This window comes from Mesoplodon densirostris, chromosome 3 (genome assembly GCF_025265405.1).
Source record: "Mesoplodon densirostris isolate mMesDen1 chromosome 3, mMesDen1 primary haplotype, whole genome shotgun sequence".
NCBI classification, from domain to species: domain Eukaryota; kingdom Metazoa; phylum Chordata; class Mammalia; order Artiodactyla; family Ziphiidae; genus Mesoplodon; species Mesoplodon densirostris.
This window is the reverse complement of record NC_082663.1, coordinates 97,441,478-97,585,656: the sequence shown is the minus strand read 5'-3', so window position 1 is coordinate 97,585,656 and position 144,179 is coordinate 97,441,478. Positions and strand designations below refer to the sequence as shown.

Below are 144,179 nucleotides of genomic sequence, written 5' to 3'. Positions count from 1 at the left end.
TGGCGCAGTGGTTGAGAGTCCGCCTGCCGATGCAGCGTTCATGCCCCGGTCCGGGAAGATCCCACATGCCACGGAGCGGCTGGGCCCGTGAGCCGTGGCCGCTGAGCCTGCACGTCCGGAGCCTGTGCTCCGCAGCGGGAGGGGCCCCAGCAGTGAGAGGGGCCCCAGCAGTGAGAGACCCGCGTACCGCAAAAAAAAAAAAAAGGCTCCTGGGTGAGTTTACCTTTCCAGTACCTCTTCCTTCATCACACTTTTTCCAGGTGCTGTGGGGGACAGCAGTGTGGGCTTCTAAGCACTGAAGAGGAGTTGTTACGGGCTAGCTCCCAGCACTGACACAAAGCAAGCCACCTTTTTCCTCTGCCTCTGTCTGACCCCTGTAAACGGTGGGAGGATCGACACGGGGGATGACAGGGATGACAATGATGCTAGTTAACCTTTACAGATGCTAGTTAACCTTTATCCCTAGACCCATGGTTTACACTCACCATCTCATTTAACCCACACCATCCCTGGGAAGACAGTAGTAGCTGAATCCCCATTTACAAGTGAGTCCACTGCTCCAGAGAGATAAGGGACTGCCCCAAGGTCACCAGCTAGTAAGTTACCCTAACAACAGCTGGCCTCCAGAGACTAGGGCGTTGGTCACTCCACTTCATGCCACTTAACTACGAAACAGTCCAAGTTTCCTTCTAGTTCTAACACTTGGTGATTCTTTAACTCCCACTGGCTTTCTTCCCTGAAGAGACAGGGAGGATTGCAGACTTCAAAGGCTTTGAAAGGGCAGAGGTTTTACTGAAAACTTAAGGCAGGCTTCTGGGAGTGAGTCTGCAGCAGCGCACACAAGGGGAAATGACATCATGAGGTTTCACAGGGCAGCCTTCCCACAGGTGCTCCCCCGAGGGCTTGGGAGCGACGCAACAGTTGGCTTTTCTGCCAGCTTCAGAAGCATCTCTCCCCCGGCAGGTGGAAATGTAATCTCACCTGGTCAGGATGACGGGTGCCTAATTGGATGGTGAGACTTCAGGATTTAGTCATTGCCAGGAAGATTCTGGGTGGTATTTCTCAGCCGTGCGAAAATTAACTCAAAGTCTTTTCTTCTTGTATTCTCTAATTTTAAACTAGGTAAATTTAATCTCCTGCTTCTTGGCTCAGCGTTACTGCAAATTAAACATGCAAGTATTAATAATGAAAATAATTTCCCTTTAAAAACATATCCTGAAACTCTATGTGGGGCATTTCCAATACATCCATGAAACAAACAATACAGTTTGTCTGTTTCTCCAAGGGAAGACGCTAAACCCGGAATTTAGTTCAGCCTGTGAAACAATTCGTTTGCTCTGACTAATTCTGCCAGTTAAAGAACTTTTCCCAGACACAATTAGCATGTAAATCAGCGGCAGAGAAGGAAGAAGGGGCCTCGGCGACCCGGCCGGGATGGAGACACCGGGCGGAGAACCCCAGGGACATCTTGGGCCCGACGTGCGGGCCGCGGGACCGCGCCGGGGACGCACGGACATGCTCAGGACTTAACGCCGAAATTTGGGCGTTAAATAGCGCAGCCGAGGATTGACCGGTGGCGGCCCGCCAAGGCCCCTCCCCGGGTCCCGACCGGATTCGAAAGGGACGTCCGCGAGCCAGTCCCCACCCGGGCCGCGGGAGCGCGCAGCCAAGAGCGCCGCCCCCACGTCCCAGGCCCCTCTTGGAGCTGGCTCCGCGTGCCGCGGTGGCTGCGCGCGCACCTACGGCCGCAGCCCCCCAACCCCCCGCCGCCGCGGATCTGTAGCTGCTTTTGCCTGCGAAAGGTGGGGATAGCGGCCCCTGCTGGCACCTTTGGCAGACAGCAGGGAGTCCGACTTTTTCTCGCTTACCCTTCTCCTCACCTTTTCTAAACGGTTTGTGGAAAATGTATCTTATATATACATACACTCTTGTCGCGTGTGCACTTATTTTATTCTTCGTGAGCCCTCATTAGCAGATGTCTGTATGTAGTTTAGTTCCATGTAGGAACGGTAATAAAAAAAAGGGGTGGGGTAGACTTATTAGTGGCCCTAGCCCCAGTTAGGGAACAGGTACAGTTTCTACTGCATTTATATTAAGGCATTCGCCCTAAGGGCGACTGAGACCCTGATCTCCTTCCCAATGCTTTTCTCGGCCGACCCCATGACTAGTAAATAATGATCAGAGAGCTGCTTGGCCGCCCCGTGTTACTTTCTTTAAAGGCTGTGGCTACGCAAACCAAGTGAGAAGCCCACTCGGGGAGCAACGTGCTACCGTGCGCAGTCTGCGGGGCAAGCAGGTGGGGAGCGCGCAGCGGCCGGGGGAGGGGGGACATCGTGTGGCCTGCCCAGTGGGCCCAAGCCTGTAACAGCAAGGCTTTTTTGGCGACTGAACTTTCAAGCGGAGGAGGAAGGCTGTGCCTGCCATTCTTCTTCTAATGGTAACAAAAGCGCCTTGGAAGAAGTTGCGATTTACTTATTCCATGAAGCTGCTGGACTCTCATTGGAACTGTGTCTTATTTCTGAAGTTTACATAGTTATTTCTAAGAACAGTCTACACACTTTCTAACTTTAAAAGCAGATCTTCGTTGTTAACACCATCCTTTCCACTATAGTTTATTTGCTTACTTAACATGCTTTATTAACGTGTTGTGTTGTACGTACGTTAACTAATAGCTGTGTTCGTATCTTCGAAGTGTATTTTTAAGCGCACCGGGTTCTATCCAATTCATCTGGGTGCGCAGAGCGTCCATCACTTCTGGAATCTACCTCTTGATACAGTAATCAGAATTAGAAAGGTTCGCCGTTCACTTACCCTCATCCTTTAAAACTTTTCCATTTAAGAAAATCGATGAAATCCTTTCTTGTAACTCGCTCCTGCACTACGTCTATTTTTATTAATTTTTCTGATTTGTCAGAGCTCAGCAATGCTGTCCGGGATTCTTTTTTTTTTTTTTCCCTTGCTAGAGCAAATGCGGGGCTGGGGGAGGCAAGGGCTGGCCTCCTGCCGGCGTCGCCCCCGCGGGGACCTCGGCCGAGCGCGCGGCGGGGCCGGGAATAGTGGTGGAAGGCAGCTGCGCTGGCCAGTCGGTCCAAGGCTCCACCTGCGGCCAAACCGCGTAGGTTCTCCGTCTCTCGGCCTCGCTCGCTAGCGTTCGCACACATAGACCGCAGCTCTCCTTTGGGTCGGAGAAGACGCCAGCCAAAGGAGGCGGGGTTGCAGGAGGAGAGTCCGCTCTGCGCAATCCAGTCCGGGACTTGGCTCCGCCCCGGAGCGGCGGCCTCTCCGGTGACAGAGGAGTAGTGAGCCGCACGGGGTGAGGCTGCAGCCAACTCCGCTCCCCACGCACTCGGCTGTCCAGGCGCTCCGGACGCAGCAGCGGCGCTTCTCCGCGGGGCCGACCGCCCGCGATGTCCGCTTAGGAGCGGCGGCAGCGGCCAGCATTGCCACACCCGCGGCGTAGCGCTCCCAGCCTTGGAGCGGGGCTAGAGGGCGAACCCCTGCACCAGCCCCCACCCCGCCCCCCCACCCTGAAATGACTTGTTAATCGGCGCAGACACCACCGAAGGGATTGCCGGAGTGGAATCCAAGTGGAATTTGGATTTGGAGAAGAGTTTCTTGAACATTTACTCCTTTCTTGTTGGTTTCTTTCTTTCTTTCTTCCTCTCCCCTTCTCCGCCTATCATTGGAGATGAATACAGCGCGTTTGCATCCCAGAAAGTAGTCGCCGCGACTGTTACCCCAAAGAGACAAGCACACATGTAGGAATGACAAAGGCTTGCGAAGGAGAGAGCGCAGCTCGCGGCCCGGAGAGATCCCCTCGATAATGGATTACTAAATGGGATACACGCTGTACCAGCCCGCTCCGAGCCCCGGCCGCCTGCCCGTCGATGCACCGAAAAGGTACGGCTGGGGCGCCCCGGCGCGCCCCACCTCCCGGGCGGCTCGGCTCCCTCCTGCGGGTCCCGGGGCCGCGGTCCGCACGCCCTGTCTCGGCTTTGTGGTGCTTGCGTTTTATTTTGTCTTGTCTCCGTCTCCCGAGCGTTGCCCGGCCCTGGGGGAGCAGTCGCGAGCCCTGCCCGCTGCTCCTCTGCACCCTGCGCCCCAGAGACCGCCGGGCTCCGTGCTGCGAGCCTCCCCACCCGCGCTGCGCACACGCCAGGCGCCGCCCGGGACACCAACCGCGCGGATAGCTCCCTGGCCCTGGGATGTGTATGCAGTACCCGGGTGCTCGTCCTCACTTTCGGGCCAGCAGGCAGCAGAGAAGCCCGGAAAGGGTGAGATTCTCGGAAGTGCCCGGTCCTGGTGCGAAGGCAGGGGAAGGGGTTCTGCCCTCCAGGGCTGGAGGAGATTGGGTAGAAGAGCACTGTTTTCGCTCGGCACGAGGTTTGGGTTCAGGGGTTCCGCAGATACGGTGGGGAAGCAAAGAGAATCTTTTGTTGTCGGTGCGGGGTCTGGGCTGGGCTCAGTGGAGTGCGGGAAACTTGTAATGGCCCTGGCACTCGCGCACCCTACCACTTGGTGACATCCCGGCTCCCTCGGACGCTGGCACCAGAGGTTCCGGGCTTTGTTTGCTCGAACGAGTGGCCTCCTCCCAGTGTGGCGCGGCGCCCCCGCCCTGGGTCCTATTCCCCGCCGCAGCTCCCTCCAGGGCGGCGAAGACAGCATCCGTCGCGTCTGTGTCCCCCTCAAGCACAGAACCCACCACGCCGGGACTGGCGCCCACTGTGCCGTCTTCCAGAATCTACGAGGTCCCTCTCTGGAAAGAAGGTGTCCCGGGAGGGGGAAGGGTGAGAAGACCAAGCAAGAGATGATGGCTCAGTGCTTGCTAACAAGACGAGAGCTCTGCCCGGGCCCCAGGTTCTGGATTGTCCGGACTACTTGCTGCGTCTAGAGCGCTGCTTCGCTGGCAGTGGGGCGCTCGGGAGCAAGCCCGACAGTGCCCACCCACTCTGCACGACCCTGCTGGGATGGCAAGTGTCTCTTCCCCCAGATGCTCCTCTTTTTTCTCAGCTCCCCACTGTGTTACACGGTGCGAAGCAGGATCCTGAGATCGTTCCCTCCTCCCACGACCGTAACGGTACAGGGGGAGCCAGGGAACAGTCTGGATTTGTGGGGATGGGGGAAGGAAACAGGACTCCACTTTCCCGCTCCCTCGCCGCCCCTCCGCCCAGCGCCTCCTCCTTTTTTTCCAGCGCGGGGTCACTCGACCAGGCGCTTCTGGAAAGTTTCTCTTAAGGCCAGGGGTGGGGGGCACTACAGAATTGGGGCGCAGCATGTGCAGCCCGCGGGAAACGGAACCCCCAGGGAGGCGAGCGAAACGCCCAGGATACGGCTAGGAGGTAGGAGCCGGCCCTTCGGAGAGTGGCACCCCGGCCGGTGGTCAGCTTGGTTGGGGTCGTGGCGCTGCACTTGCTGGCCCAGTCTCTCAAGCAATTGAGCAAGGGGTGGGCGTGGGGAGGGGCGAGAAGGGGAAGTTCAGCGCAGCACTCAGGAAGCTGGCGCGGCCACTGTGGACAGCGGCTGGCGCGCGGGTGCGTGTGGACACGGGCCCGGGCTTGCTGGCTCCAAGCTCAGCATCCCAGCCTCCTGCACCCCTCGCGCTGTTTTCCAGCCGGCGGGTGTTCAAGGAGGGGCAGAGCAGGGAATCAGGTGTGCGTGGAGCAGGGGAGGAACCGCTGTTTTCACGGCCAAAGCGAGCATTTCCAGGGGCCGCCTCCTGCCTGTACTGCAGGGGGCAGCCCCGCTACCAAACCGCATCGGTCCTTGGGAGAAAGGCGTCTGCTTTGGGAATGTGGTGGCCAGGGACGGCCACAGTGGGATCACTCTCTGCCTAGGCTGGATGAAAATCAAGTTGCAATTGAATGTGATCCATGAAAGGTTTAAAACACAGGCGCGCGAAGACACTTACACAGACACACTCTCTCACATGTACGCCCAACTTTCTTTGCTTGGAATCTGAAAAGATGTTTAACCCTGTTACAGTGTTCTGCCAGCAGGTCTCAGGAAAGCTATTTAATGCCCCCCAGCGCTGGTTCTGAAGTCTTTCCGGGTACGAAGGTCGAGTGCCTTTGCCTTGCCTTTCTCTTATCCTGATAATTGTCTGGTCTTCCTTTCAACATACATCTTGGGCATTTGAAGTCCACAGTCTGCCACTCTCATGGCAGGGAGAAGATTGTTGGTTCCAGATAATATGAACCCTTTATTAAGGTTTTTTCCCCAAAGTAAAGATACTAGTGCACATTTCTGAATGAAAACATCTTATTTTTCACACCTTTTCCAAATGACTACCAGAGGTCAAGATTGCAAGTATTTTGCATGGTTTTTTTAATACCCTGTTTAGTCTGCATGGAGCAGTTTTTACAGTAAGCTTTGATTAAACTACTCCAGGCACGAAAGTTAATTATTAACCTAACCTTAAATACTACAGTGGCAACACTGTGTCTCCACCTATTAACCTAAGCCATCTGTTAAAAAATAATTGCACTAATTATTTGAATTTGGTTTACCCATGCTTGTTTATATGGTGACTTTTATTCGACTCTTGAGTAACCCCCCACTCTCTGTTGTTATTTTGGGTTTTAGTACATTCTTAGATGAGGCACTTTGCAAACCAATCTGAAAGCAGAAATGAATGACCAAGAGATTTAAACCTCTTTTTTGTGTTATGTATTTTTTCATCTTGATATAAAGAGGCATTCTAGTTCATGTTTCTTATTTACAGTTTGATGACAATCTTCCCAAAGTGTTCTGTTTTGCAGTTATCACAGGTGTAGAGATGGGCCACACTCATAATGCATATAATCCACATATGTAAATGTTCAACAACACCCAAAATCATGATCTCAGTAGCTACCTGCAGAATATACTTATTGGATAAAACATCTAAGTTTAAATAGGTTAAAAATTCATAAGAACCACTGCAGAAACTCAAGTAAATGTTGAATGAATAAATGAAAGAAATAGTCCCAAACGGTTCACATTTCTCCACTTAGAGTAGACCTAGGCTTTTTTTCCCCTACAGTGAAAAAGAAAATCTATGCCTTCAAGTAAGTGGTTATTATAAAGTGGCAATAAGTGCAACTCTTTATTTACACACACAGAGACACACACACAAACACTCACCCCTAGAGTTCTTCTGAAGTCTAGTGAATGCTTTTCCCATCATTAAAAAAATATAGCATTTGCATTTTGAGGAGGTGGATAACATTGCCAAGTGTGTTGAATCAGAAGGATGGCAAGAATTAGGAAGACTGTTACATTCATTGAATAAAAATAAGAAACCCAAATTAAGAACTTGTATTAAATTCAAACTAAATCCTCATGCTTTAAAGGCAAATGGGTAGTTGCACTCCTTTATGAAATGGAAGGAAAAATACTGTTTTGGACAAGGAGGTAAGTCACATACTTCAGGGTGTGTACATAGTGCTTCAGCTCTTTTCTGAGCAGGACAAAAGAGTAATCACGGGAGAAAAAGTTTTTTTAGAACTAGATTTGCCAAGAGCTAATGTATTCTCCCATCATATTTGTTTGCAGAAAGGAATCACAGAACAAGCCAAACTAATTGCAAATGCTTTAATTAGGCATCTGCCGTTTTCGACAGTGGAAAAGCCTGCACGTATCTCAGCACTGCCGCCCGCCCCGCACACACACTTTTAAGTTTCGACAGTTCACTGCCCTTGTCCCACAGTGAGTGTTCCCTGGGTGTTCACATCACCAGGGGAAGGGGAAACCCGGAAGCATCCTGCTGGGCCCTCCCGTAACAGTGCCCCCCACTCTCTTGGGGTGCCCTGGAGCCAAGTTGTCTCTGAGAGATTTCTATTCCAGAGTGAAGGCTTTTCTCCTCTGCCTTAAAATATGCTGTAAGAGCAACTGAGCTATTCTCTGCTGGCAACCACACAGTTGCCTCTTGGGGATATGGTAAGGTAGGGAAGGGAGGGAGGCATTTAATCCCTTTGAAATGGACAAGTAAGATGTCATACCACAGAAACCTCAAGGGGAGAAGGGAGTTCGGGATACTTCTCAGCATGGGACTATTACAATGTAGTTTATACACAAGGGTATCTTGCAGAAGAGTTCTTGCAAACCTTTTGATTAGAATAATTCTAATTACACTAATGGAGAACGTCACATACAAGTGTCAATACTTTGATGTTTCCCAAATAACCCCCTCAGCCCAGACCTCTCTCCTGCATCTGTGATATACACAATGCCTACAGGGGGTAGAATCTAATAGACACCTCAAACCCTAATGCTCCAAACGCCTAGTTCTCCATCTTTCTCCTCCACACATGCTTTTCTTATCATCTTCTCCATCTTGGTAAATGGCAATTCCATCCTGTGAGTTTGCTCACGCCAAAAAACTCAGGAGTCATCCTTGACTCTTCTCTTTCTGGTATCTGCATCCATCCTATCTGCCTATCTGTTGTCAGCCCCACCTTCAGAAAGCATGCAGACTCCCTCCAGGTCTTCCACCTCAGTGGCCCTCACGTAAGCCAAGCCACTGTCGCCTCCTGCTGGGGAACCTACTGTGTAGGCTCCCAGCTAGTCTCCCAGCTTTGCTCTTGGCCCCCTACAGTCTTTTCTCAACACAGCAGCTGAAGTGATATATATATTTTTTTACAGATCAGGTTACATGTGCTCAAATGCTTTCCCATCTTATTCCAGTCAAAGCCAGAGTTCTTTCTATGGCCTTTGTGGTTCCACTTGATCTGCACTCGGGTCCCCACCTCTCTGACCTCCACTCCTCCTTGGGGTCACTTGACTGTGCTGGGCATGCTCCCCCCGGGCCCCTTTGCAGGGTCTCTCTGCACTTACCCTTTCAAGGCTTGGGGCGGTCCTCTGCCCAGAGAGCTGCAGGATTTGCTCCTCTGTGCCTACAGGTTCTCTGCTCACATGGTCACTTCCTCAGTGAAGCCTTTCCTGATCATATTTACTTCACTTTTGTCGCAACACTCCTTACCCCAGTGGACAGCCTCAGGTTTGGTTTTTTTTTTTTCCTCTTAGCACTTCTCACATCCTGACAAACTGTCTGTTGTCCTCATTTATTTTCAGTCTTCTGCTAGACATAATGCCATTATGTTTTTCTTTCACTGCTGTATCGCCAGCACCTAAACCTGTGCCTGGCACATCACAGCGCTTTCATAACAAGTATTTGTTGAATGAATGAAGAGTGACTCTTTTTGCAAACAACCCGTCTTTATCTCTTTTGCCTGCTCTTGTTTTTCTATGATATGTGTCCATTAAATGAGACACCTCTCTGCCTGCATGAGTGTGTATGTGTAACACTGTCTTCCATGTACATAGGTGATGTGTCTCATGCACCATCAGTGGAGCATTCACTCTGGGGTGTTTTTCCAGTCTTCGTGATGGATTGAAGCCTGCTCATTACCACACTCACATCCAGTCAGTCCCCTTCTATAGCCAAGAGCACACATCTGTGGGACACCTGGTTGAAGCTAGAGGGAATGTGAGTTAGGTAGAATCACCCTTCTAAGAAACAGAGCTAAGAAGACAGCCAGCACTTATTGGAGACTGAGCTTTTGGACTTGGACTCATTTGTTCTGCATTTTAACCACTGGCCACAGAACCTTCTTGCCTTTTTGGAGTTTGCTAATAGTAGTTTTTAAAATTCAACTTTCTGGGGCTTCCCTGCCAATGCAGGGGACATGGGTTTGAGCCCTGGGCTGGGAAGATCCCACATGCTGCAGAGCAACTAAGCCCATGTGCCACAACTACTGAGCCTGCGCTCTAGAACACGCAAGCCACAACTACTGAGCCTACACACCACAACTCTGAAGCCCACGCACCTAGAGCCCGTGCTCCACAACAAGAGAAGCCACTGCAATGAGAAGCCCACGCACCGCAACGAAGAGTAGCCCCCGCTCACCGCAACTAGAGAAAGCCCGTGTGCAGCAATGAAGACCCAACACAGCCATAAATAAATAAATAAATAAATAAATTCATTAAATAAAATAAAATAAAATTCAACTTCCTACCAGGAGGAAATAGTATGCCCATTAACCCACATTTCTATCCTGTCCCAGTGGGGTGATAACTGTTGTTGAAGACCCTGTTCTTGGAGTTGGACGACCTGGGTTCCAGACTCACTACAATGGACAAGCTACTTTTCTCAAGCTGCGTTATTTTAAATAAAAATTGTGAACAGTAAACCTATGCTTTATATCTAGTAGGACTGCTGGGAGAATAATATGAAATCATGAATGTAACTGTATTTGGTAAAATACAAAATGCACTCTGGAACTTCCCTGGTGGCGCAGTGGCTAAGAATCCGCCTGCCAATGCAGGGGACACGTGTTCGAGCCCTGGTCCGGGAAGATCCCACATGCCGTGGAGCAACTAAGCCCGTGAACCACAACTACTGAGCCTGCGCTCTAGAGCCCGCAAGCCACAGCTACTGAGCCCACGTGCCACAACTACTGAAGTCCACACACCTAGAGCCCATGCTCCGCAACGAAGACAAGCCACCGCAATGAGAAGCCTGCGCACCTCAACGAAGAGTAGCCCCACTCGCCACAACTAGAGGAAGCCCTGGCGCAGCAATGAAGACCCCACACAGCCAAACATTAATTAATTAATTAATTTTTAAAAAATGCACTCTGGAAATCTGAAAAGTTTGATGCTAACTCCTTCCTCCGTTCCCGAGACCCCAGGCCTAGCAGAGACCCTGCTTCATTGTCTTCTAAATCATAAAAGAAAGATTATACTGTGTTGATGTCATTTTAATGTAAACCACGTTATGAAATTAAATAAGATCCTCAAATTCACTGAAAATGCCCAATCTACGTAGTGTACAGATGCCAACCGTGTCAACTAGTGATTGTTTCCAGTGTGACCAATGAATCGGGCAAGGTCACAGGAGTGGCACTCTGCCAGGCATTATAAAAAAAAAAAAGTAAGGGCTTGTTTTTGCTCAGGTAAGTTCTAACACAGTTCATGTCAGTGAAAGCATTAACGTAGAACAGACATATCAGGGCGAACTATGAGTCAGGGGAAAGAAGGTTTGATCTTTACTATTTGCTACTATCTTCTCCACCAAATACAGGCAAATTCATTAGATTTTGTGGCATAAGTTTATAAAAAATGTGGAAGGACTGTTGGAGGGAGGGCTGTAGACAGCTCTGGAGGTGATGCAGAGGCCACACATCTTAGGCAGACACAACACAGATTGCATCCCATTTTTTGCCATTTACAAATAGTGTGACTTTGAGCCAGTTACTTATCTGCCTCAGTTTCCATTTGTAAAATGCTACCGTTTACATTTGTATTACAGTTGTCGAGGAGAGTAAATATGACATCTGTAAGTTTCATGGCCCAATGCCTGATACACTACACACACTCATTAAATATAAAGTGTTATTTTTATTTGGGTGACAGTTGTCATGGAGAGTGCCCTGGTGGGGAGAGTACAAAAGGAAATGGCCATACAAATCTGTGACATAAAGAGATGATGTAAAGGAAACACCTTTGGACTGGAAAGGAACATTCACACCGTAAGTAAAATACACACTCTGCACCCACTAAAGAATCTGAGAGTACCCACATTTGGAATCTGAGAGCTGCCCATAATGACTGTTCAGGGATGAGTTGAACTGACCCCAAGGACCACACACCTGTATAGGGGAGAAGCATGGCTGTCAATCAACTCCTCCAAGAGGCTATGGCTGGGACTACTGCATGAGGGTCTTTATGGTGGCCATATTTGCCAGGTCAATCTTCCCTGGCCAAGCCTGAAACAGTGACAGTTTGGGAGCACCTGAATCTCCACGCAGAAGCAAACCACTACCTTCCCCACCAAATGTAGGAAATAGTCACCTGACCCCAGTGGAGACAGTGATTACTGCTGATATATTGCTATATAACCTGAAATTTGATTCAAATGATAATCATACAGTTTCTTATCTGACTCCTCAAAAGCACAGCAAAAGGGGCAATATTATCACTGCCATTCCCTGAAGGACCAGGAATCCCTCCATGGCTTAGAATTACAGTTATTTTCATCTAGGAAAATGTTTTTCTCTTCAATTTTGTAAGTGGAAAGAGGACATACAGAGGGGGGAATAAATCAGCAATTCACATGCCCCAAAGACTGAAGGATCAGGTCCTGCGGAGCAGCCAGTGTGCGCCTGTTGCTTTGAAAGTACTGTTAGTAATAGATATTTCCACATACAGCCTTGAGACCTGAGGCTTTCATTTAATGTGACTCAGCGCTTGCTAGTGGTTTCCAACTAACCTATAATTGCCATCTGCAGAAACTTTAATTCAAAGAATCCAAGCCAATTCAAAAACCTTAGCAGAAGAATCTCTAAAATTGATGCCATTTACCCCCTCTCTTATCCCTTCTGCCCTCCCACGTGTTTAAGACCAAGCCTTTGGCCGTGATTTGATTTGAAGCATTTATAGAACAGAACAGGATCTAGCATTGAACACAATGAAAACATGCCATTGGAAAATAAGCATTTGAGGGACTGGGAAATAAGGGATGTATTAATTGGGGTTTAATGTTATATGAGAGTTTTAAAGCCAGGCTTTCTGTGCATCTATTCTTCCTCCCTTTTTCCTATTCCTGAGTCCTTTTTTCAGGAGCGTATTCAATCTTTTCATTAATATTGCAGCGACTCTAGGGCTTGCCTCACCCCCAGACTCCTACCGTCCTTGAATGAGGAAAGTAAGAGAATACTGATGGAGCTGGTGAATGGAGACGTTCCTTTCCTGAAAATGGAATGCTTTATGAAAAACGGCACTCCACAAAAACCACTCAGAACAATCCAGCAACTGTCTCTCCTCCTTTTTACCCTGAGAGCCACTTGACTTCATTCACATATTTTGGTGTTTGAATGCCTTTGTTCTCAGGCCTCAGATACCCAGGTGGAACACCGGCCTATTAAGCCTTTCATTATTCTAAAAACGTGAGCATCTGAGTTACTAAAAACATTCTCATCTCTGCAGAGTGAGCGGTAACTAGAAACCGAACTGTTTACAGCATTCTAAACTGGGGTATAGGTAGCAGAATGGCAGTTGGGCGGATTTTTATAAGAAGAATACTTGTTAATGGTTTCTGAGATGGATTCTGTGCTAATTCTCCTCGCATCATGAATGATGGCCCTAGCTAGACACTGTCGCTGGGATCTTCATCTATTAATCATGGAGGCTACTTTCTTATTCGGTTGCCATAGTTTCAGGGCCTCGGATAGTGTTAGGATGTCTTGGGAAAGGTTTGAGATCTACTAGGCTTGCGAGGCTTGCAGTGATTTTGCCTGTTGTGGTCTTCTGAAAGCACTGAAAACTGCTTCTCATATAATTCAGCGTTGGATTAAAAGAGGCGACTTCTGAGAGGGTCTCCCTGGACCTTGTTACGTGCACATCCAGCTGATATTTACTCCAGGATTTGCCTCTTACTCAGTCTTGCTGGTAAAAAATTACAGTCCAGGGGCTGATGTCACTTTCATCTTTCGACAAGAAAGCCAAAGGGTACGAACTCTTCATTCAGGCTGTCTCTAAACGTGGAGGTAAATGAGGCCATTCCTGACTTCGCTCAAATCTCAGTTTCATAACTTGCTTTTGGCTCTGTGGATGGCTAAATAAATAAAATGACCTCACGAGTGTTGGATGTTGTGCTTTGGTACGGCCATGTAAACACTCGTGTTTTCGTTCAGGTTTCACCTTTATTTTCTTTGGTTCGACACACATTACTAAAGGGCTAGAGACCATGTGACTGCATTTTGCGACACTGGCCCAAAGGCCTACTGTTTTGCCAGCTCTTGAGGGTCGGAGCATTTGTTTCTTCCTGTGATTATAATATCTTGCTATTTCGGGTTGATGAGGAAAAAGCTCTCCAGTGGTGGACATCTCGTGTGACCTAGTCAAGAAAAGATCTGGAGGACTAAATTGCTACAAGAGGGAGATACACGCACCCCATGATTTATGTGCTTCGTGTGTGATGAAGAACACAGCTCTCCTTTGTTAGGTAGAGTTGGCCTTGTGTAACAGATACTGGTACACTTCTTAATGTTTTAGTTCCCATTTCTCAAGTGGACTTTCAAGGACTCCTATATCAGTCTAAGCCCAGCCGCTTAATTCCTTTGTAAATTAAAACATAAAATAAAACCATCTCACAGTTGAAGCAAACAGCACTGAATTCAGGACATGCAGTGCAGCAACTGAAAATCCAGGCGATTTCAGAAGACGAAAACCTTGAATTCATTACAAATGGGCCTAATCTAGAATATTAGTCATTTTTTTTTGAACTAGAAAATAACTAGTTTTTATTTCAGGGTGAGCTTCAAAGCAGCTGTTTTAAATTTCCCCAGATCCAGCCTGCCAAAATTTTTGTTTAAGATCAACAAGAATTTTTAATGCACGTGCCTATTATATTGACCCCTCCCTTACTCAACCACACTAAATGATTGATCTTAGAGGCCAATAATTTGAAGTAAATTAAAAGGATAACATGGCCTTAATTGCTACTGGCTTCACCAGGCTTCTGGGCACAGGAATTCCTTGTGGAGAAACACTTCTAAGTGTCACAGCCGTTTTTGATCATGTGGTCTGGCTTACCCATAGGCTGCAATTATCCCCCCAGCCCTCCCCCACCTCCCCCTCAAATATCTCTGTGAAGCAAAGAAAATATCCATTTGTAAATTATTAGGGACCCCTGATTATTCGGCAGGGTCAGAAAATAGGTCCTGCTTGTTTTAGAGTGTTCTTTTAAGATAGTTGTTTTTTTAAAAAAAAAAGAAAAGAAAAAAGCATGGAGTGGAGAGGACAATGGGATTAATATTTCAGATCAGAAGCTTTTTTTTTGTTCGAAGAAGAGTTTGTGGGAATTCAGTTTGCTGTCCTCTCGACAATGACAAGTTTGTGGTTACTCTTTGGTATCTGGTCAGAGACGACATTGCACACTGGAGCCTTAAGAAAAGTAAGCAGTGCTTTTGTGAGACTGTCAGTCAAATACAATGTAGACTTTAGGTAACCTTAATTAATGATTTCTGATTACAGATTTTTTGGTGTCTCCAAGGCATCAATGCCTCGGAGGCTGCATTTTGCTGGAACATTTTCAGACAGTGGTGACTTGAACATGCTTCCGTTATCTTGCCATGCAAACCATACTAGGTTCTTATTTTATGAGAAATGTGATTCTGTATCATTTGCAGAATGATCATATAAAGAATGAAATATCACTTGGGGAACAGCTGAAACTTATAAGTGGTGTGGAGTGTTTTGAATCTTTAGAGGAGTCATTTTTTTATTTTAAAGGAATTTACCTATCAAATTGTTGATATATACTGGCTCCTAGCTGGATTCGAGGCCATGCCTTCCAAAGATTGAATGGGGCTTTGAGCAGTGCCCCGATTCTTTCAAATGAAAGCCACTTATGCTGGGGATACTGGACCAAGTGGTATTTCCTTTGCCTAAAAGTACTCTTTTACCGAGTGCTAACCATAACGACCAGAACACTATAGGCACTGGAGAGAAACAGGCCTTACTTTTGATTTACAGTACTTTTCCCTTGTCATGAGTTTGAGAACAGATATCAAGAAGCTGAAATGTAATGTTAATGCGCTATTTACATTCAACTTTTAACTAGAGGGGCCTAATGAAAGTTCGGTATAGTATATTAATGCCAACTTATGGATTAAACTACTGAGTGAATAATCATTTTGCAGCTTATACGAAACTCTTAGTAGCATATAACCTGTCTAGTTTAGCATAATTTGTGCTTACGAATTATAAATGCTTAGCTTTTACAATTAGGCTTACTGATCTATAAGCGTCTTAATGAGAAATTACCTAAGTTGACTGGTATTATTTGCTGTACTGTGTTCTAGGGTAGTGATTATCTGAAATAATTGGCAGGATGGTTGTCCCACTGCATGCAATATGGTTTTACTTCTAATATAAATTAAGTCAACCCTGTGTTATGATCCTATGTTTGCCCAGACAAGAGGAAATGCTACTGGTGTCATCTAGAAGGAACAGAGTAGTTTCATATGTAGCCAAGAGGAAGGTAACAAACATCTTTTGGATACTTTTCTTTTTTAAAGTGATGTTCAGCGTACAGGGAAAAGTTTTCTATTAAAAAGTCAACTTTTATCTACATGGTGTTTCCGTTCCGTTCGTTTGTGATGAGGGGAAGTTCAACATGTTGAATATGCTGATTAATTAAATCTCCTGGGAGATCTTGGAGCGTGGAGCTTTCGTTTTCATATTTTGTCATGTCCAGAACACAAGACCTGTGAATACTGCCCAAACACATCCATTCCCAAGAATGAACAGGACAACATAATTGCCACTGCTGTTAGAAAACAGCCACTTCCAGTTCCCCAAGCCAGGTGTGCAAGAGAAGGCTTTGCAATGTTGTGAATAGCTTGACATTATCGCATTGTTATTGAAATGCAAATTCCTCTGAGCAGAGCTTGCAAAGGTTTCCAACATAGGACTGGGGCAATGTCTTTTCTTGCTTGTTGTCAACCATACCCAGTCTTCACTGGAGGGCTCATTCTATTTAAAGTAATCATAATGCATTTGCATATTTCATTGTTTCTTATTGCCTGTGTTTCAAGTGCCGGCCTTCCCAGGACGGCACCTTGTTGGGAGAAGACAGACTGGCTTACAGCCGTGACGTGCAAACCCAGGACTGCTCTGCCCAGGAGGGAGTCTTGCCAAGTCCCGTATCAGATTTAGAAATCAGGCTTAGTGGTGATGATCAACATCAACAGTATTTACCGGTGTTATTGCTACTAATAAAGACCTCACTATATAGTGCTTATATTTTTCAAAGTGTGTTTATAAACATCACCTCATTTAATATTATTACAACCTGGGTTAGGCAGGGCAGATATTATTATGCCCAATTTAAAGATGAGATAACCGAGGTTCAGAGAGTTCAAATGATTGGCCTAAGAGTATATACCTCTGGTAAGGGGCTTGAGACAAGGTCCCCAGTCTTCTGAATCTGAGTTTTTTATGCTCTGTGCCATTGTACGGTTTACTCAATACTTCAAAAATTTTTGAAAACAATTTACAGTCTTCCAACTGAAGATGTTTTTAGATTATGCCTACTATGCAGATTGACTACTGCCATGAAACAAGCTTAGAAGTAGCTTTCCGAGGACTTCACCTGAGGGTTCACTGCCATTGGGACCTAAACTCCTGGCTCTGGGTGGAATGCTACTGCAGGTCATTGTCTCCAGCAGCTCTTAGGGCCTTGAGTCTGTCATCCGAAAGGACGTCATTTGAAAAATGGAGAATGTTGTTATTTAGGATTCTAGTCCTGTTTTATAGTAGGGATAAAAATAAACAGTAACATAAAAGTGGAAACTTTGGCCCTGCTGCAGGGTACAACTGGAGGGACATTGGGGTGAACCAGATATTCAGCAGGAATACCCTCCTGGGGCTTGCAACTTGTACCTATGAAACAGAAGCACACTTTTAGCAAGGAATAAGGTAGACCAGATGGCTCAACATAAATGGCTCTTCCCTCTGACCAAGGTCATTTTACTCCTCCAGTCCACGCTGCTGGGTCTAGTGAAAGCAGCAGTTCCATTTAATTCAGCAGATAGATATTTAGCACATACGCTAGGCAAGTTCTAGATACTGCAGAGACACAATGATGACCTAGTTCAGAATTTACTGATTGACTGCACACCCATCCAAGGCCAGACATTGGGTCGACATTCTATCGAGGAAGTCAGATTTGCAAAAAATCACTATGGTGTCTGAGGTCTGACTATTCTCCATCCCCAAAGCAGAGTGGTGAGGATGCTAAGGGCAGGAAGGAGTGCTCTGTCCAGCTGGGGAGGAAGCATGTCAGCTGCATCTCAAGAATGAGTGAGATTTTGGTACACGGGAGGCAAGGGGCAGAAGAGCAGTGGGGCTAAGGGAGAGGCAGGAGCAAAGGCCAGAGGCAGAGCAAGGCAGGATGTGGCCCCAGAGCAGCACAGGGGCCTCCTGATGACTGGTGCTGTGGCCTGAAAGCCCAGCGGACAGGAAGAGGGATGGAGAGCAGCTTGTGGAGGGCTCTGCCCTGCTCAAGAGGTGGGACTTGGAGCTGCAGGCAGTTGAAGCTTTTCAGCAAGATGATGATGTCCTCAGATGTGTGTTTTAGAAATATAAATCTGCTAGCACTGTGAGTGGAAAAAAAAGGAAACAGATTCTGGGTGTGTTGACAAAGCACAGCCGTCAGGACTTAGGGACCAGTTGGACGTGTGGGGTAAGCGGGTAGAAGTAGTAAAAAATGGTGCCAAGATGTCACGTCTGGGGAGCTGAGTGGATCGTGGTGGCACTGGCCAAGACAGGAACCCAGGTTTACAGACAAAAGAGTTAATATTTAACAACTATCATAAACCATATGTAAATGACACATAAGAAGACAAACGCCCAAGCCTGGGATTAGTTCTATCGTGCTCACACCCAGCTCTGTAAAATGAGTGCTAAAGATTTTAAAATTAAGAGCATTTAAACTGTTGCATTTGGTCTGGCAGCTGGGACCACTTTCTCCAACATTAGGGAGGTTAATAGCATGATATGAGGTGGATAATAATGAGAAAGACTGAAGCACCGTCCAGTGCATCTATAAAAACTGGCTACACAGTACAGGAGGAACGAGAGCACGTGATTCACTCATGGAAGAATCAGGGCCTAGATTGAGCCACCTGTTTCCTATTTTTTTCATTCTGAATGGCTTTGCTTTATGCAAGTCTTTGAATTCTGAAACTAAATGTAGATGTGTTTGTCCCTTCCTCCCCTCTCTCCTCCTCACCCTGCCTTGGGCATATTTACCAGTGTTGATCTCTTAAGTTGCCTTGTGCAACTGAAATGTTACAGATGATGTAATTAACAAAACACAAACAACACCTAAATTGTGTTGTTTATTTAATAAGACAGTGTTAGCAGACAGCTAAGCCTAGTTTTGCTGCATTATGCTAAAACTGAACACTGCTTATTGTAGAAGAAAAAATGTGTTGAGTAATATTTTATTTAGGCAGAAATAAACCTTCAGTACATAGGTGAATGAAGTATTACAGATTTCGTTTTATGGTTTCAACCTTTAGATAAGTACTGATACAGTACAGTTGTCCACAAGAATCCTCCAAAGACCTTTAATAGTTGAAAATAACTAATATTTATGCTATAAAAAAGAACCCTAAAAAGATGGATATTCTGTCTTTACCCTTCACAGTGCATTTTTATTTCAGAGGCTTCTAAATGAAACTTCTAACAGGAAAGTTTTATTCCATAATAAAGTTTTGTTTTACATTTTAAAAAGAGGTTGAATAATGGAAGTGAAACAAAACAGGATTGGAAACACCAAGTATCTTCAGGGGGCTTTAACAAATAAGGGAGTTTCTAGAAGGGAGAAACGTTTATGAAATTGTTTGCTTTGAAGTCTTCTTCTAAAGGCACATTCAAATTAAACATTAAAGAATGATCTGATGATTTTTTTTTACACTGGGACACCATATTTGAGTTGCTGTTATCTACTGTACTATGCCAAAGTACTGCTTGGTGTAGGATTACTTAGTTTCTAACTTGCAGGCTGCCCTCTAGTGTTACTTGATATCAACACAACTACTTTTGTTTACATTCCAGGAAAGCTGAAAAAACATACAGAGACTCCTACCATCTACTGATAGTTAGCAGCTAACCTAGCCCAGCTAGTCACTGTCTCCAAATAGCGTTAAGAAGTTTGATACCTGCTTTGAAAGGGGATGAACAAATTTAAATGTGTCCATCACCAAAGCTCTTGATGGCAAAGAGGACAATATGGTGTGGAAAAACACACACACTCATGACCGGCAATTCCAACCCCATATAAGGAGTTAAACACCGAACAAGAAGTTTTAAGACTGTGTTATCCAATTAAGTTAACTTATATTTTCTTTTACGTCACACAAAAGAACAATATACGATGAAATAAGCTCTGTCAAATAAGTCTAAAAGACCTTCTTTAATAAGTTTAAATTAAAATGATAGATGTCAAGAAAGAATTTTCAACCACCATTGGGTGGGAGACGTTTGACCAGATAGCCTCACCTCCAAGTCCCTGGCGTAATTAGCCCTCAGGGAAGAGTTCTCTAACTTCAATACACTATCCTATTACAGACCTTCAGTGAGTACATTTCAGCACTTTATAGATGATCCTCTGAAGATACTGAGAAGCAGGCACTGCAGCCTACACTGTGGCATTAAGTACTTTCTGACAGTAGCGCCAGCTTGGCTTTTTCTCAGCTGAAGAGTAAGCGCACTCCAGAGTCTGCCATAAGTGGAGAGAGTAAATTTCAATCTCGGTAACTATCTTTTGCATGTGTCCTCTTGGCATCCTCAGTGGCTTACAGAGGTAACGTTACAACGTTCCAGGTACATCCAGCTCATAGCAGCAGAGTGACTGACATGAATTTGATAGAAATGTTGACTGTTGATGATTTCCCTAAAGTTTTGAGACTAAGATCAGGAAAAACGACTAAGATCTCATTACTGCTAGAGAGACACAGAATGAAGCTGAGGGTTCACATTACATTTGGGAGTCAACTTTTCTTCTAGAGGGGTGACATGATGCAGGAGTTAAAAGTATGAGCTCTGGAGTTTCCTGTTCTGTTGGCTGTGAGATCTTGGGAAAGTCACTTAACCTCTCTGGGCCTTGTTTTCCTCACCTGTGAAATGGAAATACTAATAGTGCCAACCTCACAAAGCAATTCTGATGGCTGAATGAGACCATATGTACCAGAATGATGTCTGGTACATGGTAAGCACACAATAAAAATTATCTATTATAATTTGACACCAAGTTCTCCTAATAGAATTGGCTAAATTCAGTGTTTCATGTCACCAGGAGGGCATGGTTGTTGGCATGTAAGTTAAAACTGAAATGACGATAGTGACCAGATGAGTCTTCCGGTCTGCCTGCTTCTGTCTCTTTCTCTAAGTACTTCTGTGTGTCAGAGCCTGATTTTAAATAGTTGATTGAATAACCATTCATTTCTTCATTTTATTTAGGAAATACTTAGCACACACCTACAATATGCATTGAGCTATATTATATATTAGATCCTACTGGATAATCCCAAAATATTAAGCAAGTGTTAGATGAATAGGTTTTGATTCCCATTTTAATTTGCCTTTGTTGGGTCTGGCATTCAGTGAGGAGCCTGTGTTTATCAGGCTTATGCCACAAGCCTTCTTGCACTCTGGGAATAGACCATGTAGGAACTCCAAAGGAATAATACTGAGGGAGTTTTCTGTGTTAGATTTTAGTTAATGTTATATTTGGAATCACGGTATTTCAAAGAGGGCCCAAAGGTCTCTGTTAATCTAATCTGACTCAAAATCAATGTGTAAATACAAAAAGTTTATACGACAAAACTTTAAGGTATATATGGCATTAACTACATACACCAATAAGCTAAAAGTGTCAAACTGATTCACTGGCTTTAAACACTTGTTTTTCACAAAACCCAAGAACTGAAGCACTGAACAGCAAAGTAATTGGCTTGGAAAGTGAATCCCTATTCCAACCCAGCCTTCACCCCTACTTCCCCGGGGTGCAATGAGAGGACAGAAAAGAGGTTCAGTGACTTAAGAAGAAACACAAGGGCCAAGCTGATCGTTAGCTCTCAAGCAAACACAAGTTAATTCTGGCTTTATCCATTCTAAGTACTTACTCCAGCGGGCAAAGCCTAATTCACAAAAATAAGGGAGCTGCCGGTCAGGAGTTAGGTAATGTGTTGGAGACTGCGTACTTCCTGAGATGATGGATGATGGGAACGCCGGCCCTCCTCCCCTGTGGCCGGGAGCATTGTGTTTGTTTGGTATTCACCCAAACTCAGGACCATCTGACAGTTGTTTGGTGTTTCCTGTGAAATAGACTTGGGCCCTAGCCAGATGCTAGTGGACAGATGTTCACAACACAAAACTGTCATCAAAATAGGCACTAATTGGCACCCTCCTAATGATCAGAACAAATAAGGCAGGAATGGGCTGGATCTGCCGTGACCATCCCAAGGTCCAAGCCTGCCTCTCCCGGCTTAGGGAGGAGGGCTTGCTGGGAAACCCAGCTCCGTACTCAGGGATTTTGGGTTCCTGGGCTCTGTGACATAAAACCTCCACAACGGATATTTAGCGTTTGCTTTGAGTGTATGGATGCTTGTACGTAGGTGTTTAGGAATTGAAACCTTTCAAGAAGGTGGGCAAATCAGGGTTGTTTGGACTTCACCGCCCACCTAGGCAGGTCTTAAGAGTGCGGAATTTTCTCCACAAATTTGGTTTCTATGCAGTGTTTTCTGAACACATACTTTATAAAAATTATCACCTATTACCTTCATGTGAACCCTCAAACAGAATGTGTGCACTTCATACCTCTGGTTGTACCTGGTTAGTAACAGCTGCAGCATAATTTTGTTCAAATATTTTGGATAAAATGGATTTTTTAAAACCTACGTTAAAGTGAGTATTTCAGGGGCAAACTGGTTTGACAATGCCCCATTCGTAATTAGGTAGAGTTGTTCCTACTTGTACAGGCTACAATCAACTGTCTTTGATTTCAACAGTCAAACTGTCTTTTGGTGCCTTGGGCACTTTTTGAGTAGGAATTCTCACCTCTCTTCTCTCCATTTTGCAAGTTGGGAACAAACTCTTATATCCTGGCTTATTACTACTAACAGAATATTACCTATCTGGAGAGTGACAAATAATTCTTTGTAAAGCAGGATGTAGTTGTTTTTTTTTGTTTTTGTTTTGTTTTGTTTTGTTTTTTCTTTTTGCGGTATGCGGGCCTCTCACTGTTGTGGCCTCTCCCGTTGCGGAGCACAGGCTCCGGATGCGCAGGCCCAGCGGCCATGGCTCACGGGCCCAGCCGCTCCGCGGCATATGGGATCCTCCCAGACCGGGGCACGAACCCGTATCCCCTGCATCGGCAGGCGGACTCTCAACCACTGCGCCACCAGGGAGGCCCCAGGATGTAGTTTTATAATAAGTGATTTGGAACATTTTTTTCCTGATATTACTGTTCATTGTTTTCCCTGGATTCAGCTCATATGCAGATGAGGACCCAGAATAGAGACCCTCCCTAACACTTCAGACTCTGCAGCCCCTATTCCCACCCCCATGCATTAAAGCCTCCTTTTCCCCACCCCTTTCCAGAGCTAAAGATCCAAGAAAGACTCATCCTCCACCCAGTTCTTTCTAAAACATGCTCTATACTAACCCAGCTAAAGAGGCTGGACACATTTTACTAGTCCTTTCTATAAGTTTATCCAAAAAAATTATAGACTTGGGTTGAGTGTGAGAAGATAACTTACCATTGTATTCATCCTGGTTGAAATTCTCTAGGGTTTTTTCCCTAACATCTTACTCTCCGGATTTCTCTGGCCCAAAAATACAGCCCCTCCTTTCTATTCTCTACTGCGGTTCCTGCTCCCCCAATGAAAGGCAGCTGCAACTAAAGGAGCTAGAATATGCGCAGCAACCAATGCTGGGTCCTACTGAGCCCATTGTTTGCTCCCAGCACTGTGGAGCCAAATCTCATTTGATAGCACAGTGTGTTCTAGGAATTCTACTTCATCAGTACAACAGACCTTCTCTAATGCTTTCCTCTTTTCCCCACTTGCCGCTGTCACAGCGCCGCACAGCCCCGCGGCCAGCAATTATGATTCACTTCTCGCCAAGGCTCTGCTCACCCCCATTTGCAGGGGGCCGTAAGGCATCAGCTGCCATATTAAATAGGTGCTAATGACACCGAGCGTGATCAGCCAAAGCAGTCGACGTGATGGTGTGGTTAAGATTTAATCCCTTTGAGGGACTGAACTTGGGAGTTCAGAGGTGGTCTCCCTACAGTGGTTACATGAAGGTTTGTAAGAAATCTGGCTAGGGGGCTTCCCTGGTGGCGCAGTGGTCGAGATCCACCTGCCGAGGCAGGGGACACGGGTTCGTGGCCCGGTCCGGGAAGATCCCACATGCCACGGAGCGGCTGGGCCCGTGAGCCATGGCCGCTGGGCCTGCGCGTCCGGAGCCTGTGCTCCGCAGCGGGAGAGGCCACAACAGTGAGAGGCCCGTGTACCGCAAAAAAAAAAAAAAGAAAAGAAAAGAAATCTGGCTAAAATTATACTTGGTGGATTTTCAAGTGCTTAACGATCAATGAGGTGGCTATTTGTGTCTAAATTGAACACATTAATAAAAGTTTCCCAATACAGTCACGAAAAATAGGCCTGATACAATGTGTTATTTGAATGTCCTATATGCATTTCTATTTTTAATCTACAGTTTTCAAAGCACTTTGCAAACTCGTAATGTTGTCCTCATTTTCCCAATGGAGAAGTGTCCCTTGGTGCCTCACAAGGATTCTTGGGAAGAAGAAATGCTCTCCAGAGTACAGTCAACTCCCCCTGGATCCTCATCTGTCAGGGAGATGCTCTTCTCCTGGAGACAGGATCGCCATCATTTCTTATGTATCCCTATATCCAATCCACGTAAAATTTCACTTTCTTAACTTTTGAGTATATTTTGACAATGCCTGAATGAAAATGTTTTCATTTTTGTCACCTCTGGCAGCATGTGGCGCCACTTATGAAATAATTTTCTATTGGATGTGTAAAACTGCCCCATTAGTAACACTTCCTGTAAGTAAGTGGGAGTATAAGCAATCATCCACCACGGATGTAAAAGAAAAGGCTTTAAGAGAGGATCTGATCTGCAGATCTGCACCTGAATGACAGGTGCAAATGCTCCTCCCGGTAGAGAGGATGCAACCTAATGCCCCACCTAAATGCCCTCACCTTCTCACCTTCCAACTCCCCAGGTGCTTACCTGGCTTGCTCTATGGGCTCAAGCAACGGTGCCGAAGAGCATCATCCTAACGGGCCCCACCTTGGAGGATTTCATTTAGTACCAAAATCAGTAATTGACCTGGAGGGTGACCAAGTAATTAGTGCAAGGCTTTCAATGCTCTTTTATATGCAGCATCTCATTTGAGTCTCACAATACACTGTGGCACCTGTCTTTGCCCTAGTTTGGAAAAAAGAGAAGAAACATTCTCCTCTTGAATAAAAAGACAGTCAGTGTAAAGTTATGTGTGCTTATTATTTTGCCCAACTTTTGTGCTTTGTAATTTTCAGCTTGGCAAACTAAAACATGTTGAAAAGGATGGTTGGCTACAAAATCCTTTTTTAAACAGAAATGTGAACATCAGAGAAAGCCTGAGGCCATGACTACAGCTATTTTACACATTCTGGGAAATTTTCAAGAGTAAGAACAAAGACCATGGCTCACCTCGCAGTGCTCTCCAGTTTAATCAGTAATTCTCTGACTGCTGTCAGTGGCATGTGGTGGTGGCCTGCCTACATTTTTTATTGTCACCGTGTCTTTAGGTTAATGTAGATCGCTGAGTCAGGATCTACAGACAGGATCCTGTGACACACTCTCAGGAGAGGCCTTGTGACAAACATCAGGCAGGTATTTTTTAAAGCCCTATCCTAGCTGTCAGAAAGCTGATGGCTCCTGATACTTTAAGTGTCAGTTCAGACATTCTAATTCCTTAGTGGGATTATTGATGATGTTGTTGTAGCGTGTCTGCATTTAATTGCAAACAGGAAGCTGACAGAGCAAGCTTGTTGTGATTACATCCTCTAAAATACCTATTCTATCTGAATCCAATAATCAGGTCAAAACTTAGGGGTGGGTGGGAGGGAAATGACTTCAGCAAATGAAACCGTGTGTGTGAGAGAAGAAAGGGAGCATGGCAGTGGTCACCAGCAGAGAGGCTGGAGCTTGGGTACAGATTCAAAGTTCATCACTCACTGGGCTGTGTGACCTCAGGCAAACTTCTTAACCTCCCTGTTCCTCAGTTCACTCTTCTGTATAATGGAATATGAATGGTGTCTGCCTCAGAGAGTTGCTGTGAGGATTAAATGAGCCAATATATGTAAATTGCCTTAAGGGTCTATTACATACTAAGCAGTAGGTAAGTGTTTGGTATTTTTACTTTTTGCCCCCAAATCTTCTGTTTATGCAAGCATGCTGATGAGGCATAAGCTACGAAGAGTGAGTGTGTGTGTGTGTGTGTGTGTGTGTGCGCACACGCTAGAGAATGTGATATAGAATTGATTCGACACGAATTATGACATGGGCAAGTTTGCCCTTTTTGGCCCACCTTATCTGCTTTGACACCTTCCCTACACCCAAAGCCCCTGCTCTGTCAATCCCATCCTCCACCTTCCCGCTTCAGATTCTTCTACCCATGTTCTCTGCGGTCATGGCCTGTATCCCACCTAAGTGACGTTTTACGAATTCCATAAAGCTACTCAACTTTGAGGTCCCCAAGAACAGAGACTATACCCTTATCATCTTTGCATTCAGTGTTACTTTTTGAATGAGCTAATGGATGCTAGTATTTAAAAATGGAGCTAACCCGAGACCTCTTTTGATAATGTTGGATTTCTATCCTTAAAGATGAGAATTTTAGGCATGAGGCTATTTGGGGAACTGAGTCACCAAAGACCTACCTAACCAGAATCTCCAGGATTGAGGCCTGGGAACCAACAGGAGTCAAATGTTGCTCAGATGATTGTGAAAATCAGTCAATTTGGGGAGCCTCTGATTTAGTAAACTGTTGTGAGAATAATGTTCCTCACGGTGTAAGATGATTAGAGAGTCAGACTTTTCTCCCAAGGTTCTGCTGCAGATGTCATATCTGTTGTTACCCAGGGTGAAGCACCAGGCAAACCTAAGGTACTATTCTTACTGTTAGATACAGAGCCCCTGGGTGCTGTGGACGGTCCTCAGACCACAGGGCACAGAGATGTCTGCTGAGCACACTGACAGGGCCTTCGGCGGCTGGTCATTGGCAAGAATCTCTCCTTTGGCATCTCCTTTGCTTTTGCTATGATTCAGAAAAGTCAGTTAAAAGCAAGGTTTCAAGCCCACAGAACCGGACATGGGGTTCTCTGGATCATTAGATATTGTTAACATCGGCACTTACACAGTATTATTTCACAGAGCTGGTGTCAAGTTCAAGAACTAAAAGGTAGAGTAATGGTGTCAGATAACTTTGGAGGGGATCATTCTCCTGGTAATCTCTCCTTTCTTAAAATAATCCAGACATTGCTGACAGCACGAAATTTGTGACTAACCTTCAGCAGATATGTTTATTTTGCTTTTAAAATAAAATTAAGGAGGCTTAGAAGTGGGCAAGGAAGGAACTATGAGGAAACTAATGACCTGACATAATTGAGGGATATTTATTAGAACATCTCTGTTTAAAATGCCTTCTAAAAAAAATAAACTCTTTAACCATGAACCCCTTTCTCTTCAAACCCTAAAGAGATACAGTTCCTTATTTTCTATTTGTACAAAGTTAGGATCCATCACCGACTTAAACACGAACATCAGATGCCCATTTAGAAGGCCCATGAACGTGGAACCAGTCACAGCCAAGTGAGGTGAATGTGTGCTGTCACCAGTCCAAAAGGCAGCAGTGGCCTTCGGCAGTGAGGTATTTGTGACAGTGTCTGAATATTGGTTAAGTGTTTTGGTTGTTGCTTGTATACTTTTAAATGCTCTGAAAATTGATAATTTATTCACGGTATGAATGATACAGGGGAAAACTCTCTTGTGCATTTTGCATAGATGGTACATGCATCCCTGTTGTCAGCAGAAGAGTACGCACACGGCACATTCTGCTAACCAGAATTGGATATTTATGCCTCATTAGAAGAGGAAAGCGTAATTCCTCACTTATTATAAATAAAATTATTTTTATGTCATGCCTCCAAGTTTCCATCTCTGTTTACATTTTATTTCTCTGGTCAGTGTTGGCAGAAGCGAAAAGGAAATTAACCTCTCTCAGCCAGAGCGGGGGCGAAATGGCTCACTAGGGGTTCCAGCTGAAGCTCCCCCCGTGTCGGCTCCCCATCCTTTTCCTCCCCTTCTAAGTGTCGCAAGGGTTTCACGGTAGTCTAGTCTTCTCCAGGAGATAAACATAATCATCAAGATCCTTCTGCTTCTTATCTCTCTTCGGGCTCTAGCCTGAATTGTGTTCTAGTATCTGAGATCACCATATGCTGTGGGATGGTACAAAACAGAATGTATCGCATTGTTATGGCTAACAGACTCCAAAAGAAATTCTTATTTCTTGATTCAGTCCTCAAATGGTAGAGGCTTATAAAGTAACCTCTTAGAGGTCCTTGGCTATATGGAGGGGATGTAGCCTGTAATTTTTTTTCCCCTAATTTTCACAGACATTTAAGAGATGATTTATCAGGTCCATTTCCTGTTTGCTTATAATGATTTTTAACTGTATTTTTAGTTGATCCATCAAGAGCCTGAAAAGTGCTTATCTGATCTTCCCATCAGCCAGTTCTGAGAAGCTTTAAATTAGTGGTTTACAATACTGTATCTACGCGATAATGCCTTAGTTATTGTACACTTCTTTCTAGAAGTAAAAATTGCCGACAGAGAATGCTAGGCCTGTCCCATTATTCCTTTAGTTTTCAAGACAGCATTCACTTAAGAACAGAGTTTTAAATGTTTTTGGATAGTAACAAAACCCTTTTGGTTATCCATCATGGTTTACAGAACGGAATTGTATAGAGCAGTACTGTCTTAAGGTGAACTGAAGCTGTACAGACAAAGAGAATAAAGTTGCCTTTGTATATCTTCTTTTGACTTGGTATAATCTGTTAGAAAGCCTGTTTGTTCCCTGGCCTCAGTTTTCTCATGGAAAAGGGGATTTGGGGAAACATCTTAAAACGCTTTGTTTAGCTGAAGAAGCTATATTAATGAAAAATGCATTATTTAAGCACAACAACAGCTTCTGCATGGTATATACCGTTATATTTCTAGATTAAATTGAAAAAACGTAGCACAAATACTGGGAGGCCTGTTTTATGGTTCTTGACCAACAAAAACCCAGAGATGTATTAACAGCCCAGAACAACTCTCCAGAACCCATTCTCAAAGTAGTCTGTGTTAGAATGACACACACAATTTCTGCCCTGCACGGCAGGAGCTTGAAACTTTTCTCCATACACCATCCTAAAGCGAGTTTTCTGCTCCAGTGTGAAACATGTGAATATTTACTGAGACACATCATGAGCCTTGAGAACCACTGTTGAGCCGACTAGGAGATGGCAGCTAAGTGGGCAGTATCAGGAGTGTGCCAGTCGTCCCTGGGAGCAAGAACTAAGGTCCATAAAGCAAATCTCAAGTATGGAAAAGAAAGAAAGAAAAGAAAGTTGTCAAGGAGGGTGAAGGCATTATAACTGGCTCTTGCTGTCCTGTAGTGCCCAGGTGTGTTGACACCCACGGAGCTTTGGAACCAATTCAAGACTGATCAACCACAAACTAAACAATGAAGTTCCAGGGCTGCCAGACATTCCTGTCTGCAGCTGTGAATGTAAGTGATAGGGTAGATGGTCTTACACAATGACCACGATAGCCATGGGGCCAGAGTCTTTCAGCACAAAAGGTATGTCCAGGAATAAGGTTCAGCACTTTTGGAGATGGCATTAATTTGCAGCCCCTAAAAGTGCTTTCCGCTCCTCCCAGGGAGAAGGTTACATACTGCAAAGCTCTGGGTATAATACACCTTAATTAATAGCATTGATCATGTTCCCTCCTTACTTGCAGAATGCTTTACATTCAAGGTGTTGACTCAAGGGATCATGTGGCTTCTTTTACTAAATATCAAATGTATAGGAGTTTACATTATTGGAGTTCCTCCTCTGGTTTAGATCCAAAGACATTATTAGCCAGTCTGAATGCTGGCTTCTTAGTAATACTGTTATGAAATAAAAGCTTCTGTTATAGAGGCTTCCTTAAGAGATGAAATAAAGGCCTTTTCTTAATCAGTACATTACTTAAGAGAATAATCAAGGACTTCCCTGGAGGGGCAGTAGTTAAGAATCCGCCTGCCAATGCAGGGGACACTGGTTCGAGCCCTGGTCCAGGAAGATCCCACATGCTGTGAAGCAACTAAGCCCGTGTGCCGCAACTACTGAACCTGCGCTCTAGAGCCCGTGCGCCACAACTACTGAAGCCCGCGCGCCTAGAGCCTGTGCTCCACAACGAGAGAAGCCACAGCAATGAGAAGCCCGCGCACCACAACGAAGAGTAGCCCCTGCTCGCCGCAACTACAGAAAGCCCGCACGCAGCAATGAAGACCCAACACAGCCAAAAATAAATAAATAAATAAATATTTTTTTAAAAGAGAGAATACTAATCAAATAGGTAACTAACGAGAAAAAATGGTAAATGCTTTTAAAACGTCCCTTTTCACCTTAAGAATATATAAAAACCACTCATTTCTGATAACATACACCCCAGACTGGCTGGCATTTTAGGAGTTAATTTCATGTTTGAATACTGAAAAATAAACAAATACAAATATAGTGTGAATATATTTCGAGGGTTTAGCACATTGGATTCCTTGGCTGGGAACCCAATTGGGATGACCTGGAAGAAAAGGATCAAAGCAAATATCCATAAAATAGAATATGAGGTTTTTCAGCCACATCAGGGCTATACCTCTTCAGGACACTTGGTAGACATGTCCATTTCTTCAATGCCACTAAAATAAAAGGATAGATTTTTTTTTAAGGCTAATAGACTTTTTTCAAAATCCTTTTAATGTCTTTATAGAGCTGGAAAAACTGATGCAAAGGCAGAGAGCAAACAGGATGACTTAATGGAAATCAGGTAACAAACCTAAGGAAAGAAAGAGGTTTGGAACCAAAAATAAATTGAACATGTAACACCTCTCCATTCTGTTCCCTTTTCTGTTTTTCATGAGAATCTATATTTATGGAAAAGTCAGTTGATAGCTTATCAGCAGGCCAAAGCTTGTGTTTGCTCAGACTAGCTATAATGAGCAGTAAAAAGATGTGGGAGTGGCTAACATGCGGGGAGATGGAATCGGGGAAAATGGGTGGACTCAGGGTCGTTTTCGAGATCCGAGTTTTGAAAGCTCTTTAATCCCCCCTTGTGGTGTTATGTTCACTGGAAGGGGTTAGGATAAGGATCTGTATAATGGTATGGGGGCTTTCCAGGCAATCTGGACAGTCTTCTGGCTGCAGGAAAGAGCTCCCAGACATCACCTACTTCCAACCCTATGATCCAGTTGACAGGTGATCTATAGCCTTGCTCCTGAAAGTGTGGCCCACCAACCAGCAGCATTAGCATTAGCATCACCTGCGAGCTTATTAGAAATGCAGGGCTTTCCTGGTGGCGCAGTGGTTGGGAGTCCGCCTGCCGATGCAGGGGACACGGGTTCGTGCCCCGGTCCGGGAAGATCCCACATGCCGCGGAGCGGCTGGGCCCGTGAGCCTGCACGTCCGGAGCCTGTGCTCCGCAACGGGAGAGGCCACAGCAGTGAGAGGCCCGCGTACCGCAAAAAAAAAAAAAAAAAAAAAAAAAAGAAATGCAAACGCTCAGGCCTCCCACTCCCCGCCAGTCTGACTGGTGGTGAGTCTGCATTGTAACAGGGTGACTGTGGCACCCAGTAATGTTTGAGAGGCACTGGGCAAAAGGATTCATGGACATGAGATGTGAGGACACACAGAATGTGGGGTGCAAAAATGGGGTTGTCAGAGAAAAAGGAGAAACAAAAAATGTTTAGCTTGCTAGCTAACTACACTGTAGGGATGTGATGATCTTTGTTGGTAGTTTATCTTTCAAGATGTAAAGCAGAGTGTCTCAGGGAAGTCGTTAACTTGGACCTTGACATGCTTGTTGTACCTATGGAGTCATGAGGGCCCAATATTTGTCTTAACAGCCCCAAGGCCACATGGGCAAATAGAGCTGAGGTGAGAGCGCTGGGTGATAAGGAGAGTGACACTAATCTCAATGGCCTTTAGCATTATGGCTTTTGTCAGGTCTCAGAGCTTTGGCTCTAGGAAACACGACTCTGCCCTTGGTTTCTAGGATGGACTTATTACTGAAATGACTTATTTTATTAAAATTTCCTGCTTCCAAAATGCTTTACAGCCCAAGACAATCTTCATCATCCTAACAGCTTCCCAGGATAGCTCACACTGTGTTCCCTGATTCTAAGGCACATGAAGATTTCTGCCATCACCTCCACAATTTTGATGGACAGCAGAACTGGATGGGGCTGTGAAGATGGCAGGATAAAAAGTGCTCCTCTTCAGAGCAGACTGTCACCACATCTGAATGGCCTCTTCCTACCTACATGGAGAGACTAGATCGACCCTTGTCTCTTACTTTCCCACTCTGGGCCACCATTTTCCACAGCAATCAAGTGATTAGGTAGTATGTGAATAAGCCTCTTACAGTTTCCTGTAACAGTGGAGGGTGAGGCTGCAGATAAACCCCTGCCACTTCACCTTTCATGCCAAAGTCTAAAAGCAATAAGTACCAAGCTAGAGAAATATTGACTAGGAATGGTGATATCACAGTAATTACATGTTGGCCAGTAATTTTTTTTTGTCCTTGTAACATTTTGATGTAATTATCTCAGTCCTGTTTGGCAGGCAGAATTCATTCTGAGAATCACAGGTGGCCTCTCCCAAGAAGTACACAAGGAAACTGCAAACTGCGTCCGTGTCCCAGATTGTGCCTGACCCCAAGCTCGGGAGGGACGGTTGGGAAGGAGATTCCTGAGTGATCTCAGAAACCAACTCTCATAAGGAAGGGCCACCCCTAGTGACAGAGGTTGGAAGGAGTGCCTTCAGCAGTAATAAACCGGAAGTGTAAATATGCTGCTGGAAGAAGGACTAGAGTCTATTCCAAGCTTTTCCAGTAGACGAGCTATTTCTTGGAAATACTAGGGACCAAAGAGAATTTTATTTTTCCTATCTCTACCAAGGCACATTTAATCTGCCTGAGAAATACAGCAGAGAATACCGACTGCCATGTAATTAAAGACTGGCCAAATGTATTTTAAGAGCTGCCCCAAAGGTTAACGAATTTAATGAGAAGCAAAGGAGAAGAGAGAACCTATGAAGTCTACCACAAACGTGAAAAGGGTTAGTTGGGCATGAATCTGACCACACTGGAGACTTGACCAAGAGCGTGGAGGCTTAACCGCATTATCTAACCAAATCTGTGTGCCTTATCGTATGGTCCCATTTACTTCACTTTTTCTTCTTCCAGCACAAACTCATCTCAGTATGTGGGAGTGGTATCTCTGCTGCCTAATTTGGGTGCAACAGCCCTGCAAAGCCAGGAAACTAGTAGGATTATAAACTTTTGGAGAAGATCAAAAAGTTAGCACATGTTGGCCAGTCTTGACCACTTAGAATTAGAAAATGAAATTTTTGGTCTTATTTAAAAGGTTAACAAGTGTAGAGGTTAAGGAGAAGTTTTGTTTTTAGATTAGTGGGTATTTCTATAGTATTTCTACAACAGAACCTATTAGGGTTCAAGAGTAATGAGAATTATTCCAGGAAGAAAAAAAGTATTTTCAGCAGAAACTAGATCATCAAGAGAAAAACAAAAGATTGAGACACATCTGCAGTTGCAAAGAGGATCCCAGAAAAGGTGAGGGTGGAGGGCTTCCACGTGGGAGCGACCCTCTCCTGACCTGGACTATCTGGCTCTCGGGCTCCATGCATGGGAGGGCGCAGGGGGAGAGGGTTTTACTGAAGCAAGGGAACTTGTAAGGGCTTTCCAAAAACATTAAGTAAAATTTAATTAGTTATGAAATAGAAAGGCAGCACCTTCTATGGCTTAAAGGAACGCAGGTATAGCCATAACCAAAAAACCAACCATAACCCCTAGTAGTTGAAAAAAATGAAATTGACATCATTTTGAAAGAGAAAAGCTAGTACTTTCAGAGCTTAGGGGAGAAAAACCTTCAACTTGATGTTATACTGCTTGGGCTTTGTGAATATTTAAATAGACCGACATCACAGAATCCCAGTGTTACAAATGGAAAATGATACTATCTCCCACAGGACAAAAAATATCAGGGAAAAGGTTCAAGTGGTGCTGAAACAGCAGCCTCTGGAATAAAGGAAGTGGTTGCCGGTTTAGAGGAGTAAAGAGATGGAGAAGTGAACCAAGCAATCCCGAACAGAAGAGGCTCTGGCACCCTCACTTCCTTGTTCCTGGGACCATTCAGCCACAGACGCTTCCTGTTTCTCCAAGCGTGACACAGGAACCAGCTTTATGCAGAGTTTAAAATGATGCTAAACCCCACAAGTTTGCCCTGATCTACTAGTATCTGCAAATGGTCAGGCTTCACCTTCAAAGAAATCCAAATCCTTTCGGCATCCAGTAGAGTGTGTTATTTGCCTTTGAAAAAATTTTTTTTTAGTTTCTTTGATACAGTAGATGTATGGGTGGGTGTTGCTTTTAAATTCCCTGCAGTCTAAAATAAATGAGAGGGGAGAAGACAAATGTTTCCTTAACCCTGTTAATGAAAGATAAAGAGACAGGGTCCTTTAAAAAAAGGCTGTTAAAATAGCATCTGTGTGTGAAGAGGCTGGGGAGGCATCTCTTGGAAAGAAAGAAAACACAGTAGAGCAACCAAGATGAAATGCTGAGTGTCCTTTAGAAGATACTTTATTTCTCAAAGAACTGTCCAGATTTCTGACTTATATAAACACCAGAATATTGGTTAGTTATGGTAGTGGCTTTGGTGCGTAGGTTCTAGGCCTTTACACTATTTTTGGTTAGCAAAGAACAACTAGAAAGGATATAGGAAATGATGATCTCAAACTCCCTATCCAAAGTCTTTTAAAAAATCCCACACCAATTCCTGTATCTCAAATGAAGATGAAATATAAAGAGACTTAGTTTTTGATAGCTCTCCAGGCTACCCTCCCAGCAGCAGGGACAGAATTTTCAGAAAACATGGGGAAGAAATGCAATGGGCAAACAGCTGTGCATTTCCCAAGATAAAACATGTTTCTGCACATGAGAAACTGGATAAAGTAAGCATCTTAAAAAGCTTAAAGCTTCTTCTGCCCTAGATACCCATTCAGGTGTAAGATGTTACCCAGTTCTTCAAACTATTAATTAGCATTTGAACTTACAGTGACAACAATGTGAGCTTGGTACTGACAGAATGAACTTGTGTGTGTGGCCTCGGCATAGGATCATGCACATTTACCCTTTATTTAGTCACATCAGTCTAGGGTTGCTACCTTTTAAGAATATTGCTTTCAAATGTCCTTGAATACTAGTTATCATCATTTTAAAAATAAATAATAATAATTTTGGTGACTCTACCTCCCCCCCCTCACACACAACAGTCATAATAAGACATCTGAAAACAAGCACAACAGGTTTAGATCAAAGACCTGTGGTATGAATCTGGATTCTTATTCTGAATATTTAACGTGCATCGGACACAGTGATCATCACTAATTAGCATTTCGCGTAGCCAGGCCAGCATGTGATTCAACTTTTTGTGTTCACCCTCCGCTGGCACCACCCATCAACGCTGATCCACATGAATGTTATCAAACATTTGCAGCTTGAGAAAGACATGATCCAGATTTGACTCCTCTATTTTGCCCCAATTAGAATCAAGTGGGGCACAACAATCTCCATTGTAAACCATTTACATTGTCATCTTCCTTTTATCATGCTTGTGAATTTTACTGTCTTGGGATGGATGGAGAGCTTTTACATCAGTTCAGTGTTGCTAATGGAAAATATTATTTACACAAGACTTTTTCCTGTCTGCATTCAGCCATGCGGAAATATATGTCATCTAAAAGCCAAAAGATGCTGATCTGAAGGAAAAGTTGTTGGCTGGTATTGGTGCCAGTCAAATGAGAATAAACTGCCCCGGAAGACACAAGTGAAAAACGTTAGCTTGGACCAAGTTTGTTTTTCTCGCTCTCTCACTCTTGACATTTAGGTATGTAACACGTGCATACACACAACATCAGTCTCTGAAATTTGAGGGATGCCGGATTACATGCAAACAGGGAATCTTGGGACAAAACTCCAGTGCACCCTCATGCCCCACCTCCTTATCTTGCCATATCATGGTTCTGACAGTGAGAGGTTAGAGTGACCTGTGGCAAAGACGGGGGAGTTCATTTCTGCTCTGTTTCAGGGAATAACAAGGGGCCAGCCTCTTCTAGTAGAAGTGGCTTGAAATAGAGCTATAGCCAGAAATTAAGGGATCTTTGTGAACACCTGAAGCAGGAGTTTATCCAGGGATGGAGGGCACAGGGAAGGAAATGGCTTCCATGTTGCAGTTTGTGGTGATGACAGAGTCCGTTTTGGCCTGCATTTACCATAGTAATTTTTCACTTACCTACTTTACAAGTGGTATTTGAACTGATGGTGAATCAAAAGAATGATAATGGATACTTTTCCCTATCAAAAAAAAAATCTATATATCTTAGTATTACAATAACTGCATGCCCTGAGAAGAGTATTTGGATCCTGTCTCATTATCTTAAGAAAATATCAGCCTGAGCATATAAAAAAAGATTCATCTTTTACCTAACCAAGAAGTCACAGTAAAAGAAAACAAGTTTTGTAAAAACTTCACAGTTTAGTACAAGAAAATGAATATGATGAAATTAACTGGTAGTGGAAAAACGACTTAGCAAAACCATCAATGAGATCAGAAAATGTTCAAAAACACTTACTCAACAAACTAAAAATTCACCACAGCAATACAATGTGTTCTACAGCTAATGTTAATTTAAGATACCTCAGAGAGAACAACTGACGTGACCAATGACGTAAATAATTAAATTTTTATATAAAAATCAAGAGGTTAAGAAAGTCCAGGACAGAAGTAAAATAAAAACTAAAATATAAAGTATCTAGACCTCAAAGACCTGTAAATCATTTTTTTAACATCTCTATTGGAGTATAATTGCTTTACAATGGTGTGTTAGTTTCTGCTTTATAACAAAGTGAGTCAGCTATACATACACATATATCCCCATCTCTCTTCCCTCTTGCGTCTCCCTCCCTCCTACCCTCCCTATCCCACCCCTCTAGCTGATCACAAAGCACGGACCTGATCTCCCTGTGCTATGTGGCTGCTTCCCACTAGCTATCTATTTTACATTTGGTAGTGTATATATGTCCATGCCACTCTCTCACTCTGTCCCAGTTTATCCTTCCCCCTCCCTGTGTCCTCAAGTCCATTCTCTAGTAGGTCTGCTTCTTTATTCCTGTCTTGCCCCTAGGCTCTTCATGACCATTTTCTTTTAGATTCCATATATATGTGTTAGCATACGGTATTTGTTTTTCTTTCTGACTTGCTTCAATCTGTATGACAGACTCTAGGTCCATCCACCTCATTACAAATAACTCAATTTCATTTCTTTTTATGGCTGAGTAATATTCCATTGTATATATGTGCCACAGCTTCTTTATCCATCTGTCGATGGACACTTAGGTTGCTTCCATGTCCTGGCTATTGTAAACAGAGCTGCAATGAACATTGTGGTACATGACTCTTTTTGAATTATGGTTTTCTCAGGGTATACGCCCAGTAGTGGGATTGCTGGGTCGTATGGTAGTTCTATTTTTAGTTTTTTAAGGTACCTCCATACTGTTCTCCATAGTGGCTGTATCAATTTACATTCCCACCAGCAGTGCAAGAACGTTCCCTTTTCTCCACACCCTCTCCAGCATTTATTGTTTGTAGATTTTTTGATGATGGCCATTCTGACTGGTATGAGGTGGTATCTCATTGTAGTTTTGATTTGCATTTCTCTAATGATTAATGATGTTGAGCATCCTTCTTGTGTTTGTTGGCAATCTGTATATCTTCTTTGGAGAAATGTCTATTTAGGTCTTCTGCTCATTTTTGGATTGGGTTGTTTGTTTTTTTGATATTGAGCTGCATGAGCTGCTTGTAAATTTTGGAGATTAATCCTTTTTTAGTTGCTTCATCTGCAAATATTTTCTCCCATTCTTAAGGTTGTCTTTTGGTCTTGTTTATGGTTTCCTTTGCTGTGCAAAAGCTTTTAAGTTTCATTAGGTCCCATTTGTTTATTTTTGTTTTTATTTCCATTTCTCTAGGAGGTGAGTCAAAAAGAATCTTGCTGTGGTTTATGTCATAGAGTGTTCTGCCTATGTTTTCCTCTAAGAGTTTTATAGTGTCTGGCCTTACTTTTAGATCTTTAATCCATTTTGAGTTTATTTTTGTGTATGGTGTTAGGGAGTGTTCTAATTTCATTCTTTTACATGTAGCTGTCCAGTTTTCCCAGCACCACTTATTGAAGAGGCTGTCTTTTCTCCATTGTATATTCTTGCCTCCTTTATCAAAAACAAGGTGACCATAGGTGCGTGGGTTTATCTCTGGGCTTTCTATCCTGTTCCATTGATCTATATTTCTGTTTTTGTGCCAGCAGCATACTGTCTTGATTACTGTAGCTTTGTAGTATAGTCTGAAGTCAGGGAGCCTGATTCCTCCAGCTCCATTTTTCGTTCTCAAGATTGCTTTGGCTATTTGGGGTCTTTTGTGTTTCCATACAAATTGTGAAATTTTTTGTTCTAGTTCTGTGAAAAATGCCATTGGTAGTTTGATAGGGATTGCATTGAATCTGTAGATTGCTTTGGGTAGTAGAGTCATTTTCACAATGTTGATTCTTCCAATCCAAGACTATGGTATATCTCTCCAGCTGTTTGTATCATTCTTAATTTCTTTCATCAGTGTCTTATAGTTTTCTGCATACAGAAGACCTGCAAACCATTTAATCTGAACGTCTACCACTGACGGAAATGGTGTTAACAATTCTAGCAGTGAAAATCAAGTTACTGAAGGAAATCCATCAGTTTTTTTTATGTTTATGTGAGATTTGAGGAGAATCAATCAGGCACAAATTAAAGAAAGGCCACACAAGTCAGCGTTAGGGGAATTATGAAGATGTATTATAGTGAGAGGTACAAGGTTACCATATTAGAATACTGGGAGCCATTTCTTTGAAGTATAACCTAAGAGTATGGATGGCAGCTCTGTGCACCGCCCAGCACAGCTGCAGAGGCAAGACGGTTCTTACAAGCACTAAGCGTCAATGATTTGTTTTATTATCAGATCGTAAAACCAGGAGAATGCTTTTCATAGCATGTCAGATTATGTGCATACTCAACAGTTCACACCTCTTAAGCACCCTTAGAATTAGGAATTTGTGACATATATTCCAGGAAGAAGACCAAAAACCAACAAGAACTACAAAAGCAACCCAGTATCACCTTCAGCTTTAGGAAGCAGAACTACCACATAATGCTTGCCCAGATCATCACAGCTAAAACCCCATCGCAGAAATTTGCGTAGTGCTGAGGAAAGAAATGCCATTTGTTCTAACTTCCATAAGTCGGAGTGTTGGGGTGTGATACGTAAGGAAAAGATGTAGCCGTTTAAAACTGCACTTTATATATAATGAAGAAAAATTTGCCTGGTTGCAGAACATACAACTGAAAATGATATTTTCTTGGTTGTTATGAATGACTTCCATCAAAAAACACTACCAACTCCGAGTTAATATAAGTACATGAAAAACAGCTATTAAGTATAGTCTAACATATACACAACAGGTTAAATAAGACAATGGACAAAAATATTACAAAACTTGTTGAAAGCAAAAGCACTAACTGAAATTCTATTCCTCTGAACAGAACTATCCAGAGAACTCATGTAAAATGATAGTGTTAAAAGAGCTTTGGAACACATGGAATTTGAAGGACCTGAAAGTCATGCATTATCCCTACACCCTGGGTGGCTCCACATATGTGAGGCTGACATCTCAGGACAGTAAGTGGCATTGCATCCTGGCCATCCAAATTCATTACTTTAGGATACCCACCCGTCATCAGGGGAAAAAAAGGAAAATGCTCAGCAGTAAGTTATTTGAGGAAGGTAAAATGTTTTTAAAGAATCAACAAATACCTATTACTAACGTTGGGAAATAAACCCTCAAACCACTGAGCCTAAGTAGATGGATAAGAGGAATGATATTCATGTGTGAAGACAGCATATTGTTATTCCTACAGAGCAACTGACCTAAGTTTTTAAGAGCAGATAAAGCAATTAAACATATTGCTTGTGTGACCTGCCTGCATTTATTCTCCATATGCTAACTCATATACTCTCGTGGGGGTTTTTTAGTATCTTTTCTGTTATTTTTTCTAAATGTACTAAAATTCCCAAGAAGGTGAAAACATGACTACTATTAATAATAGCAACAATCACGGACTTCCCTGGTGGTGCAGTGGTTAAGTATCCGCCTGCCAATGCAGGGGACGTGGGTTCGAGCCCTAGTCTGGGAGGATCCCACATGCCGCGGAGTAACTAAACCCGTGCGCCACAACTACTGAGCCTGCGCGCTAGAGCCCGTGAGCTACAACTACTGAGCCTGTGTGCTGCAACTACTGAAGCGCACCTAGAGCCCGTGCTCCACAACAGGAGAAGCCACTGCAATGAGAAGCCCACACACTGCAACAAATAGTAGCCCCCACTTGCCGCAACTAGAGAGAGCTCGCGCGCAGCAATGAAGACCCAACGCAGCCAATAAATTAATTAATTTTTAAAAAAAAATAATAGCAACAATCATAGCAACCATTATTTTTTTAGTACATGTTATTTGTTCACTTAATCCGAGCAGCAACCCTAAAGGCACCTGTTACTATGATCCCCATTTTTAGTTAAACTAGTTGAGATCCTGAAGAGTAAAAGCATGTTTCCCTAGATCACACAACTGGAAATGAGCAGTGCTAGGCGTCCAAGCCCAGACTGGACTGATGGCAAAATCCATGATCTGGTCTCTACTGACTCCTAAACACTGTCTCACATGCAGGGCATGTGAAAGTTTCCTTATGAAGTATCTCTGTGTCTTTGGGCGAGTCATTTAACTTCTCCAGAAGCCTATTCTTCTGGAAGAAGGCTTCTTCTTCTCTGCAGCCTGAGATACTGGATCAGATTATTTCTTAGCTCTAACTTTTCTGTGATTCTAGCTTCGACTACCATCCTACATAAGGAATACCTTTATTACGAATACCTGCTATAGTTTCCTATCAATAGATCTTTGAGGGAGCGCAGGCGCGCACGCGCATGTGTTTCTGTGCATGTGTGACTATTGCCAAAAGATTTTCATCAAAAGCACATGAATCAAAATGCTTACCTTCTAACTGCTGCTAGAAATGCTTCTGACTAGGTAGGTGTTCCAAATACTGGGCTGCTCTTATTACGGACTTGATTTTTAGGAACGCCTATTCTTTTTCACACATGCTAATACATTGTCTATCATGCCTCTCCTAATAGCCCATGAGTCTTGAACTTGGAGCCAGAAAAGTACTGCCTTTGTAGAGCACAAAAGAATACCAGTTGGGGTGTTTTTTTTGTTTTTTTTATATCACACGAGGGCTGAATAAAAAGCTCTTGGACCATTCAGAGGCTGCTTGCATTGTGTAGCTGTTCCTTGACTGCTGAGAACATCTCGCTGCTGACAATGCAGTACCTGAAGGAAACACTGCTCAGGGAGCTCTCCAGGAGTTGCAGGACCTGGGATTTTTGCCAGTGTCCTCAGAAAGACTGGGGGCCTTTTTCTTGGTCAAACCCCAATAAGCATTTTGCAGTTTGTTATTGGTTGTTGTCTGCCAGCCAGCGTTTGTTTCACAATATTATTGCAACCATGTCTTCCCAACATGCTGACACTTGGGGACTTTTTCTTTTCCTGTTTCGGTCCCACCTCCGTGAAATGTACAGTGAGACTTTGACTGGTCATAGTCCACCCCCAGTTAGCAATGCATCACTGTGTGAACTGAGTTCCCAGGGCTCTGGCTCCCTAGGACAATGTCTCTTTCTTCACCAAGCTGATGGTAAATATCTGGTCAGCCTCATCTATTTAAAACCAGCCAAGCAGGGACTCTAGTGCCGGGGAGAGGATTCTTTTGTTTGTTTGTAAGTAAACAATGGGCCCAGCTCTTCCTAACTAAAATTAAATTCCAATCACTTAAAATAATACCAAAAAACGAATCTAATTGCAATAGGGGGGTGGAGGAAGAGGAAGGCACTTTACTGGTGCTGGCTGCTGCTTTCTCACACTGCCTAAGGTGAGTTTTCTAACTGATGATCCTGGAGAACCCGTCTATGCAGAGGAAATGACTGTGTTCCCTGTGGGTAGACAGGGCTGGGTGAACTAAAAGCCAGATGGACTTTATTTGAAATCAATCTTTATTTGAAATCATTTTCTTTTGGGTATACAGGATTGTGTTATTTAGTATTGGCGTTTAATTTTTTAATAGTTTTTTTTTTAATGCCTAAAAACTTAAGGGCCATGCAAAATGACTACCGCATCTTCTTGCTTTAGAATGATACAGAAGTCCCCTGCTGTCAACAGTATCAGTATAGGAAAATCTGGATTGGAGAAAAATCGAGGGAGCGGGTGTAACCTGTTTTACAAAATCGTTTATAGGAGGAGTCTTGAGCAGAAACTCTGCTCCTACAGTTATAACATGACTTGTTTAAAAGCTGAACATTTGTTGAGAGGTACTGCATATGTCCAACTTCTCCCTCAGCTCAGCATCAGCCCCGCTTTGCAGGGTGTGTGGGCCCCCCTGGACCGCGCAGGACACCAGTGTGCGTGGGAATGCTTTATGACTCCAGCTGAGCCCCAGCTGATGGGCTGCTCTCATCATCTCCCTCAGGTTGTTGGCAGCCTTTATTCCTGCAGTTTACATTCCCATCTAATATTAAAAACATCATCAACCCAATTACCTGTGTTTCTGATTGGATACAAAGTCAGAATAACTGTGATAGTACCTGGGTCACGGTGTCATCTTTTTCAAAATCCAAGATCACGTGCCTATCACAAAATTCCTGCTGCTCACTCACAGCAGCCTCCTGATGCCACAAGCTTTTGCTCATCGCTGCGATTTCTATTTGTCTCCATCCAAATCCTGCCTGTACTCTCCCTCTAGCCGTTGCAAAGCCAACTTTGCATTTGTGCAGACTTGCAGTTCTGCATCCCACTTGCTACGCAGCTTCCCCATTGCCCAGCCAGGTCAATGGCCTTACTGCTTGGTCTAACTTTAGCCTCCCAGGGCAGAGGACTATTACCTGCATAGTCCAGGCTGCCCTCCTCCCTTCCTTCAGGGCACCCTAGTCCCTGCTCTCGACACAATGTCTGTGCTTTTCTTTAGACTCTCTTCTCCTTAGAGCAGCACGTGTATTTGTATGATGCTGAGTGCTTTTCCCCTCCCGGCTGAGGGGCCTGATTTATGTATAGGTAAAGATGAGTACAGCATTTCAAACGCTAGAAAGCTGAAAACGTGAACTTCGTCAGCTACTCTTTAGTGAGTTCTATCTTTGGGGAGGCTTCTGTAACCTTCTAGAAAGGCCCTCTGTTGTAAAAGTAGAAAGTCTTCATTTGTTCATTCAGTCATTCAGTAACTATGTTCCCAGTGCAGGCTCAGCACTGGGTGTCTAGTGGTGAATAAAAAGGACATGATCCTAGGATTCATGGGCTCAAAGTCTAGTGGCCACAAAAGATAACCCGACCAGTGAGCAAGTGAGTACACTGCCCACGACAGCCTGTGGTCAGCAGCGCGAAGGGAAAGAACGGGGTTGCATGAGAAACAGCGCTGTGATGAGGAGTGGGTGTCGGGAACCCACACAGATGGTTTGGGCACGGAAGGTCTCAGAGGAGGTAGTATTTGAACTAAGGCCTAGAAGAGGAGGAGGGGCCAGCCAGGGAGGCCAGGGGGAAGAGCCCTCCAGGTCGAGGGAACCACGAGTGAAAACAGCTCCAGGCAAGACGGAGCTCTAGAACATTGGAGGGCCCCGGCGCTGGCTGGCTGGAATGTGGGGACTGGCTCTCAGGAGCTGAGCGTGCAGGGCCGTGGGTTCAGGAAGTCTGTATTTTGTTCCAAGTGCAGTGGAAGCAGTGAAGCGGGTTGAGACCCGCTTCATGCTCCATACACAGCCAGCAGAACAGAGGTGGCAGCCGATGTGGAAAGAAAGGAAGGAATTCTAGCTGTTATTTAGGAAGAATCAACAAGGCTTGCTGAGACAGAGCCACTGGGTTCCGGAGCTGGTCCCTGACGGCCTTTGCGAGAGCAGCTCCGGTGGAGTTACAGGCAAGGGGAAACGGACCACTGGGGAGCGGATGGAGGCCGGGAGGTAAACGCGGGTTGGAGCTGTACCAACCCGGGCGAGGCATCTGGCCAGGAAGGTTAAGGCCTTCAAGGGGAGGACAGATGGAGAGCAAGGTCTGCTTGGGGTAGGGAGACAGGCGTGTTAATGGCTGTGTCAGTGGGTTGGAAGAGAGTGAAACTGCCAGAGAAAGGGCCAAAGAGGTGGGCAGCCTCCTTGGGGAGGGTGGAAAGAATGAATGTGGAACGAGGTGAAGGAGGGGCGGTGAGTCCTGAAGGCAAGTGGAAACCCGAGGGAGGGAAGCCTGGAGGTGTGTGAGGACGGGAAAGAGACAGCCGATGGCCACCTGGCCTTGGTTTTACGCCCCCGGTAGGAAGTGGGGCCTCCACCTGGACAGGGAAAGAGGTTTTGAAGAGGGTAGTAAGGGTCTGCAATCTGAACTGCCTCGTCAATCCAGAGAGGGGCTGCTTTCGAGTAAGAGGAAGGACTGGAGAGCCGTCAGCAGCGTTGCTAAGTTTGTTTGCAGCCCTTCCGAACAGCTGTGTACAGTCTTTCTCCAGCAGTACTGCCCCACTCCAGAGAAAAGTGTGCTGATGTACTTTGGAAAGATTTGCAATAACAAGAGCTTTCTAAATAACTTTCAGTTTAACCAGGAAATCATTCAGCCAGAACCCCCTCCCCCAAGTATTCCAGTTAGTCAAAGTTTTACTGAGACATGTCAGCACTGAAAAATGCAGAAGGCAGCTCAGTAGGACCGACTAGAAATCCCACATCTGTGCACAGAGCAACAAATGGCCAGTCTCTTTAAAAGCTAGTCATTACCAACCTGCCATCTCCAATGCACAAGAGCACCACAGGTTCAAAAAAAGGAAAAAGAAAAGAAGGAAATCCACAGCACAGAGCTGAAAGACAGTCCATTCAGAGTATTCCAAGGCACGTGCGTTTATTTAGTTGACAGGACGTTTTGAAATCTTAACTTCAAAATTAACCAATAGCTTTGCATAGTTTGCACGAACAGTCAAAGGGATTCAAATGGCCAGAAGGTTACTAAATAGGTACAACATGGGATTTATTTAAAAACAGTCCTGTAAAAATGTGTACAGTGCATACACAAGGCCAAGCTAAGGTGTGCTTGTGAGCTGTTGGCAGAGGGCGTGGAGAAACCTGATCCTGCACTTTGTAAATTATAAACTGTTTACACCTGTCATCTGTCTGGGTCTCTGCTTATGACACTTTAACAATTGGCTTATCTGTGACAGGGTGCTAAGAGCCAGTGGTTTCAAAGCAACCGCATCCAAAGGCATTGTGACTGATGTCCACTGGAGTTTGAGGGAAAATAACAAGGCACCGTAATGTGACGTAGGTGAGGGCTTTTACCACCAGGTTGTGGATTTAGGAGGGTAACCCTGTAAATGTCTCCAGTGGCAAAAGAGGGCCTTTACACAGGCCAACTGGGCCGGGCATGACCCGAGAGACCCAAGTGCCTCTGACACTAGCCTCTGGGTCCCACAGTTCCCCAGATGGAAAGGCCAACTGGGAAAGGCAGGATTTATAACATCAGATTAAAGTCATTGAGTTATGTCCATCTGACCGGATTGTAGGAAGAATGTTTTTTTTAAAACTTTGTCCCCCCTTTTCTCCACTCTAGACACTCCCATTTCTAACCCCCAACCTCCAGTGCGATGCCCTGCACTTAGAATAATAGACACTTATTAAATGTGTAGTGAATTTAAGATTTAGGAAATGACTATGATTAGAGGGCAGTATGCATAGTAGTTAAGAATAGGCGTTGGAGTTGGCTTGCCCAGGGTTCAAATCCATGCTCCCCCACTTACTAGTGTGTGACCTTAGGTAGTCTCCTGACCTGTAAAATGGGGATAATAATAGCATCTGTCTGGAGATGTTGTGAGGAGTAAATGAGTCATAACACAGAAAGAGTGCTGAGCCTGACGCATGGTAAACACAATAAAATGTTATTATTTTGCAAAAATGAATTCCTCTTGGGCAGAGGGAACCCTTCTGAAAATATACCACCTACAATAAAGGTAAACAGGTACTTTTGGTCACTGATTAAGAAAGATTTTATGACTTCTCCATTTTCAGTATCCTGTTCTCAAAAGTAAAATTCTTAGATTAATATGGGGTTTTTACTCTTCAGAAGTCCAAAGGATTTAAATAAAATTATATACAATTTTATCTTTTTTAAAAAATCAGTATGAGTCTTTTTTAAAATAAGTTAAGCTTCTAAAATATTCTTTCCTCTAAAAGACAAAAACTTACCAGATACTGTTTCTTTCTGGAAATAAATTCACATCTAGATTGCCAAATTTCACTCTTAATACGGTACAGAACAGATGAGTTACAGTTTTTTAACCTCCCAGAACATACAGACTTGTGACAGGGACATGGGAAAGGACATTTATCTTTTCAGTGGCACGAAAATGAAACCCATAATATTTTAGTGAACTAAACGAAAAATACATATTAAAAATTAAGACCATGTGTAACAGGGAGTGTCTGTATAGCTACAACACTGGAATCTGTACAATTACCCTATTGGACAGATTATAATGTCCTTTACCAATTACTGGAAGCAATAGTGCCTTTTACATTAGAATGAAAGCAGTGAAAACAGTGATTATTTTCAGTCTAAGATATTCAGGATTTACATTTAGCTCAAATGGATGTGCAGCCATATTGAATGACAGCCACCTTGTGATTAGGAAAACAAAAGCACTCAAAGAAAAGGGGGAAAGCTGATTAAAACTGGTCACTTAATCCCTAGTTTTAGACCCTACCACAGCGCTCTTGTAGATGTGTCTCAGATACCAAAATAACGGGTTGAAATATAAAGTATTTCGTTAATCACTATTTGCACTAAATAGGTTCTTTACGTTCACACTCGCCAGATTTTTTTGGTTTTACTGTCATTTTGTTCTTATGCCTGAGGTTAATAACCCTTAGAGACTGTCTACATGTCCACCCAGCACAGCAGAGCCTTGGTTTGTTATTATGATGCCAGTTTCACAATCAGAATCCATTAGTTAATTTAACATAGTCAGAGAAAAACTCATTTGTCTCCTTCAGCGTCTTTCACAGTCAAAAGTGACATAGGGTCAGGCATTAACTGGTAGAGGGGGACAGTGAAATTGAAGTCCCTGGGTACCGGCCATTCACAGCGGTGGAATGGATAATTATCAGGCTGGATATAATTATAGAGCCGCAGCAGTCCCCCACGATATACTGGCTATCTGCCTAGCACAAAGGTTTAGATCATTTGTTGCCGGCCAGAATAACTATGAAGTAGCTGTGTATTTTTGTGCACCATCAATCACAACTTAGATAGGCAATTGCTGCTGTTTGCATTTTGGAAGCTTGGCAGCTGTTAAGCTCCTGCCTAGTTTTCGGACAGAAAGATAGGATGCAGGGCTGTGGAAAGGCTTTTAGTGGCAGAAGGATTACACCTCTGCCAGGGTCCTATCGCAGGCTCATTAGCTGAGTGGATATTTGAGCCTAGTCAGCTTCAAAGGTATACTTATATACAGAGTTATCTGTTTCATTAAGTTAATTTACCTGAGCTGGCTCTCCTGATAATCGGCTGCTTCTGCAGTATCAGCTCCATACTGTAAAGGCAAACGAGGATGGGAGGATGGGGTGAGGTGAGAGGGACTGATCAGCAGGGTACTGGAGTCTATGTGGACGTACTCTCCTTTAACTGGGCATTTCCAGAAATCCACATCACATCCGTAAGCAAGTGAGAACCATGGCAGGAAGTTTACAAAGGACTCTTAATTCACTTTTGGTTTCAAAGGATGAAGTTGGAAATTGAGAAAGAGATCATGTGCTATGTTAATCACTCAGGAATAGTGTCCAATTGTTAAGAAAGGAAATGAAGAAAGGAAAGGGAAGCGATAAAAAAGGCTACGCATTTGTTGATTAGGTGTTTAACCTCTAGTGATCCTGGAGAGTGTAAACTGCTTTACAACTAGATTCTCTTAAATGATATGGCCTAAAGGAAATGATACCTGCAACTTATATCCTGCAAGAAGTTGTTAATTTTTTTAAAAATCCTCATTTCCCTCCCCCTCCCTTTTTTGGTTCTCTAAGTTGTTCATTTTTAATAAGCTTTTGCTTTGTGGCATTTAGACTTGAGTGTTATTAAATTAATGACACTTGAGTTGGATTTCAGCCTGTTAGACAGATTAGTTGAGAGCTCTTTAGATGTTAGAATTTAATCTTATCCAAGGTTTTGTGGTGTCAGGGTTGACTTTTAACTGAAGGTTCTTACCGACTTTCACACCATGCAGTTAACAGACCGTCTAAGACTAATCAGTAGACTTCATTAGAACCAATTGGTTGACAAGGACAGATGAAACAGTCCACGTTCCCTACCCCTTTCTCCTAGAACAGAGATAAGACATCAGCTCGCAGAAGGAAGATGGAGAAGAATTCCTCCTCCAACCTCATTTATACTTTCACCTTTTCATGGCCTACTGGGTATAAAAGATCACTTTCTGAAAGTACTTTTGGTGAGAAATATTTCCCTCCATATAGAAAAAAAAAGCCCCTATATTTCCATGCATTGGATCATTAGAAACAGTTTATTTTATTGAGCAAGCCCCAAGTCTATTTGTTTAATTTGGCAATAGTCAGCCCTTGGCCACGTTCAATTTTCTTGATCCAGCATGTTGGAAGATCCAACTCCACCCATTTTTAGGGCAGAAATGTTCAACTGCTTAGTTCTGATGACAAAATGTTGAAAGCCAAGTATGACTGAAGAATTAGCCTCCGTCTGAATTGATATTTTGCTGGTAGGAGCTTTACGTAACAATTTAAACTTCATTGTCAGAAGTAGATAAAATAAATATCATCCTTTCACACCCAGGGGAATCTGGGCCAGCTACCTCTTTCTCAGTTCTTATTTCATTGTCCATATAATTGAATAAAATGTCTACTCTAATGTAATATTAAGATCACAGATTTAATAATATAGAACTTGGGGAATGCAAAATTTACTTTTCTCAAGATAACAATTTCTTCCACGTGCTGGGCATTACATGCACTTAAGCTATGCTTTCAGCAGTGTAACTAGGTCAGGGATTTCATAGAATATGGAGGTGTTCATGTCACTGTGTGAATACCAGCGTCTTACGGTTTCATGTATATTTCAAGAGCCTGTATTTGCAAATAGAAGGCCAAGGCTGTGTTAGTCTGCTGCTGTGTGTTACCAGGGCATGTATACATAACAAGGTTTCTGAGGCCAGCTAGACTAAGGCCTTTAAAAAAGGTCGGGTGCAATCTACAGTAACTGCTTCATGGTTCCAATGCATTATGAAGTGAACTAAGCAAGTAAATCTAAGCCTTTCTGGAAAAACTCAAAATGTGTGGCATTTTCCTTATAGTACATTTGTATTTGTACTTTACTTTGCAGTTCGTTATTGACATATCTGTCTCCCCCATAAATTGTAAATCCTCTGGGGACAGTTGATCCATTTATTTATCCATCAAACCTTTGTTATTTTGTTAGCCCTTGCCGAGTTCACTGTCTAGTGGTGTAGGCAGATCGTAAACAAATAATGTCAGTTTGTTATGACAGAACTCTTTCATGTGGAAGAAAGAAGAGAGATGTTAGTAATTAACTGTCAGTGGAGATCAGGAAAGACCTCAGGAGGAGGTGATATTTGAAGAGTGTCTTAAGGAAAAGGTAGGAATTCCCAAGGCAGGAAAAAGAATGGGATAGAGAAGTTGGCTGAGTTGGGGGGGATGGCAATGGGGAAAACAATGGGGGAAAAAAGAAACCACCCCTAGTGGAGGGAAGAGCAGTGCAAGACAGACACAAAGGACTGACAGGAGAGAAGAAAAACCAATAATGGGCACAGGCAGGAAAGCCAAGGCACTAGGGCAGGGCACTCACCAAGAAATGCTAGGTGAGAGGATTCCAGAAATGTTCTTAATGCTGCTTCCTTCCAAGTTCTTGTACATTAGCCATCCCTCATTTTTGTACTGGCCACAGTGCCTGAGACAGTACCTTGCTCATCAATATAGACAATAAATGCCCAATGTACTGTCTATTATAAAAGGGCTCCTTCCTTTGAGGTATTTGTAAAGTAGCTGGGGAGAGGGTTATGAGACTAGTAGATAATGACTAACACCAGTGACCATAGGCTATTCCTCCTTTTTATAATGATATGGCCCTGAAGAAATGCATCAAAAAAAGTACAGCACTCCCTCCCCCAAAGAAGTAACTTAAACTTCCATGACATTTGGGTTAAGTACCAAACTGCAATTACTGTCTTCTCAGAATGGCAGCAATGCATAAGTGAATCAAAATGTGGGCAGCTCCAAGGCAAGACACAGAAGGTTATGGGTGGTTGGCAAGTTTTAGGGAAAGGGGAAAATTGAAACTACAAAGAGGAAGTATTTTTAGGAAACAAGTGATGCATAAGCACAGTATACAAAATTGAAAATGCTGAAACCTGAAGATACTTAGAGTTTCCAAATGCCAGCCCCCAAGCACAAGGGATGGAGAAGAAAATGGAAGTATATATTAAACACCTCTTCAGGGCCCAGGGGCTTTAAGTCCTAACCACAACCAGTTGAAGAGAAAGCATCACTGTCCCACTTTACAAGAACCAGAGGCTTACAGAGATTAAAAGCCAACTCAAGGCCAAGTAGCCATTAACGGAAGGAATGGGCTGGAAACCCACTAGAATATACCTGTGCCTGGCACACAGCAGGTGCTCAATAAATCTTTTCTGAAACAACCCAGACTTCTAAACCTCTGTTTATGGCATGGTCAGGGTCGAGTTAGTCACAGAGAGACAAACTTATACTTTCTCCTGGGATAAAGAATTGCCTTGATAGGCAAGTGGGCACACATTCGGTGGGAATAAATAACAAATTAACAGTAAAAACAGTAAGCAGTAAAAACAGTAAAAAGCAGTAAAAACAAACAAGATACAGAAGATGAAGAATTAAAGAGACAGTACTGCCTGGGATTTTCCCCCAAATATTTTTTCTTGTATTATTATAAAAATGCTGTCCTTGTCACTGAAACAATAGCTAAGACAAAGCATAGAACATCTGACCCCTAAAGAGTATCTTCTAAAAATTAAGTATGTGAGTGTGTGTGTGTACAAGTAATCATACCCACATTCTATTGAGGTTAGGAACCTGTGAAAGTAAGTGGATAGGCTGAAAGCTGTCTTTAATCTTAGCTGTAGCATTTGCTAGTGGAAACTCTGTAATAACTATTGTGTTTTTGGTGGTGATGATGATTTTTTTCAAAGGTCTGACAGCTGCCCTCTTGATATTTATGTGTTTCTTGTTAGGGAGCCCAAGATGCACAACTCTGAGCTTGTAATGAGGAAAAGAAGACAATACAAATAACATGAAAAGGGGCGTGAACTGGATATCGCCAGAGAGACAAATCGCATATTCTGTGCTGCTTTAATTGGAAAACAGTTCTTTCAGAGGGTTACTTTTTCTTCAGCTGAGATAATTAAGTCTAAGCTGACACTGGTGACCAGCTCCTGATGATATATAGTCAGTTACTAACAATGTAGCAATTAGTAATCAAAATTTATATTTCCCAGGTTACCAGGGCACTGTTGAAGAGAAAAGCCATTCTGATAAGGCTGCAAGACAGGCTTCCTAACGCAGTGTTCACATGGTCTCTACTCCATAGCATCTGGGTGGGTTAATTAGATCTGCTTTATTTCAACTCTATTATAAAAGAGAACATACCTATTGTCTGTGTTTACATTAAAAATACTTTGCAGGCCCCATGGTGGAAAAGAAGTTTCTGCAGGGCTCCCTGTAATCTTTAATGGATTAAATTATATTTTGCTAGTGGTTTGGCATGAGGGTGGTGGGTGGGCACAAAATAAACTTGGATATTTTAAAAGCCACTCCATGTGGCTGGCACAAATGCAAGTTTTTTGAATCATGATTAATTATCCCTGGCTGTAGCTGAAGGCATTGGAATGAAAGGGACTAGGATTGTAATTTGGATACCATTTGTGTTTACATCAGCGGTTCCCAAACTTGTCTGCTCACTTGCATCACCTGGGGATCTACTAAAATTTCCAAAGCACACGTCACACCCCCAGGCCAATTCAGTCACAATCTCTGGGTGTGGGACACGGGCCTCCTTAACGTTTGAAGCTCTCCAGGTGACTCCAATGTGTAGGCAAGTTTGCAAACCAGTGGTTTATGGCCACAGTATGGTCCATTTTCGCATTTAGCTACAGACAGGGCAGCAGCTACTGGTGGAGTGTGGAAAAGAGAACATGCATGTTCCAATAGGTAGCACTTGCCTCCAGGGTTCAAGTTGGAGTTGAAATTCCAATCAGAAACTATTGTCTCCCACCCCAGTGAGAAACCTAGAGCCCCAAGAAGAGGAGCGTAATGTGACCCACCCAACAGGAGAAGCAACTTCACAGTGGTTGAAATAGGCTCTCGGGAGAAGGGGAACCAAGGAAGGAAGAAACAAGCCTTTGCCCCCATCTCAGCACCTAGCTCAGTGTTTGCTGAGTAAACCTCACTCCCCGGAGAGGGGTGCTGGCATAAGGGTGAAGGACACTTTTCATCCATCATATCCAGGTACAGTGGGTACCTCTCCACTCGGCCCTCATTGCTCTTCTGATGAAGTCTCCTTCTTTCTCTAGTCAGTGACCTCTGTTCTCTGGGAGAAGTCATTCTGGGAGAGACTAAGGTGACCACTCCCAGAAGAGAACACTCATTCCACTACTAAAAAGCTGGGCATCCTTTGGGCATGCTTCAGAAGCAGCCTTTGGCCTTCCTTTGCCATGGGACATGAATGCCAAGAAAGGGCAATGATGCCAAAGAACATGGGGGCAGGAGCCTGCCCAGATATGAACATGCAAGTGGAGGAAAAATAAGTTCCCATACACAGCCCTGTACTCTTCCTTATGGAAAATAAAATTTTAAATATGAAGGGTTTTTGCTTTGAGCTCATCTGATTCTTTGTATTTGACTTCATTATGTCCTGCTTTTCTGAGTGGGTTACATTTTTATTTGAAAGCTAATAAATTAGGCAGCCATTTGTATGGCACACAGGTGGGTTTATGGTGTTGTGAAAACTACCAGCCACCGTATATATCCATCTGGGTCACAGATGAAGTTACCACTACTGACACTACAATGCCTATAAACGTCCCTCACCCTCATCCTGTGTTCCAGAATAAGACCACTGGCTGAACATACTGTGAGGGGACGGGATCCTGGGAAAAATTGTGGGAATTGGCAGGTAGCAGCAGGCCTGTGTTCCGGGTTTGCCTCTGGAGACACAGATTTAAAAAACTAACTAGTTTTGTTTTGTTCCAAAAATGAAACACATACATAAGAAAAAAATTCAAAAAAACATAAAAGGGTACAGCAAAAAAAGTGAGTTTCTCTCCCACATCTGACCTCCAGTCCTTCTCCCTCAGAGACAACCACTGTTAGTAGTTGCATATGTAACAGAACTGAAGCATTCACAATTCAAAAAAGTCAGTCAGTCCTGACTTGTGTTTCAATTTTCATTTAAAAATCTGCCTCTTTTCAAATCACTATAGAACTCAATGCACTGATATTTAAAAATACTCAAAGCCGCTTGGATCAATATCAACAAATATTTAACAAGTGCCTTCAGTGTACAAAATGTTGCCTAAGCATGCCATTTCTAATGAGAATTTCACACATATATATTTCATATTTTTCTGGTGTATAAGCAACAGATCTAATTTAATGTCTTTGTTCTACATCCTTTTCTCAGAAACAAAGATCATCTCTTCCTTGCCCCCCACCTCCACCCACTCATTTATCTTCTCATCCTTTCACAATTCTCTAATTTGAGATCTGTTTTAAGCCCAGACATCTGGGTGGGTGGTACATTCTGGCCAGAGTACTATCTCGCATACCTTCCCCAGATGGATTGGCTTAAGGGTCTAATATTCCCCAAAGAAATAAAACTTCTCTGAGTTGCAGAAGAAGAGGAACTGCAGTGTTTTCTGCTTGAAGACACGTATGTGTTAAAGGATGAGAGACGGTCCATGACAGAGCTGACATCCGCACCCACATCTTGTCTGCAACCCCACTCTGTACCCCACTGAAGCATTCTGCGCTGATTGCAGATGAGAGGCCCATAGCCCTCTCCAACTCCAGCCAGCAACATCTGTACGTCTTCTCTCCGGCTGGCTGGCCCAGCTGCTCTGGTGTCGGGAGAAAGTTATGAGTCACTGGTAAGGGATTTGAGACAAGAGTGGAGTTAAATTATCTCTTGGGGTCTGTATGTCATTGGCAATTGAGCCTTAGTAACAAGCCAGTGGATGACATGCATCCCCAGAAGGCCACACACCAGAGCTTAACTCTGTATCCCACACTTCAAGGCCTTCTGTAAGCCTTGCAGAGACGGGAAGAGGAAGGGCAGTATGGACACGGTACGTTCCCAGCCCAGAAGGCCTCTGATTGCTGCCAATAATGCTCATCAGGTTATGACCATCTCTCTCCTTGCATATACTTTTTTGGCTACTGACCTAGAGCCTCTACAAGCTGGTCAAACTGGGATCTTGAATGAATGAGGCCTAGCCAAAGCCCAAGGACTTCCTCTTTGATCCTTTGACTGCAGGTACATTATTTCATCTAAAGAGACTGAGTCACCAGCAGGATTTTGCTGGACCATCTGTGGTTTCCCGCTCTAAGCAGTGCTTCCTCAGGACGTGGGGGGAGGGCTTGTCAAAAGATCCAAGAATCGTAGGCAATCAGGCTCTCCACTGGGACCTTAAATGCTGTCTAGTCTAGCCCCACACCCCATGTCTGCCTCCCGTGGACAACATTCCTTCCACCCAAGCCCTCTGGCCTCCCGGCCCCTTACGGCGGGGCCAGTCCAGGTTTGTGTTACTGGGACTACTAGAAAGGTCCTCCTTATTTTGAGCAGAAATGATCTCCTCATAATTTCTGCCCATTGATCTTAGTTCTACCCTCATAACTGTCTTCCAGGTTTTTCTTCAGATATCTGAAAATACCTATCCTTGCCCCTTGCACCTCCACTTTTCTTTGCTTTTAACACTGATTTGTCAGAAATTGTTCTGATGTTCTTCCTTGGATTAACATTTATTCATTATTCAATGAATATTTGCTGGAAGTTCACTGTTCCAGAACGTGGAGATGCAATGATTAACAAGACAAACTTGCTCATACAACACTTATATTCCTAATGGAGTGGAGGGACAGACAAAAACAAATAAGAATATAAATGTGGAAACACCAATTAGGGACAAATCCATTACAGAAATTTAGAATAAAGTGATGAAAGAAAAGGCACTGGGCTCTTTTCAGGGTCAGGGAAGGCCTGTTCAAGGATGTAGCATTTTAACTGAGTTCTGAAAGACAAAAGTGGGCCCACTACACGAAGACCGGGGAGGGGAAAGGTCATTCCGTGAGGAGGGAGGGGCAAGTCCCTAAGGCAGGAATGAGAGCTGTGTGTTGGAGGAAACCCAAGCTGAGAGGTTGGCGCAGAGTGGGCAATGGTGGGATGGAACAAGATAGGGTCAGGGAGGTAGGTGAAGCCCTTTGCACCCAGGATAGAGGGTTTCAACTGTGTTGTAAATGTAATAAGAAATCACTAGAGAGTCTTATGCAGGGGAGGCCATGACCTGATCTACGTTTTTAAAAGACCATCAGTTGCTGCATGGACAGTAACTGGATGGAGGGCCAAGTGGAAGTAGGGAGATTAATGAGGAAGCTACTGCAGTAGTCCAGGCAGGAGCTGATGGAGGGTCAGATGATCATAGGAAGCACATAGAGAAGAGGACAGGTTTGACAGGTGTCTGGGTTGTAGAATCAATGCCGGGATGTTCTCTCTCAGTCCTACGAACTCTCGTATTTCTTTACGTGCTTTCTATAAACACTTTGTTAGAGCTGCTCCTGTACTATTTCCTATAGCAGTCTGGGGGCTCCTCAAGTGCAGAACCCCAAAACCGACCCATGACCTGGGTCTCCCCCACTGCCCCAGCACAGTGCTTCGCTGGCTCACATCAGACTCTTGAGTGAATGAACAGATGAGTGAATGAGTCAAGGTGAACCATCAACAAAGGCAGTTTCTTATTGTATTTTCAGTGCCTACACGCTTGTAAGATATTTTCTCACGTCTCATGTTCTTACTGGTAACTCCCGAAACATTAAAGAAATAATCCATGATGCACAAAAGGAATGCTCCCTTGGAGTAAAAGTACTTGCAAAACATGGAAAAATTACTAATAACGACTCTCAACCTTCAAATATACCTTCTGTGTGAGGGAGGAGGAGGCATCCCTACGTCCCTCACTTGCAGATGGGGAAGCAGTGCCCCAGTGGGGGTTATCTTGCCCTCATGCCCTGTGGCACCATGCTCGCTCCTCACTGAAGATTCTGGAGGAGACTCAGCCTTGCTTACTCACTTTAGTGCTGCTGGAAAGGACTGATTATTATTATTATTTTTATTTATTTATTTATTTATTTAGCGATACGCAGGCCTCTCACTGTTGTGGCCTCTCCCATTGTAGAGCACAGGCTCCGGACACGCAGGCTCAGCCGCTCCGGCTCACGGACCCAGCCGCTCCACGGCATGTGGGATCTTCCCGGACCGGGGCACAAACCCGCGTCCCCTGCATCGGCAGGCGGACTCTCAACCACTGCGCCACCAGGGAAGCCCAGGGCTGATTATTAAACAGATATTCGAGGCGCACGTCTGCCTATCCTTGCCTAACACTTCAGAATGACTTTTCTGTTTTTACTCTTTGGAGAGGTGAAGGCTCTGTGAACTGCACAGGAAGAATATTGCTATTTGAGTAGAACATAATTCTGCCATAGTCTTTTAGTTATTCAGAGTGAACCGGGGCAATCTCCCCTTCAGGAAGAAGTTCACGTATTATCCCCTCCCCATGTGTTCCACAGCTGCTTTTTTCCCATCTCACTGCTCAGCCCTTAGAATCCTCACCAGTGAAAGCCTGGGTGACCCAGATGGACCTCTGTGCTTTCCAGTAACCAGGCGACAGAGGAGCTTTCAGAGCCATTTATGCACTTCCTGCACCTCCACTTCCTCCCTGGAAAGGTGAGCCTGTGCCTGCAGGGCTCCTGGGGTGACAGCTGCCCAGGCAGGCCTGCTGGGCTGGGCACAGGTCACACACTCACTTTCTCTCTGATTTATTGTGTCCCCTTTGTCTAACCCTCAGCACTTTAATTTGGTTTCTGCCTGTCACACTCAAGCTTATTGAATAATTTCACTTTTCCTCCTGATTCTGGACTCTCTCACAGAAATGGTAATTATACTGATTGTCTGCTGTGCTATTAATTATGGGAATGGTGGTTTGTTTATTTATTTATTTATTTATTTATTTTTAGATTCGGAGGCTAATTGCTGACGGCCATGTGCTGTCTTCCCTCCAGATAATCTAGACTGCAGCAATTAACCTGGTGTCCAGGTTATCTGCTATTAACCATTTGCCTCCATTTTATCCAGGGGTTAGGACTGATGACCATCGTGCCTGATGCCCAGTACCCCTTTAGTGAGGAAGAAAGGAGGGGGACAGTTTGTGGAAGAGCCCCTCAGACAGGAAGGGAAGAGAGTATGCCTTCCTCCTCTGCCACCCCACCCGCTGCCCAAGGTAATAGCTGTCCTCCCGAAATATTCTTGAAATTCAAATTCTTCATGGTATTACTTAATCCTTCAACCTACTGGCGTTCTCCATGGAAAGAAAATCGCAGGTGACTGAAAATTAAAGGCAGGTACATATAACAAAGCAAAGGGCAGACACTGCCAGCCCACAATTCCCTCTGATTATAGGGACTGGAGAAAGCCACTACCAGGGTCATTCCATGGGCGAGAGAAAGAGTACAGGCTGCAGACAGACATTATGGACATTCCTTTGGAGAAACCACCACCAACTGCACAAAAAAGCCTGGGAAGTCTATCCATTTAACCCAGAGAGAGGAAGGAGTGCTGAACTGCCTGTAGCTGGCTGTTCAATGGGAGGAAAACCCTCACCCAGGCGAGGGCTGCTGTGCCTGGTGAGGCTGTCACCTTCTGCTACTGCTGGATGTCATAGCTCACTCACGGGAGCCTTGGAGACCCTCTCTACCAAGACCACCTCTGCTTTGTGAGCATCACTCATCTTGTGGAAGCCTGCACCTGTCAGTCCCCTGTATGGTTTCTGAGCCAGGGAGCCTGTCATTATGAGCACAGAATAGAGAAAATTAAGGCTAGATGACTCTGTCAGCAGTTCCTAATCTCTGAATTATTCTTGCAAGCAAAGTATAATAGGATATATATATTTTTTAAAAATGAAATCAGATTACATTTTTTTAATTCTGTGAGAATCTCACAATACACCAAGGGTAATTAGAGAGCTGCTGGGCTTAGCAAAACCAGTCTTGGGGATTCTGCTCTAACGGATCTCCTTTTCCCTCGTTTTTTTTTATCCTTGTTTTTTAATCTCTTCAGGGACAAGTCTCTTTTTCAAAACCTTTGGAACAGATGTGCTTCAGAATTTAAAATTTTTCAAATTTTAAAAAGGTAACATGGGACATATCTCCCAGCGTGGGCAACATCCAGTAATCAAACCCATTAATGTTTTTGCAGTGAAATGTATAAATATTTATCCTAAGAGGGATAAAGTGTCATGCCACTGTAGGTCAAGTTCTGTTGCCCAATGAATAGGAAAAAACTCTTGGTTTTCGGGGTGGGGAGGGGGGTGGTTCTCGTTTTTGTTTTGTAATTGCAAATGAGGGATTGTGTACCTGTATTTCAAACAGCAACTTGCTTGTTTTTCTTTAAACTGAAGGAGAATTGAGGCGTTTTATAAGACAGCTACTACCACCAAAATAGTTCACCTGTATGCTGACCACCTTCATCTCAGTGGATGGGGTTCAAATGTTTCTGTGCAGTGACCTTTAAGTCACCTGTGTGAGGAATCAAGTCACAAAGCGGTAGAGATATTTAAACAAACCCATAATTTCCTGGAGCTTACTCTCATTGGCCTTAAGGAAGCATATTTTCAGGATGTTTGGAAATAGCTAGTAATTTCGAGGGTAAGATTTCACATTAAAAACAAATGAACACTTTAGGGAATGGGTAACTAGCAAATGGTGCTCTCTCTACCCCAATTCAAACTGATACTGCTCTAAGTAAATCAAGCCAGACTAATGAGTCCCTTTTTATGTGTAAAGAACATGAACAAAGCCAATAAAGAAATCATTAATTTCAGAAAGATGTAGTGCCATCTACCAGATGCAATAATCAACTGAAATGGGTTTAAATGTATGGCTTTGCAGTTTCCCAGCAGTTTATTGGGACACAAAGTGGACTTTTTTTTTCCTTTCAATAAATGAAATGAATTTCCTAAAGAATATAAGAAAATTGTGGAAATTCAAGAGACAATACTTCCATCTCATTTCTGTTCTGGATGTGTCTAGACATACAGAAACATACAGATAGTCCACTGTGTTTGTAGATCTTCTACTGATGATAAGTACCAGCCAGCAGCATCATGCTTTGTTATGGAACAGATCCTGAAATGATATTACGACTCTCTATATATACAATCAGAAGCTTGTAGTCAAATATAAAGTCTATTTTTGGCTTTCAGGGTACTGGGAGAGCATCAGAGGTCACAGAGAAAGACAAGCGATACAATGAAAGATGGCATGCAGTAAACACCAGAGAAACGGATTCAAAAAGTTTAGCTCAAGGAAATGTTTTTCACTCCCTGATCTTGAGACTTTTTACCAAAAAAGCAGTAAGAATTTGTAGCGTTCTGTCAAAGTTTCAATCATCCATGCTTGGTGATATTGTTATCTGGGACTGTTATTCAGAACTCAAAGGAGAGAGGTGCAGGTTGTTTTTAATTCTCTCCAAGCCATGTCTGAAGTTGACTTCCCCTTCAAAACCAGGAAGGGTCAGCCACCTGAGCCTGAGAGATATGGCTGGGAGATTGCCGTAGCCACCTGAACCTGAGAGAACGGCTGGGAGATTCTGTTTTCTGTAAACCACACTGACAGCAAACAGAGGAGAAATTACGAGGGGGAGTCATCTTGGCAAAGGGCAACCATTGCTCTGCTTCGGTTTAAACCAGCTCAGGATTTTGACAAAGGTTCATGGAAAACTCCAGTCACTAATATCCCTAGTTTGTTCCCTTAAAAGTTGCTCTGCAAGTATCTTTCTAAGGGCTGGCGAAAAGTGCCTTCAGTTTAGGCATATTATGTTTGCCCTCTTTCATTTTTAATGAAGTTACAAATGTGTAGAAAGCTAGGGAGAATAATGTGACAATAACTCAAAGAATAACTACCAATATTCTCAGTTGTTACCTCAGAGTTCTCCTCCCCACACCACTACTACTTCTTCTGTCATATTCTTAGAAGAAAAAAGTCATCAGAGACCATCTTTATTCTGAGTTATATTCTTTAAACCAAACTTTGGGTGAAGTGAAAAAACATCCATCCATTACTTCAGACAAATATTTGAAATTCCTTAAGCAAAGGGGGAAGTGGTCCAGTTTGAAAGTGTCTGTAAGTCCAACCGGCATGGAGTTGTCTGTTTCAATGCCTTGCTCTCCAGACCTGGTCCTTGTACCCGATATGTCCCCCGAGCCGCCTCTCCTCTAACCGCCCCACTTCTCAGTGAACGATCGCACAACCTGCCAAGGCTTCCTCCAGACAGAGGCCTTCGCTGAGCTTCCCACCTGCGTCCCTCTCTAACACGTTCACCCTCCAGATAGTATTCTCCTCAACAGAATTTTCATTTCTTTTGGGAAAATTATTGTTTGTGTGTTCTATTTTTGGTCAATGATCTGGAACTGTTGGGCCCACCTACTAAACAGCAAGGTCCTAGAGGGTAAGGGATCTATTTTTTCCACCTCTGTCTCAGCACCTAGCACAGGAGCCTGGCTCCCAGCAGAAAGCAGGGAATCAGTAAGAGGGAAAGCAAGCGATGGAAGTAATGAACACCAGGCAGCAAGCCAAGGAGAAATGAATGAGTCTTGGCTTCCTTTCTGAAAGCTGCGTAATGTAGGGACAGAGCTCGGTGCTGGAGCCAGGAGTCCTCAGTGGCTGCTCAGCTTGGCCACTTTTGAGCTGCACCACATTTGGCAAACGATCTCACTTCTCAGGGCCTCAGTTTCCTTAACAGCAAAACAAAGCGGGTATTTGTTTCTGTCTCTGGAGCAGATGTTTAAGGTCAGCACTATTGTAAACGTTGAGAAAGATGGAGATGGCAAAAAGCTGGGGTGTGTCATGGGTAAACATGCTTGGGACTGTGGCAGCTTTTTGAGATCAAGGTGGTTTGCCACAGGATATTCTGCACAGATTGCTGAGATCACGCCTATAACTGCAGAGCCCTAATGAGTCATGAGACTGTATCTGAAACATCCAAGCAAAGTGCCCTAAATGCATTGTCTCAAGCATTTATGGGATAGGGAGAGCATTGGTAGAAAGAAAGAAAACGCTCATAACAAAGAATCACCTGAAAGATAAGACTCGCCTTCTCTCCTCAAAAGATCACAGGTTTACAACCAACCTTTATTTTCCTAAAAAAGGAAATTTTTTTCTAAAAAGACTTCTGAATTCACAGCTGTTTTCTCTCTCCTTTGTGACAGCGGTTTCAGATCAAAATGGAACATCTATTATACACAGTCGATATTTATTATTATACTCCATTGAATGCCATCATCCTTCTCCAAAATGTGTTGAAGTTAGGTCTGTGGCATTTCTCTTTCCTCTGAAATGGGAGCTTTTGTGTCTCTGTTAATGGCTGAGGAGAAGAAAAAGATCAAACGCTTTATTAAAAGGCTAGAGCTGTTTTTCTCATTTGCCTAAAACTTATACCTTAATGCAGTGTCACCAAACAGGTGGCCAGCGGGACCCCTGAAGACTGGGTACAGTGGACATTGCAACCAGGATCAACGGGCCCAAGTTGTTCCTAACTCCGTCTGGGACGAATCCTTCTGTGTCCTTCTGCCTGGCCGTGTTTGCTGTGGACAGCAGCAGCCTCGTAATGCTGCAGCCCTTGAAACAGGGCTGTCCAGGCCAGCGAAGGAAACCTGCTGTTTAAACACTACTGGATTCCTGAACTGTCCCTCTGGTGCAGGAATAACCAGCAGTCTTCAGCATTCAGCAAGCTGGGTTTTCTGCACCAACACCTGCTCTCCCACCTCTGTCTGGGCAGAGGTTCCCTACTCGGACTTGAGAGGTATCCAAATCTGTGTATCCTCTCAGCTCCTGAAACAGGCAACTTTGATTTTTATCCTTCATAACAGACGTTGTTCTCTTTGGTGTATTTATTTTAAAACATCACTCTTGAGGGGGCTGCAAGCAGGCACGTGGTTCCACTTAACCCAGTGGTGTCACGAGATACTCAATTCCTCCTAAAACCGTGGTTGAAAAGCATTTGCGTCTTTCTATCACCTTAAGCCTGCAATCGCAGGGCCATAAAGTGGAATGAGCCTTTGCATGCCTACACATTTGCAAGCGACTATGTACTCCTTTTATAGATTTATTATTACTGAGGCCATTAGGGACTTTCAGCCACTCTGTCCAGGTAAGCACAGATGCATCAACCTATATTCAACTATGATCTTAAGCGCAGTTTCCATTTATGCCAGCCTCTCTCTTTCCAACCTTCCTTCTCTTCCCCTTTCCTTGACATTCTGGGAAGGACATCAACTGTGGCATCACATAGCCCTGGCTTGGCGTCCCGGCTTTCTGTTTTTACTGATGTGCTATAAATATTGACTGGACATGTTACTTAACCTCTGTGAGCCTCCGTTTCCTTGTGTGCACGATGGAGAGGATAAGGCCTGTGTCTCTTGATTGCTGTAATATTTAAATAAAATAACACGCATGTGTGTGTCATACATAGAAGGTGCCCAATAAACTTTCACTTCCACCCCACCCTTTCACCGATGTCCACACTGATATTTTCCTTTGCCCTCGTGCGAGTGCTGTGATTCACATTTTTTAAATCACATAACACGAGCTGTGCCATCCTGAGACAGACTCTCCTGCCTCTCCCAGACACCCACCTCCAGAGCTAGGAAGCTTAGGGGCCGGGAAGGAGAAGGAGGAGAGAGCTGCTTCTCCTGCTGAAGACATAGAACCCCAGCTGCTAATCTGAGAATTTAAGGAATTCCAGGAGAAACTTAAAAGGCAATTTTTAGTATCTCAACTGAAGAATAAACAGACATTTATGGAGGACTACCATTTTTACGAGCAGTATCTCACAACTAATCTTGAGACACTATTCTTCCCCACTCTGAAGATGAGGAAACTGAGGCTCAGAGACCTTCAGCATCTTGCCAGAGGTCCCAGCTAATAAGTGGAGCCGAGGCATTCACATCCTGTGTCTTTACCCTCTGCTTCCGCTGCCTCCCTGTATGATCAGCGATCGTTTGATTTCTCGGAAAAGCTTTTACGCCAGTTTCAAGTCAGATTTTTAAAGATACTCACGTTGTGAAAACAAAGATGATGATGGATGAGGTCAGAAGGCTGGAGCAATAAAAATGAAAACGTTATCTTAGCGTAAAACCGGACTAAACCCCGAATATGATTCAGCGGTAATAACGGTGGTCTCTTTGGCCAGGGTTAGAACTACTTAATGGACTTGCACTTTGTCCCGATGTTGAAACTAGACAGAGTCACAGTTCTTTGCTCCAGCCTGACTAACGTTCTACAACTTGTGTGCTCTGCCTGTTGCAGTCCCCCAAGAGCAAAGTGGAAGAGAACCTGTTCCATCCCTCCTGTTGGCCACATGCACACAGTGACACACTGATGGCCCCTTGAGTTTCCAAACCACATGCAAGTTAGGGGCAACCAGGAAAGGGTATAGAACAAACCCAGCCCTGTTCTCTTTGAAAGAGCACTGCCCGAGTGCACAGAGCTTGTCCTGCCCCCGCCCTGCCATCGTCTCAGAGGGTGGCGGACAGAACCGCCACCAGAGCCCAACTGCACCTCCCACTGTCTCAAGCTCCAGTACCCCACCCTGCCTCGACGCCTACTCCTCCCGTCCCAGCCCCACACCTCCAGAAGGTGCCCGTGGCCTTGCAGTGTCCGAGCTCAGGGTCACTCCGTGTACTATCCTCCTGAATCACCATCAGGTACCCAATCCTTTCTTCACTAGGGCAGAATCGCCTAGAATTGTACAATCTCAGAGCCCAGAGGAGTTTGATAGGCCATTATATTTTATACCCTTTCATTTTACTGGTGAGGAAGCTAGGAGCCAGTGCAGCTACGAGACTGACCCAGGGTCACACCTTCCATCTATTAATGACGGCATGAATTAATGATTATCTTTTAAACTTCCTATTATGTCAGTAGAAAATGTGCTTTTTAAAAGAACCATGGTAGCAAATAATTTTCCCCACAGAAAAAAAGAAGTGCCACTACCATGATTTCGTCTCTATTTCTAGGCCATACTTAGAGTTATCATCAAGAGCACTTTGCATTTGCAAGTTTCCAGATAAATTATTTTTCTCATCATTACCACTTAACTCTTAAAATGTTCATTGGATACCAACATTCTGGAAGAATGGTTGTACCAAATCAGATACAAGCTATATCCGTACAGCCAAGTCCAAGTGCAAGTACACTGATGCATTGTCTGCTGCAGATGGACACATAGAGTATGTGGGGCAGCCCAATTGGGTCTTTAAAACAAGCAATGTTCATTCACTTGTGTGTACAGACAATAACTGGGACTTCTATCTACCCCTCATACCCTTGTCGTAGTATAGAAGTCATTGTGTCTTGGACTTCCCTGGTGGCTCAGTGGTTAAGAATCCACCTGCCAATGCAGGGGACACAGGTTCGAGCCCTGGTCCGGGAAGATCCCACATGCCGTGGAGAAACTAAGCCCGTGCACAACTACTGAGCCTGCGCTCTAGAGCCCACGAGCCACAACTACTGAAGCCTGCGCACCTAGAGCCTGTGCTCCACGAGAAGCTACGGCAATGAGAAGCCCGCGCACTGCAACGAAGAGTAGCCCCCACCCACCGCAACTAGAGAAAGCCTGCGCGCAGCAGCAAAGACCCAACACAGCCAAAAAGAAATGAAAAAAAAAGAAGTCATTGTGTTAGCAAAGCATAAAGCAAAGGGGATGTCACGAGAACCAGAAATAATTATGAAGTCAGAGAATCAGGTCACAAATGGCCGTATCTTACTTCTGATTAATCAGGTTAATTTCACAAGAGCCACTACTACTGAGAAGCCGTGACAAACCCACCTGGCCAGAATATGCCTCACACTTCCCCCAGACTAGTTCTAATCCTCTGCCCACTACTCCCCAAATCCTGCCCCAGAAAATTGTACTTGGACTCACAAACTGGTAGGACTTGGCCAAAGGTGACTCACAGAGAAGAAAAAACTAAGTTAGGTGCCAACATTTAGAGAAAAAAAAAAAAAAAAAAGGAGGTTTAACATACAACTCCAGATTTCTGGCTTCTTAAGAAGTAAAAATAAAAATCAGAGATCTGGCTTTGCGGGCCAACACTGCATAGGGCCTGCACTTCAAAGCTGAACAGCAGCTGCCCAGAGTAGAGGGGCTGGCCCTCCCCCAGTGGAAACATTCCCACCATTGTCTTAGGAAGCCTTTTTTACCCATTAACCTCACCTGCCTGTTCTTAAGGCTTCCCAGTGAATTTCCTGGGGTGGAGAAGAATAGGAATATCACTTTTTAGTGACGGTGTATTTTACAGAGGTCATTTCTCTTCAGGCTAAGAATTATGGAAGGTTGAAACAATTTAGATGGACAATTCAGGCATAATGAGGTTATTTTTGAAGTAAACGTTTTTGTTTAGAATCCTCATATTGACAGTCTTCCCATGATCTAATTTTCTGGGTAGCTGATTAAGTCTAAGTCATTTTTAGCCTCTACAAGCACAGTCACAAAGTGGGAAATCGACAAGTGTCTGCAGATGCCTATAAATATGCTATATGTGGGTACCACTTTACAAAGTTTCAAGATCACTTAAACAACCTCATAGCGGCAGCCCAGCTAGCTCAAGATTTTGAACGCAGTGGAAGGTTCTTGTTTGTTTTCGTTCTTCTGGGCTAGCGCAAGTCTGTGTGCTAGGGTCTTAGCAGGGAGACTCAGCCCCTGTTCGGCAGGATGGAAAATGACAATGTGATTGATTGGGATCTCGCCACAAAGTAATCGTTTCAACAGGAAAATATATTGTCTACATATTTACAAGGGTTAGAGCCCAAAGTTGTGTAGGAAGGGAATAATACATCAAAACCTCAGCTGAAGAAAATTATAAAGCGTTCCTATGGACTGGCCAAGATTAACTGGGACTGCCAGAACACTTTCACCCACATGATGTACATGTTAACAACCTGATGATACGATGACAGGAAGACACATAAAACAGATATTTTTCCTGGCACAGAGCCCTTCTGTAAACCTGGAGGTATTTAAATAACCCATCTTAGCCATGATCCTGGCTAGGATGAGGATTGAAAAAAAGCCATTGGATTGCATAACAGATTTCTTATGCATGCATTGCTCTTCCTGCCAGCTTCTGGATTGAGAATGTTGCATCAATCCATGCAATCTTAAGATGGAAAAAATTAAAATTGGGAGACAGACTAAAATAGCAGGACTTTGTCTCATTAGCTTTAGGGCATCTGTACAAAGATGAACGCAATTATGGGAGGACACAGACTCCTTTGTCATGTCAAGAAAAATTAATCTTTAAAAGTATACCTATAGGGCCTCCCTGGTGGCGCAGTGGTTGGGAGTCCGCCTGCCGATGCAGGGGATACGGGTTCGTGCCCCGGTCTGGGAGGATCCCATGTGCCGCGGAGCGGCTGGGCCCGTGAGCCATGGCCGCTGGGCCTGCGCGTCCGGAGCCTGTGCTCCGCAACGAGAGAGGCCACAACAGTGAGAGGCCCACATACCGCAAAAAGAAAAAAAAAAAAAAAAAAAGTATACCTATATTCCCAAAGATTTCTAAAGGAACGAGAATCAGCCTTTTGAGTCTCCATTATTCTTCCAAGGCGTGCTGCAAACTCTCTGAGGTAATAGGCTTCTGTATAATACTATAATACTGCTCTTGAGCCCTTGGTAAATGTTGCCACTTCCTCTTCCCCATATACTTTCTGACCGGTGGCTGGTTTATGTTTTACTCTTTTTTTTTTTTTTTAATATTTTACTTGCTCTTGTGATGGATTTCTCATCTTTAATGCTATACTGAACAGAAGCCACGACAAGCAAAATCAGGGCACCACAGAGCTTCTTCCCTTTGGGTTTAGATTCTCCAGAATAGGAAGAACCAGCAAATGAATGAATGAATAGACTGGTGCTTTTCACCTGTCTGTAAATACATGTTCGTGTCTCTTGGTTATGGACCGCCCTTGTGAACAAGTAATTATTTAAAGTTTAATTTTAATCTACACATCAGAGATGGAGATATGGAATTGCTTAGGCTTTTCTCTCAACCTCTCTCCCTCTTTGATTTTCAAGATAAAGCAAATTAATTAATGTGCACTTTTCGACTGAAGAAGTGATTAAGACCCAGCTGTGTCTGTGAAATTATCAGTTGGGATGCAACACTCGGGACTTGTTAATGCTTTTTTTGGCAATGAAGAACAGAGACACAGGTATCTCATATTAAGTGTGTTCTAAAAAGCGTAAGTTAGCAGTTTGTTTGCCAGATTAACTTTCAAAGACATCTAAGTTACTAAGTTTGACTTTATTACACACCAATCTTAAATGATTGATGGACTACTGTGAAATAGCTTTGTTCAAAACAAGACCTTTGGCAGTCTACTTCAAAGGCTTTACTAAGATAAAAAGATAGCCCCATTTTACATTAATTTCCCTGATAGATCAACACTTATTTGAAATATGCCTGAGAATTATGCAATATGTACTGTCTTATGAGTTTCCTTTCACTGTATCCAGCAGCCCCATATGGGAATGTTTTTACTTCTAAGATTTAGGAGAATTTTTTCTACACATGAAGAGCATCTTTAAGAAAATGCAGATGGGTAAAACAGTATATTGGCATTTTTATTCACTACGGTTTCATTGCAAGGTAGTATCTGACACGAAAATATACAGAGATATGATTGTTTAAAAATCAACAATACTATTTCAGGATGTGGTTTCAGATGCTCCCTATAACATTCTCCACAGAGTCTGAAAGGATCCATTTATTTCTTTTTAAACGTAGATTCTGTGATTTTATTTATGTCTAAGGTCACTACAGAATTACTACAGAATTACATAAATGAGTGAAAATCTCAACTAAGGGGTCAAGCAGGTAATGGAAATCAGTGAACTGGGCCAGTATAGTGGGGACGGGGGTTGGTGAATGGGAGCATGATGCTTGAAGGGAACTGACATTTAGGTCATTATATCAGATATTTAATTTTTCAATATTGGGCAACTACTTCAAAATTTTGAGAGATCCTGGGCTGGCCAAACAACCCATGTCTGGGGATGGCATGCCGCTATAAACCTGCTGAGAAGAAAAAAGATGTATTTACCTTAAAAAAAAAAAAAAAAGCTTTCTAAATCATCCACATTTTTTGGAATGCCATTTCGTGACTGTGAAATAGCCACCCATAATGGCCTAACACCGACTCTCAGGACAAAGCAATTAAGGCTCTGAGTTACTTGTTTGGTAGAAGCTTTGCAAAAGGGCCCAGATGCATGGGAAGGAGGCTGCAGTGGGTAATGGACATGGGTTCCTTATGCAAAACACTGTCATCGGTGAATTCACAGTGGAAGAGACAGGAAACAGGAGCCCCTTTCTCTAAAATTTATCTTCAAGGCCATTTCATTTTATGGAGTGGAATAAAGCTGACTTGTAAAAGAAAAAGAAAAAAAAAATCCCTTCTTTGCTCTTTGGCAGGGTGAAGTAGAGAAATAAAGTCTCCCCGCTGAACTACTATGAGGTCAGAAGCCTTGCTGCTATATTTCACACTGCTACACTTCGCTGGGGCTGCTTTCCCAGAAGATTCTGAGCCAATCAGTATTTCGCATGGCAACTGTAAGTATCCACAGTCTCACTCTCACTCTCACTTTCTCCCTCTGTGGGCACTTGAGCCTGCGTCAACAGGCACAACATACAAATTAAACATTTCATAAGCAGGAGACTTGTTAGTCACTTTAACTTGTGTGGATGGCAGAGGTAGATAGTTCATGTCTAGCCAAAATTGGTGGGATGACTGTTCTGTAACTCCAATAAACGTGGTTGTGAGGATTTGAAACATCCCTCAGTACCTCCGATGAAGTCTCAGTTACTACAAGGAGGCTGTGATCATGCCTGGAAACCAGCTGTGGGAGAACATCACTGTCATCTGGGTGTTGCCTGTACTCCACATTTTCATAAGTAATTAGTACAGAGGCATTGTTACAAGATAACAGAAAAGAAGACTGTTTTGGAGTACTTTAGGGACAAATATTAACTTTTGTTTAGACTTAGAAGTTTCATCATTGCTAGATTTGGATAGAGAGATTCTGAATTCATAGTGGACCTACTTTTACTGCTTATAACTTTCTTTTGATCTCTGCTTCATTGTCAAGGGTAGAAAGCAACATGATGAAAAAGTCAGTTGCCTCAAAAAGAGGAAAGTTCTACCTGTGTGGGGGATGAAATAGACAATTACTTTTTTTTCCTTCTCTCCAAAAGATAAAATATTTTATCACAGTAAAATTGAAAGCATTTTACCCAAGTATCTATCTTCACAGTAATAATCCCCAAACACTGAAGGAACCTTAAAAAAAGTATTTGACAGTAATACTAGGATACTAAAGAGATCTACCCATCTTTCTGCTGGACGGTCTAGGTTGTAAAAGGAAATAATTTTATATGAAGGGGAGGTGTCAAGCCTTGACAGCTCTAACTGAGAACAAAAGTCAGGGTATGACTGAGCTTCCTGGTGGCGCAGTAGTTGAGAGTCCCGCTGCCGATGCAAGGGACACGGGTTCGTGCCCCGGTCCGGGAAGATCCCACATGCCGCGGAGCGGCTGGGCCCATGAGCCATGGCCGCTGAGCCTGTGCGTCCAGAGCCTGTGCTCCGCAACGGGAGAGGCCACAACAGTGAGAGGCCCGCGTACCACAAAAAAAAAAAAAAAAAAAAAAAAAAAAAAGTCAGGGTATGACTAAGAACCAAACTGTGTAGTTTGAGACCATCGTTCTTGAAGTGGCAGAGTCCACCCAACTTAAGGTATCAAACCTTAATAAGCATTTATTTATGTCCATTTGAGGAAGGTATTCTATCTTTGGTGCCCCTGTACAGAAGGGTTCCGGGCCCAAATGTGCTGCTGAAAATCATGCTTCAAGTGGACACTCCAATCTTTGATAGGAGACAGACATGAATTGTTTTAGCAACCTCCTTGATCAGTGGGTAAATGAAATTTCAGAGCAGTAGAGGAAAAAGCACAAGATAATTCCATACTAAGCTTGATTGCGAGTAAAATATACTGAGGCTCTCTAGTAAGAGTGAGTCATGCTCAGATGCTACAGGTGTAGGGGTCTGAGCATAAATCTGTGAATGGATTACAAGTCATTATTTACACCCCTCTCACCCCCAAAACAACTGCCTTTTAAATGTGACTCGTCTTTCTTTTCTCCATAGTTTCTTTGGAGGATTGCCAGTGCTCTGGAGATTGTAGGTTTAAAGGCAGAGAGATTTTTGAGATGTAGGTATTTCCAAAGGTCAGATATTATTACAAATTGCCCGCTCTCAGCTAAAGAGAATTGCAGAAAAGGAGAACTATGCTCACTGACTCTCCAGGTCAGGGAAAATTCCAGATCACCCGACTGGCTACACTCAGTTTGACCCTGTCCTGTCAAAGCCCCCATTTCTGTGAGATTAGCCAATTGCTTAACTCAAGAGCGAACTTCCCACAGTTCCTAGAATGCCAACCAACCTAGCGGGGCTGCCTTCAATAGTGGATTATTCCAACTGGACGCCTGTGGAGACTGTATTTTTCTTCTGGCTCCTGGATGAGGGCTCTTGCCTCCAGACCACATTGCCTTTGTGGTGATTGATGGGAAGGCTGCTTTGAAATAGTTTTGTCCGGAGACAAGATCTTTGGCAGACTGCCCCTCGGGCTTAGCACTCTAAAGATGAAAAGAAAACTGTGGAAGAAAAGAGCACCTTCATGTAAAGGGTTCACTGGCAAGTTTAACCCCCAGAAAGAAGGACAAGTCAGAAAGAGTGACACTTAGAAATCTAAGCCCAGTCTTATTAGCATCAGGAAATGAAACTGTAACTTGATTATCCTTAAAGGGGACTCTTCTATCACAGCATTTCCTAAAATAACAGACTGGAAAATGGTGGCACGGTTGGACTTAAATATGGTTTTGTTTTGTGGCTGGCCCCCCTCCTCTGCCTGCCCTGTCAACTCTTGGCTTAATTTCCTTTTCCCTCTCTTGCCCCATCTCCTCTTTTCACAGATACAAAACAGTATCCGGTGTTTGTGGGCCACAAGCCAGGACGGAACACCACACAGAGGCATAGGCTGGACATCCAGATGATCATGATCATGAACAGAACCCTCTACATTGCTGCTAGGTGAGCCACCTCTTCCTCACGTTTGCCTTCAGAGCACCCAAGGGCCCTCATACCTAAATGTCCCCGCTATGCATCATTTTAAAGATCCCCAACAGAGTGTCCTTTAATTTAAAGTCTACTTTAGTTTGTCAAGCAATCATTCTTTCAAGATTTTCTGTGTCTGTTTAACTTTATTATGTGGATTTGGGTAGAAATAATTGCATATTTTGGAGCTTAGATTCAAATATCCACTGTTTATCTTGAACATTATATATATATATATATATATATATATATATATATATATATATACAAATATTTGCTCAAGCACAGAGTAAAGTGCTTCTCTCCCTGATACTTACTAAATTAAGTTGAATGTGTAAACATGTATCAATTTAAGTTCAATGAGTGTGTGGGGGTGTGTATATTAGTCTTGTGTTTTTGCAGATAATGTATAGTATATATCATTGCTTTAGCAGTAGCCATCCATTTTAGAAGTTTTTGATTTGGATCTAATTAAGAAAATACTTATCCACTGGGGAAATGTCATTTAAACAGACCATGTCTTCAGGTAAGTAACAACAGTGCTGGATTCCTTCAAAGCACTTAAATGTTCTGAAAATACAAGATATACAACATAAAGTAAAAATCCACTGGCTAGATTAAAATATCCTACGAGTACCCTACATTTGGTCACAGGGAGCAATGCCAAAGCACTTTCTAGAATTTTTACTTCACAAATACTTATGTAGTACATATTGGTTTTATGTGCTATATTAATTGCAAATACAGTTGTAAGTCCTTTATAAATGGTAATCCATTCAATCGTGGAAAAAACCCTACGAGGTGGAACTATTATCATACCCATGTCTTACAGGAGGAAACCATGTACAGAAAGGTGAAATGACTGGGTCAGAATGACAGAGGCAGGATTTGAACTGGAATGGTCTTGCTCTAGAGTCTGGGTCACTACTCCCTGTACTCCGCAGCCTACTGAGCCATAGAAGTGGTACTATTTGTCTTGCTGATATAACCTTCTCATAGCTGTTGCCCAAGAACATGGCCATTGTAGGTATTCATTAAAAAGCAATCCAATGAATCCTTAGTTAGCCACCTCTCTGGGAGAGTTATCAGCTCCTTCTTAAATACCATTTTTAGTTTCCTAAATGTAGCAAGTCTGGAAGATTACATTTGTACCCAATTAGCTAAAGGATGGTCAAAACAAATGATTAAACATTGCATCTGTGAGAAATAGGTTGACTCAAGAATCTTCTATGAATTGTTCACTTTGCAACTGAGCCTTTAGGGGAAAAGAAACATTATAACAGACTGAGCTTGTGCCTGATGATTTAGCATGGGTGTGAACTGCAGGTCTCCGTGGGCACCTGAGTTAGGAGCAAGGTGCTGTGCAGACTTCAAAGTAACCATTATTACAGCTTGTTAAAACCAAGACCATTTTATCATAACTCCCTACCCCAAGAAAAGGAGAAAGAAGAGAAGGGGAAAAAAAAAAGGAAACATTCACTTTTTTAACACTATAAAACAGACTGTCTTTGGTTAAAGGTCAAATTTGTAACAGCCTAGCACTGACATGTTGGTTTTCACTCTATATGCAGTCACTTCCCTTCAATACACACCCCTGGAGAAGTTCCTAAATTATTTCTGTGGTCTCTGTATTTAGGGTCCCTCCTCTCCCTTTCATTTCAGGTTTCCCAACAGTGCCCTGAGAGATCCACATTCTCAGGCAGCAAGTAACACGATTTAAAGTGAAATCCTTCCCCCGGGCTCAAGTCATGGCAACACAGTTCAGGGGTACTCACTGAAGGGGGGAAGAGGAAGTCCTAGGATTAAGTCAGTTTGTGTTCAAATAACTTAATTCAGTGAGAGCAGGGTATGAACCCTACGATGCACACACGGGTGCTGGGGAATAACCCCTGACCCTGGTCTGTGGTTTAGCATAAAGCGTCGTTCTGTTTGCTGGGCAATGTGATCTCTTGGAGATTGAAAAAGATCGCCATTGTCCAAAAGGAGATTTCATTCACAGAATTTTAGTTTTAAAAGGCCCCCCGGTTCTTCTAGACAATGTGTGTCAGCAATCAGAAGCCAAGTCCCATCCAGAACCCAGGGACTGAGTGAAGCTTGATGGCAGGAATGCTTTTCAGTTCTGCTTTATTATTAACCATTTTGTAAATTCTTCTTTCTTTGCTGTTTAATCTCTGAACTGCTAATTAACATAAACAGGCCATGCCAAAAGGGGGCAATCTAAGAGCTTCCTGAGGAATTGCCAATATTAATCAGTTGTTAATTTACAATTCATATGTTCAGCTCTTATTTAAAGTTTTGAGGAGAGACAGGGCCAGGAAAAACCTCGAGTCATCTCAAACCCAATACCAAAGTAATAGGCAATTCCATTCCAACAATGAACCTGACCCACAGCACCACCAATAGAGTCAAACAAGAGATAAAGGAATGCCATAAAACTGCCTTGGAAGTAAAGGGCAGGGCGATTCTGGCACCCTACTGAAGTCTGAAGAACTTCCCAATTCAGCAATTTACAAAACAGGCTCCCCTTTCTCCCCCTCACCACCCTTACACACACACACACACTCTCTCTCTCTCTCTCTCTCTCTCTCTCTCTGTCACACACACACACACACAGAGTCCAGGAGCAGGCAAGGGAATTTTGTAGGCCAACTGCCTTGCCCCCTTTTATTTTCACAGGAGAGAGCCTGTTTTTATTTCTATTTTTCTCTGTTGAACTTTCCCTAAAGGCAGTAGCAAACAGATTTCCAAAGAACTGGGGGGAGAAGAATTGAAGTGAATCCTGACAGCAGATTTCTTTCTTTCTTTTTTCTTTCTTTCCTTCTCCCCTCTCCATTTCTTTTAAGTAATGAGGGGGCTTGAAAGTCTACACGGGAGCCTTGAGGTCTTGCTTTAAAGCTGTGGGTAATTTTCCAGCCCCAGGACTTCCTGCATTTTAGAAAAAGTCAATGTTATTTCAAGGGAAAACGAGCTGTTTTGCTTTCCCTCACTAGCCCCCCATCTCCCCAGTTGAGTGTAGTTCTTTTCTTTCCTTTCTTCTGGATTCCAGACAAAAACGCCCTTGTACTCAGCTCACACAGAAGGGGATGTTTAAATATAGCCCCACACCTGAGCTGCTGATTCTGTTTCTTCCCTTCCAAGGGGAGAATGGCAGCAAATCATAAAGTCAACCAAATTCTCAGCAAAACAGGAAGGTAAACAGAAGCAAGAAATGTAAACTTTAGCTCAAGTACATTTTAGACCTTAGTTGACCATCATCGTGTGAAAAAAGAGAGTGGCTTCTGGAAACAATTTTACTTTTATCGTCTTCCATCTTCTCAATCAAATTATCAAAGCTAAGGCTGAAAATATGTTGTCTAAAAAGATATGGAGATGGAGATGAGCTTTTTGTTAGCTCCGCTGATGAACAATTGTAGCATGTTGAATACCAAGTGAAAGGGCATGCGAACCCATCTGTGTTCCAGTTTGGAAGCCCATTCAACTTTCAGACATCTCCCACTAAACTACATATATACAGATGTTATAGTTCCATGATGAGAGAGACTACTGGAAAGTTTTCATAAAAGGTGTCCCTTGTGGCAAGATGCCACACTTTGTCAGAAGATTCTGAATGTGAGCCAGAGGCATCTCTTGGAGGCTGAACCCTCCCCTTTTTCTTGCATATGCATGTTTTGTTTTTAATAACATGGATGTGGGTTTATCTGCCTTGAATGAGATATATACTCGTATTCAGGAGAAAATGAACTATCTTGACTCTTGTGTTTGACGATGTATTAATATTTCTTTGTTTACAGGGACCATATTTATACTGTTGATATAGACACCTCACACACGGAAGAAATTTATTGTAGCAAAGTAAGTAGTTTTAAAACCTTCTTTCTGAAATGAAGGACCTTAGGACAGTTCTTAAAGAGAATATGTATTTTAAAGGCATTGATTGAGATGACATGGCTTATAATAATCTGGAACATTCTGTGAAGTCCTAATTTGGGGGTAAGTTAGGGCTTACTACATACTCAGAAATGGTTATGTACTTCATATTTTATTCATCAATCATGTGTGCGTGTACACTTTGGAGTTTTAGGTAATTGCTAAATTCTTTTAATAAAATATTGGATGTTTGTCCTGGAAAATATCAGTTTTCATACGTAAACTTTTGTCCTGCAAATGTTTCACTGTTATGTTTCCATATCTTGAAATACTAAGTTTGAGTTGACTGTTGTGGTTCAGGAATTTGATAATTATCCATTTCAGACACACATAAAATATAACCTTAAGCTTCCCTTATAACTCCACATGGAGGTATTTTTGTTAATAAAATCCGCCCCAGAAGTAGATGATCCCTTCAGCCCATGAATTTATGCGAAGGAGTATAACCTGAATTAAATCTTTGTCCACCTAAACTGAATGTCTCCTTTATGTTTAAGAAAATGACTTCCATATTTTAAGAAAAAGGCCTGCTTCACGGAAACTGATTTATCAAGTGAAAAAGAAGGGCAAGGACATGTATTTTATCAAAATGAGCATAATTTAGCAAGTTAATGTGGATATTTTATGTGAAATGTCCATCCACGCTGTTGTTTATTCTTCTTTCCTTTTTCCTTCATCTTTATCTCAAAGAGAAGAAGATCATTTTGTAGTTTAATGAATAGATAGCGGTTCAAAATTAAATGAACATTTCCACCTCGAATCTTTTGTTGTTATGGTGAATTAATCATGGAGAAAGGGTGCGGAAAGCTTTCAATAAATATATGTGCAGCCTCTAGTCTCCCCCAGGGAACTCTTACTTCTAAAATCAAATGCAACAACCTCTGGGTTCTAATTGATTTCTTTCTTGATCGCTGCAGAAACTGACATGGAAATCTAGACAGGCTGATGTAGACACATGCAGAATGAAGGGAAAACATAAGGTAGGCAATTTTCATTTCTCCCGCAGCTGCCACTTTGGGTTAAGTCCTTGACTGTTATCTCTAGCCGTAGACAGTGATGTGGAATGGGTCACACTAGTCCCTTTTCCCCCAGTAATTGTTTCTTCCATCAACTTATTGAAGGCTTTAATTTGCAAAAATAGTTTGCTTTCAATGTGATAAAACATTACGACAGCTGCTAGGGCTGCGTCATGAACTATTTAGGGGCACCAGGGATTATGGACTCCAAGCTGGCTGCCCCGACTCTTGTGAGTGCCCTCTCCGGGAGCCCACGCCTCACGGTCCAAAACCCTCAGGGAGTCTGCAGAAGAGCTCAGAAAGGCTGCCGCAGACATACAGAAGTCTGTGCCTTTGGTCATAGAACAACATAAAAACACACTTCAGCCAGGAACCTTATATATCAAGGGACCCTGGAGCCTCTGGCATTAGAATTAATGTGATGGGGAGGCTGGTACTTCCAGGCCTGCCTTCCTTTTGCGGCATAAACACATACTTCCACTCTATGCCGTGTTTTATTTACTGTTGAAAAAGCAATTGTTATTCTCATCATCACCTTGTGGTAAACATCAGGAGGGGCTAGAACTTTTCACAGGGGAACTCTCCAGCCACCAGCATTTTAACCTTGCTGTTAGCAGATCATGGTGCACGGTCAAGGGGTCTCTATACTGAACGGACTGGATACCAAAAAGTTTGAATTATTTTTCAGGATGAGTGTCACAACTTTATTAAAGTTCTTCTAAAGAAAAACGATGATACTTTGTTTGTCTGTGGAACTAATGCCTTCAACCCTTCCTGCAGAAACTATAAGGTAAATGCTGTCTTGTCTCTTGGAACCACACAGCCCGGAGGTATTTCATAATTCACTGTGATTGTGCCTGCAGTAACCTAAGAGGGTTAATTCAACACCACCTGGGTTCCTCTCACTTGTTCGACTTAATGTATTGCTCCACATGAGTGATCCTGAGCAGGCTTCTAAGCTTCCTGTTTGTTCAGGATTGCTTGACAAGGCTTTAAAGAGCCGACCCAACAAAGTCCGTTCCTGTAAAACCCTATTCTCTATTGTTCAGAACGCCAACATATGTACCACATAGTGGATTTCCTCTCTCTCCCTTTCTCTTTTTCCCTCCCACCCTACCATCTCCTCTCTGAGCACAAAAACACACTTATATTGTGAACGATTCCTTTTTTTTTTTTTTTTTTTTTTGCGGTACACGGGCCTCTCACTGTTGTGGCCTCTCCCGTTGCGGAGCACAGGCTCCGGACACGCAGGCTCAGTGGCCATGGCTCACGGGCCCAGCCGCTCCGCGGCATGTGGGATCCTCCCGGACCGGGGCACGAACCTGTGTCCCCTGCATCGGCAGGCGGACTCTCAACCACTGCGCCACCAGGGAAGCCCTATGATTCCTATTTTTAAAGGGATCTCAAAAGCATGCCATTGGAAACTGCAGACTTTCCTCTAGGTAAGATTTTCAAGAACACAGGAAGTTAATTCCATTCAGCACTCAGCTTACTTGACTATGGCCTTACTTATCTTGGCCTTTATGCAAGGGAAAAAAATTAACCCTCGCAGCATTAATAAATCTAGTTAGTTCTGATGCAGCTGATGGTGGTGTTGCTGAAGAAGCAGAGATGCCAATGATCTGAGGTCTTGGATGCACATCTTTGGCTTTCCTTGTCCCTTCTTTCTGCAACAGTCTGTCATTCAGCAAACCCGTATTGAGTTTCTCCCACGACTAGGCACTGACGTTGTAAAGACAGATAGGAGGCCTCCATCCTTAGGGAAGCCAGACAGGGAGAAGAAAACTGCAATCCCATGGGTTTGCTGCCATGGTGACATAATGCAGAGCATGATGGAAGCATCACAGAGAAGTGCTTATATCAGCCAGAGATGTGGAGTCAGGGAAAGCTTCCAGAAGGAGGTAGACGACTCCTGTCTTCAAGTGTTCCCTTCTGCTGTCCCCACGTATGGAACACGAACACCCCAGCCCAGGAGAAACCCAAGCATCTGTGATTGCCCAGAACCTGACACAGTGTCTCCAAACAGGTGTTCGATTCATTTTGTGGGGTAAATAGTGAATGAGATAATGCCTAACCTCAGTCTTAGAGAAGAAGCAGAAGTTACCAAATGAAGGGAGGAGGGCATTCCAGGTAGGGGAACAGCATGAACAAAGGCACGGAGTAAGAAACGGTCTACTGAGCTTGAGAAACTTCATTTGGTTCTGAAGTGCTGGACTGTGAGGTGACGGTGCCAACAAAAAGAGAGCCTAGAGAGGGAGGTGGCCTCGGGGATTAAGGGAGGAGATGAGATTCAGGAAATACTTAAGTGACAAAAACCAGGAGGATTTACTAATTAACAAGAAGCACGGGATAAGGAAAGACAGAACAGCTGCAAGGCTATCTCCTGGGTGGGTGGACGGATGGGGCGGCCACCAGTTTGCACAGGGAGTAAAGGAAGAGCAGTGGGGTTGAGGGGGGTGGTGAGAACACGGGGATTCCACCTTGCATGTTAGGAGTATGCCTGGCACCATGGATGGCAATGCCTATGGGACATGAATAAAGATCTCCAACAAGAAGATGGACGGGTCAACTTTGATTTAGGGAGAGACATGGGGGGCATATCTAGATTTGGGTTTCACCAGCACAAAGTGAAACCTTAGGGGTGTGAAGAATGAGCCAAGAAGTGTTGGGCTGATATCAGGACCAGAGGGCTCACCAGCCTGGGTTTGACAGTTTTAAAAGACTGCCTTAGCATAGACATTGGAGGGAGGGTCTGTTTTACCCTCATGCTCATCTTCCATCTTATGTTTGGAAATGGGCACCAGCAGGGTCAGGATTAGGGTGAGGCAAGTGAGGCATCTGGCTCAGGAGCAACATGTGGGGGGGGGCATCAAAAAATTCAGTAATCAAGATAAATGATATTTTCAATGCAGTATTTTTATAAATCTAAATTAATGCAAAAAAAACTGTCATATCCAAATTTTAAACAATGACAGCAGCCGATTCAGGCTGCAATAGAGGCAGAAGTCCAGTCAAACATTCAGCCAGTAATGGTACACTGGAGCACGGACTTTAATTCTACCACGTAATATTCCATCCCCGTTTGTCATTGTTTAGGACTCATTAAGATTAATGTTTCTAACAAATCCTAACAAATTCCCTAGCTGGAAAGCTATCTTTTATGACAAATATTACAGGTTTTCTTGGCACTCCGATACCCGGCCTGCAAGTGGTCCAGCTCATTCTTCCTGCACATGTTCCATTCCCCAGGATGCTTCACCTCTAAGGGATGCCTTCACCTCTCCCTTGTTCTAGCCACACCTGCTGAAACATGTTCCAGGAGCCTGGGCCTCTCAGAAACCACAGACAGGATACACCTAGCATGGCTGGTAGTGAGAACCCTTGGCATTGCTCAGACAAGTGTTTTTAGACTCTCAGGGCACAGAGGGACTTTGCTGAGGATATGAGACATAATGTATTTGGCTGCAGGGAGAATGGACAGCCTCTCTCTTAAGTGCTTGTTATCTCCAGATCAGGACCAAAGGGTCAAAGCAAAAACAATGACCAGTCTTCCACTAACCCAACTCTCAGAGCGCAGAAGCATCAAGTTAAACTCTCTGAAGCGGGAGAGTGACAAAATTTTGCCTTTGCTTCTGCACCATGCCCTGACTTACACATTTTTTTTTTTTTTTTTTTTTTTTTTGCGGTACGCGGGCCTCTCACCGTTGTGGCCTGTCCCATGGCGGAGCACAGGCTCCGGACGCGCAGGCTCAGTGGCCATGGCTCACAGACCCAGCCGCTCTGCGGCATGTGGGATCTTCCCAGACAGGGGCACGAACCCGTGTCCCCTGCATCAGCAGGAGGACTCTCAACCACTGCACCACCAGGGAAGCCCTGACTTACAGAAGTAAGCTGAATATATTACAGAGATTAGAGCCCCAAATAAGATTATCTGGGGAAGAATTCTGAAGGCTGCCCACTATAAATCTACAACTACACTCCATACCTTTTCCCTCCTGTTCTCTAAACCTCTTGAACTTCCGCACAAGTCAGGCTGGTTCTTAGTATAATTATCTGTACCCTACGGTGATTTAATTTACTAGGGGCTGCTGTTAAGTCTAACATCTGATGACTGCTACAAGGATTAGTTATTACTTCATGGAAGGAGGATTTCACCATGGCATTGTTTTGTCTCTGGACTTTTCCAAGTTCCCAAACCAATACATTAATTATTCATTGCTTCCTGCCCTTGACTAGCTATAGCTATAGCTGCTTTTTTAGAAGTAGGTACGTTTTAAAACATATGTCCCCACTGTATATTATTGTTTCCCCATTGCCAGGATTACAGCATGCACTGCTTGGGATAACAGCATTTCCATTGCATCATTGTGTACCAAGCATCACTTTGAATACTTGCCACAGACCGCAAAGTCTGTCACAGTTCAGCAGTTCCTTGGGACAAAATATTAGGAAAAGACTTTCATAAAAATGTGCTGGGGGAAGAGTACATTTGCTTTAAAGGATGTCTAACTTGAACATCTTTTCCCTAAAATTACATTTTTAACACACTGCTTTATGTGATTCTCGGCTACAGTTTAAACAAATAGGATGGCTTCGATGGGGGAGATTTCAAAGTGCTTGTACATAGAAATGGCCTGTCATATCCCTGAAAAGGTTTCTGTGGGTTGAGGGCAAAGGGCTAGTGTTGGACAACACTAGCAGCTGCTCAGTAAGAACCTCGCTCGTTCCTCCTGGGCAGCAACTCCAAGCACCTTGATTTAAGGCACCCTGATTTAGTGCTAAAGGCCTTTTCACAGATCCTTCCTCAGCACCACTGCTGTTTTAGGTTTATCTTCTTTCCGTTCTCATATATGTAGTCAAACCAGGCAACTGCCAGATGATACACAAAATACCCTAAAACCGTAAAGAAGACTGGTGATGAAGAGCCTTACACACACCCCATTGGCCAGAGCTCAGTCATGTGATCATACCTGACCTGCAAGGGAGGATGGGAAGTGTAGTTTAGTGGGATATGTAGGAAAGGGAAATGAAATTTGGTGAACAGCTAGTAAGGCCCTGCCTCACCTGCAAATGCCTATGGAGCCAGACAGGTCACTCACAGGAGTGAAGCAAGCAGGTTGTCAGGATAATCTGTGGGTGAAGGAGCCCTGGTGCTAATGACCACATGCCTGTTTGAAGAAAATGGCAGGGGCTGCCGTTACTCAACTATAGCCGGCTGCCACTTGGGTAAGAACAGCCTAAACTGACTTTCCAACTTGTTCAAAAGAAGCAAGAAATCCAGGTTTTTATATGCAATATCCCTGTTTTAAAATAGGGCTCACAGGGCTTCCCTGGTGGCGCAGTAGTTGAGAGTCCGCCTGCCGATGCAGGGGACACGGGTTCGTGCCCCAGTCTGGGAAGATCCCACATGCCACGGAGCGGCTGGCCCGTGAGCCATGGCCGCTGGGCCTGCGCGTCCGGAGCCTGTGCTCCGTAACGGGAGAGGCCACAACAGTGAGAGGCCCGCGTACCGCAAAAAAAAAAAAAAAAAAAAAATAGGGCTCACAGAGGCTTCCCTGGTGGCACAGTGGTTAAGAATCCACCTGCCAACACAGGGGACACGGGTTCGAGCCCTGGTCCAGGAAGATCCCACATGCTGCGGAGCAACTAGGCCCGTGCGCCACAACTACTGGGCCTGCCCTCTAGAGCCTGCGAGCCACAACTACTGAGCCCACGTGCCGCAACTACTGAAGCCTGCGTGCCTAGAGCCCGTGTGCCACAACTACTGAGCCTACACTCTAGAGCCCACAAGCCACAACTACTGAGACCACATGCCACAACTACTGAAGCCCGTGTGCCTAGAGCCCATGCTCCGCCACACAAGAAGCCTGCGCACCACAACAAAGAGTAGCCTCTGCTCGGCACAACTAGAGAAAGACCGCGCACAGCAACAAAGACCCAACGCAGCAAAAATAAATAAATAAAGTTTTTTTAAAAAGGGCTCACAGGCAGGCCAGTAATAACCCCTAGCCAGTAGTAACCTCTAGCTCACAGGAACAAGGCCAGGGTTGGGCATTAGGAGATGGAAGTCAAGCAGCAGCCTGTGGCTGTTGGGAGCCTCTCAGCTTCTGGGCCTTTCTCACCTGCACAGTCTGAGGATGGGACATGTTTCTGAAGTAGGTACAAAGGCTACCTGAGCTCTGCTTGCATCTATGTTTTTGTACCTTTGCTGACACCATACTATTCTTATCATGTAACCCGAGAAAGAATTCCAGTGTCGTCTTCTAGGATTTAACCCACAAAGGCAGGACTCCTCGGGCACAACAAGACCAAAACTGAAGTCATTCTCTATATAGAGTTCATGACTGAACAGATAATTCATGGGAGTAGAGGAAGGAGGGGAATTAAGTTTTCCTGGTGTCTGCCTCAGAAATTCCTTTTCCAAGGAGAAAGAGGCTACTTCTTGAGCATTCCAGAAGGATACTCTTTATTGGAATAAAGGGATCTCTTTATTGTAGTGGTTCAGAGTCAAGCAGACATGACTGAATTTCTGACTCTCCTAGCTGTAGAATCTTAGTCAAGTGACTTAATCTCTCTAGACCTCAGCTTCGTCATCTGAAACCGAAAGACTTACCTCAGAGGGTATTCGAGGATTATTTGCACCATGCATATGAATTACTTAGCAAATTAAGAGCTTTGTAAATATTAGTTGCTATTACTACTGCTGGTTGCTGTTGTTCTTAATTAAGTCCTGTTATTTCATTTAGATGGATACTTTGGAACCTTTTGGGGATGAATTTAGTGGAATGGCCAGATGCCCTTACGATGCCAAACATGCCAACATTGCACTGTTTGCAGGTAAATGACCTGATTTCTTCTCACTGCATTTGCTTTTGTGTGCTCAGCCTGTGGCTGCACATCTACTCTGGAGGATTTGCAGAGTCACAGTTGTACTTTGATTCTCTAGTGAACAGTGTAATTAACAATGCCTTTTCCATTTGAAATTCATATGGAAATTGTACTTTTGCTTCTTAAGAGAAGTCTTTGCCACGCTTACCCGTGCTTTTGTGCCTTCAGAAAGAATAACAACTTTGTACTGAACATGCGACATACTGGTTAGGGCATGTTTGGGCTGAAGTAATAGAAAATCCCACCTTGAACCACCAATGTGGATTGCGGATTTAAGGTAGGGTAGGCTTTGGGGTTGGTCTGATTCAACAGCTCCATAAGCTCATCCAGGACAAGGGTCCGTTTCATTGCTCTGCTCTGCTTCCTTTCTTGCTCTGAGAGAGACTGGCTGTTCTCAGAGTCATAGGATGGCTGCCGGGGGCTCAATTAGGGCTACATGTCCTCTTGTCTACATACAGAAGGGAGAAGGAAAGAGACAAAAAGGAAGCTTTTGGAAGGTCTATCAGAGCAGTGAGACCACATACTCCTAAGTGACCAGCAAACATGTTCTCAGATATCATTGACCTGACTAGGTTACATGCCTATCTCTGATAGAAAAACTGTAGTGGCCAAAGGGGATGAGGCTGATTAGCTGAGGCTGACCCGTACTCCCCATCCCCACTCCTTCCTTCCATTGCAAAGGATATAAAACAGCAGCAAGTAAGCCACGACGTTCAGATTGGGATTTTTGTGTACGCATGTGTGTGTGTTTTAATTAGAAATTTATTTAGGAATTCACTGCCAGCTGTGCACGTGGAGGTGGGTACAGGGAGAAGTGTTGGTATCATAGTGATTGTTATGGCATGTAATAAAGCAGTGAGCTAGAATTTCCATCACAGCAGCTAAAAACTGGCACATCCTAGCCAGATAAGAGACGTTAGGGCTTTGATTATGAAAAAAGATTAGCTCCTTGAACTTCATCCTCAATGTCATCCCTTTGTGGGCCTGAATCTGCCGTCAAAGATGGAAGAAGTGGTTTGTGCCAGGTTCAGAAGGAAAGGTTTCTCAGGTTCTCCTCCAAAGGTAGAGCACAGTATTGTCGGGAAGCAGCATTGTGAGAAACACAAAGTCTTGTAAACCTGTTTGTAAGCATGGCCAGGGGCAAGGCCAGTGGTAAGAGTGTTTGAGCATATTCTAAAGTGCATAACTTCTGCAGCAACACTGTTCTGACACTTGGCACCTGCATTAGTCAGTACCATGGAGGATGTGGGCTGCAGTGGAGAACACAGGTTTAACCATTAACTAAAGAGAAGTAGCCTGAGGTAGAAAGAGGAGAATGGGCAGAGTGTTTACTAAGGCCACCAAGCTTCCGGAAGGAAGCCATGTGAGACCACACTGTGACTGCCCCCCTGCCCCCTCCAACAGGTATAGTTGAATCAGTGTTCACCGAAATGTCTGAGATCTCATAAAAGCTCAGCCCTTATAAACAGAAGATATTTGTTGCACCTCAACGGTTGCCATATTACGAAGAGTGCCAAAATAGTACTTGATTTTACAAGTAAAAGTTCTGGTGAGATACCCAGTGTAGGATGTAAAACAAAGAGTACGGGGGAGTGTTCAACAGCAATAACCACACACACACACACAGTGCTCCCACTGCCCTCCACTCTTCAGGTGTATCTGTATGACCTGGGGCTATGATTCTACAGGACAAGTTGTGATTTTTGTAGACATATGTTTATCAATAGAAAGGTGTGCTGTCTGCAGTTAAAATCTAACCCAAACAGTCAATACTTACTGATAAATGAATGTCAATAGTGTAGATGTGAAGACAGCTCTATCCTGAAGCTAAGCAAATGTCAGTTAAGACCAAAAGTAGGCATCAAGAACTTTGCTTAGGTATGTTTGGATAAGATTTAAAAAAAAAAAAAAAAAAAAAAAACCACATGCTTATTCCACAAGTGGAAGAGCTTAAAAGAATACTGTATTGTATATAAACCACTTTTGAAGATGCTTTCGAAGCCACAATTAATGAAGATATGTAATCCATTAAAAATGAGCCAAGGAAGTAATTTTTTATATTAAATATAATTAGTGTTTCCACTTCATCTACATAGACTTTGCTATTCCAGAACAGCCCATTCGATTATTTGTGTAAACAATGCTTGCTAATCCCAAAATTTCAAGGATTCACCTTCAGTCATCTTCGCTCTCTTTTGCCTTGAATGTATCCTCAAGCATAAGTCCCAAAGAGCATGAATTCTTAAAGAAAGACCGATATGAACTCAGCACCATCCCTTCCCCCCGCCCCTTTACTTTGGCTTCTTATATATCAGAATGTTCTCAGTTTGTGACTTTGGAAATACTGAAGCAAATATTTCTTAAATGGAAAGAGAGATTGGCAGGGCTTAGTGGCTCTCTTGACTGAGGTAAAGAGGAGCAGAGACTCGCAGGATACAAGTAGCAATTTTAGTCAGCTCTGTTTTGCTTATGAATCCCCTTTCTTCAACTTCCCTCACCTGCTCAGGCCGAGGACGCTGTTACTTCTGCTTGCACTTAAATTTTCTGGTGATAAAATCAGCCTCTATCTTTCCCTGGGCTCCTACCTAATCCAGTTTACCACGGTGTGGTGGCAGTTGCAGTGTCCAAGAGGCCTTGGCCTTGAGATTTCAGTCAAGGTACATCTAATCGAGTGAAGCAAACAACATTTTTCATTTACCCTGTTCCCTGAGCTGCTGCTGCTTAGAAATTGCCGTGCAATTTAAAAAATGAAAAATGTTTCATCTCTCATGATCCCAATTTAAAATGGTTAGGAATGTGGGCCAAGTGTTTTCCCAGAGACTCTTGGGCTTTTCCCAGGTGCCCTATCTTATCTGCCTGATACAGGAAAGCCGGGGCGGGGGGGAGGCCTCTATTATTCCCCCGCGCCCACTATCTTGCTGCAACTCCGACCACCTCTTCTCTTTCTCTTCGAAGACGGAAAACTGTACTCTGCTACAGTGACTGACTTCCTTGCCATTGATGCAGTCATTTACCGGAGTCTTGGAGACAGCCCAACCCTACGGACCGTCAAGCATGATTCAAAATGGTTGAAAGGTGAACAAACAAAAGAAGAAAGGAGGGGAGGTGGGGGAGATACATATCCTGAGGGAGATTCAGAGCCTGGATGGACCAGACTGTAGTTGTATCTTAGTGATGCCTTCTCACAGACAGGAAGGTGGAAATTGCACCTTCTGCCCCCAGTTGATTTATTTACCTCCCCTTTTCACTTCCCATGAGTTTCTGGAGTGTTATCAAAACTACCAATGCCACTATAATAGAACACGTGACATTTATCTTTCCTGCTTCAAGCTCTCATTTCAGAGTCCCACGTGAAAACAACTGAACACTTCATTCATGGAAGGGAACAGGGGATTGGAGGTGGTGGGGAACAGGAAAAAAGCTGTTCACAACCCTGTATGAGCCGAGGGTGACAAAGAGATGTGTACAAAATCCATCCTGTAGTTTGAGCGTTGTATTGTGGAAAATAAAATTACATAGATATGCAAAACTCATTTATTCTTCATTGTTCATTGCAACTGCTTCTGAAAGATAAAATCTTGTAGGCTTAAATGCTTTCTGAAATCACCAGCACTTGCATGTGTGAAGTCACTAGAAATAGTTAGTGTTAACCAAATGTCTAATGGCCCTACACTTTTAATTAATAACATGTCTTTGGTTGCAGCTGATTGCAGTTCTTTTAACTCTGTGTGACATGTCCCCAATTAAAGTGCCCATTTGTCCACAGAACCGTATTTTGTCCAAGCGGTAGATTATGGAGACTACATCTACTTCTTCTTTAGGGAAATAGCGGTGGAGTACAACACCATGGGAAAGGTAAGAGGGGAGGATGTCTCAATTTTGGGCCAGTGTGGTTATCAATGACTTTGAAATAAGAACCATAAATCTAATGACAAGGTCATCGTTTTGAGAAGATCCAGCCAAAGACTGGTGGAAGTGAAACATTTTGCTTCCTCAAAGCCCTGTATGCTTTTTCTGAGTAGTAACAGATTACAGGGAAACCCCTTAAATGTTTATATTGAAAATTTAATAGACAGATGTTGGGTTGATTTCATACTGAGTTTCAAGTACCTTAAGATGTGGTTTCCAGGTCCACTCATCAGGTTTTTTTGTTTTAAATTGAGTCGCTCCAGAGAAAGAGTGTAAGTATTCAGTATCTTTTAAGAAAACCAAGGGTCTTGACTGTATTACAAAAAGCAATAGAACACTGAGGGGATGTCTATTTCAGTTATTTTTATCAGAGAGTAGATCAAGATCACTAAGTTAGAGGGCATAATTCAATGCCAGGGTGGCTTGCACGGTTAGAGGAATTCAGAGTATGAGATGCAGAGCCCAGAGGCAGCTAGTGAGGATGGCAGAGATGGTGCATACAAGTGTGCTTTTGTTTGAGGAAATAAAAAGCTAAGCAGTCTGTATGGAAATGAGTTTATGTGGCTGGGAGCTGATCCCCTGAAGGATTTATGGCTCTGTATTAAATGCCACAGCCTTATCTTTCAAAACATGCTGTTCCAATGCTGAGTTTTTCCCTTCTTTTTCTTTTGCTACTGATTTTAGAAACACAGGATTAAATTAAGCACCTTGTTGTTCTGTTTCTGTTTTCTAAGAAAGGCAAATTCTACTAAGATCTCCACGAAAAGTAAGTGCATTTCATTTTCTCCATGTTTTTCCTCTGCAGGTAGTTTTCCCAAGAGTGGCTCAGGTTTGTAAGAATGACATGGGAGGGTCACAAAGAGTCCTGGAGAAACAGTGGACATCTTTCCTTAAAGCTCGCCTGAACTGCTCAGTTCCAGGGGACTCTCATTTTTATTTCAACATCCTCCAGGCGGTTACAGACGTGATTCGTATTAATGGCCGTGACGTTGTCCTGGCAACGTTTTCCACACCTTATAACAGGTAACCATGCCCTGGCTGTATGGACTTAATCGGTCCTTCCTGGCTTCCTTTTCCCAAGGGGTTCTTGTCTAATACACAAGATTTGCAACTGATGGAAAAATTGCCATTCACTATTTGTAGCTAAGAAGCACTTAACATTCAGTTTTCATCAACAAATTAACAGTCATTTATAAGCACTGTTAGAGTAGGATTCTGGAGAAAATAATTAGATAAATTATAACAATATAGTCTTTTCATATGCCTGGGGTATAAACATTATTCATGTGCTATTTCTCAACCCCTCCAGTAATCTTGAAAAGTGAATACCGTTGCCTTCGTTTTACACTTGAGGAAACTGAGTTCAATTATACTATCTGGTCTAGGTAGCCAATAGATGGAAGCAGCAGCTTTGGAACTCAAGAATGTTCCTCCTTTCCCTTCTAGGTCATCTAACATTTTATTTGACTTTTAATATTTCTGTGACTAGATCAGTAATTTTTGAAGTAAAAATACTGGAAACTTATTAAAATGCTACAAAGTGAAATTTAGGAATTAGATGAGTCAATCTTGCATCCCACCTAAGGGACCCTGGTTATTATCCTGTCAGAGGAATCAGCATCCCAACCACAGCACTACTGTCTGACTCTGGAGGGTTCTACTGAGGATTTACAAGTCATCAAACGTTGCACGGAGAAATACTGTCTCAGCCTGTTCACCCCTATTTTTGTATTTACTTAAGCTAAGACACTGAGCTATTAAATGGCACACTAATAACTGTCCCTGGAACAGTGAAATGTGTAGAGACTAAAGAACAGAAGGAAGAGGGACACTATGTTCCCTGGTACTTGGCTCTCCCAAACCTTAGAGTACTAGCACCGTTGTCTGGAAATGATCCTAACTCTGGCCATGGTCATGAAATTGAAATACATGTACTATATTCTCATTTCCATGTAGAATTTTGTGTGTTCCATATGATCTTCCATAAGGAATGCACTGTTTTGTTTTGGATTATACTTTTTACAAAAACTTTGAAGCACTTGATGAGTGGCTAGATGACAGGATAGCTGCTAGGAAGAAATGCTTAAGAATTGGGTAGAGCCCAGAACAGAGCTAGCTGAAAGATGAAATAATGTTCCCCAATTATATGGAGGGCAAGAGTCAAGAGTTCCCACTGAAGAGATATGAAAACATAAACCCATATTGCAGCAAGAAGTCTTTAGTTAGGTTTAAATAGGCTGCAACCATCTGAAGGAATTTTTAGACTTGAGAATAGAAAAGATAAAATTCAGGCCTTGACTGCTCATACTTTGGAACCGATGTATCCAGTAGTGTTGAAAAAGAATACTATTTTGGAACACAGAATGTAGGTGCCAGTGGAGTTTCAGAGCACATTTGTAATTTTTGTATGTTTTTTGAGAGAGCGAGTCACTTCATGATTACAATAGAGTAGTAGATTCCTGCGTATTACGTATACTCCCATTTAAAGAATTTTCTTAAAAGGCCCCTAGGAAACATCCAATTAGTGCATGCTAATGCAGTCTCAGAAACCTTGTCTGTTTAGTAAAATCAGAAAATGGCAAAGATATGCATACCAGTTTTCATATATAAATTATAGTCCCTCTCTTGCTTTACTCCCTCTGGTTTCATCCCTCTCCACCGGATCCTCCACACATGCACACTTCATCATGTCAGGTTGTTTCAAATCCTTTAGGGGCTCCTCTTTGCCCTGGGGATAAAGCCCAGCTTCCTTGGCACAGCATGCAGGCCCCCTCATGATCAGGCACAGGCTCCTCCTCCAGCACAGAGGGCTTACTGGAGCTTGCTCATGCCCTGCTCTCTGCCAAGTCTGCCCGCCAAACCCATGTCTGTTTGCCCACTGAACCCCCGGGAATGCTCCAAGCCTCGGCTCCAGCTGCCCCCATGGAACCCTGCACATGCCTCTTTTTACCAGATTGTGTTGGAATATTTGTTATTGTTGTTATTATTATCACTGTTGTTGTTTTTGTTGTTGTTTTCTTACACACTGAACTGTGAGTCAGCTGAGAGCAGGATGCTCTTATTTACTGACATTCACTGCTTGAGATTAGGGGTTCCATAAATATATGCTGAATGAACAGAAGATGGGAAGAAAGGGAGGGAATAAAGTAGGGAAGGAAAAAGAAAGGATTTACAAATGAGTATAACCTAAGGAAGACTATAAAACCATAGGGTAGGGCTTCCCTGGTGGCGCAGTGGTTGAGAGTCCGCCTGCTGATGCAGGGGACGCGGGTTCGTGCCCCGGTCCGGGAAGATCCCACATGCCGCGGAGCGGCTGGGCCCGAGCCATGGCCGCTGAGCCTGCGTGTCCGGAGCCTGTGCTCCGCAACCGGAGAGGCCACAACAGTGAGAGGCCCGCGTACCGCAAAAAAAAAAAAAAAAAAAAAAAAAAAAAAAAAAAAAAAAAACCATAGGGTATCTTTAGTTGTTATGAAGTGCCTCATAAAATACTTCAATATTTATCCTATTTTTCTTAATATTTAAAGTAAATAGGTAAACCTCTTACTTTTAGGAAAGCGAGATGTGGTGAGAGTCTTACAAAATTAAATAATGCTGGGGGTTCTGAAATTTCAAAACAAATGGGGATCATTGTCTTATTATAGACTCAATACTGTGAATACACACACACACACACACACACACACACACACACAGACGCTACATACTTTAAAATTCATCCTGCCACCTTGTTTTAAATAAGCTTTCTAATCCTCTCCCTATTTCTTGCTTTATTAGTAATACTTCATAACTGTGTTATGAAATTAAAGATGGCATAAAATTCTCCTAATCATATATGAAGTGATTTCCGTATCCTTTCAACATCTGCAAAATCAGGACTAAATCATTCTTTCTCCCTGGATGATGTTCATGCTGCAGAGTGCTTGTGTCTTGCCCTGGATGCTTCTGTGTACAGTGACCCACTACCTCCAAGCCTGATTAAAACTGTCGGCCAGCCAGTGGCTGAAATTTATTTGATCAAAATCAAGGAACGACCATAGTCAAAAACAAACATGGGTTTAAGCAGTGTACCTAGATGAATGAATAATTCATGTCTGTTCACCACTGATGGAAAAAAAAAAAAATCCCCAAATCCTTCTAGGAGTGCCAGGCAAGAATGTAATTACAGGTAGAGATTACTGTCATTATTATTATTTAGCACTTAATAGAGCATTTTATTTGCAAAGTGTTGGTGCTTTAGAGATTTAAATTGTTTAGTCTTATGCAAATAAACAGGAAGTAAACCTTGCAAGGTACAGTGACTAACATAAAATATGGTTGGGTTCCTCACACATAACATCCTCACTCGTGAGGTCCTTGGCTTGAGGAACCAAATTCAAAGAAGGAATATGTGAACAGTAGGAGCACTTTTACTTCAAATTTTCACCAACATTAGAGATGCAGAATGTTGTCCAAACATTTTATACTTGGTTTAAAGACTGATAATTTCAGGGAATTCATGAAACGTATAAATCACCAGCTCGACCATTCCTCCTTTATAAACAAAAGCAGTGCCAGACACAAGACATAAAGAGATTTTCCTCTATGATTCTGCCGTAACTAGCCCTTTCTTTAAGGCCACTGATGCAAATTTGAGTCACAGAAACATTCACCTTATGCGCTAGGATCCCTTACATTTATAGTGTTCAGGATACGAACATTAAATTTCAACTGCCCGTACTAGGCAAGTTACTTTGGAGTATATTTTCCAAACTGCATGCGTGACTGTTGCATGAATAACACTTTGTGTGAAATGTCCTACTGCAGCATCCCTGGGTCTGCAGTGTGTGCCTATGACATGCATGATGTCGCCATTGTTTTTACTGGGAGATTCAAAGAACAGAAGTCTCCAGATTCCACGTGGACACCAGTTCCTGATGAACGAGTGCCTAAGCCTAGGTATGTGCAAATATTTAAACGGCTTTCTTGAATTTCTAGAAATGGTGCCATCTGCTCCCCTGATAATAAGCATCTTATAAACTGCACACTAGTGCCTTCCGTGCTGGCCACGCAGATACAAATGCCAACACAATAGAAAGGCCAGTGAGGCCGTTTGCCTTCATTACCTTAACCGAAACCCCAAATTACCTATAGTTGTATTCAAAACAGTGACTCTCTAGTCTTTTGCTTAGACTCTCTATCTGTGGATTATCCAGTGCAATCCTAGGATGACAGGAATCATCTGGTCCAGCATCCCCAATGGTCTATAGTTGATGAAATTGAGGCCCAGAGAGGTATAAAGTGAGTTGTGCAAGTTCACATCTCTGGGGAGATGATTTCCACCGCCCCTCCCCGCTTCTCTTCAGTTTTGCAGAGACCCATGTCTTTCAGCCTTAAAAAAATGTAAAATATAAATGGTGTTCCCTGGATTTTGTGGCTAGACTGGATCAGAACTGATCCCGGACTCTGGGCCAAGGGCAGCAGGTACAATGGGCCATTATTAGGATGTCTCTAGTCTGCCAGGTTCTGGTCTGCTTGGGGTCCAGATGCACTGTCGATTCTCCCCTCCCCAAAATGTGCCCCAGAAGTGCTTTCATGAGGAACCTATTGTTGAGAGACAATACAGAGACCTTTTGGTCCTGTGGAATATCTATCAAATCCTCACACTAAACCAGTTAACTCACTCCTCCTAACTGGGACAGGATGAAACTCTCTCCCAGCCCCGTGCCTGCCCTCTTTATGTGGCACACACTGCATACCTCCCATCACAGCATTCGAAATCTAAGTTATATAGAAACATCCCTGTGTGTTCGGCTTCCTCCACTTAATTTGTGGAAGGAAACCCAGTGTCTTCTGAACTTTTTTGGTTTCCAACTCTCTCCTCCGACATCCAATCCCCCACACAAAATACCCAGCGCAATTCACTTAATTGAACTAACTTAGATAATATGAAACACTGTACCCACGGGAGAAACCCCTACAGTTCATCCATTTTCATCCCCTCAATTAAATGGCATGTGCATTCTCTGTTATTTATGGAGAGCAGACTAGGTGTAGAAAGCATACTGTGGCAACCTCAGATAGATTCTCTAAGTCATTGCCTGGGATTCTTAGCTACCTTCCAGGTAAGCAGGAAAGGGAGTTAAGCTTAAGGGATCAGGTTTCAGGGAATACTTATGTAATATGCTCCCCTGGGTATCAAAAGATGGTGTCACTCCGCCGTTACCAGGACACACACTTCAAGTGACTTTCTACTGGTGGCAGCGTGTTTGCTTTCATCCTTCCACGTGCTGGCCTGTCTCTCTTACAGACATCTGGGCGCTTTCACTGGCTGGCTGGGTTAGTGCCATGAAAGCGTGTGCCTGGGGCTAGACCCTGCCAGTGTAGTCAGGGTCCACTTTTCTCTCCTGCACCAGTGGGCAAAGCAGGTGTCTGGACAAGACTGGTGCCGGTGTTTCCCTGATCTGACTTTGCTGAGATGTCCCTTGACTCCTAAAACCATATAATTTCTTTTAGAAATGAATTTTCAGTGTCATTGTTTAGAAATTTTAAAAATGCCTTCTCAGGCAAGAATTTCAGTGTAAATGGCTTTTCATACCTACCCAAATCAAACAAAAACAATGAAAAACAAAACCCAAATGTTCTCTGACCCCCTAGTAATGAGAGATGGTTACACTGAGTCTAGCAGGTATGTAAGGCTGGCAGCTTTTTGAACGCCTTTGTTTTCTACATTTGTGAAAAAGTCAGCCCAGTTGTCTCTTTTTGTGGAACAAATGCCTCCAGAAGTTCTAGCAGTGTTTTAAGACAGACAGAGCAGTCCCGGAGACGTGCAAACCAAACCCTCACTTGTTTCAAGCTCCATCACTGTTTATGGGGTGGGTTTTTGCTTCTGGCAGAGAAGCCAAGCTGCTCCCAGCCAAGGCTGAACTGTCCTGGCTCAGGCTTCTCTATGGAGTGAGGAGGTGGCCCTGAGGAAATCTAAGCATATTTTTTGGTGGCATTATGCATTGTTCAGCTTCCTCTTCTCAGCCTACGGTATATTCTCCCTCACGCAATATGCACAGAGAAGCAGTTCATTCAAAGAATTTGCCATAAAGCATGATATAAGCCCCCTCCCTTTGTTTCTTTTTAGGCCAGGTTGCTGCGCTGGCTCATCCTCCTTAGAAAAATATGCAACCTCCAATGAATTTCCTGACGATACCCTGAATTTCATCAAAACGCACCCACTCATGGATGAGGCCGTGCCCTCCATCATCAACAAGCCATGGTTCCTGAGGACGATGGTCAGGTGGGTGTCAAGCAAACCATGTCCTCACTGGATCTCCCCTGTTCCTCCCCATGCTTACAGAACCTGTCATCAGTGGATCACAGTTTGAAATGCCACAAACGTCTTCTGTTATCCTGGGCATTGATTCAGCTCTGAAGTCCCGGGCACATGGGTGGATGCCACCAAACCCCATGACCACATTCCCAGTGAACACAGTTCAGATAGTTTCAGGCTAATTGGACACATGCCAGCAATTAGCGGAAACAAAGATATCTCCTTCTGCTTTAGCCTGTTCATCCCATGTGTGTAAGAGCAGAGGAGAAGTGAAGAGAATCAGTCAATGGATGGAGATACCTATTTCGTTGGATATGGTTGCAAAACATGCTGCAGATGTCATCTGAGCACTGTCCCTAGATTGTTAGCTGTCATATGCAGCATGGACTAACGGAGCATTTGCACAAGTATAACAGCATGAAGGGTTCATAGTTTAGCATTTGTTGTCTGGAGTGGTGGCCAACGGAGAAGGGATAGCTGATTAGAAATCTGTGACAGCGTTAAATACTCCTCCTTCTCATGTTTATTTAGGGTTTACTGCCAAACAGTTCAACAGGCTTTCCCAAGTACCATCCAGTTTTGGCAGTCATCAAACAAAATGTTAATTAACTTTACCACTATTTTTAAACAGTGACTTGATTGAAAGATATTAAAGTAGTGGGGTGGCCAAAAGGTTCATTCAGTTTTTTCCATAAGATGGCTCTGGTAGAACTTAGTTTTCTTTAACTTCATTCAAAGCAATTTTGTTAGATTGTATGTGACAGATGTCATATCAGTGTGCATTTTAAAAAAGACTTATCAAAATTGGCGAATTTTTGTGTAGCCATTTTAATACTGAAGATGGAAGAAAAAAAGCAACATTTTCGGCATATTATGCTTTATTATTTCGAGAAAGGTAAAAACGCAACCGAAATGCCAGAAAAGATTTGTGCAGTGTATAGAGAAGGTGCTGTGACTGATCGAACCTGTCAAAAGTGGTTTGCGAAGTTTCGTGCTGGAGATTTCTCACTGGATGATGTTCCACGGTCAGGTAGAACAGTTGACGTTGATAGCTATCAGATCGAGACATTAATTGAGAACAATCAACATTATACCACGCAGGAGATAACCAACATACTCAAAATACCCAAATCAAGCGTTGAAAATCATTTGCACCAGCTTCGTTATGTTAATCTCTTTGATGTTTGGGTTCCACATAAATTAAGCAAAAAAAACCTTGACCATATTTCTGCATGCGATTCTCCACTTAAATGTAATGAAAACGCTCCATTTTTGAAACAAATGGTGACGGGTGATGAAAAGTAGATACTGTACAATAATGTGGAATGGAAGAGATCGTGGGGCAAGCGAAATGAACCACCACCAACCACACCAAAGGCCGGTCTTCATGCAAAGAAGGTGATGTTGCATATATGGTGGGGTTGGAAGGGAGTCCTCTATTATGAGCTCCTTCCGGAAAACCAAACAGTTTCAACAAGTACTGCTCCCAATTAGACCAACTGAACGCAGCACTTGATAAAAAGCGTCCAGAATTATATGATGCATTAGATAATGCAAGACCACATGTTTCTTCAATGACCAGGCAAAAACTGTTATGGTTTGGCCAGGGTTCTGATTCATCTGCCATATTGACCAGACATTGCACCTTTGGATTTCCATTTATTTAGGTCTTTACAAAATTCTCTTAATGGAAAAATTTCAATTCCTTGGAAGACTGTAAAAGGCACCTGGAACAGTTCCATGCTCAAAAAGATTAAAAGTTTTGGAAAGATGGAATTATGAAGTTGCCTGAAAAATGGCAGAAGGTAGTGTAACAAAAGGGTGAATATGTTGTTCAGTAAAGTTCTTGGTGAAAATGAAAAATGTGTCTTTTATTTTTACTTAAAAACCGAAGGCAGATTTTGGCCAACCCAATACTATAATGGCTCTTGCCCATAAGATGGAAACCATGGTATGTAACTTGCAGAAGAATCCATGTTTTCCGGTTCCTGCCACGATGCTTAAGGAGAAAAGGGTATCTGTGGAGTGTTGAACGGCTATGGGATTTCAGAGAAGGAGGATACCCAATAGGACTTACCTAGGCAGGCAATAGGACTAATACCCTTCACCTTTGGCTTTAGGTGGATCTGGTTTGGTTTGTATATCCATTTATTTATTAATATTGCCATTAGCACTCTACCTCCCCATCCTTCAGAACTCTCTACCCCTCTGTACACAATCAGAAAGCTTTCCAGTCCGACATTTTGTTGACAAGTCTTGGCACCTCAGAGGAAGAGTATGGAAAAATGGTAGCTGCTGCTTTTCTTTTCAGTGTTCAGTGAAATGTTAGCTGTGATCGGATAGTGGTTAGTACTTTGCATTGTGAAATATTAAATGAATTCACTTATTATTTCTTCCCCTCTTCACAGCAGACATCAGTCTTTCCTTGTTGTTCATGGAAGGGATAATTGCTGAGTGGTTTCAGATGGTGATGGCTACGTATTTATTATGTAACTTGGCCTCCACACATACATACCTCTTTCCTCCCCTTGGAGCCATACTAATGCTCTACATATGGAAATAAAGGAGCAGAACAGCTTGAGAGCATTATTTATATGCATATATTTTTCTTGAGGTTATTACTAGAAAGCTCTATCCCAACTGTTTGAAGTGGAAAAGGGGACACTTTAATGAAAGACCAACAAAGAGATAAAAAATGTGATCCTGTCATTTTAGATACCGCCTGACCAAAATTGCGGTGGACACCGCTGCTGGGCCATATCAGAATCACACTGTGGTTTTCCTGGGATCAGAGAAGGGAATCATCTTGAAGTTCTTGGCCAGGATAGGAAACAGTGGTTTCCTAAATGACAGCCTTTTCCTGGAGGAGATGAGCGTCTACAACCCTGAAAAGTGCGTAGAATGTTTGGTTCTTTCCTAGTAATTATTTGTTACTTTATTATCTTTTCCATTCAGAGAAATCATGGCAGACTTAGATTGTATGCACTTAGGTGACTTGTAGTATTATTTGTAAAAATCTTTTCATACATTAAAAGCATTATTTTCTCCTTGCTAATAATGTGTGTGTTTATATAAACACATACATTGTGTGTTTATGTGTATGTGTGTGGGTGCACACATAAGGTTCTGCTTCCCGTTCAGCTGGATCAGATTGAGAGATCTAACCTTGTGCGCTGGGAGGTGGGGTGTAAGGGTGGTGGCAGGAAGAAGAGAACTGACCCAAGAGAGACCGTGAATGATATTATCCTGCCTTATAACATTAGGTGCAGCTATGACGGAGTAGAAGACAAGAGGATTATGGGCATGCAACTGGACAAAGCAAGCAGCTCTCTGTATGTTGCATTTTCCACTTGTGTGATAAAGGTTCCCCTTGGCCGGTGTGAACGACATGGGAAGTGCAAAAAGTATGTATTTGCCCCATTGATCATTAGAAAGTCCACAGTGCTTAGAAAAGAGTCCTAGGTAGCTCACAGTCATCCTCTTCCTACAGAACCTGTATCGCTTCCAGAGACCCCTACTGTGGGTGGGTAAAGGAAGGAGGTGCCTGTGCCCATCTGTCACCTGGCAGTAGGTAAGCAGCCCGAGGTGTGGGAGAGTATAAAGTGGCCTAGACGTACAATTAATTGCGCTCACACACACCACCGCCACTCAGCCTTCTGTGCACAAACCTCATCAATACGACTGCCGGCCGTTCTCCCTCCTTTTCCCATTTCATAGAACGACCCAACATCACGTGGCAGATTTCCAATTGATTAATCATCCATCCTCAGACTAATTAAAAACAGAGAAAAACAACACAGTGGACTTCTAAGTATTCCCTGGAGAGAGGGACGCGATGGTACATGCCTTGATCATCACAGTGCGAGAACAGCCGAGAAAGGGAGCAAGAGGGTACCAATTAGATTAGTGATGTGGTTTGTCCAGCCATAGCAAAACTGGCTCTTCTAATTGACCATCCAGGGCTGAGAAGACACTGTGGAGCATTTGTTAAGCAATGCATTTGTACTGCAAGCATAGTGTATACATGCAATAAACCTCTCCCCTGCACTGAAGAACAGTTGACCCTATTACTCATTAGGTGGTAAAATCAATTCTTGGCATTTCTCCAGCAGATCAGTTAGATCAAGCTAGTCTGCCATGCATGTGATTTTGATGCTTAGAATTGTTACCCTGACTTTAAATGCCTGGATGGTATTAGCTCAAAGGTTTTATGCTTTTACTTCAGTGGATGTGAAATCCAAAATGACATTTGGAGAAATATTCAACGCATATCCTTGACGGGTTATGGCAATTCAAGGAAGGTGCCAGATGGCAGCACAGTTCCTTCTTAGCCATTTCTTCAACTTCCTCTGATCTAAGGGGTGAAAAGAATCGTCCTCACATCACTCTGAGCCTCCTCTCCCATTTGAGAATAGCTAGTCAACAGACAGGAGGGCATATCTGATGACCACCACCTGCATAATTTGAGGGAAAGTATTTCCATATACAGAGCTAATGGTAACTATCAAGTCTGACCTGGAAATTTGACTAATGCAAAGGGCTGACTCACCATTTATTATTAGATCAGCTTTGTGAGTAGCAATATTGACCTACTACAGTGTTAAAGCTTTGCATCTTTTCACCAGAACCTTGAAGTGAAGGAGAAAGGATCATAATGCACAGTGAGGGAAGCTGAGAAATGACCTATCTCCTTTCTTGAGTCAAGGTGTGACCAAAAGTAGGAAGACTGATTTTTAAGAATCATTTTAAAGTCAACATGAGAACATTTCATGGTTCAAAACATGTGGAACTCTCTTTGGAAAGTGGCCTTCAGGGCCTGGTGCATACTGGCTTTCATTACCTCTAGAAATCTTTATCCTTTGAGGATGAATTTGATTTTTAATACAACATAAAAACACTGGAAAACAAACATGGGGCATTATTAGATCAAGGTGTGACTTTCCAAAAAGTTTTCCTATATGGCTCATAAGTAAACTCTGAAGGCAGTTACAAAACAGGAGTTTCAGTTATGGTGTAGAAAGAAGCGCAAAATTCCCCCCCAAAAAGGACAAGACTCCTTTGGAGTATTCCAGTGCGCTTATTTAAAAATCTAAATAGATACTATTAGGATTGATCTTATTAATGGTGTTAATAGTTTATACAGCCCAAAGGTGACCTTATAAGAAGAGTGAGCCTGTAGAGGAGCAGGAGGGCAATACTCCTGAGGACTGGGCCTGGGGCAGGGGTGAACGAAAACACCTGAGTGGTCTCAGCAAAAGGCACCGCCATGTCCGTCCTCTCAGGGGCCCACATATCCACTGACCATTTGAACACTTTGTTATACAAAGCTACTTCTAAGCAAAGAAACAGATAAAGGTCTAGGAAGGCAAGAGTTGGGGCAAAAGAGAGGAAAATACTTTTTTCTAATTTAGAGACTTCTGTATCACTTATGTAAGGAGTGTGTGTTAACATGTAAACTTCTCAGATATTTAAGAAATGCTCAGGGCATCAGAGGCAAAGAGTGATATAGGTAATCCACAAACTAATTAACTCCCTGAATAATACCTGAATTAACTGTCTAAAACATGGCTTCTCTTGGGAGATTCACAAAGGACTCATTTCTGTAAGCTTTGGAGATAAACTTTTGAGCTGTTACCTACTTTTCTGCACCTGTCACTCAATTTATCAAACTGTGTTAGTTGCTTTAGTTAAACTTAAGATGCATCCTGCAATAGACTCATATCATTGAATTTGTGTCTATCTTTCTTCTCTTCCCTCCTTTTTTTTGAAGACTGACTTTTGAACAGGACATAGAGCGTGGCAATACAGATGGCCTGGGAGACTGTCACAGTAAGTAGAGTTTTTTATCCATTTGGATATTTATTCTGTAAAAAAGATGCTTTTATAGACTGGCCTAGAAACATGGCCCCACATGTGAAACTGAGGGCAGCTGCCTCTAAAACATGCATAAATAACAGAAATCACCTTCTAAATATCAAAGAAAACAGTGTGTTTTGAAGCCTCTGTTGCCAATGCTGTTGCCATAAATGCTGGCACCTATTTCATTATCATAATGCTGTGGAATAAATTCACTCTAGAGGATGTCTACTACAGCAGGGGAGTAAGTTACATCAGCATTTCCATTTAAAACCAGTTTTGTTGTTTTTAAAGATACGTTATTGCCATAATTTTCAGCCAAATAATAAAAAGACTGATCACTATACTCTAGCTTTTTAATTGAATGGGACTATTTTATTTCTCTTGAACATATCGATTAACAAAATTAATTATTTTTTAAATTAGATTTATGTTTATTACCATTTGCAGTAGAAAAAAATTTCAGAAAGAACCCACTACATACAAGGTGACTCAAAATAACCTTTTTATAAGAACTGACCTACTATACTAATCTCAGAGGCCATTTCAAAAGTTATTACATGCTAACATTTTAGTTAGAACTTTTTATAAAGGATCCTGGTCAAAGGTCTGCCCAGTTGTCCAGTGATCTGATTAGTATCAATATTCTCCTGAAAATGCTTTATTAATGCTAATTTAGAGAATAATGCCATACTCTTGGAAAACATTTAGTTTGCCATGTTTTAAATGTTGTATGTGATAAATTTCAAGAAGCCTGTATTCAGAATGGCACCAAAAATAGCTCCTAAGGGAATGAAACTATATTACTTCTGATATTTGATTTGATAACGAAAATCATGGATATAACTCTAAATCTTTGAGCCATGAGTCCAGAAATTACAGACTCTAAGGTGCCATTTAATACCTTATCTTTTCTAGAGAACAGACATAATCAAATAAATAGGGCCACAGAGCCTCATCTCCAAATTCTTGGTCATATTTTGTTTGTTTGTTTGTTTGCAAATATATACCGGAAAAAGCTTCTTCTTATGTCTTCACACACAAAATCTGAATTAAGAAATTAGCACAGGGGGCTTCCCTGGTGGCGCAGTGGTTGAGAGTCCGCCTGCCGATGCAGGGGACACGGGTTCGTGCCCCGGCCTGGAAGGATCCCACGTGCCACAGAGCGGCTGGGCCCGTGAGCCATGGCCGCTGAGCCTGCGCGTCCGGAGCCCAAAAGATCTGCTATGTGTGTGCAATGAAACAATTTGATGTTTGATTTGGTGGATCTTGATCATGTTGGTGCCTTATGGCCCCATTTTTAGGGAAACAGGTTTCGGTTGGTATGTATGCCTGAGTGAACTTAATTAGCTGATTTTAGTGAATAATTTTCTCCATATTTTTATGATTCGATGATATAGGCATCTAGGAAAATAGGGGTGTCAGTGTGGATTGAACAGGTAAATATATGAAAAATGTGAAAGTGTTACTGGCTCTCTAGAGCATCCACCACACCAGCAGGCTTACACCACGCCTGGGTCCTCAGGCAGAGCGCAGGGCAGACCCTCAGGCCCCAGGCCAGTGATTTACTCTTCCGTCTCAGTGGTCAAGCCTCTGTGTTTTCGTGTGCTCCGTAACTCGACCCCCCACTCCTGCTGAGGCACGTAGGGTGCCTGCTCCGGGCAGGAGGTAATGCCTTTCCTAGCGGCTTCTCTGCTCCTGGGCGCCCACTGGAGCATGACCTACTTCTGTTAGACATATCGAGTCACACACAGGCATTCAAAGGATTTAGATATTTGGTACACAATGACTCTGTAACAGGAGTTTTAGGGGAAATGAGGAAACCATAAAGAGCCAGTGTCAGAGGCTGAGTAGCAGGCTGAGTGAACAAGTGACGTGACCCAGACACACAGCGGGGGCACGTGCGTGCACACACACACACACAAATGTATGTTGCCTGTATGTGTGATTTTTATTTTTGTTAATTTCCTAACTAAAACCCCTGCTTAATGTCCAGAACATTGTGATACTGGACAGTTCCTCGCAGCATGGTTGGGAGGATGAAATGAGAGAGAATGTAAAGAAAAAGTGCTTTGTAAGTGTGGTCCAGATGTCACTCACTTTATCCACATACACATCCCTCTGTATGGAGTAGGGCTTACATATAATCGCAGTTACCGTTCCTTCCACTAACTTGCTTTTTCTCTGCCTCTTGGCAAGAAAGGCATGACTTCGAGGAAGCTCACTTACTTGGGAAAGAGATAGTATAAGGATATGAAATCGGACCAAATATGAAGCATCTTCTATTACAAGCAGAAAGTAAAAAGCACTTACTTAGTATTGGGGATCGTATGTTAGCACAGCTCTGTATCAGCTCCCTCCCACTTATAACGGAAGTCACACTGAGCAGAGTGTAAAATGTTAAGTAACTTACTCCTCCCTTCTGTCTTTCAGATTCCTTCGTGGCACTGAATGGTAAGGAAGATATTACTCATAATTTAATAGCAATGGAAATATATTTGAGAAATTCTGTTTCACTAAACCTCTTGAGTATTTCGAATTTTACGTTTCTTTTTAAATTAATTTTTAAATTCTCATTATTTTTTATAGACATTTCAACTCCTCTACCAGATCATGAAATGTCTTACAACACAGTATATGGTCAGTTTATGGGTTTTTTTTTTTTTTTCATTCTTTGAGCCATTCATCCTGTGGTAGTTTATAATCTTCATTCCTAAACATCATGGACCAGATTCTTTGCTACTTCAGGGCCCCAATTCACTAAAATTATTCATAGATTTCATGATGCTTCAAAAATTACTCTACCTATATGAGACAACTGACATGTGAGAATGAGTCCTACATTTTTAATCCACAGAACATGAAATATGCCAACTTTAGGGAATTTGGTGAATGCATTTAATGAGTTCTTGAGGGAGAAGAAATTGCTTTTGGACATAAGTACATCCAAGATAAAGGAATAGTGCTTATAACTCATAGGCCATAGCTCCTTAAATGATAGATAGTATCATTCCCCAAAATGCTGACTTTCAGAACAATACCCTCTGCAGCGAAATCTATACAGAGTGCAGATACTAAGTTCTTATTAGGCAAAACTTTCCAATATAGCCATCGAAATTTAATCACACGAAGAGTATGAATATTTAGACCTATCTTCAGTGAAACGTCTTTAAATGTATACAAGGAAGAGTGACGCAGTGGAAATGATGTGCAAACAGGATTTACCCCATTGTTCCTGCTCTGAAATATACAGACACTATACTAAACAAAGCCATTAAGTCCATAAACAGACTATTCTGAGCTCTTTATAAGAAAAGTTAAACTGTAGTTGAAATGTTCCAGTTCCATTTCTCAAAGCCTCCCCAAATGTTTATTAAGGTAAACTATTCGTGTGTTCTTTAAAGATAATGAACAACATATATGTAATGGGAAATTTAAGCTTCTGCATTATAATGGGGACTACAAGCTTCACTGATACACATTTTATAACTTTTATGTTTAAGACACATAACAATAACAGCTCTAGGTCAGTCTTTAAAAGTAGAGGTAGGTAATAGAGGAAGGGGACAAAATAAAGAAAAGAAAAAAAGAGGGAAGAAAAGAAAGCAAGGTGGATTCAGGGTTCAAAAACATAGTTCAAGACGGCTACAAATACATCTAATAGCTCTGTGGAAACTCTCACTCCTGTGTCTAATTAGCATAAATAAAAAGCCCCTTTGAAAGTCCTAAAGACTATCTTATAACCTGGGGCTGTGCAGGTAGGGAAAACAATGCCCGGTTTCTCCTGTTGTGAAGTGAGGCAGCGTGCAGTAGATGAGCCCACTGAGTTCATCCACCTTTACCGTCCTCTCATCTATGATGCAAGCCAGAATGTCAAACACCAACAGCTGGAAGAAACATTTCTCAGGAGGCAAGTGTCATCTAGCTTAGCTTGCCTTTCACAAAGGGAACCCAACTTCACATCTGCACTTCTCCAATATCATACTTTGCAATCATTTCCTATAACTGAATAATCTTTATCAGATATTGAGAAATTCAGGTCTTGAATCTAACTGAACCAGTAACCCCAGCATTGATCAACAGGACTACGGCCAATTTTAACTCCCAGGTAATTTCTCATATAGATAGAATAATTAAACCATGGGATGCTCTTTACGAACAAAAGTCACTCTTCAATTTATGGATTTCTCTTACTGCCTTTATAAAAGGAAAGGAAAGGAACTTATTAATTCCTCCATGTTAACACTTTAAAGAACAATACCCATTCGCTCAGTCAGTGGTTTCTGTGATGAAACTAAAGAAGAGTTGGAATTTTCCTTTCAACTCATGATCCTGTCCCTTTCAGACTCAATCTCTCTGGGTGTGAAGGGGTTAGATGATTAATTGACCATCAACATGAGGGCTGGTCCAGACAGTACTTACAAAAACAGAGGAGACTTTCTTTTCACAAACTACTGCAAGAGATGCTTATTTTGGAGCTAATAAACCTAGAAGCGATTTAACTCACTCATTTGCAGACATTAGTTTAGTGCTTACTATGTGCCAGGCACTGGATTAGGTGCTATATTTGAACCATCAAAGGAAAAAGCAAATTGCTGTTTTTATGAGCATGGATGTAGACTAGGAAGCCAACCCCAAAGTCCAAAATGCACCCACTGTGTCTAGCTGTGTCCTTTGCATGTTCCCATAAAAAGTTCAGTGGCTGAGTACAGAGTCATAGGGTGACCCACAGAACCAGAACTGCCTAACTCTGAAAAAGGGATCGTTCAATAAGCCATGCAAACTCTCTGTGTGGCAAAAGCTCTGTGCAACACCACTTACATATACAAGAACCCTTTTTTAGTGAATTGGACCCTGATTATCTTCCTTCTCTCATCCTCTCTTGTATTGATTTAGTGTCTCTTCTGTGTCTAATTGGGTACAATCATTGTTAATAGGTTAGAGTAGTTTGAAGGATCTCTAACCTCTAGAATTACAAAGACTTGTAGATATAGAGAAACAATATGATGCATATTAAAATTAACTTTTTAAATCTATTTATTTGTATATTATAAGAATAATACATCATAAGCTCCACTGATTATAATATGACTTTTCATACTGGATTAATAAGACAAAATTATAGGTTCCAAATTGTTGACATGTAATACCATATCCACAAACGACTGCCTATTTTTGTAGCGTTATTTTGGTTACAGTCTCTTAGGGAATGCACAAAAACAATACAGCCTGTAGAATCAGATTCTAAGAAGGAAATTAAGTGATTTCCTTTTAACAGTTGGAGAGGTAATAATAATACACCTCTTTGATTTCAAACTAAGGATGGCTGCTTAATGGTGCTTTTACATGGTAGTTCTAAAATTCTTGAGAATCAGGCATTGCTTTCTCCGACTGTTTGCTTCACCCGTGACACACATTGCCTGTCCTCAAGCATAAGTTTAAAAGATTACAGACCTCATGCTGCTCTATTTTTTTTTCCATTTGAGTACATCAGATGCATGGTTTCTCTAGATTTACATGTAGAATATGGAGATGTGGTGGGTATTAGACTAACACTTCAGCAATAGGCAGGAGCTGATTTCTCACATTTGTATGAAACGTTTTCCTACCTAACTACCATCTGGTCCACATTAATTTCCTCTCATAGCCATAGCTTTCCACTACCAATGAGTTTTCCATATATTTGCAGCATATGGTCCAGGAAATCTTTCTACAGAGAATGTGTCCCTTAGGCATGTATTTCCCCTAGATTACTGTACTAAGAAATGTTCTCCCTAAACCATACTTATGGCATTACCATAAAATTGCCCCTTGAACACAGTTAAATTGAAAGTGCTCAAAATGCATATCAATTCAGGTAAAAGAAATTCTTGCTACTTGGAGGAGAGGCTTCTTTTTTTCCTTCCCCCCTTTCTGACTCCCTGCAAAGCTATTTCTAATTGTTTGCTTAGGCTGGGTGCTGAAGTCTCTTAGGTTGACCGTATACTGCATGAGAGCATTGTTGAATTCAAGAGTAGAAAATAGAGGCTATATTTTAGACCTCAAAATAAGCAAAAAATAAGTAAAAGAAAGTCTGTATTTCCAATTCCAGGTTAGTAATTTTCCTACCCTTGTTCTCTTACCAGTATTGGGAGATGAGATGTGAAACCCAGAAATATAAAAACAAAAAGTCTAGACACAAGAATTCTTTACTTTTAAATGAATAGTTTTTAGCAGTTGGAGCAAACTAGACTATTTGCAACAAAGCGGATATTTGAAGCTGTGTAAGAGCCAAACAAGCTCTACACAGAAAGGGGCCTCTTAAATGTTACCAAAGCTTTGTGGTAACACTTCAAGTGTGGAGCTTCCATGGAAATCCTATAGCTTAGATAAGCCACTTGGCTTGCTTGCTTTTCCCCGCTTTATTCACACACACACACACACGTGTATACGTGTGTGTGTATACATAGTATGTAATTTATAGTATTAAAGTCTCCTAGGAATCCAACTTCCAATAATAATTGTAAAAAAGAAGAATGCAGTGCATTCATTATAATCTTTCTTTCCGGTGGCTAGTATCATATTTATCACATATGCTGTGATCACAGCCCAAGGCTGGAGCCACTTGTGAATCTGTCCTACTTTCTACCAAAGGCACCAATTACACATTCACAGTAGTTGCCCTGATGTCTTTTTTAAAAATTGTTCAAGAGGTTGCTATAGGTAAGATGCTTTAATAAGCCAAAGACTCTACTTGAAAATCACAGAGAGGTTATTTTTTATTTCCACCAGAGAGAACAGGTAGTGGGGCTTCTTTAAATCATTGTGACAGCTTAGATCAAAGCACCAGATATGATCTGCATTTAACCTTGTGGAATGATGGGAGGGAAAGCTTAGAAATGTGTTCACAGGAAACATCCAGTTTCTGCCATAACTCCCAACCTAGCCATTCTTCCTCTGGCCTTATCCTATGGTAGGCCACTCTGGATCTCAAAAAGCTCTCCCTTTTTAATCTGAATTGGATCAGTCGGTGTGGCCTCAAAAAACCACCTCTCACTAGTATGAGTCAGGAAACCATGAAACTAACTTGGTTGGAATAAGACACAAAAGGCACAGCCATAACAACATGGAGAAGTTGAGGCCTCTGTTCCAGGAAGGAGGGGGTGGGAGCAGATCCCTTTAGAAAGCAGTCACTTCCCCCACAAAGAGGAATGCCTGTGAGGCTGCGTTGCAGCCGAAAACTAGACACATCCTCCATGGGAAAGGCTCAGGGCAGCCGAGTTGTTAGTGACGGGGCAGAGGCTCATCCACTACCCTACACCTGCCCCATCATTCACAAATGCTGTCCCCAGAGTGGACACGTTCTACCTTAGTGCTGCTATGAGAATACCAAAGAAGGACTCTGATACTTCTTGAGCGCTTACTATGTGTCAGATACTGTTAGGTACTTTCAACATGATGTCACTTTATCCTTCCAACGCTGGGAGGTAAACGACATCATCTCCACTTCGTGCACAGGGAAAACCAACCAAGGCCCAGAGAGCTTAAGTGATTCCCTCAGGCTCATCCAGCAAGCAGCAGAGACAAGATCTGGCCCTTCATCCTCTAACTACAAGTTCAAGGGGTCTTCTGCTGAATCCTACCCACCAGTCTTGTTATTTCTAGGACAATCTCCTTTGAGTCTTTTACAGCCAGCGTGGGTGTCCAACCTCCTGGCCTCTGAGCAAAGGGAAAGCGGGTGTCTCCGGTGATGTTTTCCCTAACTATATTTGTGATGAAAACAGGGCACTCCAGTTCCCTCCTGCCCAGCACCACCACGTCCAATTCGGCGGCTCAAGAGGGGTATGAGTCTAGGGGAGGAATGCTGGACTGGAAGGATTCACCTGACAGCACAGACTCTTTGGGGGCAGTGTCTTCCCATAATCACCAAGACAAGAAGGGTAAGGCCTTGGAAGTACCTCTTCCTCTGGGGGGAGAGGGAGGGAAAAGTGGGGAGGACTATGGAACTGCTTCCAGCTGAATCATAGCAGCATTTAAGGAACGAACCTCCAACACACTATGATTGAAAGCGTCTCAGAAAAGGCTGCAACCCAATCCTCTATGCTAGGCTTGATCCACAATGATTCCCTGACCAAGGAGAAACCACACAAAACAAATAACACATCCTCTAAGCTTCCTCCACCCAAGAGAGGCATGGCTTGGCCCAAAGCAGATACTAGCTCCTGAGATCCCCTTCCACTCCTCTTAGCTTGTTCAGTGATTTTTGGATCCTCTCTTCCCCCTACAATGGGATGGAATGTGGTGCGGGCTTTGGCAAGTACATGTAATCAAAGTAAAAGCCCGTTTAATCAGTGAATGGAGAAACAGCAGAGTTAAGTCTTTTCTGGCTGGTAGCATCCCTCACTCTCGCATGGTGCTGAATTTGAATAGAGCTGAGGTCCTGAGACGCACTTCATTGCCCTTAGAGGATAACAGCTAAAACAAAAATATGTTATTTAATCAAGCAGAATTGCTATGCATTTAAAATGGAAAGGAAGCTGAACTAGATGAAAGGGACTCTACTGTGAACTGTCCTAAATTCTCCCTGGCTTTCTTTGCTCAACTAGAGACAGGAAATGTCATCTCTTTTCTCGCCATTTGCTGCTTCTGGTAACACATCCTACTTTAGTTGCAGCTGCAACCAAAGAGGCCTTTACTTGTCCAAAAAACAGTCTTGTAAATCAGAGACTGAAAAGCTCAGTTATGTTGCGAGCTGTTTCCCCCCATTCAGCCTTGTTTACTTCTATATGTTTTCAAGAGTTTCATCCAAGCAGGGATTTGAGTCTCAAGGGCAGAGCAGCCACAGTGACCCTTGGAAGACAGTCTCTATCATGTCTTCCCCCAGGGTTTTCTGTATACATATTTCCATCTTTACTTTTAGAGAATGTTTGCTAGGCAGACTCACACACTAAATTTTCATCTTTTTTTTTTTTTTTGGCGGCTCATCTCCTGAGAATGTCGTACCTTCTGCTGCTACATGCCAAGCCCAAATTGGGAAGATGTAGCCCTTTTAACTTCTTTTTTTTTTTTAAGTCTTTACTGAATTTGTTAAAATATTGCTTTTGTTTTAGTTTTCTGGCCTCAAGGCATGTGGGATCTTAGCTCCCTTACCAGGGATCAAACCCGCAACCCTGCATCGGAAGGTGAAGTCTTATCCACTGGACCGCCAGGGAAGTCCCTTAACTCGTTCTTTAATATATCCCCTTAATCGATTTTATTATTCTTCTATAACTTCTTACTGTTAATATGTCCTGCCCCAATCTTTTTTTTCTTTTTTTAAGTGGCTTTTGTCTCAGCAGCCTCTAAATTGGTGGGATCCCTGCTCTTAACCATCACAAGAAAGCACCAGGCCAATTCGTGATGGGGCACAACTATCACAGCAGGCCACCAGCCCTAGCATGTGCCATTATTTGTTCTGTGTGGCTCCCGACCGCAGATGTGTTAGTCTTGGCCGAGTTCTCAAGAACAGACAATGCAGTAAAAATCACTCTGTATTTGCCCACTGCAACTTTCTGAAAAACCAAACAGCCTTTCCAGTAAAGCATTAAATATGTCAACCAAATATCTAGCTGCTGGTTACAGTCATTTCCTCTTTGCTTCACTGAGACGGATGGCGTGAATTTTCTCCAATCGTTACCTCTCCCGAGGGAGGGAGGTTATCAAAGAGTCCAATTAACACTTTGACAGATCATTTTAAAATTCGGCATTGTTCATTCTCTTGGGTCTTATTATGAATATTGACAAAGCTGGAAGCAGTCTACAAATTGTCAAACAATGGTGGCAGAGGTGACTGCATGGGTGTTTTAACATGATCACTGTTCTCCTGCTATTAACTCCTTGCCTTGCCCTGTCAAATTTGAGCTTCATTTTTTGACAACTGATTATGTGTGTATTTGATAGGGCAATGACAACGAGTTGTTATGCAGAAACTTCAAAAATAAAAAAGCAATGTAGCTTAATGTTCCTTTTGTCGTGATTTTTTATGATTTTAATTTCCATTTTGCTCTGAAGTGTTTTTCTGTTTAATGTTCATGATTTATTTTGAACTTTTGTTTTGCCAAGCACTGTGTGGTATGACTTGGTGATGGCGTTACTCCGTTGGAAAAGTCTTGTTTCTTTTCTGACTCATGATTACGTCCTTTAACTTGACCCAATCTGTGATCCCCTCGCTTCTTTCCATTCCCTGACGTGGGTGCCTTAATGATGTCACATCCGGGTGTGTAGCACCCCCTGGGATGCAAGAGTTTAATGGGGTTTCTGCGGTCCTCTGGTGGGTGCTCTTTTCACTGGGCCGATTGTCTTATGGGAATGTGACATTTGTGTGCCCCAGCTTTAGGAGCTAAATATACTCTGGAACTGTTTGTAGAATACCGCACATTTCCCCACTAAGCAGAAAATGTGTCTGCTGACCAGCTAGCCGAGGAGGAGTCAAGTGTCCCATGCCCTTTTCATTTTGGCTGCTGAAAAGAGACCAGTGAGCCAACGAGCCCAGAGCTCTGCTCTGCAGAAATGTCGAGCACCACTGGGTTGATCCCACTCCTGGTCCCAGCTCATCCTCCAAACGGTTCTGCATTTCCAGAGTATGTTTGCTTGCCTTTTTCTTTCTTTTCCTTGCTGTGTCCTTCGTCTTGATTTAATCCTGTGCGTCCCTCACGTTCTGTCAAAGCACTGTTCCTCACCTTGCAACCTAACCCCCTTCTGCTACCATTGTTCTTAGCCTCCCCCTTTCAAAATAATAGACCCGAGCCTCTGCCCCTCTGCGGAACATTCCAAGGCTCTTTCCTTCTACACTGGGGGTAGCATTCCGATGCTGTACGTGTATATATATATACAGCCGTACTAACAAAGCGTGAGAAGAGAGCTACAAAGCACACAGAAGTATTATCACAGAAAATGAAGTAATTTTCTCCCTCAGTAACTGGCCTTGTCCTTCATTACCCTACTGGCCTTGTCTAATATCTCTTGTCCTTGCTGCTTTTCTTTAAAATTGCCTGATATCTTTCAAGCCCTAGATTCATTAGTAAAAACACAGCCAACTGCCCTGTTTTATCTCTGGCTCCCTAGATGTCTGGAGCCTCTAGAGCCAGCCCTTTAATCACCAAGTTGATAAATTAGAAGCGGCCCTGGCTACTTCTTTCTTGGTTTTGCCACATTTAAAAATATATATTATTTATTCATCCTATAACTATGGAGGTGGTAATGAGTAGTTACAAAGGGGCTCTAATTACATATGAATAAGAAAGAAAATCCAGTTTATTTTTAGATCTGGCTCGTCTCCCCTCACCCCCCTTCCCACAGCAAAAGAAATAAGAGCTTTCTTTTCTAGGTTAAGCAATACTGAGAATTAATAGCCACTCTTGTGCCTCTTGTTTCTGACCAAAAGTAATAATCTTCCAAAACCTGATTTCCAAGAAGACTGCAAGATAGGTGAGGAAATTAGCCAGGGACAGATCTGCCAAGAGAGCTGTGTAGCATAAATGTCTAATGTAATCGTGGACCACTGCCACAAAGACACAAGAATAAATCAGATTAGAAGAAAATCCCCTACTTCAGAGTTTATTTTCTAGAGTTCTTGTGAGCTCTCAAAAAACTGATGAAATAGTCGATATATACAAAAATGTTCCCATTTGATTGGAAATGCCAGAGCTTATATATATGCTTATATATTTCGGGAAATCTTTAAAACAGGATATTATCACATTATTACATTTAGTCAAGAAGATGTCATTACAGACAAGGAAAAGATGTAGAAACAGAATTTAAATTAGAGATCAAATGAATAATTTAATCTAAAATGTACAGCAAATGCTGAATATATTTTAATCAATGTACAAGCTATTTTGTAAGCAATTTTTAGTTTGGGAAATAACATTCCAGTAAGATTCAGAAGGTCTATGAAGAATGATGAGTATACTGGCCACACTGCATAACAATCCTGAATGGAACTGTATAAATCACAGAGTTTATCAACAATCCTCTTTACAGTCAATTATTTATCCCTCAAAGGCATCACAGCCTCCAAGTAGGACATGTCACATCTTACATGAGATGATTTAGATGGCTCAGAGACACCATGGCCTTCAAGAATACTGAATCATGTGGTGGAAAGTTAACATCCCTTTCATTTCTCTTTCCGTCTTCTTGGTTATGTCAAGGCAAAAGTCTCAGTTTGGTGCTTTAACAACTACGGAAACTTGCTACTACCCTTTTGAGAAGAAAGAACAGGCTTTAGATCGAGGGCTTTGCCATGCAGCTGGAGCTAGCTGGAACAAACATTGTTTTGCTTTCAGTTAATTTAATTTTTATGGTTATCTTCTATCTATGAAAAGTGACACTTTTTTCCATTTATGATAATGATATAAAGTTTCCACTGGAAACACACCTTAAAGGTAATTTAAATAAAATATTAAGTAACTACTAATGCAGGAAGTATAGGGATACAGAGGTATAAAAAGTAAATAACATGGTAAGTGAGGCTCATTGATTTCACTAGGACTGTAGCATTGGTAGCTGATGAGTAAAGTGTGGGTAACTCTGGCCTGGAGCAATTTAAAAAGTCCAGTGGTGATTAACCTAAACCAAAACTGTGCTTCTGCCATTTGGAAGAACGAGACTGAATAATGGCCCTACCTTCTGGCTGGGCTCTGAGCGCTGCAGTTATACGACCTGGTGCTCTTCTGATTTCTCATCCAACTACTGAGCTTTGTGACTAGGGATGAGAAGTTTGGTCAAGTAGGAATTGAGAGTAAAATGGATTTAGACTAAAAAGAGATTAGTCATTCTAGGCTTCTTAAGCATCTGGCGAGATGATTCTCCAGACCAGCAGTGAGCAGCCAAGTGTAGACTGCAGCTCGTTATTTCCCAAATTGTGGCCCAGGGAAAGTTTACCTCCAGCACTTCTGCTTCCCGCCTACTTTTCTGAGATCTGTAAGGACTCTTGGGCTACAGCATGTTCCCCTGACTTGGCAGTAAGCTACACTTGATCCTTTTTTCCCTTTTCTCTCTTTCAAACTTTACCTATTCTGAGTCCCAAACCCTCAGAGCCAGGCTTTCTTCATGAACAGGCTAGGAAATCCCATTTTAAGAGAGTATATTTGGTAACAGAGCCTGGTCCAATAGCTTCTGCATTTTAACAGTCTGCAATGCTTAAAATCTAATGGATGAAGGATTTTAAAGCATCTCAGTTCTCCCAATTGGGAAAGTGATTTCTTGGTTCCTATCAAGTCATATGCAGGTGATCTTATTTACAGAGCAAATTATTGCTAATGATGGTAATAAAGGGAGAAAAATAAGATTCTCTTCTTTCCCTGACTCCTAAACTTGGACTGCATTTTCTCTGCCGTTTCTTCAGTAAGATTACATAACAAAAATGTTTTCTGAGGAGTCTTCAAGCAAAATTTATTACTGGCTCTACAGCACAGTATTGGCTGCCAATAAGGAGTTAGAGGCTAAACTAGAGATAGACATAGTTCCTGTCCAAGAAGTATCAAACTGCGAGACACATGAAGCACACAAAGACACAAAAATGCACCAAAAAGCCTTTATGACCACTATTGTCTTTGTGAACAAGGCAAAACGGTGCACGGCAGACTTTAGAAAAAGATATTAGACAACTGAAGACAACCTGGCTGATCACATCAAGGACATAGCACTTGGAAATGGCTTCTCTGCCCCTTTAGTCGTCCCCTTCAGTGCCAATATTATAGCAGTCATAATATCACTTGACAAGGAGGATGAGGGAAGTGAGTACATCTGGTACAGGACTCATATTTAAAAGTTTTTTGGAAATGCTGGCCAACTCAGGCTCTTTTTTTGTGGGTTTTTTTTTTTTTTTTTTTTTTCTTTGCGGTACGCAGGCCTTTCACTTTTGTGGCCTCTCCCTTTGCGGAGCACAGGCTCCGGACATGCAGGCTCAGCGGCCATGGCTCACGGGCCCAGCCGCTCCGCGGCATGTGGGATCCTCCCGGACCGGGGCACGAACCCGTGTCCCCTGCATCGGCAGGCGGACTCTCAACCACTGCGCCACCAGGGAAGCCCCAGGCTCTTTTTGAACATCCTAAGCTTTATTTAAAAAAAAGAGTACTTAACTCCATGGTAATATGCATAGCTTTTATCAGTAAAACCTATAGAATCACAGTCATTTTTAAATGTGATGGTAGAACAGGACCGTCTTGGAAGAGAACTCAGAGAAAGGGGTTGAGAGGGGTTCTATTTGATGGGGAAGGGGCTGCTAGCGGGGGGACAAAAGGCTCCAACTTCCACCTAACAATCGACGGCTAACTCAACCAGGTAGGAACATGCACAGTCAGGGCCAGGGAACACTAAGAGACGGGGGACTGGTTGCTGCTGTTCCAACAACGCTTCTGAATTAGAGTTTCCTTATTTCTGATTTAGAGGGTTAGAGGAAAGGTATCTTTCAAAGTTCATAAGAAAGTTGGCATCTAAGTTGCTGTTGTTGCTGATAAAGATACAATTCTTGAAATTTAGCCCATTAGTATATTTTTAAATTTGTAAATTGTGCTAAACCTGCCCCATAAAGGCTTACTATCATTTTTGTTATGCTCTGTTAAGCTATTTTAATCTTCGAAAGTTTAGAGTGAGTCTGAAGAATATTTATGGGGAACCAGTAGAAGCCCATTATTTGGAGGCAGAAGAGTAGGGTTGCTACATAAAATAGAGTGCTCAGTTAAATGTGAATTTCAGATAAACCATGAATAATTTTTTAGTATAAGTATGCCCCACCTACTGCACGGGACATACTTATGCTAAAACATTATTATTTATCTGAAGTTGAAATTTAACCAGGAGTTCTGTATATTTATTTGCTACCTGGCAGTCCTACTGAAGAGGTTGCTGATAACTTCTCCAGTGAGTATATAAGATCTAATCTCTAGTCTACATCTACCCTTCAACTCTTAGATAATCTAAAATAACCCATATAAGAGGAATTAAAGTAAAAATTTCATTCTGTGAAAAATATTATCATTGTATTTAATTCCAGAGAAATATCACTAACAGTTGTATATGCGCTTGAAATATGTTAGAGTAATTTTAAAAATTATCACTGAAATCAAGCTTCCAAATGTCACTTTTAAGTGAAGAAGGCTTAGAAATCAAACTGTTCCTAAACAAGGGTATGATTAAAACTACTGTTTCTTTCTAATTTTAATTTAACCTCAGGTTTTTATCAACAGTTATGTAAACTATATGGGGTTATTTTTCTTCTTCAATTATATGGCTGCCTTTGTTTGTTTGTTTCCATTTCTCATTTCCACGACTTTGAAGGATATGAACTGGAATCAGAGCACTAGAAAATAATAGTTAATTTAACAGTTAATTTAATTTAAGAGAAAATGTAATAATGGTAACAATAACCCTAGTCTCAAAGAAAGGCAAAATGGCAACGTTTGTTCACTTCTTTCTTCGTTCATTCAACAGATGTTCAGCAAACATGCCCTACATATAAGCCTTCTGCTGAATGCTACAGTACACACTGATCTGATCCAACATAAGCCCTGCACTCAAGGAGCTTGCAGTTTAGCAGGGGGTACACACAGGTGACATCCTGGTTAGCAGTGGGGCAGAGTGAAGTCTGAGAGTAAGAGAAGAATTCAAAGGGGCCAGAAAAGGGGCTTTCCTGGTGGCGCAGTGGTTGAGAGTCCGCCTGCTGATGCAGGGGACACGGGTTCGTGCCCCGGTCCGGGAAGATCCCACATGCCGCGGAGCGGCTGGGCCCGTGAGCCATGGCCGCTGAGCCTGCATGTCCGGAGCCTGTGCTCCGCAACGGGAGAGGCCACAAAAGTGAAAGGCCCGCATACCGCAAAAAAAAAAAAAAAAAAAAAAAAAGAGGGCCAGAAAGGGAATTGAGATTAAAAGTCATGCTAAGGGGTTTTGGCTTTACCTGTAAGCAGTGGGTGATAGGAAGGAAGATGGGTGGTAGGGAAGGAAATACAGAGGGCAAGAGATTGACAGATGACCGATATATAATAAATTGATTATTCAGTCATATTAGGTGGTTAATTGCATGTACACAATAAGCCTGGAAAATGGAATCTTGCATCAATTTTGGATCTAAAGTGTGTTTCCACACATCACTGGCATTTTCTGTAGATGATCCTTGCCAAGCTAAGAGCTCTACCCTAGGTAAAGCCCCAAGTAAGATCAACTCCAGACTCGGCCTTCTCTATCACTTTAGTTAAAACACTGGGGTGCAGGGCACATGGCAGACTTTTCATCCAGAACAGATTTTGAAATTGGTGGGGAGACTGAGAAAGAAATGCCAATATAATCCAGGGTGCCACCATTTATTTTTTTACTAAATTAATATTTCTTTATCACCTGCCAGAAAAGGAATCTATTTGTAGTCTCTGGCTTTTCTTTGAGGCACCCAGGAAAATGATAGATTGTGAGGTCAGGTGCTGGGCTTTCTACTGGAAGACAGGCAAGTTTCCCTGTGAGCGTGTGGCGGGGACGATGCCCATGTGGTCGGCTGTAATTGTTCTTTCAGCAGTGCGGGAAGAGGGGTAGATTTGATCTAATTAATTTTGCATCCTCTTGACAACTTGCTGAATTTATCTAAGGTCTTGATGAGATTATTGTGGAAAGGGTAGAAGGGAAAAAAGTTAAATGTCAGCCATGTAGAAAGCTGCTTCATCTCCCTGCCTGCCTGAATCTGAACACCAATATTTGAATTTTCTTTTCTAGAGATACCAGTTAAACCTTTTTCTCTTCACCTAACATCATTTTCTCAAAAAAAAAAAAAAAAAATGAAGAACTTAAATTATGATTATAGAGACTTTAATTTTTTCTTTTAAAATCAGCAACTTAAACCTTGGGGTATTAAAAAAATCAATTCACCTTCTAAAAGTGCTACTTACTTTAATCTGTAGCCACTTTTTCAAGCCACATCACCCTTGACATGAATTCATTTTGCTCCCACCCTTTTCCTTTAGTCTTTTTTTTTCCATTCCCTCCTATCTTTTGCACAAAAACACACAAAAATGACAAAGTTTTCTGACAGCTTAATGGAACTTTCAAGGACTACAGGGACTAGGTTAGGCATGATCGTGTTAACTGAACATCTGGTGTAGTTAAAAATGGGCTCTTTAATTGGTTCAACTGCACTGTGTTCATCTAAAATTTGTTTTGTCCTAACAATAAAATTGTGAAGAGTCGACACATATTTTGGAGCATGTGTGATAATGGGAAAATAATATTAGCTTTGTCTCAAAACTGTCTTTCTGATAGCCTCGTTTCTTGGAGTTAAAAAAAAATGCTTGTAACACACAAGTTTTATTTTGCAAACCTTGCTGCTCCACCAACAAAGTAGTCTAGCAAGGGCAACAGAGTGGTAACCGGGAAATTTCTTGAGGACAGCCTCTCTTTTCTTGACATTATACATGAGAATGGCCTTAAAAGCTGCAGGAGTTGCTCAGAATACATAATTCATGCCACTGTCATAGAGAGAAAGAGGACAGAAGAGCTGTGTCCACTCGCTGGTCCCAGAGACACAGGCTGTGCAAGTAATAAACAGGTGAAGTCCTGCAAAGCACGTGGACTGCACTGCGGGCCTGAGCAGACCTGCAAGAACGGTATCAGAGGTCAGTCTCCCAGCACTTTAGTGGTAGGAAGGCCCTGGAGTCTACTAGTGAAATGCAGTTGGATAAATTCACATATACTGGGTACAGAGTACACAGCTCTTAATCGGTGTCAGAAAGCTAATAATGGGCGGCATGAAGGTTTGTCATCCTTAATTAGTATTTCTTAAGCTCTTGTAAGTCTACAATTGGGCATTATCTTTGTAAAGAGATTCCTTTTTAACGGGATAACAGGAATTTCCCACTGCAATTATTTTTAAAATTTGTATTTTTTAAAAGATGCACTCTTTTTCAAATATGTATCTGCAATTAGATTTCTTCGCTAAAGGCAGGGGCAGCCATTATGAACTGTATAGAAATAATGGAAGTTCAGTATAGTCACCACTGGCAATGCTTTATTAGAAGGGAAAATGTCAAGAAATTTGTAAGGCAGCAAACTGCGTTATGCCTAACCTTTTGGACATATTAGAGCTTGTTGTTTCCAGTCCTATAGCCTCTTATTATTCTTAAATAATAGATAACACTGGACACCATCATCTGACATTTGTTAAGGTAATAAATACACCGTAAGTGATGATGGGTCTTGCACTCCATGATTTAAAAGCACACAGCAGAAACTTAATGTAACTTAAAATGTCTTATGTAATTCTATGGATTTGCAGACTCAGTACAACTCAGCAGATGTGTAAGCACGGAGCTCCACTGAGGGCACTTTTGTACCAGGCATTTTTATTACTGTAAAGCAGGACCTTAATTTGGGGAATGAAACATGAGCTCAGGTCCCTCCTTCCATCCAGAAAAGAAAGGAAAAGAATCTTCCTGAGTTTCTTATTCTCTTGTCTGATCGTGGAGAGGTAAGGGAAAAGATCCCCTGAATCATTATCAGATGTTGCTTGATGGCTGTGCATTGCTTGAGTGGAGTTGATTTCAAGGTGACATGTGATGCAAGCTTTAAAGGAGGCTGCTCTATTCAATAGTGAGTTCCTACCAAGCTTCTGCTTCTTCTGTCCCTGGGACCCAGTCCTGACTGGGCTCTCTAGTACCAACCACACTACCTGATGGCCCCTGTGACAGAGATGGGGAGCATCAGCAATTCCCCTGTCTTTATGCTGAGGCAAATAAAGAGACCATGTGCATTTTTCCAGCAGCTTTTGGCTCTGGCATATTGGGTTGATTCTGTTACAGAAGTAGTGGTACAACATTTTAGGCCATATGTCAAGCTTTTGTCAGGTACCAAGGGAAAGTGTTAGGGATGTGTTTGTCTCTCCAATAAAACCTTATCAATTTTGTATTCTTTGTCAGAATACGGCAACTGCAAGAATACACGAGACCCACTAAAGAGTCATACTTTAGTGAACATCAAGGAAGACTATTTATTCATTTTTTTACAAATAATTTTGAAAGTCTGGCTATACACTGCCTCAGTGGTGTCTGGGGTTGGACTTTAAAGCATAACACCTTGATGCTGTTTTCTGGAATATTATTCATATCATTTAGGGCAGTGCCTCTCAAGCTTTAGTGAACATACAAATCATCTGGAGGCCATATTAAAACATAGATTTCTGAACCCAATCTCCAGAGATTCAGATTCAGAAGGTCCGAGTAGGACCCAAGGATTTGTATTTCTAACAAGTTCCTGGTGATGCTGATGCTGAGTAATACTGATTTAGGACACCTTCCAAGTTGTATGGGCTATCTTATTTAAGGTCAATTTCCAAGATTTTGCTGTATTTTTAAATCCTCATTTCTCCATTCTTGGCTAATACACTGGTACCCAACCAAAGTGCTCCATCAAAATAGCCTATCTGGCACCATGCAGAAGGAAGGTAACTTGTCAGAAATTCTAGAAACACTCCCCTTACATTATTAATTGAACATTAACATGTGTCCTGCACAATGCCCAAGATCATACAGCTAGTTACTTATAGATCCAAGACTTGAACCCAGATCTTTATGACCTCAAGATTTACGTTCTTAACCAATAATACCCAGCCCCATCTATAACCCAGATCCCAAGAACTGTATTTCCAGCAAGTTTAAGTTTTAGGAGCATTCAAACAAACCTATTTCCTCATATTTGTTTTATCTTCATTTGGCAGAGAAAAAAAAATCAAAGCACTGCAAATAATCCAAAGAATCACCTGAATTTCACAATTTTATAAGGAGATCCACTTCCCTATTTTGTAGCTTTGATGCCTCTTAAGAGAGCAAAGGAAGATGGGACCAGGAAGCTGGAAAACAGAAATGCTTTGTCTGGTTTCAAAAACGATTTAGATGCTGGGTTTCTAGCCTTATTGGAAAGAAAACCTCCAAAGGAAGGAAGATAAACCATGCAAATTCTGCTTCAAACCTTGCCCATCTGAAATAGTCATTACCTTTACAAAGACAGTGACAGTCCTAACACATGGAGCCACAGATCAACATTCCCGAGCGTGGCTTTTTCAAATGATCTCATCATGACCCCCAGTCTAGACCTCAGTCTCCGCTCCGGGTGTAGCACTCCCCCTGGCAGTGCCGAGGCTACAACAGTGGACCAGAGGAGGCACAGTGAACCCGGAACTCCCACTGGCACAGAGGGAAAATGAAGTTTTATGCTCATTCTCCCGTTCCCTCTTGTGAGGGCATCCCAACAAGTAAAAATGTATCAATGTCAAAGGTGATAGAACTGGAAGTGGATTCATCTGCAGACAACCACAGTCAGTATCATTTCAATTTGTGAGTTTTAAAGTAGCTTCTGAACTGAGGATATTAAACAGCCAGGAAGCTGCCTCTACTTTGGCATGGTCAGTCATGAACTTGATACATCTTAGAGACCATGGCCCCTCCCGGCACCTAATCTTCAACCTACCAGGAGGAAAAAAAAAAAAATTGAAAATAAAAGAAAAAGGAAAGTTTGAGTTATAAACTCTGAGTCCATTTCCACGGCTGCTGGCAGTTCAGTTTATTTCTAAGCCATCTGGTTCGCATTATGCAGTAAGACAAGGAGAAGGCTGCTTCCTGCCGAGATAACCACAGAGGGCTCCCACTGCACTTTCCGTGTGGTCATCTCTGTGGGCTGGGGTGTGGCTTTGAGGATAAATTGTCTCCAGTTAGGGTTTTCCCCCTATTTGTTTTTTTCTCTCTTTAATAGGGATTACAGCAGGCCCTCTGTGGTTAGCAGGGTGATGCTTGGCCCGTGACTCGTCCGTTCATTCATACTGCCTTGCAGGACTGTGAGGCTGGCATTTTGTTGCAATACGATTTTCAAACAAGAAAGATTGGGTTGTTAGATTCCATCCACCCAAGTTGTTATGAGGATTTCAAGGGAATTACAGGCTTGTCTTACTACAAAGCAGAATCAAGAGTCTATTTTTAGGACATCCCACTCCAGGGCTTTTCTTGGTGTTTTGCCAGCTTTCTTAGCTCTCAGACCCAACACGAACCCCGCTCTGGCTCCACGATGGAGGAAATGTCCATCGGCCTTTTTGCCTTTGCATATTTCTCTAAAGGACACACAGGGGCTTTGTTGTCTTTGTGGTCACCAGGTCCGCTTTACACAGATGCCTATTAATCACTTCACTATGGCGACAGACACATCCATCATATCACAGCAGCTCTGAAACAGGCGGTCCAATGAACGGGTGAGAGGAAAAGTGTGCACTTAACCATTTCAAGGTACTGGCTGTCTAAGGCCTCACGTACTTAGCAAGGTAACTGGGATGGGGATGGGTAGGGCTCTTCCTTGGGAGTTACTTTAATAGGTGCAATAGATTTCATGTATTTTTCTTTGTCTGTTTGGCTTCATTTTTTCATAGGACAGATAACATCTCCCAGGTATGTCTGTATGATGCAGGGGATAAGTACAGTTGAAGACAGAGTCTTAATTTTAATAACAGTAATAATAAATTCAAGTAGACTGGCTGTGCTTTTGATGCAAAGGTACTGACTCTTTCAAGCCTGTATTTTTTTCAATAATGGATTCAATGTGAAACAGAGTAAGCTGAACCCCTCTCTGACTCGATGGTCAGCTTTCTCAAGCAAGAAGACCGTTGAAAATGACAGGTAAATTAACCAATAACTTTCCTTCCAAAACTCACATGTCTTCTAAATATCTTTTTCAGACTTTCATGGCTTTTCACAGCCTGCTTCCAAATGGTGTTCAGCACTCACTCCTATTTTTCCCCTGCAAGTACTCATTCATTCATGCATTCATTTACTATTTATTTAACAGCTCTTTACTGAGCACCTTTATGCCTGGGGATTCAGCGGGAAATCTCCTTCGTGGAGCTGTCTGGAGCAGTTTAGGTGTAAAAAACAGAGAGCAGGTCTCATTAGAGTGATGATTTTAGGATAGAGAGGTGCAGAGCTCTGGGGACACTTATAGAAGGAAGAGCTAACCTGGCTTGAGGGAGTTGGAGAAGGCTTCCTCATGTAAGCTGAGACCTAAAGGAGAAGGTCAGTGGGATGGGAGGTAAGCAGGGATATTCGGGGCAGAGGGAGCAGCCTGTGTGAAAGCCCAGAAGCAAGTGCGAATGCAGCGGAGAGGCTGGTGCCTACAGCTAAGAGACTAGAAGGAAGTTGGACCACTGGCCATTACTGAACACAGCCTTCACTTTCCTCCCCTCCATGCCTTGGTTCTTGTTGCTGTCTCCACTTGAGCTGACATCCTATGCACCCTAAAGACTTAGGTCAAATGTCACCTCCTTCATAAAGCCTTTGCCCATCCATATTAGGTAGAAGCAATGCATCTCCTGATGCTTCCGCACTTTGGATGTAGTTGATGTGTGCGCACCTACCTTCTCCCCAACTGGATCTCAGGGTTTGTGCCTCCTTCACCTTTGTCTCCCCAAAACCCAGCACAGTACTTTCATCTGTGCTTAGTAAATGTTTGCTGCAAGATGCTTGCAACCACAACCTTATTAGTCCAGGAGAGTGACAGTCAAGGTACCAAGGACATCACCATCAAGCCCTGAGTTAGGAGAGCATCTTTCCTGAGATATGTTGTCCCAGAGCCTGGCGCTGGGTTCCCTGTGCAGACTACAGACAACAGCAGAGTACCCGCGAGCTACCAAAAACCATTATTTAAATAAAGAATTTGACGTGTGGAATTTCAGAGTGCATTGCCGTAGTCATCGTAGGAAAAATCACAACTGTGTTGGGTTTCCTCTTATTTTGCAGTTTATAATTGTTCTTATTTTGAATTACAATATTGTAGGGCCTGGAGGGCGGGGTTGTTCGTAATCTTTTCATTGCTTCAGCCTCTAAAGAGCTTCAAACTGCCCCTCTGAGACCTTCCTCTAGCAGCATCTGAAAACTCTCTCACCTCAGAAAAAAAAAAAAAAAAAAGTGGAGATTCTATTCTTTCTCAGTTCTGCCAATTTAAGGCATGATTTCAGAGAAATCTCTAAGCCATTGTGTGTCTTGCTTCCTGCAATAGGAAGGTGGAAAGAATAACCATTTAGCACCTCATGACTGGTGAGAAATAGCTGGCGGTTAATTAATCAATGCAAAGGGTTTTTCAGATACTGTTTTCATTACTAATGCCCCATTTTCCATTGGTGACAGCAGAAGGCCCAGAGGTTGGTGGAGGAAGGCATTTCAACAGCCCAGGGTGAAGCCAACTTCCCCCCCTCTACAGTGGGGGAACCTGGGGAGGGAGTATACCACTCTACAAAGGCCCTCCACTTCCCCAGGGTTTCACTGCAGCACCTGAAGCAATGATGTTTCTCCAGCTCCAGCCCCGTGTGCCCTTTGTAAAGATGCATTTGTTTTGAATTAGCCAATTCTACTGGAGCACTCAGGTTGTTACAAATAACCCATTTACCCTCACTCTCTCTTGCGGAGTTATCCCAGAACAAATGTCTTTTCCTTTTTAAAAAACAGTTTATCCTATTATTATTTTAAATACATACTGAGCACCTTTATAGATTCTTTTGCCTAATGGATGTTAGTATGATTATATTCTGTTGCATGGTTAGAGATATGTTTCTGTGATTTCAGAAGCAAGGTTATACATAGTCACTCCAAAGATGACCCACCAAATTTACAAGTCCATTTTAAAAATGTCTCTCCAGTGTACTGCAAACCCATTTCTTTAATAATCACTTATTAAGTGTCCGACCTAAGAGCCCTGGGGATGGTTAGGATTATAAATGCATATAAAATATGGTCCCTGCCCTCAAGGAGCTGACTGCAGGATTATTATTCCTCCACTAGGAGTCTATAATCACTGTGTGTTGCTCAACATTTCCCACTGTTGTTGTTTTACTTATTTCAAAACTCAGGACCTATAGGCAGTCCTGAAACAGAGGTACATGTTCCCTGATGTTGCCTCATCGACCTTTGGCAACCCTTTGGCAACATTTGGACAGCCGAAGGTTTGGAGGTTTGGTCTATCCCTCCCCTGGGAGACCTATAGCAAATGGATTCTAATGGCGAAGCTATGACTGTTACTCTTAAGCCCTCGGTGAACTACTAACCCACCATTTCTCTTTTGTGGCTTCCTCTGACCTTTAGATTTGTCCAGCAAACTACAGCACTTAAGCTCTTTCTTAATCATTATTTAAACTGATTCTTGTAACTACACAGTAAGGCATTAAGTGTGTTAACCCCACGTTACAGATGGGAAAACCTGAGGCCCAGAGACGTTAAGTCATTTGCCCAAAGGTCACCCAGCAGTAAATGGGGCTTAAAACTCCAGGCCTTTGGAGAGCTCTAGTGTTGCACTACCCCCAGCCTCACTGACAAGTCTGGTGTGTTCAATCCTGCCCAGTGACCATTGGCAAAAAGTTGATATAATCATTTGCCCTTTTTCATGCTATAAGTAGAAAGCTTTAAGTTTGGAAGGCATTTTCCAAAAATAACTTTTAATGTCTTATCTTCTTGACTTTACTTTCAACTTAATCTCTGATCTGTTTCTAACTTTGGACATGAGCTTTCTGAATGTGCACAGGTGGATGAGGGAAGCCACCTGCTTCACGGTGGATATCTCAAAGCTGAAGAAATGCAGAAAGGTTTTTTGTTTGTTTGGTTGGTTGGTTTTTTTTAACATCTTTATTGGACTATAATTGCTTTACAATGGTGTGTTATTTTCTGCTTTATAACAAAGTGAATCAGCTATACGCAAGAGGAATGTATATGCAGAAAGGTTTTTAAGGACACTATTTACATAACAAAATGAGCCAGAGAAAGCCATCTGAGACACTATTTTTCTCAAAGGTCAGACCCTGCTTGATTTGTTAACAACCAGAAACCTGAACTCAAATATCATCCACTAAAAGAGTTTTTCCCAGTGAAAGAGTGAGTGGGGTCCATGAGTCTAAGACAGTTAAGAACCTTCAGACATGAAAGAAAATTATTTGGGAGCTAAAAGTAAAGAAGCAATGGATAAACTTTAAAATTTTGGAGTTTTCCCAATTAAACAATAAATGAAGCAAATGGATTGCTCTAGCCTCGTGCTTTCTATGGTTCTCTTAAGTTGAGATAGTAATTTAAATTGTAAAATCCCAAAGTCAATTGTAGATAACTACCTACCCCAAGTACCAATCTACTGGGGAGGCTCAGCCCCCATAAATACAGTTGGCTGGAAGGGACCCACGAAATACCCACTGCTATGAAAAACTTTAGTACCCCGCATCGGTGACATCACCAAGTCAATTAGCAAAAGTAAACCCCCTTTATTCACAGGTGTACGGTTTTTGTGCCATCATATGTAGGTGGTTAAAAATGATGTTCAGTAGAAACCCACTCAAAACCAAAACTGAAAGAAAATCAGTTGCTATTTTAGCATTACAACAAGGAAATGCAAATTTAAGGAAGAAATTCTCATTAGCACAGTTCCTTGTTGACTAGGTATTAAAACATATTTGGATACAAGACACCCCGCTGTTTGGGGAGCTCCACAACATATAAGGTGTGAGTTACAGCTGAATTTCCTGCTCGTTTTTGCTTCTCAGTTTCTACCCCTTTAAAGTTCATGAAGATAAATCTTGAAATATTTGACAAGTGGCACACATGGGAATTGTTCATTGTCTTACTACCTTTTCCCTGGGGTGAATTACCTCCCCTGCCATTCACTACCAAGGGCATTTGTTTAATCACAGAATCTTTATTTCTCAAGAGATATTTGCTGCTTCTATTTATCCCCCCACCTGAAGTCACAATCCTTTGTCACAGGACAATCAGTTCCACAGCAACCAACTGTGATGTCACAATTGGGGGGAGGAGGCGAGTTCACAAAGAAAAGAGAAAGAGAACGTTTTCTTCTTCAGGCTAAGGTTTCTGGGATTTAAAACCACTGCTTCACCAATCAAAATATTTTAGCAGAAAAACTCCGTGACAAAGCTGCATTTCTTCGGGGTCTCAGCTGTGACACACAAAGCATTTCAGCAGAAGTGTAAGGGCTGTGTGTTGTGGGTCTGGGAAGGGACAGAGATTTTTATTTCATTTCATTCTAATTCTATGCCACTGATATCTGCCAGTAAAACACATTAAACATATTCCATAAAGAGTTGGTTTAGTCGATGAAAAATGTGTCTCCTGAGACCAGAGAAGGTACATTTTCTGTCTTACTATCATTTCCATAATAGGAACAATGTTTACATTTCCTCAGCCCATGCAGAGCCTCTAATGTATTCATGTTCTTTCACTCTCCAAAGGCAGGAATTGAGGTATTTGAGATTTTATTTTTTTAGCTACTGCATCAAGCACTTAAGGTTTGACAATTGTGATGTGTATTCTCACTTGGTACTAAAAAATAAAAGCTTCAGTGTTTGCATTTGATTAGAGTCTCTCAGCTTGGTGGCTAATTAAGCAGGAACAGGGAAAGCCACTTTCTTCAGAAACATAGCATCTTGGTTTATGTAGTGTAAGATTATTGACAGGTAGAGCCACATAATTTTTATTAAACTGAAGAGATTAGCTTTGCTGAAGAATTTCACCGTGACAGAAAACTCTAGCTGTTAATAATGATACCTGACACTTCTCAAACTCACTACAGGAGCCCAAATGGTCTCTTTTTCTAAATATTCTTTCAGCTCAAGTAAGGGAAGAGCCTCATTCAAACATTTAGCATATTTATCTGAAATTGAGTGTGCAAGAGTTTTTTTTTTTCCCCTTGTAGAGGTGATGCAAAATCAGCATAAACATTTGTAACCTGTGCGCTTTAGCTATTCTCTTACACTATAAATGATACACCCTGTCTTTCCCCCAGTTGGTTGAAATGCTAACCAGCTTTTCTCCAGATAGAGGCCATGTTGCCCACAGGAAGTCATCAGCAAAGTCCCTGGAAGCCTGGAGTGGTGTGCAATTTGTTCATTTAACATGCATAAAATTGTTGCCTATTGCCCGAGACTCAAAATATCTCGCGGTTTTAGGACCGGGAAGATTGAAAAGAGATGAGAGGGAAAGAAGGATACATTTTGGAAAAGAAAAACTTCCATATTCCACGGAGTGAAGCAAAGTAGAAAGAGCCTGTACTTGAAAAGAGGGGGAAACACTTTCAGAACACAAAGAGGGCAACAATTGAAGTCTATTTACATACTTGGGGTGGGGCGGGGAGGATTAATTAGTTAACGTTTGGCAAACCGTGTCTTGAAAACGAGCTCTGCGGAGGTGCTATTGTCACTCCTTACTGTTATTAATTAACTGGGTGCATGCCCAACAAAAATCAGCCACACGGTCTGCTTTCATTTCTTAACACCATATGCGATGTATTTTGCAGGAGTGATTCGGGAGAGTTATCTCAAAGGCCACGACCAGCTCGTCCCTGTCACCCTCCTGGCCATTGCGGTCATTCTGGCTTTTGTCATGGGAGCCGTCTTCTCGGGCATCATTGTCTACTGCGTCTGCGATCACCGTCGCAAAGACATGTCCTCCGTGCACCGCAAGGAGAAGGAGCTCGCCCACTCGCGCCGCGGCTCCATGAGCAGCGTCACCAAGCTCAGCGGCCTCTTTGGGGACACCCAGTCCAAAGACCCCAAGCCGGAGGCCATCCTCACGCCACTCATGCACAACGGCAAGCTCGCCACTCCCAGCAACACCGCTAAGATGCTCATCAAGGCTGACCAGCACCACCTGGACCTGGCCGCCCTGCCTACCCCCGAGTCCACCCCGACGCTGCAGCAGAAGCGCAAGCCCAACCGCGGCAGCCGCGAGTGGGAAAGGAACCAGAACCTCATCAACGCCTGCACCAAGGACATGCCCCCCATGGGCTCCCCCGTGATCCCCACCGACCTGCCCCTGCGGGCCTCCCCCAGCCACATCCCCAGCGTGGTCGTGCTGCCCATCACGCAGCAGGGCTACCAGCACGAGTACGTGGACCAGCCCAAAATGAGCGAGGTGGCCCAGTTGGCGCTGGAGGACCAGGCGGCCACCCTGGAATATAAGACCATCAAGGAACATCTCAGCAGCAAGAGTCCCAACCATGGGGTGAACCTGGTGGAGAACCTGGACAGCCTGCCCCCCAAAGTCCCCCAGCGGGAGGCCTCCCTGGGTCCTCCCGGAGCCTCCCTGTCTCAGAACGGCCTGAGCAAGCGGCTGGAGATGCACCACTCCTCGTCCTACGGGCTTGATTATAAGAGGAGCTACCCCACGAACTCGCTCACGAGAAGCCACCAGACCGCCACGCTCAAAAGAAACAATACTAACTCCTCCAATTCCTCCCACCTCTCCAGAAACCAGAGCTTTGGCCGGGGAGACAACCCACCCCCCGCCCCGCAGAGGGTGGACTCCATCCAGGTGCACAGCTCGCAGCCCTCGGGCCAGGCCGTGACTGTTTCGAGGCAGCCCAGCCTCAACGCTTACAACTCACTGACCCGGGCGGGGCTGAAGCGCACGCCCTCGCTAAAGCCGGACGTGCCCCCCAAACCTTCCTTTGCCCCCCTTTCCACCTCCATGAAGCCCAACGATGCGTGTACATAATCCCTGGGGGAGGGGTCAGGTGTCGAACCAGCAGGAAAGGCTAGGCGCCCGCTCAGCTCGGCAAGGTTCTCGGCTGCTGAGTACCCACCCGACCAAGATGGCCGCGGCGGCGCCCAGGACACTGGGTCCTCCCCTGAGACGCGGGGGGGTGGAGGGGGGCTCTCGAAAATTGAGCCAAGCTGTTCGGTGAAGGTTCGCGACGCGGGACTCACCTCCATTCTCTTCCTTCACTCTTCCCCCACACCCCGCAACAGGTCGGACTCACGAAAGACTTCAATCAGCATCACAAACATGAGCCAAAAGCACATACCCAACCCCCCCGGCGTGTGCGCCTGCGCGCAAGCCTGCGCGCATGCGCACATCACACACGTGCACACACGCGCGTGAACAGCAATTGCAACATTGTGTCCATGACTGCACCGAGCGCTGCCCAACTGGGCTAGCGTTCCAACCTGCAAAACAGATACATTTTTAAAAATCATGAAAATTAAAAAGAAAAAAAGAATTCATTGATAATTCTAACTCAGACGTTAACAAGGGCAGAAGTTTACTATGCGCAGATACTGTGAAATGCCCACCAGTGTTACAGCTTTCTGTTATAGCAGATGAATGCCATGTTGGGCAACTATGTCATAAATTTCTGCTCCTCTCTTTTAATGAAATAACCTGACCGTTAACGCAAGTAACTCTTTATTTATTTTTCACACTTTTTTTCCTTAAGGAAAGGACTCTCCACATACCATCTTCTGAACAGCTCTTCAGAAAGTCCCTTGATAGGTAAACTATTTAACGCGAAATCCATTAACTGGAATAATTGAGTTTATTTTTACAATAAATTCACTGAGTAAGTAAGTTGCAGCTGGAATTCTGAGCTTTGTGTTTGGACTGATATCTAGCTAAAGAAAAACTTAAGAGGGGAATATTTATTTAAATCTACCAGTTTAATTTGCTGGTCAGGTCCCTGGCTTATAACATGCAAAAGAGTAATTAGTTTAAAAGTCCTTCCAGATCCTGACTTCTAAAGCAACCAGGAGAGGAACTTTTAGAATGGAACATCGCGTCCCATTGCTGCCAACATGGCTTTGTCAGTGGTTCCTACTTTCTGTGAAGGCACCAGCTTGTGATACGCCATCTCATTTCACTTTGCATGTGAGACAGAAAACAAAATCCACCAACCGTGTGAACTAATTAATATGCTGGCTGCTACCTTGCATCAATTAATGGTTTGATCACACAGGTTTTTCGTGGGGTTACATCTGTGAATAGCCTGTTTTCCACATGTAAATTTGTGCCTTACACCCTGAGTTGTGTACACTTGCAAACTGTTATTATGATCAACTTTTCCCCCTTTTGAAATAAATGCAGATATTTATTTAACCCTCCCTCCCCCCACCCCCAGTCCAGCCCTCTGGAAGATTAGCGTCCAGCAGATGGAAGAAAATGCAGTGGTGATGGTTACAATCCTGCAGCCTGGGAAAGCTGGGCGACACCACACCCTCCGATTCACACATTCTTCTGGTCGTGCCAACTCCAACCACCCTTTGGCCATGCTGCCAAGCGTGGACCCCAGTGTTGTGGGTGGCAAATCTCCTTTCTTCCTCCAGAGCTCCCTGCTTCCCTTGTATTCTCAGATCATTTCAAAATGATGATATCCTCATTAGCCAGCAGAAAAGGGACTAACGTCCCAGTCCTCATTCCTGCTGTGTCCACTGCCTGGAGAACACAGCAGTGAGGTTGGGCAGGCACCTGGGTGGAGTCTCCAAGCCATGTGCGCAGCACACAGGTGCAATGCTCACAAAGAAATGACATGGAAATAGATGCAGGCAGGCTGGTCCCTGCTGTGATTAATGAGTAACTCCAAGTACAAGGCCAACCACAATGGATGCTACAAAAACGTTGACTGGGGCAAAAGGTTTTTAATTTTTTTTAATTTCTTTATCCTTTTGCGGTTATTGTTTGTAGGGGGAGGGGGTTGGGCGTGTGTTTTTCCCCTTGGTTTTCATTAGCTCAAGCACACACAAGGGACTTTTGTTTACTCTAATCACGAACAAAAGAATTGTCAACATACTGTAAACTGTGAGCATTGTTGGTTGTTATCAGTTTTTTAAAACAGCTAAACAGTATATTTAGTGGTCTCTTTGTCTCTTTTTCATTTCCAGTTTGATCTTCTGGGTTTAGTTTTGTCTTAAAAAAAAAAAACTTTCTAAAAAAGACAGTTGGGTATAATTTTGAATCGGCTGTGAAAAGTGGTGCCTCCATAAACAGAGTGAGACCTGGGTGTGTCCCAAGGGCACGTGCACAGCCTTTTATTTGAAACACCCCTTGCAGTTTTGCTGTTGTTCGGGATAGGTTTTTGTTATTTTTGTGTTATGTTTTTGTTTTCTTTGTTTTGTTAGTGGAATCAATGTTCACACCCCGTGAACTCTGTACCCTGAAACCATGAAACTTTGCTACGAACAGACATATTGTCTTCTTCCTTCTATTTTCTTTAGAAATGTGGAACTTAGGAAGGTGATGGGTATATATCACCCTGCTACCTTCTTCCCCAAGCTTCACTCCCAGGAGTATTGAGGTGCAACACCTGCTCTCTCGTCCCCATGTGCGGGCATCAATGCCTCAGCTGTGTTACAGAGTCCTGTGTCAAACTTCCACCCCAGTCCCTGTATCCCACAACCCATCACTTGCGGTGTTAACCCTAAAATGCCCGCAGATATTGAGCTGGTCTTCTGCATTTAAGTATTTTCCCTTTTTCTTTTGCTCCCCACAGCGTGTGGGGAGAGGGTCCATAAACCTGAGTGTGCCTTTGCTTTCCACCCTTGCTAGACACTGGTAGATGCAACCAACTCAGATTTATATTTGTTGTAAAGTTGTAAAAATATTGTGATGTCACCAATTTTCCTTCCATCTCCACACCCCCTAACATCTGATTCACGACTTAATGTATGTTGTAAAAAAGAAAAAAAAGAAGGGAAAAAAAGACAAAAAGGCAAGGAAAAGGCTCTTTATTACTTAAAAGTAATAAAGCAAGACTGTTCTACATTCTCTTTTGTGTCCTGAATGCTTTTATTTATCTCATAATTTCCCCCTTTTTGGCTAGGATGCTCATCTTTCCTCCATCTCTATTTGGCTTCGAAAGCATAAATCACAACGTAGTTAGACCCATTTGTCTGCAATACCCACACCCTGCTCCCAAAATTATTGATGTGTTCTCTCTGCCTGCACCCAGCCTGGAGCAGGATCGGAGCAGAAGCCACTGGTAATTAAAAGGCAGAGCATGCGTTGACTCCCTCAATTCATTTTATGCATTTTCTTTTTATGGACTTGTTCATCATCAAACATTTATGGTAGGCTTGATAGTTTAAGAGATCAAGGCTAGGATTTTAGTATGTAAGGTCCACTAAAAATAGAACGTGAGCTTCCCTGGTGGCGCAGTGGTTGAGAGTCCGCCTGCCGATGCAGGGGACACGGGTTCGTGCCCTGGTCTGGGAGGATCCCACATGCCGCGGAGCGGCTGGGCCCGTGAGCCATGGCCGCTGAGCCTGCGCGTCCAGAGCCTGTGCCCCGCAATGGGAGAGGCCACAGCAGTGAGAGGCCCGCGTACCGAAAAAAAAAAAAAAAAAAAAAAAGATCCTTGCACAGATGTGACTTCAGCCTTTTTACATATTAATAAGGTGGAGGGTGCAGGATTTTACTCCTTGTTCGCATCTATCTCTTGTAAGCCAGAAGACACGGTCGGAGGTATAGTGCTATGCAGCAGTTGATTTTTATTTTGCAGGGTAGCCTTTTGAAATGCCTAGATCAGGGCTTTTTCCCCCGCTCTGGAATATTTTTAAAACAGTTATTTAAATAAGTCTTCAGCTGTAGTATTTTACTTTTGACCTTCTGAAATAATTTTTTACAAGTGTTTTGGGTCAGTTTGAGTGTGGGAAGCTGCGGGTGGACCTCAATTTACACTTACAATCGTCTAGTCACCTTCTGATAATTCATTTCCAATTGTGTTACTTGAATCCCACCCATAGCGCGAGGCTCTGTCGGGCACAAAGTTGACTAGAATATAGTTGCTGCCTCCTCATTTATAAGGAGAGGTGGACACGGCCTCTGTAATTGCCATTGGGAGACAGGAACAAAGTGCTGAGGAAAAGGCCAGAGGTTTGGGGCTCGAGGCTACATACGAGCTGGTCCTTACAGAATCAGTTCTTTGGACGGCTAGGCCAGGCAGAAGGGAAAACTTGTACAAAGGTGCCGAAGGTGCTGTGACTGGGACACAGAAGGTTTAGTGGACCTTGAGCAGGGTCTGTGAGAGAGCCTGACAGGGGCAGGGCCGGGAAGGGGGTCGGGGTCAGATCAGGAGAGGCCTGTGGACCATTAGCTAGGATTTTAGCTGATGGGCAGTGGTGTGCATTTGGAGTCTATAAAGCCACAAGCACATGTGTTTGTGCTTTAGAAAGCTACCTGGCAGTAATGTGGAAATGGTCCAGGAAGAGGCTGCTGGCTGCCGGGCAATGTACCAAGTGGCATGCCAAATTGGTAGGAGCAATGCATGAAAACCCCACATCCAGTTTCGGATTCTTTAGGAGACAGAACTGAATCAGCTCTGTGACCATTCCTTCTTTTGCCGGTCAGAAGAGCTTCCTTCTCCTTACGTGACCGACAGGTTTGCCCTGCCTGGTTATACCCAAATGTCAAATGGAGAGAATGGCCAACAGCTTGTCTGACCCTTTCATTTTAAAAAATGAGAAAGCTGTGGTCCATTGAGTGAAAGGATCTGCCACGATCCCAAAGCTGGCAGCAGAACACTCTTCCAAGGACGAATTTATTGTCTTTTATGCCCTCTTCAGTCACATCATTAGAGTAATGCTAGCTAAAAAGACCTGACACTCGCTCCTCCCAAACTCATCTCCAAATCACTCTGCCATCCTTCGTCACAGGAAGGCCTGCAGACACGCCTCACTCTTCTCCAGCTGGGCATCCCAAATTCCTTCATCTGGGCCGAGGCAAGCGGGTCGGTTGGAGCTCAGATCACGCTGTAGACAATCCCTGCAGTGCAACCTGATACTTGGGATGGTGGCTTTTGCTGAAGTCAGCTTTGTTCTTGTCTGGTGAAGAGGTGACAGAGGCTGAACAGGTGCAGCCTGTATTTTAGCTGGCGCCCCAGGGATGTCCCTGCTCAGGCTTGAGAAGTGCCTCAGATAACCTAGTTTTTTTTTTTTTTTTTTTGTCGTACGCAGGCCTCTCACTGTTGTGGCCTCTCCCGTTGCAGAGCACAGGCTCCGGACGCACAGCCTCAGCGGCCATGGTTCACGGGCCCAGCCGCTCTGCGGCATGTGGGATCCTCCCGGACCGGGGCACGAACCCGTGTCCCCTGCATCGGCAGGCGGACTCTCAACCACTGCGCCACCAGGGAAGCCCATAACCTAGATTTTTAATTGTTGTCTTTGCTTGCTTGCTTGTTACAGGGTTGGTGGCTTCTGCCAGATGTTTTCAGACTGTTGGCTCTCAGGAGTGGCTGTCCCAGTACAGCCAATAGGCTAGGTGTTTCACGGGGCCAGAGCTGATGTCTTAGACCTGCCTGCTTTCCTTAAGTGCCATGTCAAGCAAACACAAACTGGTCTCGTTGTTCAGTCTCCTAAGTTGGCAGAAGCCAAACAAGATGCCCAGAACCATAGTGCCTAGGTGTTTGACTGCCTGAACAAAAGCTCTTTCCAAAAAAGTCATTCAGCAAGTGAAATAAAAGTGTCAGAAAGGCACCTACAATTTCAGACGTGGGATATTTTGCTCGTGGGAAAGGGGTAAGGGGAATTTCAAAGACCCTTCAGTAACAAAATAACACAATTAAGAGCGTAATCCTTGTCTTGGCTGAGCACTGCGACAGCTGGGTGCTTGGACTCAGTAACCCTTAGAAACCCACACCTCACGCCTGTCTTAAACCCACGTGGTGATGTGTCTCTTGTACAGAATTGGGGAGGAAGGGCTCACATTTATTGATCGGGCCTGCCAGACAGATGGGGATCTTCAGTATTCCATTTAGACTATTGTGTATCCTTAGCTCTAACCCCCCGGGGATGCCTGGAGGTGGGGGGCAGTTGACCTCAACAGAGAGTTATATCTGAACTGATGTGCATTAAATGCGACTGGGCAGAAAAATGTGCAGATGTCCCTCTAGCAAATGGAAATGAAATTTGAGCAAATCAAGAGAGGCAGATGAGTGGTGGGGAGTTCCCCATCCCCCTCTGCAAACACATCCCTGCGCACATGTGCAAACAGCTGCTGTCATGAGGCTTTTTCCTCTTGGGGTCTAATACCAAACATGTCACAAGGGGTCAGAACCAGTGTCTGCTGAAGGTGGACCCTTTGGGAGGTCTTTCACCCCTCTTCCTGGTAAAACATGCGTTCCACCTCAGCACTTTCTGGTCATATGTGAACTGTCATAAATTATAGTCTCAGGAGTGACAGTCAAGATCTTTACAGAGGGGCCTGGACACGGGTCGCTGGCAGCCCATGGATGCTGACCGAGGTGACTAGCAGTTTTTTATTCTTCCTAATCTTCCTAATCTCTTCAAATAAAAGGAGATTTTCCCTTGAGAATCACTAACATCATCCCCAGAGCAAGTTACTGGTCCCGCTGATGGAGCTGCAATAACGGTCCAAATAAGGGGATGCTAATGAAGGGGAAAGTAAGTAACCATGAAATTGGAGGCATTTTTCTCATTGATGATTTTCATTTTTCAAAGAAACAGATGAAGGTGACATTGGATACAACAGCAATGCCAGAAAACCAACATGAAAGAAACTCCAGCAGGATTCCCAGGGGTCTCCTAGGATGAGGAAGATGATGAAAATTCCATCCGTGAGCTGAACGGTCTCTGTTATCCTGTTCATCATGACACCTGCCCTGACCATGTTACAGGGTAGTGAGAAAGTGGGTGTTTGAGAGAGAGGGTAAGAAACTTAGTTCTGGGGCTTCCCTGGTGGTGCAGTGGTTGAGAGTCCGCCTGCCCGATGCAGGGGACACAGGTTCGTGCCCCGGTCCAGGAAAATTCCACATGCCGTGGAGCGGCTGGGCCCGTGAGCCATGGCCGCTGAGCCTGCGCGTCCGGAGCCTGTGCTCCACAAGGGGAGAGGCCACAACAGTGAGAGGCCCGCGTACTGCAAAAAAAAAAAAAAAAAAAAAAAGAAACTTAGTTCTCAGGTGTGGACACTGAACATTTTGCAGACCTGGCCCATGGCAGTGTATAAGCACGAATTTCAATAATAGGGCTAACTTTTACTTCATAAAAGATGAAAAGTGGAATGGTACTAACCCAAGAGGAGCAGGGCTTCTGCTTGTTGATGACAATGACAATTTACATGGAGGGCATTTTATAGTTTGCAGACATAATCTTGTCCATTATATTATTAGATCCTCAGAACAGCCTAGTGGGGTGGGCAACAGCACATGTATGATTATCCTCACTTTACAGAAACTGGAGTTTGGAGAGGAGGGATCTATTGGAACAGTGATCGACATAAAAATGGAGTCCCGTTTCCAAAACCTGTGTGTTGACATCATCCCCTCAGCTCTCTCGGGGACACCTCAGGTTACACAGTTATTCTGTTTCACCAAAGGGGGAAAGCCCCCCAAGAGCATTTCCCAGGAGAGACGGCTACCAACAATAAAGTCCCCAAAATAAAGGCCAGGCGCACACATTCTATTTTAAGGGTATTGTGCTCTCATATTTTTCCATCATTAAAGAATACATCTCTTCCTTCCTGCGTCTGCAAAGTCCTGATGCCAGCAATGTTATGAGGAATAGTCAACAAAGCAGGAAAAGAAAGAGCTGAAGCCAAATTCTGTGACCTCCCTTCTTGAGATGCACCCTCCCACTTCAGGGGCAGTGACACAGGCTGCCTCAGGTGGAAGACAAAGATGAAAGGCCTGGCTTTCAGGGCTTCTTCATTTTACCCGAGCCTCACAGAGCACAAGAGAAATTTAAGAAGCTTAAGAGAAGGCAGGCTTAATTGGGAACAGCGTCGAAGAAATGCCCTATACCTAGAAGGGTAAAGAATTTGCCTACCCTTCCCTTCATAGAAGAATGAGGTAAAGTAAGTATGAGAGGAAGAGGTAAGTAAGAAATACCCCTGCTGGGCTTCCCTGGTGGCGCAGTGGTTGAGAGTCCGCCTGCCGATGCAGGGGACACGGGTTCGTGCCCCGGTCCGGGAAGATCCCACATGCCGCGGAGCGGCTGGGCCCGTGAGCCATGGCCGCTGAGCCTGCGCGTCCGGAGCCTGTGCTCCGCAACGGGAGAGGTCACAACAGTGAGAGGCCCACGTACGGCAAAAAAAAAAAAAAAAGAAATACCCCTGCTGACTTCTCATGTTAGTCCCATTGGCCACTTTGGCACCATGGGTACCAACTAAGCAATTCGACATCATCTCTGATGTCAATGGTGGGATGATTCTCCCGATAGGAGACAGAAGGTAGAGATGGCCTCCACCTAGGTAACTATCTTCCTCTGCCACATCACTGCCCATGTTCCATGTTGCCAGTGCTGCAGACTGGCCGTCCTAGAGTTCATATGCTGCTTGGTATGAGGGCACATGGTGCAGAAGAGGTAGGGCCCTCTTGTCTGGAGTGGGTGGCTGGCCTCCCTCCTGCCCTGGGGGCAGCGCGGCCCAGCCAGTCGCCGAGTCGGGCTATTGCATAGCACTCTGAGGAAGCCAGCACCTTCACTTGCCTGCTCAACTGGTAACCTCAGACAGATTTCACTCAGAGGGAGAGGAAAATCACCCTTCTTAACCCCACTGTTTTCCTTCTGCTTGGTTGGAGCATTGCTGCTTGTTTGTTTATTTGTTTGCCAGCTGAAGCCCTGTTCCCAGTCCACAAGCCTTTTCTCAGTACACAAATATGCTTTTTAGTGAAGATGAAGTCTTGGCTGGCACCAACTTTGGTAGCTCTGGTATAAAATATACACATAATTCCAACTGCTGCACGGTGCTATTTACTTATGTACTTGGTAAACTGAACGACCTTTGATGCGATTAACTTTCCCTGATCTATAGGGTCCGAGTCAATAACAGATTAAGTTTGAAAAGGAAGGTTTCTATTCCAAAGTGTGCATTCCAAGACAATACCAAATGCAGTGGTTCTGAAGACCTGCCTCCTCCATTCCTGGGAAAAGGATACATTTGTTTTCTGAAACAAAATTGCCTATTGAAGTCTGATTAGGTGTTGGCTGAGTTGAATTCTTATTGGTATTTAATTTTAAGAACCAAAGATTTATCCCCCTCTGTCTCCAGGGTGAAGAGGCCTGCAATCACATTTCTTGCTTGGGGAGAAAAGATAATGTGTTAGACTGATATGTATGAATAGAAAGAGGTAAATAGTCATATTTCCTTCTGACTTTGTAATTAAAACAGTGTAAGTCAGTAGGGAAGGGCTGTAACTGGAGCTAAAGTAAGTGAGGTGAAAATTACTAGGTGTTGGAGCATCTGCCTCTCACTTTAATTAGGTGACTATAACAGCAAGATCAAAAACTTCTCCTTGTCACTCAATCTGTTGAGCTTTCTAATTGAGAAACCAAAGGGCTTGTTTTGTCCTCAGGAAAGAGTGACCCAAAAAGATCCTCTCTAATTACCTGGCCAGAGCAGCAGACAAGCCTGGGCCCAGGGACAGAACAGCTCTCAGTGGGAGTGGTGCCATGAGGGTGAGGTGCTCCAAGACCAGGCCCACCAAGGCCAGCCTCCTAGAGGCTCTTAGGGACAGTCAGCCCTCATCTGGCAATCTGGAGTTCTCACTTCTCACAAGGCAAAGCAGCTGAGAAGGAAGTGCATCTCATTGTGAGTCTGTGGGTCTAGTCTGAGCTGGCCTCCCCATTTGTGGGGCACTCATTCAAACTCCTGGCATGTCCTTCTCCCCACGTGCAAAAGTAGACAATGATGGCAGCCCCGTCTACTTCACAGAAGCGTGTAAAAGTCACATGAGGTGGGGCTTCCCTGGTGGCGCAGTGGTTGAGAGTCCGCCTGCCAATGCAGCGGACGCGGGTTCGTGCCCCGGTCCGGGAGGATCCCACGTGCCGCGGAGCGGCTGGGCCCGTGAGCCATGGCCGCTGAGCCTGTGCGTCCGGAGCCTGTGCTCCGCAGCGGGAGAGGCCACAACAGTGAGAGGCCCGCGTACCGCAAAAAAAAAAAAAAAAAAAAAAAAAAAAAGTCACATGAGGTGAACGTTTACTGGTGCTTACAGAACCCAAAATCCCACCATATCCTTCTTCTCCAACTTGGCATCCAAAATGAGATCCTAGTCCTTTAAATCATCAAATTAAATAAATGACTTTGAGTCCCCATCCTGCTGATAATGAAAATGTCTCTTTTTTCTCTCTCCCCTAAACACTCCTTATCTGCCAACAAAAGCAGCCAGCCAGACCTCGTTAAACAAAAGCCCTGCTTGGCCCGATAGCGTTCTGGCTCTTTCTCACTGCTGTGGCCATCTCGGCCACATGATGCCTGTTCGGAGGCCTGGAGGCTCCAGACACTACAGTGCTGTGCTCCTGCTCCTTTCTCAGACGGCTGGCTGGGGAGAACAGGTTGTCCTATCACTGAGTCCTGCCTTCCCTGCTGCCAGGACTCTTCCTGTCTCCTTGGCCCCATTGGTGCCTCTGGGCAGGACTCTCTGGCCTGGAGAACCGGCCCCAGAAAGCACTGCAAGGAACACAACTGTAGGTTCACTCACTGCCTTTGCTGTTGAGGCAGTGCTGTGGCACCAGCATGACGCCTGGCGGTCTTGGATTGCCTGTCTGCTTTGCTGACTTGTACTTTATGCCAACACCCTCACGGCCATGTTCCCTGTGCACATCTGCCGTGCTGACCTGTCCGGGTCCAGAGCATTTCCAATCTCAGCTCCAGTTAGCCTGGATGGAAGTACCACTCACTCAGTCCCAAGCCCACCCCTTGGGATGTCTCATCCCAAGAGTCTGTGACATTTCTTTCAAAAGAAAAACTACTTTGTTACCACTGTAAAGCATTAATACCAAACATGTCAGTGAGAGTCATTATCATATATCTCACGGTGCTGAAAAATCTAGTTCAACACCCCTCTCTCCTTTTGGAGAAGATGAAATCATGACATGAGAGGTAGCTCAATAATACGCTGCTCTTTCTTGGCAGGGCTGAGGGCAAGAAGCAGGCGTCCCAATTCCTAATTCACTGCCTGACACCATACGCTAGGAAGTACAGATTTAACTACTGAAAAAAAGTAACAGCAGAACGTGGAGGCTGAAAGATAGAAACTTATTTCACTCTCATGTAACAGCCCCAAAGCACATGATCCAGCATCGGTGGGGCAGCTCTGCAATTTTCAATGTGTGTCTTCCTTCTGAGGATCCAAGAAGCGTTTCTAATTGTGCCATTTCCTCAGTCAACAGGAAGAGCAAAGGAGAGAGTGGTGGAGCATCCCAGCCATTTTTTTTTTTTTTTTTTTTTTTTTTTTTTTTTTTTTTGCGGTACGCAGGCCTCTCACTGTTGCGGCCTCTCCGGTTGCGGAGCACAGGCTCCGGACGCGCAGGCCCAGCGGCCATGGCTCACGGGCCCAGCCGCTCCGCGGCATGTGGGATCTTCCTGGACCGGGGCACGAACCCGCGTCCCCTGCATCGGCAGGCGGACTCCCAACCACTGCGCCACCAGGAAAGCCCTCCCCAGTCATTTTTAAGAGCTAATCCCAGTAGTTGCACGGAACTCTTTAGCACATCCCAGGGACAGGAGTGTAATCACAGGGCTACATCAGGCATCAATGGAAGCTGGGAAACTTCAGTTTCTTGTGCTTTGCTAAAACTCAGGCGTGTGCTGGGACTTTAAAAAAAAAAGAAGGGGGAATGGATACTGCAGGATATCAGCAGCCTGCCACATTCTGTGCACATAAAAACATTTCATTTACAAAAATGAAATGTAATCAACCACCACAATTGCTACATCAACATCTGGTTTAGGTACCCTGCCTCCTCCAAGCCTTCTCTGAGTTCCCAGGCAGAGCTGGGCTTTCCTTCTCTCGTCCCCCAAAGCAGCTTGTGCATAAAGGTTTCTAATTTGTACCACAATCCATTGGAAAGATTTGCTTCTCCATTTGACTATAAACACATCAAGGGCAGGAACTGAATCTTTTTCACCTTTGAAAGTCCACAGTTGACACCAAACCTGATAAACTGTAGGTGCCCAAGAAATTTGCTAAGCTAAGTTATCATCAGACGTAAGATAGTAAGAGTTGAGTTTCCACACACGTCCACACAGAAACAAAATTACTGCTAGCAGTTGTCATAGTAGCACTGATTACACACTCACCAGGTACCAGGTACTGGGTTATGTGTTTTCCCAGCATTAGCTCATTTAATCCTCACAAGAATCCTACCTTTGTCATTTCCATTTGACAGATAAAGTAACTGAAGCACAAAACAATTAAAGAACTTCTATACTCAGTGAGCTGGTGATTTGTGGATCCAGGATGTACATTTGGGTGACACCATAGCCAGTGCCTTTTTTTTTTTTTTTTTTTTTTTTTTTTGCGGTATGCGGACCTCTCACTGTTATGGCCTCTCCCGTTGCGGAGCACAGGCTCCGGACGCGCAGGCTCAGCGGCCATGGCTCACGGGCCCAGCCGCTCCGCGGCATGTGGGATCTTCCCGGACTGGGGCACGAACCCGTGTTCCCTGCATCGGCAGGCGGACTCTCAACCACTGCGCCACCAGGGAAGCCCATAGCCAGTGCTTTTAATCATCTTGTGTCTTATTAGGTGACGTGGGCTTGGGGATGCTTTTTTAACATGACAAAGAGTGCCTATCAGAAACCAAGAGACAGCCAACACCGCAGGAAGCTAAGTGATTAATGATACAAGGGATGGGAGTCAGATTAATCCCTCAGCGACACACTCTTCCAATGGTGCAGACAACACCCTGCAGCCCATGTTGCAGATATTCTGTATGTGCACGCCCACGTCAGTACTGCGGAGATGCTGCTCCTGTTTTCCAAAGGGCTGTCACATATGAGATAAAGTTAGCAACTGAAATTTCAGGTGTCAAAAACAAACAAACAAACAAATCTCCCAGTGCCCTAAACCCTTGACCCTCATGAGGTCCCCACCCCAGTACACACTCAAATACCTCAATCTGAAAAACCACAATAAGAACTAAACATGCAATGATAGTAGAAGATAAATCAGAGATGACCCAAGACAGCAGAGTGGGCATTAGGGGATTGTGACCCAGTGATGACACTGGGGACACAGAAGCATATCAGTGCTGGACACCAAGCACGTATGTGCTGAATACGGAGATAGAGAGAGAGAGAGAGAGAGAGAGAGAGAGAGAGAGAGAGAGAGAGAGAGAGAGAGAGATTTCTCTCTTCTTTGATGCTCTGCTGTGTAAGTACTGAGAAGAATCTCCTAAAACCATCTTAGGAGATTTTTTTAAATGCAACGTGGGTATGTTGGGGGAAAAAAGACATGATGTGGAGGGGAAAAAGACAACAAGATTTGATTTCACAGACACTTCAGAAATAATGGCCTAATCTTATCCGTTTTCAGCAAATACAGTCTGAAGCATTCAAGCCTCCGATAAAGGTGTTTCACCTTCATTGGTGCAGCAAACTGCAGATTAAGCTTTTTTTTAATGCTGTTCAAATTGCCGGTGGAGCAACCTTTTATGAGATATGATGGTTCAAACAATTTTGCAAAGAGCAGAAGACAAAGAATATGTTTTTACACTGAACTGGTTTCCTAGGAAACACTGAAAAATTGTAACAGGATATCTTTTAGAGGTAGTTCAAGGACCAGGGCTCTTCTTTACTTATTTAATTTTTTGAACAGTGTTTAATATCTGCCTCTCCCTCTCTCTGCAGTGGGAGCTAGGAGAGTAGAACGAGCTCTCTTGTACCCAGAAGCCCGAGTGTCCCCTTGCTAATTGCCTGCTCTAAACAAAGGAAAAATATTTGAGCCAAGTTGAGCCTTCATTACTCTCTGCAGCAGTTTGAAGTAAGAAATTAAAGGGATAGAATTTGAATCTTCTGCTCTACCATTAAAAAAAGAAAATCTCCAAATCCCAACTAAGAAATCAAGGGGAAAAAAAAGCCAATCCACTCTTTTTTCAAACCATGTCTAAATTAATCTGCTTCAAGGTCTTCAAATACCATTTATTTTAGGTTGATTTTTACTCTGGCTCTTCATCCGTCTCTGTGATGTGCCAGCATATGCAAGCTGACAGAGGGTGCCTGAAATTAGCAGGCTCACCCATTTCTCAAGTTCAGATGCAAGATCACCAGGGTCTCGAGGTGGCAGAGAAGCTCTGGGTAAGGATTTGGGGGAATCCACAGGTCATGAACCTTTCAAGGAGCACAGCGTTGTCTGCAATGACACGTTCGCTGGCCCTCATTTCCACCATTCATCATTCATGTCAAGAGGAAGTCAAAATAGGAAAAATGAAGGAACATCTGGGCTGTGTGGGAAGGAGTTAAATTTGATTTTAAAATAAATAAGGCATCAAAGCTTCAAGTTTCACTTATTCAAAAACTGGAGATGAAAATGTTGGTTTGAAGAAGTTTGGGATATTTTTGTGGATGGGCAAGGGTGGGAGGGGGCTGCCGTCTCACAAGGACTTCCTCACTTGTAGGTACTCTCATTGCCCCACCCCCGGCTCCGTGCAAAGAACTGGGGATAGCCCAGAGAAGGCAGGGGGGCCAGGAGGACAACTGGTGGCAGTGGACCCCCTCCCAGCATCAGCAGGCCATGTACAACCCTACCTTTCTTCATGTCCCCTGAGTCTGGGTAAGGGTGACATTGTGGGAGGAAACCTCTTCAAGCTGAAAACAATACGACTGTTTCTCTTTCAGGATCTTAGAGAATTGGTGTGAGAGGCTCGAGGATCATCAGAACTCTTAATAACTGCCTTTGTAAATGGTAGAGTGGGAGGACTTGCCCAGGAAAAGGGAGGAATCCCAGAATCTGAAGCCTTTTCACTAAGATAAGAAACTGTAAAATGTGCCAAACCACCAAAAGCAAGGTGACATGCACCATGGTTGTCCTTAAGGTTTCACGGGACCCAGCTCATGCTAAAGGACAGGGCAGGACCCAGAGGGACCCTATAACCCCACCCTACACGTTTTCAAATACAGGTTGAATCGGATTACAGTGA

The 144,179-nt window shown here is 43.4% G+C and overlaps 1 protein-coding gene and 1 pseudogene across 2 annotated transcripts; both read left to right on the top strand.

The window, feature by feature from the left end:
• The first annotated feature begins 68,969 nt into the window (after positions 1 to 68,969).
• Positions 68,970 to 129,033, top strand: SEMA6A (semaphorin 6A). 2 transcript variants are annotated; one of them, XM_060091864.1, is made up of 19 exons: positions 68,970 to 69,069; positions 71,485 to 71,602; positions 75,418 to 75,478; positions 76,471 to 76,533; positions 77,258 to 77,359; positions 83,316 to 83,406; positions 86,413 to 86,532; positions 87,224 to 87,312; positions 88,172 to 88,389; positions 92,170 to 92,301; positions 94,475 to 94,630; positions 97,379 to 97,555; positions 97,927 to 98,067; positions 98,154 to 98,234; positions 100,434 to 100,492; positions 102,953 to 102,973; positions 103,109 to 103,159; positions 108,283 to 108,438; positions 127,835 to 129,033. In XM_060091864.1, exons 1-19 carry the CDS (start codon positions 68,970 to 68,972, stop codon positions 129,031 to 129,033), a joined length of 3,135 nt encoding a protein of 1,044 aa, XP_059947847.1. The 2 variants fall into 2 exon arrangements, with proteins under 2 accessions (XP_059947847.1, XP_059947848.1); XM_060091865.1 differs by lacking the exon at positions 103,109 to 103,159.
• A 97-nt stretch (positions 129,034 to 129,130) lies between these two features.
• On the top strand, positions 129,131 to 132,190 carry LOC132486806 (uncharacterized; annotated as a pseudogene).
• The last annotated feature ends 11,989 nt before the right edge of the window (positions 132,191 to 144,179 follow it).

Excerpts from the sequence above, each read along its gene's own strand:
- SEMA6A (XM_060091864.1), top strand. The coding sequence starts at position 68,970 with ATGAGGTCAGAAGCCTTGCTGCTATATTTCACACTGCTACACTTCGCT. Across the intron at positions 87,313-88,171 it reads AGTACAACACCATGGGAAAG|GTAGTTTTCCCAAGAGTGGC; the intron begins GTAAGAGGGGAG and ends TTTCCTCTGCAG. Across the intron at positions 92,302-94,474 it reads GAACGAGTGCCTAAGCCTAG|GCCAGGTTGCTGCGCTGGCT; the intron begins GTATGTGCAAAT and ends GTTTCTTTTTAG.